Source organism: Mytilus californianus, unplaced genomic scaffold (assembly GCF_021869535.1).
Source record: "Mytilus californianus isolate M0D057914Y unplaced genomic scaffold, xbMytCali1.0.p SCAF_9, whole genome shotgun sequence".
NCBI lineage: Eukaryota > Metazoa > Mollusca > Bivalvia > Mytilida > Mytilidae > Mytilus > Mytilus californianus.
In genome coordinates, this window is record NW_026262745.1 from 5,198,164 (window position 1) to 5,342,342 (window position 144,179).

General features: G+C 32.7%; 2 protein-coding genes across 5 annotated transcripts; both read right to left on the reverse strand.

Annotated features, from left to right (window-relative positions):
* Positions 1-40,615: 40,615 nt before the first annotated feature.
* Positions 40,616-87,923, reverse strand: LOC127715457 (CUB and sushi domain-containing protein 1-like). 4 transcript variants are annotated; one of them, XM_052221504.1, is made up of 9 exons: positions 87,836-87,923; positions 58,821-59,043; positions 57,837-57,946; positions 56,817-56,954; positions 54,858-54,923; positions 46,317-46,496; positions 45,645-45,824; positions 44,364-44,543; positions 40,616-40,761 (listed from the first exon to the last, which is right to left on the reverse strand). In XM_052221504.1, the coding sequence occupies exons 1-9, from the start codon at positions 87,906-87,908 to the stop codon at positions 40,724-40,726; spliced, it is 1,188 nt and encodes a 395-aa protein (XP_052077464.1). In that variant the 5' UTR covers positions 87,909-87,923; the 3' UTR covers positions 40,616-40,723. The 4 variants fall into 4 exon arrangements, with proteins under 4 accessions (XP_052077464.1, XP_052077466.1, XP_052077465.1 ...); XM_052221506.1 differs by lacking the exon at positions 46,317-46,496; XM_052221505.1 differs by lacking the exon at positions 45,645-45,824.
* A 17,151-nt stretch (positions 87,924-105,074) lies between these two features.
* On the reverse strand, positions 105,075-108,826 carry LOC127715760 (uncharacterized). The gene has a single exon (XM_052221909.1). The coding sequence runs from the start codon at positions 108,824-108,826 to the stop codon at positions 107,279-107,281; it is 1,548 nt and encodes a 515-aa protein (XP_052077869.1). The 3' UTR covers positions 105,075-107,278.
* Between the last annotated feature and the right edge of the window lie 35,353 nt (positions 108,827-144,179).

The following is a 144,179-nucleotide window of genomic DNA, read 5'->3' on the forward strand; positions in this document are numbered from 1 at the left end:
ATTGTAGATTAGATTTTACAGTCTACGATAATCATCTTGAAAAACATTTTTGATATGATAATTTTAGAAAAGCTATTGCACTTTTATGGTTTTAAAATGAGATTTTATTTGGTTCATTCGACAAATTCAGGATAAAATATGAATTGTAATCTAGATAGCATTAAAATGGTTAACATTTATGTTATTTGACCGAGTGGTTCAAGAATATCTGTATGGTACTTATTTAAAGGTACATTGTTTCATTAATGGAAGTCAATTTTTAATTTCTCTTCAGTTGAACGGAAGAAAATGTGTTAAAAATGAAAACAACTTTAAAAATTTCATGCGTCCGAAGCGCTTTTCTGGCTTAACCTTCATCATTTGTGAATATTAAAAAAAAGGTTTCTCAAACTGTTAAATACATTAAAGCAGATATAACAAATGCGCAATATGATAAATCTGAAATAAACATAACGTACGGCAAGTTTTCAACTTTAAAGTATTCCTGCTTTCTCTTTTTCTCTATGTATAAATTTGCATAACCTTCTACTATTGTTTCGGGGTCAACTTTACATGACAACGATGTGTAATGTCCAATTTTGTGATATCAACGAAAGGTCCAAGGATTGATCGATGTTAATGAATTAGTAAATAATTCTGTTTTCACGGAACACATGATTCAAATTCGTATATGTAAGAGAATGATAATCCCTTTCTTCATGATTAAGTACGAGCGTTAGCGAGTACTTATCATGAAGTAAGGGATTATCATTTTCTTACAAACTTAGAATATTGTAAAGTGTTCAAGGCTCAAATGATCTCTTGATTCGTTGTATTCAAGAATTAGTTTCATTGTCATTGCAATGTTTATAATTGATGCATGACTTCCTTTTTCGGCATTTCATTTATGGATTAGTTTTAGTGGTGTAAGGACTTTCTTATAATTTGGGAAATATAAAAAAAATGAGTTATAGACATTAGGTCACACAACAGTACAAAGAAAAAGTAGGAATTGTATATGTTTCCTGATTGTGAGTATGACTGTAAATCATGTAATTTTTTAGTGAGGAATTATCCTTTGTTTATTTACAGTTTAAATCAATAAATATTTTTGAGTTACTTTAGAGGGTTTTTTTTCCCGATCAAAATGATTAATTCAAATACATTGGATTTTTGTCTGCTGTATTGGCCATACAAATCCTATCAAGTAAATCATGGTCATTTCTGGGAAATAGTATTCTATGTCCACTTGTTTTCGCGCTACTTCGTGTAGTGTAAGTTGTTTGAGATTTTTTTTCTATATTCGATATGCCTTTATATTGGGAAGGGGGATTATTGGTATGCTATCAAAGCTAATGACCAAGGCAGACCGAAATCGATCATATGAAGTTATTGGACCTGAACCAAGCTTTACTGTTAGCCAAACGAAAAACTTTACCTGCAGTTGTTACATGCTTACAACCACAGATAAATAATAAAGCATCTGCCCAATCACTTTAAAAAAAAATGTACGTATAGCCTTTTATATACACGGGTGAAGACATATGCAAGGTCAATAACAAATCTAATTTAATGAATTATACGGACAAATTTACAAAAGTATAAAACTGTCTGTCAAAATGGTTCAACATTATGATCAGTATCTGAGAAAAATCAAGGTTTAAAAGTACCCCGTTTTTACAAAACTACAAAAGGCAGATTCCTCGACATTTCAATGACATAAAATATGTAAACGATTGTTTTCATAATTCGAATGACTAAACAACTTTTCTTCGTAAAATGTAATTCCATTTTAATGATTCAAATGGTTCTTAAACTTACTTTGTGTAAGCATAATCAGAAATTTTGCAAAAAATGAAATATTTACAAAAAATAGATTTTTCGGATCGTGAAAGATCGCGTACCGCTTTTTGAAGATCGTGAAAAGGATCGTGAAAGATCTGATGCTACAAAAACGTTCAAGTCGTTATTTAATTATAGGATAATTTATATTTTTAATTGGTCTGGCAAATACTGGATTTGCATGACTCAACTCAGGTTCTCTTTTGTTGGTCAATAGGGCTATAACCGTTCGATGCCATTGGATCTGATTATCTTATAATACCACACCGACTATGTGCCTTATAGCAACATCAGTCTATTTGTCCGTTATTTAAGATTGAGAATAGAACTTAATCGACTAAGTTACAGTTCAAGCTTGGTATCATGCACCATCGAGGTACGTTGATTGATAATTTCCTCATTAAACAATCAGGTAAAAAAAACGTTATCTTGGTACCTTTTTAGTTTATGCAGCCACGAAGTAAACAATAAATTAACCAATAGTGTCATACTTTGTACGCAGGAACGACACCCAATATAACTGAAAGTAACAACCCTCACACACCAAAAATGCATACTCATGCATATATTTCCATGGCAAATGCATTACGCATTATAGAAACATATATACTTGTACTTTTCGACATTTTACGCTTCTGAAGGTCCTTTCATCTTGCAAAATCGACTTATCTAGACACGTTTTTAGTTATTTTAATAACTTTTAAGGAAAAGTATTAAAATAAGAAAAAGTGAGAAAAAAAAATGAAAGCATTAACTTTCGTTCTTATTGAAATAATTAAACGCTTCAACTAGTTGCAAGTATATCAATTGGTAAAAGAAATATTGTTTTCTGATTATTAAGTCTGGTCCGGCGCGGAACGTTTGCTCTTTTTGGTAAGACATTTGCGCTTTTCAAATGGACATTTGCAATTTAATTTTTAGGATATTTGCGCTTTTTAAAAAGGACATTTGCGCTTTTCCAATAGGATATAGGACATTTGCGCTTTATCAACATACCTTAAAAAAAACATTTAATATAAAAATACCTTTCATATATTTATATACAGCTTAAAACATCAACCTTTTACCATCATGCTTGTGTCAAATGAAAACGACATTCCTTAAAACAACCATGACTCTTTCTAAAAGTCAACAGGAACAGCAGATGGTTTAGAAATAAAATGTCGGTCTCCACAAATTGGAATAAGCTTAGATAAACTATGATAGTACAGTTTCTCAGACTATTCACGCCAAAGAGTGGACACAAGATGAATTAAGTTTCCAATTTTAATCCACTAAGTAAAAAGCTAATTGAAGAATTTCGGTATGTGACCATTAAAGGTACAAAACGTGGTTTTTTTTCAATGAATTCCATAGACTTGTGCTGCGCCTTTTGTGTTTTCTCATAAAGTACTGCATATTTTCTTTATACAGTATTATTGGGAAAGTTGAATCATTTTGACAGACATAATTTTTTCTTCGGATTTGTTCCGCGTTTTGAAAATACGGACTTTTCACAGATTTTGAAGTAGAATTACAATTAATTACATTCACGATCCAATACCAGATCTTTCACGATCCGATCGCAATGCTTGACCACCGTTAGGTATTCTTTCACGATCATTTATCTCGATATATCGAATCACAGCCGTGTTATAGAACATGAAGGTTTCTCGGAACATAAATTATTGCCAACACACAAAATAAAAAGCAAATAATATAATTTGTTTTTTCAATCGACATAATCATTGTACAATTGGTGACTGTCCTGTTATATTACATATGTATCTGGAGAAAAGTAAGAAGAACACAGGTTGCATTGTCATCTGCGCATTAAATTACCATAGTTGTCCATTTTCAAGAACTGTTCACGCTTTGACTAAAAAGGCGGTTAAAGTTTATTCATTATAAGAAGAATTTGTTAAATTCATAGCCTCTATATTTGTTTTAAAATATCCCGTTGTCAATACTTCACATGTCTTGTCTTAGACATATTTTAATCATGGGTCGAACGGTACCAAAATCCCTGTTTCATGTTATAGTTCCAACAAAATCGTTTCGTTATTAAAAACAAAAAGATATATTAAAGATAAATCACTTTCTATTAATAATTGAGGTTTAAAATTATTTTATAAAAGTGTTGGCTGATATTTGTATTGTAAATTGTATAAGTTAGTATGTGTTCCAGTTGCACTATGATAAACAATATATATATATAATAAAGATGATTAATTTCTGAAAATGCCGCAAGGCATGTTGAAAATACGTGTTGAAAAGCTATTTTCTAACTTTCCTTTTACATAAAGATGCTACATTATCTAAAATTAAATTGACAATTGACGGCTATATTAAATACATGTGTAGGATCAGCTTTCATGGCCTGGGGTTTCCTGAAAAGGGTCCATGAGATTCTTAACTAATGTGAGTGGGTTTTTTTTTTGCATATTAAAGAAAAGAAAAACGAAACAAAATTTGTATTTTCATTTGTTTCATCCTACGAGGCAATTCATGCACCATAATTATGGTTAAATATTATTTAAATATATAACTAACATTCAGTCTTTACGGACAAATCCCAATATGTTTATTTATCGTGCGTGTATTATCTCAACAATAAATAAATGTGCAAATTATAAACTAGTACACTGAAATTCTGTAAATATATACATTTTGTACTAAAGTTTTTATATTCAGGCACATTTACATGTACAAAATCGGACTGGGTGTTAGATGGATCTAAATGTTATAAAATAATTCCTGGTAGTCCTATGAATGGACAGGCTCAGTGTAGCAACGAAGATCCAAGTGCAGTATTGATGCTAGCTCCGTCCAAAGAAGTGGCAACTAATCTTGTCGGTGTATTGTTGTAAGTAAATAATATATAACACTGTTGTAGGAAGATAATAGACAAAGTAATAGTTGAGATTGAACTTTGTTCATTGAATTTCTGTCATTAAGGCAACTTAATCTTATCCTCAACGAACCTGTTTACATATGATAATTGTTTTTTGGGGGGTTTTCGTGTTGCTCAGTACTTGAGTTTTACTGTGCGTGTTGTGTGTTTCTGAGTTTAGTGTACAGCATTGTTTATGGACCATCTGAAGCCCGCCTCCAGGTGTGTGATTTTCTCGCTGCATTGAGTGGCCTTGGGCTCTTTAGGGTTGTTATCTCTTTGACAAATTCCTTGTTTCGGTTCGCTATTCTATTCTTTGGATTTCTATGTTGTGTTTTTGTTATGTTGGTTTTCTTTCGTCCTTTTTTGTTTTATTCCAATAAGTTGTTAGTTTGTTTTCAACTTGTGAGTTTGAATGACCTTTTTGTATATTTTGCCTCTCTTTCAGAACACTAAGGCCGTGTTTACAATGAGCTAAACTGAGTGTGGTGTTAGTGTCCTAAACACGTAAGATAATTTCCCTGCGCTCAACTAATAGAATAAATCACATATATATATTACCCAACCATGAGCATTAAAGTTTGTCATAGAATTCATACAAAGGCGAAAAACCAACTAAATGTATTTATTTTGTCTTATATCTTCATATATATTACCTTAACGTGTGATTTTGATATTTGTATTTTTGCCAATTAATACATACAAAAAATATTAAATATGTTTTACATTTTTCCATTCATGCATCATATCATAAATATTTGATAAAATTCGTGTGTGCAACATTTTTTCATTAGTTCATTCTACGCATTATATAAATCGCTTGTCGTCCATTCTATAACACCTTGTAATTATCATATCATACTAGGAAATCAATAAAAAAAATGTTCTAAAAAGTTTAGGCCTTCCAAATGTTTTGGTTGATTCGAGCGCAACTGATGAGCATTATGCAGACGAAACAATCACCGCCTGGCGTACCAAATTATAGGCCTGGTTGGTATCTTTGATGAATTTTTTGTTGAGTTATTGTGACTTACGGCATCAGCAATGTATCGAAGTTCAAAACTCATACATCGAATAAGAAGCACATGATAAGTCTTTGAATAAATTATATAATTGTTTTAAATTAAAGAATATATCTCCTTCATGAAAATCTCAGATTCCTTGCCCAGATCTTTGTCCGACTTTGGCTATATTTGTGTGTCCTTTTTGGTTTATGAACTATTCGTTTTTATTAAAAGCTATGGATTTTCAAACATTTTGGCCTCAAGCAATACTGAATAGCTATCTATTGTCGAAATGTGCATCTGTTGTAGAAAATTGGTATCGTTAATTGTCAGTTAATGATATGGTTTTAATGAATGTTTAAGTATGGTTCATTTTAAGGATCGTTTCAATCACAGAAAATTGCAAATGAAATATTTCAGAATACAGCTTTATAAGTATTAAATATTCAAATCAATTAAATTACGCCATGGTCACGTTTAACATCAGAGATGAAGTGTAGAGAAATAAAAAATATAACTTTACTTTAATTTGATGAAAAGTATGACCGACAGCGAAGAAAGTAGTTTTTGGATTCACGTTCATCAGAAACGCTCAAACTTTTGAAACCCATCGACATATGAATATGTAGAAATATAAAAAAGCAGCATGACAAACAGGGACCAACAATGGAATAGCTAACATCAAGTTATCGAGTACGATAACATATGTTTATTGTAGCATATTTTCATTTCGAACCTGATAGAAATTGATGTAAATTATTCCTCAATTGAATAAAAGGAACGCACCAATGCTTAACCATCTTATCATCAAATATCTCCATAAGAATAATTTGGAGGTTATACACAATTTCCATTCAATGCACCAACAGTTCATATTACAAAAATAATGTTTTAATCAATGTATTTGGTGCAATTTAATGAACATTTCGATCATAGAAAATTCCAACTGAATAATTTGAGAATATAGCTTGAAAGATATTAAATATTTTTAGTAATCGAAATTGCACAATGGTTGCGTTTTACAAAAGAGATGCAGTTTAATATTTAATTTTTTTTCATTTAATTTATGACCGACAACGAACAAAAAATGGAAATGATTAGTATTTATCGCCTGAAATAAGACAAGTTTTGTTAATTAGCCGTTTGTTTTTATATTTTAGTTCCAGCCTGATACATTTTTTAATCAATGTTGTAAGCTTTGGAGAGCAATTGTTTAGGGACAAACAAAATGAAGGTTGTAGGTAATGAACGTGTCATGCACAACCGTTACTTCATACTGAACAATAAATACACGATTTAGAACACAATATGCACACAAAACGCTACACGATAAGCGCACGCCGAAATAGTAATTTTGATTTTAAAAGGGCTAGTACATCTCTTTCTTTTGTTATTTATTTTTTTAAATAATGACCGTTAAAATTTCAGGAATTTTAAATAAACAAAAGGCAGTGGCTGTCCAAAGACATTTTCAGAATAGCAAACAATGGAACAAGCGTGATAAAATCAGATTTCTGGATTTAAGAAGAAAAGCAAATAGGAACAATTGCTCTTTGATTGGCATGCATCATTTTCCTACTTTTTACATTTGTATTTTTCCGTTTCCCGAATTAATAAAATAAAACATCAGACTTTGGTGTTTAAAAATCGGAATTTGCATCATATTTTTATCATTATTAAGGTAGCAACTCTTCTTATAGGTCTGAAGACAAAATATGGGTTGGATTAAGGTTTCGCAATGGCACAGAATGGATATGGGATGATGGATCGAAAGGAATCGATATATGGGGAAGTAAGTATACATTTGACATTGTGATTAAAGTTTTGACAACCTATAATCTTCTTATCTTCCTATAAAGAACGTTATGATTTTTCATTGCATTTTTTGTTTGTTTATCCATGCATTTTGCTTAAACTCAGTTCGCAATACATTTGCGGTTATCCAGTTGCAGAAAAAAAGTTTTACCTGTAGTTTTGGAAGTCAGATTAAGACAAAATAAATTTGTATATGCTACGCATGAGTATTCATGATCAAGTTGCGAATCCAGACATATGTGAGCCAATGCTCCGTGTTGAAGGCCGTACCTTGACCTATAATGGTTTACTTTTATAAATTGTAACTTGGATGGAGAGTTGTCTCATTGGCACTCATACCACATCTTCCTATATCTATATACATTGTTACGTGATATTTTGAGGTAGGAAATAAGAACATACATCGTCTTTCCAAATTAATGCATTTCCCTTAAACGTATGTTTGGGAACAATTTATTGCCATTTGGATAGTCAGCACATGAAAATCATGGCGTAATGTTACTCGCTGTGGAATAAGAAATTGAAAAGTCTGTCGAGATCAATTTATTTATTTACCTTTTCATACCTGTAGTACGCCATATTTGGTGGAGAATTGTACATGCAAATGCTTGAACCGTTTCTAAATTTGGATATTTTATAAGAATCTTTAAATTCAAACCAACGAGTAACCTTAAATATCAGAATTTTATTTCAAAATCAATCAAAGTGTAATGCATGTATATTTAATTATCGACACTTGCATAAGTTCGATTTCTATCCGACGCAGCTCATTTGTTGTCGAAAGTTAAATCTCACAGTTCACTCAAGAAATAAATAAATAAAAACAAAGTCATTTAAGTCTATAAAGGGCTTAAGTTAAATTTAATCGTCAGTATATAAGGTTTATACTGCATTAGATTACATTTGTAAAAAGTTAAATCACAAAAATACTGAACTCCAAGGAAAATTCAAAACGGAAAGTCCCTAATCAAATGGCAAAATCAAAAGCACAAACACATCAAACGAATGGACAACAACTGTCATATTCCTGACTTGTTACAGGCATTTTTTTATATAGAAAATGGTGGATTGAACCTGGTTTTATAGAGCTAAATCTAATCTTACTTGCGTATTAACCAATACAAACTGAGATTGATAGAGCAGATTGTTACCTATCCAAAATACATCGACGGTATAGGGCCATTACTTACCCTGTCTCCCTCTAAGCTATGTGGAATAGGATCCCGGTCCACTAGTTCAGTGCCCACAGATGAAGTCCTTTAATGAATATACTATTTTAAATATATGATATTGTACCGATATGAAAATTGTGTTGAGGTGCTTAATTTTTATAATATATATTCAAACGGAACTCATCAAATTTTCAACTTCTGTAAATATTTTTGTGATCGTCTTAGAAAATGGTTCAAATTTCATTTCCAATTTCAACCAAGAAGCAAATAAAATTACCCTATTAACAAATGATTAATCATCAAAACATTATTGCTCTCTTCAAAGTCGATAATGGCCATTATTGAATACTCCAAGAAAGGGAGCTTTTAATATAAGAAAACAAATGAAATAGTGGGGGATAGGGCCCACGTTCCATGTGTTGTATAAATAAATACTACGTAATATTAAACAGGTCATACAATGATGTATACGACAAGGAGACAGCATCCTAATTATTTAATAAACTAAAAAAAAAAGATGGTAAAAAAATAGTCAAGTTTCCATAATGTATGTGAAGCTTTTTATTAGCGAACTAAACGTGGGCTTGTACTTAGATGCACTTCAAGGTTCATATTAGTTTTTGGATTTTCAAATATGTTGCCTTCTGCATTATTGAAGAAACATTAATTGTATCTGGTGCTTTACAATGAAAAATATTTGTACTTCTCATCAAAGGTTTTGGAAATGAAAAATTCGAAATTCGAATTTATCAATATAAAAAAAAGCAATACACCATATAAAAGATAAACGAAGGTGACTTAAACCAGTTATAAGGAATCGGTTGCCACTATCTGGGCAGAAACAGCTAATCCTTCCGTTCCAAATAAGGTTGATTGATTGATTGTTGTTTGCTTAATGTCCAGTGGCAAATATTGCATGCATATTCAGGACGAGAACAAATTAACAATAAATACAATAGGAAGGTTCTGTAATAGAGGTGTCCGGGATTAAGGTCGGAAAAATTTAGACTGCCACGGGAAATGAGGGTATATTGGATAGGGACAGAAATTTAGCCTTGCAACAGGTCACCTACGGACCCCTCAAAGAGTTGTTGCAAGGGTTCTTAACGTGCAAAGAGCGTGGCACTCTCTTTACACGAGGCATCGGATTTAACGTCCCCATTCTGACCGGACGTGGCTGCAAATTTGTACATCCCGCACAGCCAAACGGACGCCCCACTTTGGCGAGGGTTTTACTGCCGGTCGGAGGAAGACCAATGGTGACCATACTTATATTCCCCAGTCACCCTTGGGGGTGTTCCAAATAAGGTAATCTCCAGTTGTTGAGGTTCGCTTTGCTCAGTCTTTTTTTTCTCCATTGTTTCGTCTGTTTCCATTTTTGCCCATGATGTTGTCTGTCTTTGTTCGACTGTTAGATTTCGATTGCCTCCTTGGTACTTTCTCTCTCTTTAACATCTGGACAATAATCCTTAGATTTTGATAAATATTAAATATTTTGTTAAACAGAAATAGGGTAACAAATGGTCTTCAACAAAAGATTTAAATGCCTTAACTATTTGTCAAATGCCCGGAATGTGGAAAATTGATATGAAGATTGACAATGAGACAATTTTCAACCAAATATCGTAGAAGTAGGAAACTATATGAACTGCTTTCATTAATGAGCAAAACACCTACCGCACAGCAAGCTATGAAAGTACCCGACATGACAAATACAAACAATTAAAACGAGTAAACAAACGGAAACTTCTAACCTAGGACAGTGGTGTAAGAGCACAACATAAAAAGAAACTATAAAAATTAGTTTAAAAATTCTTAACTCTTCAGATCAACACAAAGCACACAAAAAACAACAGCTAACGAAAAAAGTTAAATCACAAAAATACTGAACTCCCAGGAAAATTCAAAACGGAAAGTCAAATGGCAAAATCAAAAGCACAAACACATCAAACGAATGGACAACAGCTGTCATATTCCTGACTTGGTACAGGCATTTTCTTATGTAGAAAATGGTGGATTGAACCTGGTTTTATAGCGCTAAACCTCTCACTTGTATGACAGTCGCATCAAATTTCATTTTATTGACAACGATGCGTGAATAAAACAAACAGACATAATAGGGAAAAATGTCAAAATAGGGGTACAGCAGTCAACACCGTATCACAATCTTAATCACAACAAAAACAAACAAATATTTAACAAAGAAGCTCAAAAAAGCATATATCACATTTAACAACCTCGTTCATTGCTTACTTATTTTTGTATTTTATTTATGTATGCCAAATCAACCCATAAAGGATCGAGGGATTTTAAGCACTGGGACCGAATCATAATTTTAACATTAACTCAGGCGTAGAATCGCGTGTTTTATGTCAGAATGTAAACGTCACACAGGTAGAGATATAAAATAATTTTGTCGTTCAAAGTATGCAAAAATTATAATAGAACAATAACACAATGGCGGGATGTTAAAAGTACAGAGACACGTCATATGTATCAAAGAAACATAAAAAGTCACACGGATAAAGCACACAAGTAAAAATGAAAAATAATACAAACAACACAATGACGGGATGCATAAGTACGGAGCCACGTCAAATGAATATCACCAAAAACAGACCAAACATTAAAAGTAATATTAATAAAGACAAATAAAAGAACACTTTAACACGTTATTAAGATGATAAACAGCGTCAGTACGAAGAATCTTTACTTCAAAACCATCATGTATTGTTTGTGAAATTGATACGGAATATTTATCATCAACAAGGTCTTAAAAAAAGGACGAGACGTTCTTTGACATTTCCCTGGTTCATCAACTTTCTGCTCAGACACTGTCAAGACTTAAGACATGAAGTACCAAACTGAGAGTACTCGCAGTTACTGAAAGCTAGTTCCAAGCCATTAAAAACTTTGAAAATCATGTATTCAAAACTAAAATATCAATCACTACATATCTAGTGGATTTAGTGTAAAGACGTCAAACAGTCAGAGAAAAATATGATATTGTGCAATGCTAAAAGATATTTATCGACAGAATGTAGGACTGTTATGTGATTGGAAACGCAAACCCTGGAATTTCGTAATATTTTAAATCATACTAATGAAGGATATCTGTTATCCGAATGTTTATTGATATTTGCATTTATTTACTTTTTTCTTTTTTTCAAACTATGGTGTTATACATTTACAAACGTATTTATATATATTTCTACCACATGACTTGCAATACAACACAAATAATGAATACTTTTTATAGGTATAAAACCCAAGGTACCTCAACTGTGTATCAGTGTTTGGGAAGAAGGGGACATGTGTGATAGATACTGCTACAACACAGACGGACTGATTTGCCAAAAAGAAATCAACGGTTCAGGTATATCTGCATATTAAACTGAAAACAGAGAGAAAACACCTTCATTATAGATTATATCAAAATCTATAATAAGTCAACTAGAAACATGGCCACAAAGAAAAAAAAGACGATAAGACAATCGGTAATCAATATTACTCTAAAGAGAACACTGTACATGTAGATTGAATAACACAAATTCTAAACCCGACAAGGTTCGACCCGGAGGGATGAACGCAGATTTCTCATATGGAACGAAATGAGTTATAACATTTTTTTTTTAAATCACCGTTAATAAGTTTAGCAATTATCAAGAAACAAAGGGTCCAACTCCCTCAGGAAAACTTGATCTTAGATGGATGTGTTTGTTACTTTTAACTTCTATTTGGACATATAGGTCTTAACGTATTTATGTATTATAACGTTATTGGCTTTGAAAATTTTCCCTTTTAGAAGCAACCGTCTTTTAAGAAAGTTGTGATTGATAACCCAAACTCTAGATTGTCGTATCAATTGGGATATATACTCAATTTGACGGCGCTACTTGAACGTTGCTACAGAAATATTGAATTCTAGTGCAATTATTTTGTGTCAATGGTTCTGATTGGATGACAGTAAGCGTAAAATCTCTATCTCCTTGTCTGTAACTAAGGAAGCCGACATTTTGAATTGCGGAATGCATTGACATGTAATTTCTACAATAGTAAGCAAAAAACCCACATTTTGCACCTAGAAATCTTCTTTTTATCAAATTTTATTACATTCTGAAGCGGTCAAGAAGCCAGAAAACGCCCGGTGTTTACGTTTGACGCCGGAAGCATACCTATGACGTCACCTAATTTAGGGGCCAAAGAAGATAACATCTTTTCGCGGAATTTTCTTTAATGAAAATTTTTCACTGAAATAATGATTGAAATTAAATTATGTACTTGTTTTGCATTAGAATAGAGATAACTGTATTGTATTTGAAGCTTTGCGGACGTCCATCGGTAGTTTTACTGTCGCAAATACCCGTTTACCTGGCGACGCGTTATCTCTTAAATATTGAAAACTCACAATGGAACTGTTTTCGTAATGAAAATTCTCAACCGACCCTCATTGCCAATGTCTAAATGTAAGTCAAGATATGGAGAAAACAAATATGCATTGAAATGGCAAAATCGAAGTAATAGAAACACTGTTGTCGCTTCTATTACACAGTTATTGCAGTTATATAAATCATTATTCAAATAATGCTCGTGTCTAAAAGAGAATCCGTAAATAGTAAATTATCACCAACAAGAATATGGATAGATTATCATTAGTAATGGTTTCATGTAAATGCTAAAATATTTCAAAATATTCCACTTTTATATAAACCCTTAACCCTTATCTCAATGTAGGTTTCTGTGAAAATGATTGGACAATGTTTGGAACCCTGTGCTACAAAAGACTAAGCCTCAGAAGTTCTGGTGTAACGTTTAGAGATGCAAGGATTATTTGTAATGAAGAAAATGCCTCCATCATGATGCCACAGTCACAAAGTGAAGCCGCCACTATTGTCACTAATTTACACTGTGGAAAGTAAGTAGTTCTAAAACAAAATAAAATAATAGGTTGAAGGATTATACACAAAATACATATAGGTTAGCAAATATAGGTAAATATTTTAAGAGGGTACATTGTATGAAGTTATAACCTATGTTTTTGTCAAGGGAAACAACTCCTTTCAGCAACGTAACGTCTGTATACGTTATTTCAATAAAGACGACAGGACTTCCTTCATAACTTACATAGAAGTATTATCATTTATCAGCAAAAATTTCAGATTTGGCCATTTAAATAGAAAAAGACAAGATTGTACAACGATTCATAATGCCATACTAAAGCAGTGATAAGGTATCAATTTGATGACAGAAAAAAAAAGACGCAATTTATATTTCATTCCAAATTCATAAGTATAAAAGATCTTCTGAAAGTTTTACCGTATCTGAAAAATAAGTAATAATGACACTATTCCTGTTTTATCAAAACTAATTGCTCTCTTTAGAACACGAGGAAAGATAGAATAAGTATTTATTACTTTTATGAAAATCAGATGTAGTCGTCTCGTATCTTCGTGGCTGACGCCATAGCTGTATTTGGCAAAACAATTTTTTGATTTTTGGATCCTCGGACTAATACTTAGACTTTACTCCAATATCTATACATATATAATGCATTGGTAATGTAAGAAATGGCGGTAAAGTTATTTTTATCGGAGTTTTCTGGGTAAACGGAGGATAATCCAATTTAAATCATTTCTAATTGCCATTACAAATGTAATAATGTCCGATCCATCCATATAGTATGAATTATGAAGAAGTTTTGTAGAAAGTCCATGATGTCTCTAATGTGCAACGTACACATGAAGTAAACGTTTCACTTTTCTGAATTTTTTATTTTTTTTTATGTTTTCAAAATTTTATTTCAAAAAATAAAACATCAAAATTAAGAATAATTTTTCAATGTTTTTGGTTGTTGTTTATTTTATATTTCGACTGAATCTAAGCAACACGTTTTTATCGATTTTCAAATCTCTAAAAACGATTGAGAAGCATATCGGGGTAACAAGTGACAGCTAAGGGAATTGGACTGGATGCACCGACAGAGCAAGTGTCTCCAGTTATGCATGCATCAGCCGACATGCGAATCCAAATTAAAATGAATAGCTTTTTTTTTATAATTATTGACTTTAGATCAGATCGGTAATGCATACAAGTAAACCTTATAATTTGAGTCACTTTAATGGTGGTAATTTCATTTAAAGATTTGACAAACTTTCTGATATATAGATTCTGAAATGATTGTTGTATTGGTCTGTTGTCGTATTGGTTAGTTTCTTATATGCACTGCATTTGTATTTTGCGGAAAAGCTTTTAATACATAATTCTCTATTGATATCAATATTATATAAACCCTTTTTTTTAATTAGCCGATAACTTTTTTTCTCGTGGCAACCATATTTTGTTTTTTTGTTTTCTGAAATTTAAGGTTCGATTTCCTTCATACAAAACTTCTTCCCTACAACTGTTCTTACATTTCCATTTATGTCACTTTTGGTAAAATATATCCTCTTGTATTTGTAAGTCTTTAGTCTTCCCAATTATTCGGGTTTAAGTAAATTAAGGTTAACTTAGAAATGCTCATTGGTCACAGCCAGAACGATGTTTCATTTTGATTAAATACTACAGGGTTGATACTCATGCTGGTCGACTGTCAGTTCATATGGTTACATCTATTCAATGGCCTGCCTTCTGGCATTGCCAAAGGTTATTTATTCTAAAGCAATTTTCATGTAACAATCTTTTCATTTGCTAAAATTTACCATCAAGTCCATCGTTGTCATGTCGTAACTAAGGAATGAGCAGCCATATTGAATTACTTTAATTAACAAAGATTCAATTACATGTACTACTATATAATCGAAAGCAAAACAACACATACCCCGAAAAGGTTGTTTTGATGCGATATCATCGAAATTAAAGTCGTAGAAGTAACTAAACAACCTTGAGTTTAATAGTTTTCATTTTTATAACTTACATTAATGTTTAGTCATGACGTTTATGCGACAAAATCATTCATGAAATTTCGCAGAATTTTATTTTATTTCAAATTATTTTTTTTTCAAACTCTAACGTATCATTTCCTTTTCTAATACATTAGAATCAGAATTACAGTACTGTAGTTAAAGAGTGATATCCTTTAGACGAACAGAATGAGATCGGTTATGAGTAAAACGAAAACTGGGGTCTTCGTTGATAACAAAGCAACCAATCGATACAAAATTATGTAGATCAAATAATAGATGTCTCTTTACAATATGTCAAGCTTTAAATCGCCCATAGTCTAGAAAGTTAGGTCAATAATTCAAAGGAAATAGTCAAGGATCTGCCCTCAACACCAAATTCAAATATAAGAATACAAACTTTAATCCCAATTTGAGTCATTCAATATAATAACATTATTAACATATAATTTTTCATACAGGTTTTGCTGGGTAGGAATAACTGATTTTGATGCTGATCATACTTACACGTGGGAAGATGGCACTGAAGAAAGTCAGTCAAATCTGTATTTCAGAAGTAAGCATCCTTAACACTTATTCATTTAATCTTCCTATCATTATCATTATCATTATTATTATTATAATTAATATTATCATTCTTTTTATCATTATTATTTTTGATATTATTATTATTATGAGTATTATAATCTAATAATTTACACATTTTCTACTTACTATGTGTGCTCTCGTATAGTATAACACTATGCATTGTGTTTCACTTTTTATTAATTAAATAATTCAGAATGTATCAATTTTCTTGAATAATTATTATTGTTCGTCATAAATCAAGGACATAACCAAATTGATTTCACGGGTGTTCAAATAGTTTTAAACCTATTCTTTATACAAGGGGACAAGATTAAACATCTTCTAATCGGTTTCCTCTGGGATCATGATTATGTAGATACATGATCATACGGAAGACTTGTTCGGGTAGATTACATTACTATGTCAACAACTAATGTATTACATCAAAACTGTTAGATGACGTCTTGTAGGAGTTCAAGCCCTGACACTATGTTTTTCATTGTTGCCAATTGTCTTGAACACGGTAATAGATAGAGAGAAACGTTAAATAACAAAAATGATCAGATAAGATCTATAAATCATTCTACACAGTCGAAATCGTCAGTTGATTCCTTAGTGAAGTTATTTCCATTTAATGACGATTTTGACCACTTGTTTTGCGTGTTTGCCCAATATCTTTAAACTATATTAGATCATAGATAGAATATTATTATTATCTAGAAACATAAGAAAGCAAAAATGAATAGCAAGACATGATCTACAAATACGTCAAATGGTTGAAATCATCAGTCGACTTTTTTGGAGTTATTGTCCCTTTAATGACGATGCTTACCAATATTTTGTGTTTTTGCTTACATCTTGAAAACTATAATAGAATGACACTTTAAAAAGCAAACATGATCAGCAAGACAAGATCTATAAAGGAGTCAATATGGTCGAAATCGTCAGTCGACTCCTTATTGGAGTTATTGCTCATAAATGATGAATTTTATCGTTTTTTTTCCGTTTTTTGTCTATTATCTTGATAACTATTTAAGATAGATAAACAATTTAACTAGCAAAATGATCGGCAAGACACGGTTTACAAATGAGTCAAATTTTGCCGAAATCGTTAGTAGACTCTTTATAGAAGTTGATACCCTTGAATAACGACTGTAAACCCCCCTTTTTTTGACACAAACTTAAGAAGAAAGAAAGAATCAGTCAACAGAAAAACAATATAAGCAAACAGAATAGAGATGTTTGTCATGAATTATATTCAAGTCTACAATGTTAGAGCGACAAAGGCTCTTTACTGCCTTTAGTTATGTTTAGTCTTTTTATAATGTGGTATGTTAAAAAATCATTCAAACTTTTAAATATATAACTAAAAAATTAAATCACAATGTTACGAGAAATGTATCTAGTTACAAGGAAACTTTATTTTTTGGATATTAATGAATAATTATGAATAATATAATGAGAGTATTGGCTTATCAAGATTTTACACGTTTCTGTAAAACAATTCAATATTCTTGTTTAAAACTACTTCGTTTCTATCTCATTTGAATATCGCAAAAAAGTTATGGACTATTTGAGAATAATTTCCAGGGCAATGTCCTGGCAATATTTAATTGGAAACATATCCCAGATGATGTTGACTACATAGCTAAGCGTAAAAATACACACAGCATAACACTGAAACAACGACATAGATAACATACTTATCAAAGCCAATATATCGGAGCTTTTCCTAAAAGATACCGTCTTGTCAGACAAAAGCCTTATGCTATTAGTAGCCCTTAGATCACTCATGGAAAACCAACGTATCATTTCGGATAAATAAACTAGACTCAAAAAGCCGTTGTGGTCACTTCCTCTAAACTGATGATACAGTCATTAAACTAGACAACATGTTTGAAAGAGTATAACTCGTACTGATTGCCATACCATCTACAAATTTACAGCCAATGACATCAACAGCAAGAGAACAATAACGATTCCTTATTGTTTTTGCAAGGACCTTAGTATAACGTCACTTGTTTGTTTTCCAGACAGCATCGTTATCTGGAATGGACTATCACAACCCTTAAGTCATTCAAACCCTTAGGGATGTTAAAACTCATCAAAGATACTTAACTTGCTATTTGGTATGCCAGACCAATTATTTTATTTATTTACTCAATTATGATTTTACAGCTGCAAAAAATAAACTTTGAACAATGTTTAATCTACCTCCCTTTTTACTCCTTTTGACTATTACTATCATGCTTTTAATTTTATCGAATGTTTAAATTTTTATTACTTTCAACTAAGAAAATTTGAAAATCGAATAACGAATAACGAACCGGCCGCTAACTTCACATACAAATGACATGGCCAGCAGCAAAAAAAAACCTTAAAAACAATACTGCAGATAAATAAACAATTAATTATTAAAAATCACGAGTGCAACGAAAAGCGGGATTGATCTGAGGGCTTCCGTTCATTGAATTTTATTGTAGCGTTCTGTTTTGAAATATAGGCTCTGAACCAGACAATAGAGATCTGGATTACATCTGTGCATATATACAAAATGATCTCTTCTATAATGGAGAATGTACAGAAATACAGAGAGTCATTTGTGAGATAGACGGTAAGTAGTTTGCATCGTAAGTCCTTTCATTATCTTTATTTTCCTTATTATTATTATTATTATTATTATTATTATTATTATTATTAGAGTAGAGCGGCGGAGAGGCCAATTTTAAAATTTAAATTACCTACATACCTCATGACATTAAGATAGCTCATTCGAAAGCTTAAATCGTATACTTTTTGAATATATGTGTCGTAAATATGAAAGCTGGTCCAATCATGCCTTAAATCAAGGTCAAAAGTCATCACTTAAAAATTCTTGTTTTCATCTAGAGAAACAAACTGAAGATTTTTTTCAAATCAATAATCTTTTTAATAAATTATACAAGTAGTATTATTTATCAATGCTTAAGTTCCGACTTAGAAGTGTTTCATATTTGCGCATGACGTCAGAATAACGTATTATTTTACTTTTTCGAAGGTAACACGTTTGATGGAAATTTCAAAGCCTAATATATAAATACAACAGAATGAACTTGATGAATTTGACAAATCTGGCTTCATATCTGGTGCTGCATCATTTAGCAGACTTTTTTTCTGTTGTTATTCTTAAAATTTCAGCAAATACAAAATTACAGGTACTGTATTTGTCAACTCCAACTTCAGAGCACATGTTCTTGGAATCGGACGGAGCCAGCTAGTGTAATTGTCCTTTTACTTGAATATCCAACAGATCGAACACACCTGAAAACTAAACGCACCCTACGATGATTGTCACTTTCACGGTTATATTCAACAAACACGACTAAACAACAACACCTAGTAACATAAATAAACCGCAAAGCTTCAGAAATTCTAAAGTAAACAAGAAATACGCGTGTTAATAACTACAAATGACCATCGCAAAATTGCCTAATGTGGGCTGATAACTAGAAACCAGAACAGCGTCGGTTCATGTCTGACAAATATCCGGAATAGAAATTCTCATAAAATGCAGATGTTTAACCAATTATATTGCTTATTACTAATTTTCTTCAAAAAGTAAATCGAGTCGATTGAAGTATTATAGACGGCTTTACGATCGTACCTTTAAAATACACATTTATTGCACGTGCAAATAATGCTAGGTGAAAAACAGTCATTTTTTGTGGGTTTTTTTTTCCAAAATTTTCAGATGCTCTGTGCTTTAAATATAACACTCATTAAAAATGCCCTTATAATGTATGAAGTCTGTAACCCTATTAACCTATTTAGTTCACAAATCATGTTTAGAAAAGGGTAAATTATGAGATTAGTCTATCGAAACAGTAGTGAGGTTTTCGGTGAAAGTTTTTAACGTCATTGTCACCACATTTGATATTTACGACAAATATTTTTTTTAAGTTGAATAATCGATAGACATTTTTTAAAAGACATTACCATTCCATGAGGTATTTAGGTAATTTAAACTCGTTAACTAAGCATTCGCCACTCCACTATTACCTGGGTCAAATAACTTTTGATTTGAAAAAGTAAAGTTACAGTATGTCTGTATACAAATCTACAAAACTGTTAATACTTATATTGTATCATAATGTATTGAATGTGATGAACAATTAATGCCCAGTAACGGTTTTTCAAACAAATGATATAAAAATAAGGACATGTGGTATGATTACCATTGATACAACTATACACCAGAGTTCAAATGACTTGGATATTAGCAATTACGGATTACCGTACAGCCTTTAACGATGAAAAAAATCCATACCGTATAGTGATCTATAACAGGCCCCAACCTGAAAAGTGTAAAACAATTCAAAAGGGAAAACTAAAATCGTTATTTATAACAATACAATTTACGAAAAACAAATATGACAGACATGAAACAAAGACAACCACTGAATAACACTGACTGAGTTTGGTTCACTTATAAAAATAATTTTTCTGACATTGAATTTTCAGCGATTGACAATTCTCCAGCCTCAACAGCCATCCACATTTCTACACAGATGGAAGACACATCAGCTGATATACAAACAACGGTGCCCTCATCTGTAATCAAAATAAGTCCTTCCACTATAACAGAAGTATCAACATCTCACTTATCTGGTACTCCTTCAAGAGGAAAAGAAACAAATGCAAATTACATCGATACAACCGAACACAAATATACAGAACAATTCGAAAATGCTTCAATCATGTCAAGCACGTTTCCAGTGCCAACAATTTCAGCATGTGAGGTGGCATGCATCACTAAATGTAAAAGTTATAGCTCCCAGTACACAAATGGTAGTGTCGATGCTAGCCCAGATTATCTATACAGAGTTAATAAAAAATCATTATCCTCTTACCGAAGATGGCATTACAGCGCCCCTGACTCAAGAAAGTCCTCATATTACATAGGAAGTGGAGGCATTGCTTTCCTTGTCATATTCGGGCTTTTCATAATAATGCTGGATGTTTTACCAAAGACCTGATTTTTAACACCCCCCCCCCCCCCTCCCTTTTAGAAGAGGTTGTCAAGCAGTGATTTGGGTGTTCGTCTGTTCGTCCCACACTTTTGAAACTTACTCACATGATGTATTTAATTTTGCATCTCCTTTTTCGTTTGTTCATCTGGACGATTGCTTGGGTTGACTTGACTTTTCAATTCCACACACTACAGTAGAAATTAGTACCCACAACTTCACCTAAACCCATTTTCAAAATATAAGGAAACTTTCACAGAATTGTCACCATATGATGCATATATCCCCTTCCTATGCTGTGTATAATGCCAATTGATTTCGGACTTCTCTGTTGCTTAATGAGAGGTACCAATTTAGTAACAAAAACTACTCCTAAATCCTTATAAATTATAATGTGTGGCATTTTTCCAGAATCTTAACCATATAATGTCATTTTGCACCTCTTCTTTTATTTTGTATCAGACCTTTTTATGGGCTTACCAATAAAAAATCATATATAAGAATTTTCACTTTGAAACGGGGTATCATTTTGTGAGCCTTTCTCGCAAAGCCTTTAGTTTGCCTTCATTTGTTACTAGCAAGTATTTCAAAATATAACACTTGTTTAGTTTGATGAATGGACGATAATCTGTTGCCATTACAGATAGATAAAACGAAATTTAAACTTCATGCGAAATATTTTGGTACTTTATATCCAAATCATTCAAGATAACAAATGCATGATAATCTGGTCTCACAAGAACGAACCGTTTGTCGCCTTTGATATTAATCTTACATGAAATTTTTAAAAAAGTTAAGGTTTTTTTTTTCTTCTAAAATTAAACGATTGTTCCGTCCGAAGAAATCCGACAGTCACCCTTCCCTCCCCGCAATCAAATTTTCATCTCCATGCTGACACACCGACACATTGAGTTTTACTTCTTATATTAACTAGTCCAGTACAAATTCATTGCTGTTATTCTAAGGTACACTAATTGTCTCATGGTAGTTTTAATAATTTCAGCTGAATGGCATGATTATCTACAACAATAATGAACAGTTAATATGACGTTAAACACCCATAAGATGAATAAACTAGATACGTCTATTAGGATTAAGCCAATCAACACCATTTTCTAGCCGAAACCTTCATTAATCCATCCGATAATTCAACTTTGGAAACACTGACAATTAACAAACGGTTAATACCCTTACATGTACCTAAAAAAAACTTCAAGTGCAGAATGTGAGAAACAAATAATTAAGGCTTGTGTAAATACCAATTTCACATGATTTTTTATATTGTTTTTGTTGTACATATTACGTTGTTAACTTTGTTTTATTAATTCAAATTAATGGATATATAATATTTCCCAATATTTTGTAGATGTGAAGAAGCAACAGTAGTTTATTAATGTACAAATCACAAAATATTATTTTGAATATATAAAAACTGATCACCTTAACTTTATTGAACAACACCTGGCGCATAGACAGCGTCTCCTGTGCATGCATCACCCATCATACGAATGTGGCTAATCTCAATCATAATTTCACAATAAGCAAATTGATGAAATCGGTAAATTTTAGATTAAACAACCATTCGGATAACTTAAGATCTGTATCAAGCGATAATACTTAAAAATACGATACATATTTAGTTGTAAATTTGTTAACAACTTGAGTCGCCTCAGAGTTATTTTATTCGAGCCAATGACTGAAATTGATTTACATACTAACTATTGAGAAAAGAGGGAGATATTGAAGTATTTGAAAATCTTTTTTGTCAGACAGGAGACGAAATATAAGACCTTTTTTATCCAAATTAATGTGCTTATTTTGTCATAGACTCATAATTGTTTGAAAATCATTTTAGAGTTATGAGATAAAACAAAATTAAATTATTAAATAATTTGGTTTTTTTATAACAATATTCTATAAGTTGCATGTCTGAATCGATCTCTGTTTTTTTCAAAATACAGTTACAATGTAGTCATATGTATGTCTCAAGGTTTTATAAAAGTACTCAATTTATCAGAATTACAATTGCCCATGAATTCAATACAAACGCAGGCTATTAAAAAAAATCTTTCGATCTTTTTTTTTTTAATTCACATTACTGCAGTGTTCTAGGAGGTTTTAACAATAATTTTTATTCTGTCGTGTGGTTTTTTTTTTTTTTATTATTTAAGGGTAATTTAGTAATCATTGATATATGATCGTGAATAAAGTCTGATATATGTGTTGAGACATTGGCAAATTTTAGTATTTACCCAATAAATGTTGATTGATTGGTTGTTGTTTACTCAATGTTTAGAGGCAAATATTCATGCATATTTATTACGATAACAAATTAACGAAGAGTCCAATCGGCATGTTCTCTGTGAAGTAGGACGACTAGGATATTTGGAAAGAATTTCCACTACCGCTCGAAAAACAGATGTAGGTAAAATAGGGACCAAATACTGAATGATTTGTTGTTTTTTGCTAAAGTCTTCCTAAGTCTTCAATTTTAGATCCACGAGATCATTTGTCATACAATGGCATAACGTTAACCCCCTGTGCATATAAATTATATTGCAGTATACTGAATGATAGGTTAGTGTATTGGTTAGAACAAAGAGATATTATTCATGATGAAAAAAATGGCTTCCGTAAAGGTAGAAGTACAATTGACCACTCTAATTACATTGACTACAATTGTTGAAACTAGAAAATCGAGAACAGCTTTTATAGATTTACAAAAAAGCATATGAAACTGTCAAGATGAAAACTATTGTTTTCTAAATTGGATGATTTAGGAATTAGTACAAAATTGGTATGTACATTGAAAGCAATATATTCACGCGTAGAACGTTGTATTAAACTTAATGGCAATATGACAGAATGGTTTAGCGTCAATTCAGGTTTAAAACAAGGATGTGTATTATCACCTGTTATGTTTAATATTTTCATCAACAGTTTAATTGATGTTATAAAAGCACTAGATATTGGTGTAGACATTGATGGTGAAAAAAGTTGGTGTACTTTTATATGCTGATGACATTACGTATTTATTGCTGAAAACGAAAATGATTTATATGTATTAAGAAATTGGTGTGTTACCAATTGTATGAATGTAAACTTAGATAAAACTAAAGTTGAACATTTTAGGAAGCCTTCGGTTCAACAAACATCAAAGGCTTTTTTGTTAAATGAATATACATCCTGTTACCAATATCTGGGTCTACTATTGACAGAATTTCTCGATTATCATGAGATGGCTAAAGCCGTAGCAAGATCTGCAAGTCGAGCGCTAAGTTTATTGATTGTTAAAAGTAACGCACATGGGGGTTTTCAGCACAGTACTTTTACAAAATTATTTGATACTCTGGCCATTAACGGGGACATGGGCTGGAGACCACCAAACGTAAAACAATGGACATGTGTATTTAGGCACTGGGCAAGATATAGTGTCATGGACAATGACAATAAATTATAAAGTGTTCAAATGGTCACATAGAAATGCTGTAAATAATAAGAAAAACTGGTGTAATAGAGTAATGAAAAAACTTTTAAAGATTGTAATTTTGAATTGTATCCTATTCTTAATAGTGCACTTCTTAAGAATATTGTTTTACAACTTGAAGATATTTTATTTAATAAATATATTGAAGAATTACAAACTTAAATTTTGTCACAGAGTAATTGTAACAAACTTCGTACTTATAAGCTGTATAAATCACAATATTGTACAGAGTTATAGCTAAACATAATATGTCTATTAAATTTAGAAGTGCTTATGCAAAATGTAGATGTGGCGTTGCACCACATTAAAAAGAAACAGGACGATATGAGAATAAACCAATTAATGAAATATCTTGTTGTGTGTGTAAAAATAAAATTGAAGACGAAAACATGCATTTACTCTATGTCCTTCATATGCAGACATTCGAAATATATTTTATAGTGAAGCAGTAAAATATAATGATCAATTTTATAACTAGTCTTATGATTACAGTAGTTGTCGTCTGTTCATGTAGTTCATACGTGTTTCTCGTTTCTCGTTTTTATATAGATTAGACCGTTGGTTTTTCCGTTTGAATGGTTTTACACTAGTAATTTTTTTGGGGCCCTTTATAGCTTGCTGTTCGGTGTGAGCCAATGCTCCGTGTTGAAGGCCGTATCTTGACCTATAATGGTTTACTTTTATAAATTGTAACTTGGATGGAGAGTTGTCTCATTGGCATTCATACCACATCTTCCTATATCTATTATGACCAAAAGTTTGTATATTTATTTAGAAATGAAGAACTTTGGCAGGTAGTTGCTATAACCTGCTTTAATATTTTATGTAGAAGAACAAATTTCTTATTTATATATAGCTGTTAATGTTATTTAAATCTTAAATAGTTTTAAAATTATGTAAAGTATTGCAATAATAATTCTTTCATCATTAGCTATATATAAATAAGAAATTTGTTCTTCTACATGAAATATTAAAGCAGGTTTTAGCAACTACCTGACAAAGTTCTTCAAAAAATTGAAGAAACAGCAGACACGGCTTCCTCTGCCTCGTTTTTAGACTTATACCTAGAGGTTGACTTAAGCGGTCATCTCAGTACCAGCATCTATGAAAAAGGAGACGGTTTTGATTTTTAAAATTATACATTTCCCCCCACCTTAGCAGCAATATACCAACTTCACCTACATATGGGATATACATTTCCAAACTCAGTCGGTATTCAAGAGCTTGCAGCTGCTACTTAGACTTTATAAAACGTCACCAGTGTCTGAGCAGAAAGTTGATGAGCCAAGGTTATGTCAAAGAACGTCTCGTCCTTTTTCTAAAAATGTTCATTGGAAGATACCAAGACCTTGTTGAGAAATATTCCGTATCAACTTCACAAATAAAACATGATGGTTTTGAAGTATAGATTCTAGGTACTGACGTTGTTTATCGTCTTAATTACATGTTATATTGTTCCTTTTTTTTCATTAATTTTTTGTTCTTGTACATTTTAAACCTTTACTGTTTAGTCCATTTTTTGTACTATACTTTCGGCGTAGCTCGGTACTTATGCATCCCACCATTGTTCTATTGTATTATGGTCAATTATGTATTCTTGTCTTTCATTTTTGCTCATGTGCTTTGTCTAGAGAGTGTCTATATGCCTTTTTGTTTTTCTTTGTTTAAATAGATATTTGCTTTTAAAGTGATTAAGATTATATTACAAGGTTGAATGCTGTACCCCAATTTTTGACATTTTTACCTATTATGTCTGTTTGTTTTGCTCACACATTGTTGTCAATATAAAGATTTATATGCCACTGTCATACAAGTGAGAGGTTTAACTCGCTACAAAATCAGGTTTAATCCACCATTTTCTAAACAAGGAAATGCCTGTACCAAGTCAGGAATATGACAGTTGTTTTCCATTCATTAAATTTGTTTGAACTTTTGATTTTGCCATTGTATAAAGGACTTTCCGTTTTGAATTTCCCTTGGAGTTCGGTATTTTTGTTATTTTACTTTTTAATAGTCTCTCATAATTCTTAATAGAATGGCGCTTGTATGTGTTTTAATATTTAAGTTAATGATATTTTACTGTTAGTTTTAATATACGCTATGTTTTACAGATATGTATTCGAATGTTTTATGTTACACAAGTGGTGAGACTTTAATAAATAAAAAAAATATTGAATCTACATTTTTAATGATATTTGAACGATAATAATTTAAAAAAAACAGGTTATATGAAGACAATTCCTACTAAAAACAACAGGCATATGTTAAATAAGGACTGCAAGTTCGCTACAATCAACTCCAAAGAGTTCTTGTAATGTTCTTGGCAGTCTCTCAAACGCACCATCGAATTTAACTTCACCATTCTAACCAGACGCGGCTGCGTATTATTCAGTATGGGATTTACTGTCTGATCACAGAGTTCATTAAAGTTCCAAAATGACAGCAAACTGAGTTGTTCTTACATTTGTAAGTGTCATTTTAAAGCAATCGATGGCTATAAACGGCAAAAGCGAAATTCGTCAGTTTCGAGTAGACTCCGATTTTGTCACCTGTACTAGTCAAGATAAAAAAATATCAAAATTTAATAAAGAATTAGTTTACAGGTTCTTAAGTTATTGCAAGGAATCGTCTTAAGGTGCCATTTCCCAATAAATCTTGGACCATATTAAAATTTTAAAAGCATTACTTGGTTGAATGGTTCTCAAGTTTTGGGACGGAAATAGCTGGAGCCGTCCACCATTCGTACAACCCCAATTTAATAACCGGATTTTCATACGAAATACTTAAATTCACACACCAGCATTTGTAAATTTTAACTATTAGATTTACTGGTTTGTCGTTTGTATTTCTATCGGGGGAATTTCAGAAACACGAGGCAAGTGTATATCCTTCACTAATTATGACAGGTCCAAAATTCATTAAAATCATCTTTAATCTCATTACTAAATGAATATTGAGTTTATCATCACTTCTTAAGTTCTTCAAACGTATTTATTTCATATTCAGTTGAGAGTGATAAAAATAATATTCATGACCCAATAAGATTAATAGATTTTTTTTTTTATAAAAATAAGGAGATGTGGTAGAATTGTCAGTAAGACAACAATCAATCAAAGACCAAAAAGACAACGGTATGAACAATTTTAGGTCACTTTTCGACTCGCACCACTGAGTAAAATCCATACCTTATAGTGGGCTATAAAAGGCCCCGGGATGACGAAGTTTGAAATAATTGTTTGCTACGTCTAGTTGCAAAATAGTACATGCATATTTAAGACGAGACAAAAATTAAAAAATCAAAAATATGTTCCACAAGCATGATAAAGCTGGACAACCAAGGAGCTGGTGGTAGATTATGACTGTCATTGGAAAAAGAGGGTATGTTTAGTAGATACAATAATTTTGGCTTGCAACATGTCAGTTACAGACCCCTCAAAGAAAGAGTTATTCCAAGAGTTCTAAAACGTGCATACAGCGTGTCATGCTCCTACAACGAGAGACCGGATGTGACTGTGTATTTTAACAACAGACAGGTGTTTGTACAATATGTCAAGCTCTAAATTGTCCCGAATCTACAAAAGCTGTTAATATATTAAAAAGAAACAATTAAAGATGCGTCATTAACTCCCAATTCTATAAATAATACTATCTACAATACACATCTGTGGAAATAGCGTGACCATGGTTACCACATATTCTGATTTTACCAGAAATGCATAACTGCTAATGCAACATCAAATAAGGTATTAATTGTCTATTATAAGTACCTACTGCATGATATGATAATCGCACTCTATATAAACACATATCAAACGAAAAGCAAAAGGAAATCGAAAACAAAAACAAGAACCAAAAAATATAAAAAAAGATAAAAGAAGCAAGATAAATTATATTTGATAATATACATAACAAAGACAATAAAACGAAACACAACCCCTTTAGATTTTAACCATTCCAAAGTCACACAACCAAGGTTGCATATACAGCATATATCAACAGCCTACACTGAATACTTCAAATAAGCAATAAAAACACAAAAGCTAATCTCAGAATTCGGAAGATTAGATGTTTAATGTTCATTGTCAAAATGTTACATGAATATTTAGGATGAAAAACCAGTTTATGTGGTATGAATTTAATTTCTACTAGATCGACGCATTGAAGAAAGATGTTGATGTTCTAGATGACATTGCCAAGGTAACAGTAAAATCACAGCAAGACATGTCACCCTAGTCCAAATAATTCTGACGTCTTGAAAGGCTATTTTAATATTTTTCTGTGACGGCTAGGAAGGCGTCACAGAAAAAAATTAAAATAGCCTTTCAAGACGTCATAATTATTTAGACTAATGTCACCCTAACCCGTACAACTTATTCTGATCCCGAGCAGATCAGTCTTAAAAAAATGCTATTACCTCTATTTCAAATCCCGTGTGATATATTTCTTATATTTTCCAAGTTTTCGATAAATGTTAATGACTTTTACTAAACAATGCATTTTGAAATCCCTTAATCATTATGTCCGAAATGCCCTCAAGGGAAAATTGCAATGTCTGTTTAACGATTTTTCACGTGTACTGATGTTTACTAAATTTAAATAAAAAATTAGATGCTTCTCTTTGTAATTAATTATATGAGTGCATAACCGAGTTAACCAAAGCACATTGTGTGTGAAGCGCGAAAACACTTCATGCTAAAGGAGTCCGCACGATTGAACTTTTTCAAACCCTATAGGATAAGTCACAAAAAGAGGCCTTCGTTTTTATACGCCCGTTTACGGGACGTATTATGGTATACCGTTGTCCGTCCGTCCGTGTGTCCGTCCGTCCGGTCTTGGTAGCGCTCTCACATGTACAATTATTGCCAGATTTTTATGAAACTTATACTGTAGGTTAATATCAGCAATATCTCGGACAAGTTTTATAATGGTGGCTGATATACTTTTTTTAAAAGAGTTATGCCCCTTGGAAATATTGAATTTACGGAAAATGGCCTCGTTAGCGCTCTCACGAGTATTATTCTTGCCAGATTTTTATACAGCTTATACTGTAGGTTAATATCAGTAATATCTCGGACAATATCTATAATGGTGGCCGATCGACTTTTTTTTTAAAAGAGATATGACCCTTGAAATTTTAAATATTAAATTTATTGAAAATGGCCTCGTTAGATTTCTCACAGGTACAATTCTTGACTGATTTTTATAAAACTTATACTCTAGGTTAATATCAACAATATCTCGGACGAGTTCTATAATGGTGGACAATCAAATTTTTTAAAAGAGTAATGACCCTTGGAAAAATTAAATTTATGGAAAGTGGCCTCTCACGGGTAGAGGTTTTTTTTTTTATAATAATATACTATCAGTGATGCCCTTGAAGGTCTGTTTGAAATATTTAGTATATAATAAAAAAAAAACCCGCTTTTTATCTATTAATTGTTTTAAAGAATAACAATTTTTTTTTTCTAGTTATTGCCCCTGGATAGATAAAATATGTGCAACGCGGGGGAAAATGGAACTCCGTTCTTTTATAATGTTTGATTCATGTTATAGGAAAGAAAATAAATGATTTCCCTCAGATGTTCATTGTTTTATTCAATAGAATTAATAGTAACTAAAAACCGCACAAAAATGTTCCGTCAACTAGTATTGATCACTTGAGGAGTATTGACCCTCCGGTAAAACTGGTAATATACAAGGGCCTTATAACTAACCAGCCCTTCCTTCGAAGCTGTTTGGTGAATCTTACACACTTTATATCTTAAGTTCTCTGCAAACACACATTCTATTTTCTTTTTCTATATTTGTTTGAATAATATTTTTTAGTTCTTTTAATTTTAATGTGTCATATTTTAACTTAAATAAAGATACTGTTTGAGAAAATATTTATTTACTGCCCATAAAATGTAAAGTAGTTATAAGATTATCGACCTTTTCTTAAATGACAAAAGAATCTCGATTTTCAGAATCTTTAATATTGGTGAGGGCCATTTGATATGAAAGATGACTTCCTCCCCAAAAAAAAAAAATAAAAAAAAAAACATGAATTAACAAATTAACAATTATTATTAGGTATAAGTTGAGCAATTATTTTTGTGTTTGCAATAGTTATAATTAGGTTTTTTCATGAAGATTTTACACAACATTAGAATTGACAGAACAAAATTCCTTTTTGACCTTTAAAACTTTTAGTTGTGTGGTGCCACAGCTTCTGGTCTTCAATTGTCAGATTTAAGGGAATGATAGAATTAAAGTTTCCTTTTAATTAATTTTTTTGGTGAATGTAAGGCATCATTTGATTTGAAAATTATCCAAATTTGTCATTCCAGATTTTAATTGTCAGATAAATAAAAGGTCTTATTTATGCTTATATCAAATTACTACAAATTGTGAAGTGTTGTTAGGATTGGTGACTGTAGACTTGTATTGGATTTCGAAAATTTACTGGGATGAGACTTTAAACAGCAATATTTGAAGAAATATTGATAAGTTTAGTGAATTACTGTTTTACTTTGACAATGTTTGAGGATAAATGTCGAGGTTGCGACATTTATGTCGCGAAAGCAGGACACAGCTATCCTAGATTCCGTTGGTGGTTTTGGCGGCGTCTACTTTTAGGTTCAGTTTGTGTTTAAGGTTTTTTAGACATCAATAACTTTGTCAAACCTCACTGGATGGAATGTTAGGATATTTGGACAGACTGAAGCTTGTTAATAACCAAGATACACTATCCAGAGCAAAATTTTTCCGTATTGTACTGAAAAATGGTTTTTTTTTTTGTTTTTTTTTTTTACATCTAACAATAGTTACAAAAATACAGTCTGGGGTTAACGTATTTTACACATCAATTACTTTGTTAAGCCTTCATAGAATTTTAAGAGGCTTAGGCAGAAGCTTTTTTTATGATAAAGAGATAAATGTCTGAAGCAAACTTTTGAAAAAGTTTTTAATTTTTCATTTTCAGTATATTTCTGATAGAACGAACGTAGTTTTTTTACAGTTAAAATTCAAAGACAGTCTGGGATTAAGCTTTTTTGACATAGATTGATATGAAACTTGGACAGAAGCTTGTCTTAAGACCATGAAATAGCATCTAAAGAAAAAAGTTTTTTTTTTAATTTCAATTTGCACAAAACGGGTGTATTAAGAGACGCAGCAATCCTACATTCAGTCATCATTGTCAACAGTTAAGTTTAGTCTGTGATCAAAATATTTCTAAGACATCAATAAAAATACCCTTTTCCACTAATTCATCCTACCTTCAATAGGTTTTAGTGCCAACCCTAAAATAAATTTTCATTTATAAACAAGCACTAATTTATTCAAAAACATTTAAAAAAAAATACAATTCTTTGCATAGCTAATGACCCTATTTTTTCAGCATCATCATGTTAGTAGAAACACAGGTATTATTTTACATGCCTAGCTTCGTCAGATATTTTGTGTCCGAAATGCACATATAAATGTAAGATTTTGGCTTTTTAAGTTCAAAATGTTTGATTATTCATCTGTTTGGCAATCTAGATTTTTGTGAAAATGGACAATTTTTGACTGAAAATACTTTTTTTAAAGAAACAAAATACACGACTTTCTTTTTATTTCATGAATATGTAATAGGTTGTCTTTCAAAATTTATCAGTGACATGTTATGGTATTGTTGGTCTTGGGAGATAAACAGAAATGAAATTTAGCAATTTTTTAAATTTTTTATTTAAGTTTTTTAACGTATCTTTAAATGGTTGCTATGGAAACAAACAAAAACATAAATTATAAATTTTAATATTTTTGAATAGTGTGGTGTTTTGTTTGTTGACAATGTAAAAACCCTTATTGTTTTTATTGGTTAACTTAATTTCTATGGGACTTTAAATTCTCTTATTTTCAATTTTCAAAAGCTACTTTTTTCACCTATTCAAGCAAAATGTTGATTTGACTGTTACCATGGCAACGCACATTATACAGCAAAAAAAAGACAGAATTTTACTTATCTACCTAAGTTCTTATGATAAAGGGCAAAAAAAAAATTACTTTTGTGACATGTCATGAATCACCCTCTGCATGATTCTTACAAAGACAGGTACTTTAGTGTAATAATGCTTCTATCATAGGGTCGATATCTCTTCTATTTGACTGTTAGTCCCCAAAGGTCAGTAGCGTAGTACCCAAATTCTGCATGAAAATACGGATATTTGTTTTAAATTAACGAATGTCACAGTATATTACAGTATATTACTCGTGCGTACATGCAGCTCCGATTACTTGTCCTTGTTATTTTTTTTCTAATTTAGTGCTTTTCGGTTATTTCAAATCGTCAACATTAATTTGGTTAATGTTTTAGATATTTTCACAAATATTTTGCTCTCAATCATCACTGAAGAGACATTAATTGTCGAAATGCGCATCTTGTGCAGTAAAATTTGTAACGTTTACTGCTATTACACTCGCCTTTTGGTCTATTACCGTTTGATGACCTATGGCTTTCTTTTTGTTTTGGTTTCGTTGTCTGGTAGGATGTTTTTTTTTCTTCTTTTTTTACAAGGGCGAGTTCTCGACAATTCAATTTAAAATACTCTGTCAAAAGTCAAACTAGAAATTTTAGAATGTTTAAACCAATAAGTACAAAACAGGCAAGTAAAGAAAAAAAAACAGTTGTTATTCATTTTCAAATCTGTCACCAAGAGTGTTTGACAGAAGTTTAGATGTTGTCCATGAATGTACTTATATATGTTTATATATTTGGCTGCACATGAACATCAATATGTTGATATATTCAAACTTTTTTACTTTTACCTTAAAATGTATCAAAGAAAAGAAAGCATTTTTTTTATAAATAAGAGACGATATAAATAAGAAGATGTGGTATGAGTGCCAATAAGACAACTCTCCATCCAAGTCACAGTGTATAAAAAGTTAACGACTTAAAAAAATATATTGTAGCACGGGGTTGTTTTGTTCAAACAATTCCCTCAGCTGTCTAGAGGTACAAACAGCTAAATTTTATTGAATATACCACAGCTGGTTTAGAATGACACCTACTATTTCCATTTTTCGGCAATTTGTACACTTTGCCTTTGACCTTACTCCCTAATTTTTTTTAAGGTCGTGAAAAGGACCTGATGCTCGAAAATATAAGGCAACGACGTCCACGTATTAGTGCTGCAACATCTTTCGTTCATGTCCATCCGCGTCAATTTATCAATGAAATGCACTCGACTTCATTTATAAAAATATTGTTAAACTTTTCTTTTTATTTCATATTATCAACCCACAAAGCATATTGTTGAGACATATTGCCGATAAAAAGTATGATGGTATTTTATTTTCTAATACAGACTCCATCGGCTCGAATATCAGCTTGATCTAGCGGGCTCGCTTGATATTTTGCTGATAAAGTCAGTACTCAAAACAACAAACAAACATTGTTCAGATTTCTATATAAATCAATTTTTAGAGAATGGATAGTATTGATCGTAAATAGCAGGTCTCTAGGCAAACAAGTGGTCATCCTGTTTGTAACTAGACTGTGCAGAAATGATGTTGTGTGTTTTACTTATACGAAATACAGTCTATGTAGACAAAAGGGTAGGTTTGTGCTCATGTTAAAGTGGTTTAACCCAACATCCATACGTGTCTGTACCAATTCAGACTGTCTTGCGTTTCTTGACCAAGTATTGTACGTAGTTCTTTGTATGTGAACGCCTATTTTCTGGGAAGGGTCGGTTGGCCTGTGGAATATGGTGTACTGTCTCAATATTATTGCTGATTCCTTTTATCTTTTACGCATTATACAGCCACTAACGAGAGAAACATTGTAGATATCTGTTAATTTAAGGTGTAAAAATTAAAGGAAAAATAAAATGGAGGAGTTTATTGGACACTCATTTTTTCTTGAACACTGTTTGTGTAAAAAAATTCGGAATGCTCTTTCAAACGTTTTGAAACGCAGCTCAAGACTGCTGTTGTACGCCTAGTAATAATTGGAGTAAATTAAATAAAATTTTGGTTAATTGTACCTACTAGACAATTTTTCATAAAATTAACCGGTCTGTCATATATCTGATATTTTTTTATAACAGCTTAAGTATCCTAACGTTTTTATCAAAATAATATTTGTTTCAGTCCAACAAATATACGTCCCGTTTGCTATCTATTTGTACAGTATTCAATTATCTCCTTTGCCTATCAATTCTGCACTGCAAAATACATGTCTTGCTACAGTTCAAAAAAGAAAGAATTTGGATGGATTAAATATAAACTACGTGGCTTTTGGTTATCCTTTTAATTTCTGTTGAAGGTTATGACTTCTTTTCGACTCCTACACAACACTTCCAAACAATCTTATCAAACATACGTTTTTTTTTTTATTTAGCTAAATCTTAAAAAAAAACAAACAAACCCTAAACGATTTTAGATTTATTTACTGCGACTCATATGATAATCTATTCCGTAATAAAATAGGGTGAATATGGCAAGATATACTCTCGAACTGTTATAAGGTGGTTAGAAATGTATATTTTAATCTTTATCAACATCTCTGTACGTTTCGGCAATAAATGTTATCGATAGGTTGTAGATATATTGTTGGGCAACAATTGTGTTCCTTTATTAGAAGAGGTTATTGGTGTGTAAACTGGGAACGGGTCAACTCACAAACTGTAAAGCTTTTGAGTCATCTGTCCAGCTGTCCAGCTTACAAATCAATAATCTGTTCAAAACATGTGTTTTCAGCCTCTTAATTCTCAACCAACAGATTTATTTTATTTTTTTTTTTAGTCTTTCAAAGCCGACTTTCATGAAACTCAAATGTTATTTTGATAAAGTGCATATATGTATATCTGTAGAAAAGGCGCAAAATGTTGTTTTTTAAAAATCGGATTCTTTTTTTAAAATGAAGCGCAAATGTCTTAAATATATTTTTATCAATTTTTCGGCTACTATTTTTTTTATTTTTTTTATTTTAAGAAATCAATGTAGCCTCTCCATGAACAAGGTCGATGATGGACGCCCTTGAGTAGTCTACATACATGTCCCTTTTCGTTACATTGTTTGTGGCCTTCAGCTGTTCTTTGGTTGGGTTGTTATCTCTTTGACACATTCCCCATTTCCATTCTCAATTATATTATAGCTCTAGATATCCAAACTTTTGTGTATTAGCTGTCCTGTGAAGTTATAAAGTGCGTTAAAACGCATGATATAAAATTAGCCATGTTTTGCTTTTATTTACGGTAAGTTTGATTATAATTTGTATTTTGTATAAAACAGAGAGCTAATGCATAGCAACACACGATAGTTAAAGTACCGTGGTGTAATAATAAACACAGTTTATAACTTCATAACAAGGTCTATTATAAGACTTACGTAACCATAAATAGATTTTGGTCGATTGTTAGATATATGGTTTTTGGACAAATATTCAACGAACATGAGAACGAATATAAGAACATACCCTAGTGTCCCTAACGCACTACGATTGTTTAATTATTCGAATTTACATAATATGCTAACCTCGAGATGGCTTTTATTTTGCTTTATTTTTTTTTTTTTTGTTTTTTTTTTTTTTTAGTTGTTGCTGTGTTTCTGTTTCATTGACGTAAACTCCATGTCTCCTTTAATTCTATCACTGCACATGTAGATATTGTTAATGGATTTTTATCATCACATATATTATAATTTCACATACAAATCTCAATTATTTGAAACCGGAATGCATGTCCTGACTAAATAAGACCTTATCTTTATCATGCTCAGTCATTAGTTTTATGTAGTATTGTGTGGGTTTGTTTATTTTTTCGTCGTTTTCTTGTGTTTATCCATGGCGTTTGTCAGTTTTGTCTTCGACTTAGGGGACGACCATTTGATATTCGGGGGGGGGGGGGGGGGGGGGGGGGGGGGGGGGGCAGGAGGGATTTTGAAAATAAATAACTCAGCCTTGATAATCACAAAAATAAATGGTTTGTTCTGTGGTAGTTTGAAAATAAATTACCTGACTTGCAATGTATTGAAAATAAATAACTCAGCAGGTCTAATCGAAAGTATGAGATGGCACCAGATTCTTCATAAATTCATCTTTTTTTCCAAAATAAAATCGGGGGGGAAACACTTCCATATCTTTTAATAATAAAAGTATAAATATTATTTAAATATACTTGAAATGTCAGAAAATTGGTTTCATTTAACTTGAGGTTAATTGTCTCAGGAACACTTACCTCACTTTTATTAAATCAGGGCCGTAGAACTACATTGAGACAAATGCCTCATGTAGGGAAATTTCAAAACCAAACGCTTGTCTCTATATCAAATTGTGTTCACCGTGAGTGCCTTGCAAGAAGCAAGTTCTGTTCTCCCTCAGACGTAGCCCCTGATTTTTTCGGGATCAATGTTTCTTATTTATTTGTCTTTTGTTCATTGATTGCCCTTCTGTATTCTGTTAGTGTTGCATTCATTTTGTAATTTAGTAATTTTATTATTAACTTGATCATGATTTAAAAAAAAAACACAGCAGCCACAGACCTTAACTATGTGAATTACATTTTTGCTTTATCATGCATATTTGTCTTTTGATGTTGTTCCTAGAAACTTAAGTCTTACACTGAATCTATAACGTGATTTTGCTTTGAGACCAAAATATTGTCATAAAAATATTAAAACCGAACTTGCATTTTCAGTTTAAGAAAGGGTCTGGGGAACACCCAGAAGGCATGATTTTGCATCATTTGTTCTATAGCTTCTTGGGCCTTCAGCGGTTCAAAAACCCTTCAAAAAAATTTGCCTCGCTCCGCTCGGCGAAACATGTTTGCCAATACTTTTTAAAAGAGCCTTAGTTACAACCAAACTTGAATACTGTGTATGTATGCAATACATGTATATGCATTGGGGAATATAGAAGATTCATTTCTGCAGAGGATAAGAATTAATTCTGATTAAATGATACATAATGACTTGACTATACATGAATTATATATAATAAAACAAATAATTTAAAAATTGTATGTTTTCCAATATTATAAATATAGTTGTGAAAAATAAATAATCAGTCCCTTGCTTTAATGAAAATGAAAAATCTTGCTTCAATAGTGCAGAAAATAGATAATCTGTCCTCTTAGTTTACAAAAAATAAATAACCGATCCAAAACAAATCCTCCTGCCCCCCCCCCCCCCCCCCCCCCCCCCCCCCCAGAATATCAAATGGTCGTCCCCTTATGAGTTTTGATGTCACATTGGTATCTTTTGCCTCTTTTAACTTGTGTCACCTATGATCACAGCAGGTCTATTAACAGCTTGTCTCCGTCTGTTGTTAAGTCATTCTTACCGTCCGAAAGACCTTGGGTAGAAAACTTTTATCAACTTTTTCTTGGTTTCTATGAAAGGGGATAATTTTATATTTCGTTATATAGCTTGATAATGTTGAGTTGTAGCGTTTTAGCAATTTCTATATCTATCTTGCAGCATAAATCATATGACTAAAGTTGTCCAGGGAAGCAACCAAGGGTTGGGGAAAATGCAAATGAGAAATAAAAACTCCCATTATAAATAATTCTCATCTAACCATATTGAATTACGCAGGTAGTTTCAATTTTAAAGCATTTCATTTCGTTCTTTTGTTATGCTAATTTATATTACATTCTACATGCTACTTGTTAAAATTTGTTTGGAAGGAAATGTGTAAATCATTCATAAAAAGTAAGATTTATATTTTTTTTTTCAAAAAGGAGTTATATCAGAGTTATGGTGAGTAAATATTTGCTTTCAATATGTACCTGTCGATACAATTTATCTTTGTTACAAGCATATATTAGACATATTTTATATACATAATAGAAAAGGCATAGTACATAGGAGTGTTGATTACAATGTATATGGTAATTTATACAGTATTAAAGTGATCATTACACTAACCTGACCAAGCAAAAATATAAAATTATCTACAAAAAGTCTCACACATAATAGAGGAGGCTTCATTGTTCGTATTTTGTTTAAAATATTTTAACAAAAAATCCATTTCATGTTTTATCATACTCAAAATCATCAATTTTGTTATCCCTTTCTTTTGATATTTTGCGAGGTTTCTACTTTTCCAAATAACCCATTTTTTGATAAAAAGCACCGTATCTAGATCTTTTTAATGAGACAGCTACATAATTTTGGTGCACATATATTGACAACAGTTATCAATTAAGTGCCTTCAGAATATAAATTATTAGGAATTGTGTATCAGCAATCGTAGTGGAGTGGTATCGTCCGTGGTCTTTCAAACTGTAAATACTAATTGGCAATTTACTGTGTGCGAAGCTTAAATATATCTTATCGTAATGCAGTTATCGTCATAAACTAATTGCAGTAACAAATGCCATGAATAGATCCCATCCGTATTTTGTTTGTGTAAATATTTGAATAAACTGATGTATCTGTAGATTAATTGCTACATTTGATTTTAAGTAAGAATAAGGATTCTTATTTCATTGTTTAATATGATTGGTCAGAATGTTTAAAAAATAAATTCGACTAAGATTGTTGATACACAATTACTAATAATTTATATTCTTACAGCACTTTATTGGTAACTGTTGTTAATACAATAGTCATAGAACACAATGTTTCACCTATAATTTAATAGGAGACGTTCGAATACAATAGCAGCCTTCTCAAGCCAGGAAATCGAAGGCCAAGTTTAAATCAATCTATATTTTCACATTTTCTTGTATATAATGCAATAAACAAAAGCTACAACGAAGACAAGGGATTACATATTCATACTAAAATAGAATCAGGTAAAAGGGTGACTTGCTTTAACATCACTGTAAACCTTCACTGGGATTCAAGCTTATTCATAAATTAACCAGGAAAAATAAGCAGTGCGATATAAAATAGATAATGGGTTTAAAGATACTGATTTCAAATCAATTAATACAGACCAGAACAATCACGACGATCGAAAACTTTGGAATAAACAGCAATCATGTATATATATATATATATATATGTGATCATGGCAAGTACATACTGTCGATCAGGACAAAATATTCCTTTCTGTACAGGGTTTTTTTGTTATTTGTCATAGAAGCGCCTCGAAGTTACAGTTGTGTTTCATATCTCCCAATTTTAGATGAACCAAAGTGTATTCAATGCCGGAGAAAAAGGTCTTGAAAAAGAAAGGCGAAAGATACCAAAGGGACATTCAAACTCATTAAATCGAAGTTAATTAAACTGAATACGCCATGGCAAAAAAAAAACCCAAAAAAAACTAAAAGACAAACTACAGCACACAAAACACAACATAAGAAACTAACGACTGATCAACGCGATCCCAACCAAAAACCAGGGGTGATCTCAGGTGCTCCAAAAGGGTTAACTTATCCTGCTCCATTTGGCTATATCATATATCATTCAACATCATTCGATTCGAAAATGTGTTTAATTTAAAGTTAATTTGATCGTCAAAAGAAAATATGATGCAGTTTTTCAGAAATCAAGATCAAAGGTCACTATCTATTTTAAAGAAAGAAACACTATACACGAGTATATTTAAGTCTACAGCAATGATCATCTACTCATATGTTCAGTAAACTTAGAGGATGCTATTCTATTTTTTCGTGTACTATGTTAGATGTCCTTGTTTAATATCTACGAGAAGGTAACACCTCCCGAAACGAAAGCTGATTTTTATCAGCAATAGTTACAGGAAGGGATAAGGCGTCTGCGCAATGCTAGGCGGTGTTGTCGTAGAAGTGAAAAGTGAAAAGTACAGGTTCCAGCCCCGCTCCGGGAGGAAGTAGAGAATCAGATCTACTCTAACATTGTTAGGTAGATTTTCTAGGCACTTTATAAATATTCTAAGGCCTGGAATTTCTTAATCATAAGAAATCCGATGGACAAGGTATTATTTACAGGCGTCGCAACACACAGGCTTATAAATTCTTTCCAATTTCACAATTTCTGCTGATAGATTTAAAAAAAATATTTTTGAAGAATCAACATTTTTGTATATCTTTAATGTTGGTCACATGTTTGCTAACATTCATAAAAGGCATCTTAAACAGATAAACACATGTTGCAGCATAGTCTCATCGTAGTCATGTGTTCTCATCTCCTTCTTCTTCGGTGACTGTGACAATGATGACCTGTTCAAAGAGAGAAAGAAAATAACTTAGGTAATACTTCAACTTTGTGAATAAATACTAACAAAACGTGTTAATGTCAACAGTGTTTTCAATATGTTGTCAAATGGATATATTGATAGAAATGATACCATATGTATGAAGGAAAGAACTCATCCGTACGAATGTTGGTACTGAGGTTTTTTTGTCAATCAAATAAGATTCAAAAAGAATAATTAATGGTGAAGAGATGTCCAATAGCCATTCAATCCATATATTCTTATTTTGATAGAAGTAGATATATTTGCTTGCATTAAACTATGCTTATTAAAAAAACATTTTGCTAGCTATCAGAATACAAGCACCACCTAATAAGCTTTATTGGGCATCGACTGTGTCATCATAATATTATACACTTCGTGTGTGAAATGTTTTTTAGGGTTGTATTGTATTTTCAGTATGCATTAGTTCGATATTCAGTACTTTGTAAAGTTTTGCAACTGCTCAGGATTACATTACTGTTACAACCCCCTCCCCCCTAAAAAAAAACTAATAATAAATGAAACAAAAAAGATGATTTATAGAAGAACACACAGTTAAAATAAATGTTTTACCGTATAACCTTGATGTCTATTTGATATAACTGTTCAATTTGACACAAATAGTATCTTTGCATTTGTAATCATTCGATTTGCTTACAATTTGCGGCGCATCTGGAATCTTAAATCGAGCTGGAATTTGAACTCTTCAAGAAGCAATATTTAGCAATGTCTTTTGTATTTCTATATATATATATATATACAAGTCTAAATTGAAAACAACGTTCAAACCTATGATTGCGTTGGATAAAAACCGCAATTTTTATACGTGTGCATCCAAAACAAATTTCTTGGTAGAGTTGTCTAAATACAGCACAAACAACATTTTCCAAAAGACCAAAAAAGTGAAAAAGTATATTTTAACAAAACGCATTTGACTAGCAGGTCGAACAACGGATGTTCTTAAACCCTGCTGACTGCCATGGCGATTGCCAAATAAACGGGTCACCAGATGTAAAAATGGATCTTAACTTATTAATTAAATACCAAACAGAAAACAATAAACTTGCGGAAAAGATGGTATACCGCAAACATGAGGTGCAAAACTTTGTATACCATATCCGGATTTCGACAATTAATGTCTCTTCAGTGATGTTAGGAATCGAAACGGTATTTGGATGGCCATATAATTTACCTCAATTTCGGACTGACTCTTGAATTTTTAAGAGTCAAAATATATATAACATGTATCAAGTGCCTAGAAAATCAACCTAACAATATTAGAATAGATTTGATTCTTTACTTCCTCCCCGATCAGGCTGGAATCTGTACCTGTACATAAAAAATCAGGTTTCTCGTCTCGTAGGTATTTAAAAAGGACGACTAATTACAATATACGAAGTATTTTTAAGTGTACAGGAATGAACATCTACTCTTCTGTTCAGTATGATTGCAGGATGCTATTCTATTGTATGGTTGATTTGCTAGGCACTTCATAAATATTCTAAAGCCTAGTATTTCTTAATCATAAGAATTCCGATGGACAAGGTATAATTTGCAGTTGTCACTACACATAGGCAGATATATCTAGTCATATATATATATAGAAGTACACACAGTTAAAACATTTAAAAAAGTTAAAATATTTTATATATATCGCCTATTGAAAGATTGTAAACTTTTTAATGTAAAATCTAAATTTTCGTGTATCTTTTGTTTTCGTTATGTGTTGTGTGCGTTGTTAACATTCATAAAAAGCATCTTTTATGCAAAAATGTTGCTGCATGGTCTCCTCCTATTCAAGTGTACTCATTTCCACCTTCATCGGCGACCGTGACAACCAAGAACTAATTCAGAAGAGAGGAAAAAAAATAACTTAGGAAATACTCATTCGTTTGTAGCTTTGTAATATGATATAAATTTTAAAGTCAGCTATATCTATCTCTTTTTTTATAGGTTTTTGCAAATCATCTGAATATTTTTTTTAAACTCTTTATTATCGTAGGTCTGTTTTATGTTCCTGAAATGTCAACCACCTTTGAAAAAAAAATTATGGTTGATCTTTTTTCACTATGCTGGAAGCCAGAACTCAAGTCACGTACTTAAAAACCTTTCATTTTGCAAAATTTTAAATGGTAGAAATTGTTAAATACCCATTATCCTATGTCAACTGTCAGAAGAGTATACCTCACAGGAAATGAATAAATCATATAATTGTATGGAGTTGTATATTAAAAAGCACATGGTACGAATTTTTGCGAAAGACATTTGCGTTATTGAAAATAAATGTGACATTACATAGTTCATGTTAGGACTTAAGTCTCTTAGGTTTAGACAGTCGGAAAATTTACGCGTTTTACAATTTTCCGGAAGGAATTTGGCTCAAACCGATGCATGGATCCGTCTTTAATTAGCAGTTAGGTGTTTTACGAGGTTGAAAGCTCTTTCGTGAATTATTCGTTTATAAATAAAAAAAAAAAGGGAAAACAACACTGTATGAATTTCATGAGTTTTTTAAGTTTTGAAATTATTAAGAAAATAAGGTTCCCTCAGGCAAAAGTGACCTACGATGGATTTGGCTATAGTTTCTAGGTATCTTTTGGTAATATAGTTCTTTACGTGTTTCGGTTCTTAAACAGCTTTTCAAAAATTTGGCTTTAATCTTTCCCGATTAAGGTAAATCCAGCAAAGCGATTCGGACACAAGGAATTTATAAATTGTTATTTTCATATTTCTAATAATGACTGTGATTTGAAATGAAGAACATCAAGCTCTTCTCCTTGCTTTTGTTAACCTGTAGTTATCAGTGCCCGTAAGGTGTTTTGTGTCACAAAGTAATACATTGAATCCTTTAGTTTTTGTCAAAGTAAAGGAGGCAAATATTTTGGATGTATAATCACAGCTAAACTCGCAGCTGAACTAATACACTATAAACCACTCATGTATTGAAATGTCAACTGTTTCTATTATTACAACTGTTCAATTGAACCTCAGTTCATCCCGGGCTTTTTGGAAGGGATCGGATTGCTTAACCTGTTACATGTTGTGATTTGTTGAAAGTTGGTCTGTTTGTCTTTATTGTTTTGGTCATGGTGTTATCTGTTTTTTTTCGGTATGTAGTTTTGATTGTATTTTGGTATTTTTTCTCTCTTTTTAATAATCTTACATTATTTTACAAATGCTAATTGTTGAAAACTAAAACTGACAATATTCAGTACTTGGTATTGCAGACTGTAAAATATGTCAGATTGGAAAAAACAACTAGCATATTAAACGAAAATCACACTTAAATTAACAAAGTTCATTAACTAATTAGTCTAATAAAATGAATATTAATTTTGTGAAAAATGATGGGAAAATCAAAATTCTCAGTATATGTAATTGTTTTGGACATACTACGAAGGAACTATCTTTTTAACTGTTCGAGAGAATTAAGAAAGACAAATACCGTATAATATCATATGTAAAAACCAATTTATACTATGACATATCTGCAAACATCTAATTTCAATAATTTATGCTTAAGCCTTAAGGAATAACATATACTGTACGATCTTTATAATAAAAGTATCTACAAAGTGTTCTTACGGCACACTGGACGATTTCCACTCCAGTTTCCATTAGCCATACATTGACGAGTCAGACTACCAGACGTCAATTTATAGCCAGTGATACAAGCATAAGTTATTGTGTCTTGGTAGTTTGTACCAGTCTGGGTAATTATTGTAGCGAAATTTACTGGATTAAGCTCTTCACAAGCTACTACCTCTGCAAACGTATGAAACCAATTAAAGTTGTTTTTATTAATTAATTATATATTTCGAATAGGTAATTTTAAAAAACAATCAATGGTTGACCTTTGAAAAAATCACATTAGCACTTTAAATACAGTTAGAATTATAAAATATTAAACAAAAATTCAAGACAGTACAATATTCCGATATATACTTTGTTTTTTTTTTGTTGACAAAGAAATTAAAAAAAAGCAACAAAGCACAAATTGCTAGAGGATTGTCCCTGCAAAATAAGGGTTGCCATGAAATGAATTATTCATAATGATGATGATTACGTATTTTTGGATATAAACCAATTGAAAGATTTTATTTCAATTGAAAGAAACATGAATTTGATTACATTTGGAAACCTCTTCATACTATAGATATTTGCATACACATTCTTTCCTTAATTTATGCTTAAGCCTTAAGGAATAAAATATCTAGTACGATCTTAAGTATAATATTTTCTACAAAGTGTTCTTACCGCAGACTGGAAGACTTCCACTCCAGTTTTCATTAGCCATACATTGACGAGTCAGACTACCAGAAGTCAATTTATAGCCAGTGATACAAGCATAAGTTATTGTGTCTTGGTAGTTTGTACCCGTCTGGGTAATTATTGTAGCGAAATTTACTGGATTAAGGTCTTCACAGGCTACTACATCTGCAAAAGTATAAAACCAATTAAAGTTGTTTTTATTTATTAATTATATATTTCGAATAGGTAATTTTAAATTTACAATTTTTTTAACAAAATTCAAGACAATACAAAATTCCGATATATACTTTGTTTTTTTTTGACAAAGAAATTAAAAAAAGCAACAAATCACAAATTGCTAGAGGATTGTCCCTGCAAAATAAGGGTTGCCATGAAATGATTTATTCATAATGATGATGATTATGTATTTTTGGATATAAACCAATTGAAAGATTTTATTTCAATTGAAAGAAACATGAATTTGATTATGTTTGGAAACCTCTTCATACTATAGATATCTGCATACACATTCTTTCCTTAATTTATGCTTAAGCCTTAAGGAATAAAATATCTAGTACGATCTTAAGTATAATATTTTCTACAAAGTGTTCTTACCGCAGACTGGAAGACTTCCACTCCAGTTTTCATTAGCCATACATTGACGAGTCAGACTACCAGAAGTCAATTTATAGCCAGTGATACAAGCATAAGTTATTGTGTCTTGGTAGTTTGTACCAGTCTGGTAAGTTATTGTAGTGAAATTTACTGGATCCAGGTCTTCACAAGTTACTACCTCTATAAAAGTATAAAACAAGTTAAAGTTGTTTTTATTTATTAATTATATATTTCGAATAAGTAATTTTAAATAACAATCAATGGTTGAACTTTGAAAAAAATCACATTAGCACTTCAAATACAGTTAGAATTGTAAAAAATTTAAAACAAATTCAAGACAGTTCAAAATTCCAATATACTTTGTTTTTTTTTTTGTTGACAAAGAAATTAAAAAAAAGCAACAAATCACAAATTGCTAGAGGATTGTCCCTGCAAAATAATGGTTGCCATGAAATGAATTATTCATAATGATGATGATTATGTATTTTTGGATATAAACCAATTGAAAGATTTTATTTCAGTTGAAAGAAACATGAATTTGATTATATTTGGAAACCTCTTCATACTATAGATATCTGCATACACATTCTTTCCATGAGTTATGCTTAAGCCTTAAGGAATAAAATATCTAGTACGATCTTAGGTATAATATTTTCTACAAAGTGTTCATACCGCAGACTGGAAGACTTCCACTCCAGTTTTCATTAGCCATACATTGACGAGTCAGACTACCAGAAGTCAATTTATAGCCAGTGATACAAGCATAAGTTATTGTGTCTTGGTAGTTTGTACCAGTCTGGTTAGTTATTGTAGCGAAATTTACTGGATTAAGGTCTTCACAAGCTACTACCTCTGCAAAAGTATGAAACCAATTAAAGTTGTTTTTATTTATTAATTATATATTTCGAATAGGTAATTTTAAAAAACAATCAATGGTTGACCTTTGAAAAAATCACATTAGCACTTTAAATACAGTTAGAATTATAAAAAATTAAAAAAAAATTCAGGACAGTACAAAATTCCGATACATACTTTGTTTTTTTTTTTGTTGACAAAGCACAAATTGCTAGAGGATTGTCCCTGCAAAATAAGGGTTGCCATGAAATGAATTATTCATAATGATGATGATTATGTATTTTTGGATATAAACCAATTGAAAGATTTTATTTCAATTGAAAGAAACATGAATTTGATTATATTTGGAAACCTCTTCATACTATAGATATCTGCATACACACTCTTTCCATAAGTTATGCCTTAGCCTTACGGAATAAAATATCTAGTACGATCTAAAGTATAATATTTTCTACAAAGTGTTCTTACCGCAGACTGGAAGACTTCCACTCCAGTTTTCATTAGCCATACATTGACGAGTCAGACTACCAGAAGTCAATTTAAAGCCAGTGATACAAGCATAAGTTATTGTGTCTTGGTAGTTTGTACCAGTCTGGTTAGTTATTGTAGCGAAATTTACTGGATTAAGATCTTCACAAGCTACTACCTCTGCAAAAGTATAAAACCAATTAAAGTTGTTTTTATTTATTAATTATATATTTCGAATAGGTAATTTTAAATAACAATCAATGGTTGACCTTTGAAAAAATCACATTAGCACTTCAAATACAGTTAGCATTATAAAAAATTTTTAAAAAATGCAAGACAGTACAAAATTCCGATATAAATCTTGTTTTTTTTTGTTGAGAAAGAAATTAAAAAAGGCAACAAATCACAAATTGCTAGAGGATTGTCCCTGCAAAATAAGGGTTGCCATGAAATGAATTATTCATAATGATGATGATTACGTATTTTTGGATATAAACCAATTGAAAGATTTTATTTCAATTGAAAGAAACATGAATTTGATTACATTTGGAAACCTCTTCATACTAAAGATATCTGCATACACATTCTTTCCTTAATTTATGCTTAAGCCTTAAGGAATAAAATATCTAGTACGATCTTAAGTATAATATTTTCTACAAAGTGTTCTTACCGCAGACTGGAAGACTTCCACTCCAGTTTTCATTAGCCATACATTGACGAGTCAGACTACCAGACGTCAATTTATAGCCAGTGATACAAGCATAAGTTATTGTGTCTTGGTAGTTTGTACCCGTCTGGGTAATTATTGTAGCGAAATTTACTGGATTAAGGTCTTCACAAGCTACTACCTCTGCAAAAGTATAAAACCAATTAAAGTTGTTTTTATTTATTAATTATATATTTCGAATAGGTAATTTTAAATTTACAATTTTTTTAACAAAATTCAAGACAATACAAAATTCCGACATATACTTTGTTTTTTTTTGACAAAGAAATTAAAAAAAGCAACAAATCACAAATTGCTAGAGGATTGTCCCTGCAAAATAAGGGTTGCCATGAAATGAATTATTCATAATGATGATGATTATGTATTTTTGGATATAAACCAATTGAAAGATTTTATTTCAATTGAAAGAAACATGAATTTGATTATGTTTGGAAACCTCTTCATACTATAGATATCTGCATACACATTCTTTCCTTAATTTATGCTTAAGCCTTAAGGAATAAAATATCTAGTACGATCTTAAGTATGATATTTTCTACAAAGTGTTCTTACCGCAGACTGGAAGACTTCCACTCCAGTTTTCATTAGCCATACATTGACGAGTCAGACTACCAGACGTCAATTTATAGCCAGTGATACAAGCATAAGTTATTGTGTCTTGGTAGTTTGTACCCGTCTGGGTAATTATTGTAGCGAAATTTACTGGATTAAGGTCTTCACAAGCTACTACCTCTGCAAAAGTATAAAACCAATTAAAGTTGTTTTTATTTATTAATCATATATTTCGAATAGGTAATTTTAAATAATAATCAATGGTTGACCTTTGAAAAAATTCTCATCAGTACTTTAAATACAGTTAGAACTATAGAAAATAAAAATAAAAAAACATTCAAGACAGTGCAAAATTCCGAAATATACTTTTTTCGGTGACAAAAAAGTTGACAAAACCAAAAAATCACAAATTGCTAGAGAATGGTCGCTGCAAAATCATTATTGCCTTGCACAGAACTATTTATAATGATATTGATTATGCATTTTTGGATATACACCAATTAAAAGATTTTATTTTCAGTTGAGAGTAACATGAATTTGATTATATTTTTGAAACCTCTTCATATTATAGAGAATCTGCTTACACATTCTTTCCACAAATTATGTCAAAGCCTTAGGGACGATCTGAAGTATAAAATCTTCTAAAAAGTGTTCTTACTTTTTCAACTGATTATTATAGTTTGTTCTTATGTTGTACTGTTACACCACTGTCCCATGTTAGGGGAGGGTTAACGCTTTCAAACGAGTTCAACCCCGCCACATTCTGTATGTGCCTGTCCCAAGTCAGGAGCCTGTAATTCAGTGGTTGTCGTTTGTTTCTTGTGTAACAGATTTGTTTTTCGTTCATTATTTTGTACATAAATTAGGCCTTTAGTTTTTCTCGTTTGAATTGTTTTACATTTGTCATTGTGGGGCCTTTTATGGCTGATTATGCGGTATGGGCTTTGGTCATTGTTGAAGGCCGTAAGGTGAAAAGTATTTTTATACTTACGGCAAACTGGAATAAAATTGAGAATGAAAATGGGGAATATGTCAAACAGACAACAACCCGACCAAAGAGCAGAAAACAGCCGAAGGCCACCAAAAGGCCTTCATCTCAGCAAAAAAAAATCCCGCACAGGGAGGCGGGCTTCTGCTGGCCCCTAAACAAAATTGTACGCAAGTTCAGTGACAATGGTCGTCACACTCAACTCCGAAACATATAAATCAACCAAAATTTAAAAAAAACATATAAGACTAACAAAAGCCAGAGGTTCCTGACTTGGGACAGGCGCAAACATGCGGCGGTGTTAATAGAAATAAAAAGATGTGGTATGAGTGGCAAAGGGACAACGTTCCATCCAAGTCACAATGTGTAAAAAGTAAACAATTATAGGTCAAAGTAAGGCCTTCAACACGGAATCTTGGCTCACACCGAACAGCAAGCTATAAAGGGCCCCAAAATGGCTAGTGTAAAACAATTCAAACAGGAAAACATGTTTTGTGAGATCTCAACCCTCCCCTATAAAAATGTGTTATTCAAATTTGCTGTTACAAAATTTTTGAAAATTATTTTAAATTAAGGAATATAGCTCCCTCATGCAAAGCTCTGATTCCTTGCCCGGCTTTGGCTATACTTTTTTTGTCCTTTTTGGTTTATAGCTCTTCATCTTTTCAATAAGCATTGGATTTTCAAATATTTTGGCCTCGGGCATCACTGAAGAGACATTTATTGTCGAAATGCGCATATGGTGCAGAAAAATTGGTACCCTTAATGTTATTACTATAAATCTAGCCAATGTAGAATAAACGAACGCACAGCAAATCGCACAGTAAAACTCAGTTTAAAAGAAGTCAGAGTCCGATGTTAAAATAGGTAACAGAAGACACTAAGCAAACTGACGATGATCAACATAAATTAACAAAGGACTACTAGTAGTAACTGACATGCCAGAACCAGACCTAAAATAAACTGAAGAGATTATTTCTTCATCATATGAAAAGCACAATCCCTCCCGTTAGGGGTTTAGTATCATTCCATCATAAAATATACGAGATAAACATAACCCGTATCATGCCAACAACTGCCATACATAGAGGATTGTTGCTCAATCGATTGTTGGTTGACCGTTATGAAATAACCGTTTCACAGATGATATCGGATATGTTCCTTATGTCGTAACTACAATACCCTTCCCTTTTCACGAATGTGACCTACCGAATTAGACTGTTTACCGGATTTGTAATAACATAAGCAACACGACGGGTGCCACATGTGGAGCAGGATCTGCTTACCCTTCCGGAGCACCTGAGATCACCTCCAGTTTTTGGTGGGGTTCGTGTTGCTTAGTCTTTAGTTTTCTATATTGTGTCATCTGAACTATTATTTGTCTGTTTGTCTTTTTATTTTTGGTCATGGCGTTGTCAGTTTGTTTTCGATCTATGAGTTTGACTGTCCCTCTGCTATCTTTTGTCCCTCTTTTTTGACGAGTCAGACTACCAGACGTCAATTCATATCCAGTGATATATGCATAAGTTATTGTGACTTGGTAGTTTGTACCAGTCTGGGCAGTTATAGTAGCGAAGTTTACTTGATCAAGGTCTAGACAAGCTACAACCTCTGCAATTGTATATAACCAATTAAAGTTTTTTTTTTATTTATTTATTATATATTTCGAGTAGGGAAATGTAAATATTTATGAAAGATTAGTCTTTGGAAAAACATACATAAGCACTTCGGTATATACTAAATATTTTACAAACATTCGAAAAAATCCACAACTCACAAATCCTAGATAATAGTCACTGAAAAAGCTTTGTTTCCTTCAATGATTGTTGATAAATGTATTTTTGGAGATACATTCAATTGATAGTTTTTATTCTTAAGGGAAAGTGAAATGAGTTTGATTGTAATTGAAATCTCCCGGTATATATAGATTGGAAAGTTTATGACAAACTATCATGATGATGATGATAACCACGTCAATAACGATGGTGATGATGATAATAAATTAGGATTTCACATTTAGTGGTTCGTCGTACGAACATAATGTGACCGATTATTGCAAACCTATGAATTTGTAAAATATGTCGTTCAAGTTGAACACGACTTAAAGCATTTACTAGATTTTTCGTCAATTTCAAATGATTTTAAGGTGATGAAAAATGAAGTATAAAGTATCATTTCAAGCTCTCCGTCTGCAAATTATAAGGAATAAGAAAACTCTAGTTTAATAACGATCGCCTCCCTTTAATTTCGTTATCGATAAAATTTATGCGTTTTGAATATATTCCGTTGAAATACGTACGAGTAACAGGATGTCTGGTTTTAACGAAACGTAAGGGGTTCTTATAGAAGAATGAACCCCAAACAGAAACACGAATGAACAAATTGCTTTCATATCGTATTCAAATCTCTTTCAAATCGTGATTCTGCGATTTGTTAGTACCATCTGCTTGCGATTCATCAAAGAAATTATGAACAAATCAGAATTCGCTAAATTCCCCCAAATTGATTTCTTTGTAATTCCTTCAATTTTATGATTTGTAAGCAATTTGTTTCTGTTTTGTTGCGATTTCTTTGTGATTTGTTTACTTTAGAATATATTGTATTGATGATTTGAAAAAGATTTGTTAAATTTGTATGCTAAAATGATGTGATTTCTTTATGATTTGTTTACTTAGAATATCAAATGAAATGATTTAAAAATGATTTGGTATCTTTGTTAGCTATCATGGTGTGATTCATTGATGATTTGCTACAATGAATACAATTTTGTTGCATTTGGATTTTCTGGATTTATGTACATCTCTGACTTCCGGTTGAGATCAAATTCAAATTACAAATACTGTTCTACATTGATTGAACGAAGAAGACTGCAAAATGAAGAGTAAAATATACTATCAATGATGACAGTGGTAAGGAATCTCTGTCATTTTTTTTTATAATTTCGCACGTTTAATTAATACTATTCAAATATATGAAATGTGTTGACCTTTTAAATTCGGAAACTTTTCATTTCAGTATCTTGTAATAATTTTGTACTCTCAGTAATTAATTTTCAAAATAAAAATGTGTAAAAGAAGTGTAAACAGATCGAGACATGCAATTAAAGACTAGCTTCTCGAGTCAGCAGACGAAATTCCCTGGTATGTTTTAATTTTTCATGATATTAACTGGCGAGGTTCAGGGCTGTAGGGGCACAGCTACATTAACAGACTATTTGACATCCTTCTAGTAAAGGTGGTTGCCAATGTGTTCGCTAAATCTCGTAAGAGTAAAATTCGGGAGAAGTAAGAAAAACCTTTCACAGAGGGAACAATTCGTCCCTCATGGCAACCAGAGATAGTAATCCCTTAACAATGGAAGGAGAAGCTAAGGTAAGATGAAGACAAGATCACTTTAAAGTTTGGGGGTCCCAGAGGCAGGCAGAATATATTTTGATCTAGATGTAAATTATTTAATTTGTGAATTGATGATTGGTGTCAATTTGTTGACGATTTGCTTTAATGTGCTTGAGGCAGGAATATGATTTAATTCTGATTTGTTAAAGATTTGATAACAATTTGTTGGTAATTTCGTCATAATTTGAAAACAATTTGTTTGTGATTGGCTTGAGGTAGGAATATGATTCACTTCTGATTTGTTAAAGATTTGATAACAATTTGTTTATAATTTCTATACAATTTAAAAACAATTTGTTCGTTATTTGCTTTAAGTAGGAAACAAATTACCTCTGATTTGTTAATGATTTCAAAATGATATCTTGACAATTTGTTTGTGATTTGCTTATGAATTGGAAGCAATTTGTTTGTGATATTTTGCTGTGATTTGTAAGCTATTTTGCATGTAAAATTTTATCACTTTCAAATCATAAAAAAATCATACAATTTGTTTATCATTTGTTACCATGATTTGTTTCTCAATTTTATTTGTTTGGGATGTGCTCAGCTAAAACCATTACAACCAGGAATTTGTTTTGAATGGCGTTTTCTCATCATCAATCTGAACATTTTCTGGTTATATACTGTAATTTATTAATTTATTTAGACATACATTTAATCATTAATTCAACTATTTTTATTTTCAATTTTTCATTATAATTTAGCATTACAAATTTTAACTTTAGCTCAAACGTTCTCACATGATAATGAAAAGGAAATACTTTTTGTGATTTTGAAAGTGACTTATAGGCCCAATGAGTCGGGTATATGTTATTGTTTTTGTGACATATTTTTATGACAACTGTTATTTACACATACCACTTTAATAAATAAGGTACTCACTTTAATTAAAGAAATTAAAGATACACATATATGTATATGTTAGATATATAACTATGAAACAAGAATTTGTCTTCATACCAAACCGTTCACCTCTTACAGCATCACATTGTCTTGTTCACTGAATTGAGTTTAAAACTCTAATTTGGTATATCATTTTAATTTTTTTTAATCCGGTACCGACGGGACGGACGCACAGACCAAAACTACAATATCTCTCTACTATCATAGGTTGGGCATACAAATAAAAGAATCATACTTAACATAACTACAATGTAATATTCCATACATTTCCGTTTTTCAGACGATATGTCTATGTTAAACGTCAAATATTTCATAAAAACAATAACGTTTAAGAACACACGAAGACTCTTCCTAGAACACATGTATCATTATAATTAAAGGAACAAGTAAAGTAAAACCTGAATTAGTAAAGTGAAAGTTTTAAGGTAGGAGGAACATTTTCTATTTCATTAAGGCATCAATGATCTGAATTGCTGCTTCAGAAAAACGTTTCTTGAAATGATTTATAGACAAAATTTAGTCGTGTACACCTTTTCTTTTCAGACGTGTCTGAACCTCCCTTTTAAAAACACTTAAACAATAGAAATGAGAAAATCATCGCGTTTCTGATTTTATTTACTTTGGTTGTTCAGACTAGATTTTAGATTTTGTAGTTAAATCCTATTATGTCTGTTTGGGTTGCTTACCAAATTTTTTCTATATAAGGGAAATATGAACAACTGTTATACAAGTGGGAGGTTTAGCTAGCTATAAAACCAGGTTTAACTCACCATTTCCTTCGGAAAATGCCTGTACTAAGTTTGTATGGACCTCCCCTTTTTGAATTTGCTTTGGAGTTAGTTATTTCTGTTACACCATTTTCCCCTTTTGAAAGAACTAAACATATGGGTCAAGTGGAATGACCAAGTAATGGCCGTTGCATTTATTAAAGCAACTTGATTTATTATTCCTTTAAAAGGTGGTTGGCAATTAAATCATCTTACACTTAATAACAAAATACGTACAGACTTAGAATAGCAGATTGGGTCAATTTTTAACTAGAATATATCCTAACAAAGCATTTGTATATAACGAGTAACAATTCATGCAACCTAAGCACCCTCTGTCTCGTTTCAATGCAATAGATACGTAGGTTGGTTAAGTCAAGTAATGTCATTTTATTGGAAATATCTATCAGAACAGGAACATTACATTAAGTATACTTTATATCAATCACGGCTATTTGTTGTCCTAGCTGACCGTATTAGGTAGATTTTGACCACCTTAGGAAATTCAGGAGTTTTAACTTATTGTCAAGTTTAATGAATTAATTGTATTTAACCTACGTTCTTCACATGGATTTTCACAAGGCGTACACAAAGCTGCGTCACTTGGCACAACATCGGTAGTACCTGATATAGATAAAATATATCACATAAAAATATACCGTAATGCAAGATTTCTGTTGCCTGTTTCTGTAAACTTTATATCTAAATGTTAATATTTATATGATGTCCGTATCTTCAACTGATATTCAATGTCGTTTCTATTAATTTCATAGTTATTATCTAAAAGCGGCGTAACAAGCATAAAAAAGAACATTTGTGCGAATCACTACACCATAATTGCACTCATTTTAATCTCAACTCTTCGTTATTTCCTTTAAGCGCTTCTGGCAATAAGTTATCTTTACGTCGAATGTTATATCATATTTCTTAACAGTAAAAATCATCCTATTAAACAATTTGAAGTTTGCAAATGACTAGAAACTGCAATGTTTCAAAATAGTTTTGAAACATGAAAAAGACGAACATTCGAAACAAAAGCCGAAACTATGGCAAGCCGTTGTGGAATTTATTCCCTTTTTATTAATATTAAAAAATCATATGAGTATTATACTCGTTTGTTTATTAACGGGCCAGACCATACGAGTATTTATACCATATAGGTATTTTTGGAATCATTCTTTCTTTCTTTGCAGGAACACACAGCTCATTCTCTGAACAAAACAAGTTACTATCTGAATTCTTTTATCTTTTACATATTGTCTAAATCTTGGTGTATATGTTATCTTGCATTCGCTAATATTCAATTCACATCACCTTTATACTGCAGATATTCGTCCGTAAGTGAAACCACATGTGTTTGGGGCTTAGATTTTTTTGTTCTGTTTTCTTAGTGTTTAAATTATTATTTCAGAAACAAAATTTCTTCTTAATTCTACTTATTTTCATTTAATTGATGTGTTCTTGCTCCTATTCATACGATCTTACTGTCTTTGTAAGATCGGATGAATAGGAGCAAGAACACATGAATGAATTTACTAAAATCAATAAGAAATGTTTAAGAAGTTATAATTTAATAAAAACAAATTTAAACACCAAAAGAAATTTTAAAGAGAAAAGATAGAGGGTTCAATGACCAAAGTGACTGTGAGTTAAGCAATTTCCTTATTGTCTAACAGTTCATTCAGATATTTCTTCAAGTAATTTTCAAAAGTCGACATATTGCGTTTCATATGGACAAATTGATAATGACAATGTTAAAACTATTTTACTATAATTCTTACTTGTAAGTAATATTCACATAAAAATGACTACCATATGATTGAATAAGTCAAAATTTCATTTTCAGAAACTCTTAATGTATGCGACACCTTTTCAACGTTCGTCGTGTCAATTATCCGGAGCATACGCGTATGGTCGGACCATATGAGTATATACGCAGATGGTCATGACCATACGCGTATGGTCCAAATACTCATATGGTCAGGAACATATATACAAGCACACTCTATCTCTCTTTATCTGTCTAGTTCATTGGTTTTTCAACATAAATGGCTTCAAAATATTTCTACTTCTGTACAATGCACCTGTCCAAAGTCAGGAATCTGATTACAGAACTTGTCGTCTGTTTATGTGGTTCATACGTGTTTCTCGTTTCTCGTTTTTATATAGATTAGACCGTTGGTTTTTCCGTTTGAATGGTTTTACACTAGTAATGTTTTGGGGCCCTTTATAGCTTGCTGTTCGATGTGAGCCAATGCATCGTGTTGAATGCCGTACCTTGACCTATAATGGTTTACTTTTATAAATTGTAACTTGGATGGAGAGTTGTTTCATTGGCACTCATACCACATCTTCCTATATCTAAGTCATAGGTTTTTGTGTCTAGTATTGTTTAAATCGGTGTTTATGACATTTTCACTCGTTTCTTGGCTTTTCCTCGTGTTACTATGTCTTAATTTATTTCAGTGAACTATACATGTGATTGTGGAACAAATAAAATTTCTTGTAACCAATTACCTGTCTTTTGTAGTGTACGTATTTTTGGTTCTGTTGAATATTGACAAAACGTACTACACAGTGGTTCTGTATCAGCTGGTATACTGTTGTGAGGTGGATTGAATACCCTCTCATTTGGAACTATAGTATTATCCACATCTGAAGAGTCCAAATTGAAAGACAAAATTAATTTTGAAATTGAAATTTGCTATAATTACATTAGTGATATATACATTTACCTTTTTGGCGATTGACAAAGAATAATAAATTCGTCGTGGAAACATGTAGTTTATTGTAGTTAAAAATGTTGATAAAATATAAAAATCATGAATTTAAGCAATTGTCGTATGTCAGAAGTATATGTGGTGTTGACAAAGAGAAATATAGCCAATAATCTAATATTATGAGACATACATGTAACAGGAACATTTTAGCTGTTTTGTTATCAAGATTAACGTGATTGAAACACGTAGTATTATTCAGAAACACAGTGTTACTCAGAAACACTTAATCTAACTCAGAAACACATAGTATTACTCAGAAACACATAGTATTATTCAGCAGAAAACATATGGAATTACTCAGAAACACATAATATTACTTTGAAACGCATAGTATTATTCAGCAGTTGGGCTTGCAACATTGAGGACTTTCTTCGTCTACCGGAATTTTGAAAGGTTTCGAACAGATTCAAACACGTACTTGATAAGCAGGTTTACAACAACAAACATTAGTTTTCCCTTAGAAAGAGAGCTTTCATAAAGTGTGTCCACCATATGTGTTGAGCAATTTGTCTCATTCATAGGCGTCTGACATTTGATTTTTTTATTACTTTTTGACAGCGACTTGTTCTAGTGAAAGAGAAAGAACCTTTTTTTTTTGTCTAATTCGCCATAAAATAGAAACAAAGCCAGCATTTAGAAGAAAAAGAAGACAAGGAATTCACAAACACAAGACTTAGGCAACTTAGATAAGCCTACACAAACGAATGCAACTATTATAGTACTAATTAATGAAATGTTGTAAAATCAAAAATAATACCCGATAATAAGTAGAAGTAAAACAAGTTGTCTGTGACCTTTGTGAATTTCATACAAAGATATAACCATCTACTACCACTAAAAAGTCCAGTTGTATAACTTTGATCGCTCCTAAAATAGAAAAGAAAAAATAACAAAAGGAAATCTCTTAATATAAATGACCTGACGTCGGCCCGAACATATTTCATGGACTTAATGTGATTATCTTATTTCAATTTTTTAAACTGTGTCAAGTCTACTTACTAAACAAAGTTTGGTTTGAAAAACAGGTATGGTATGATAGTACTATATTCTTAACTAGGTTCGATACATTATTTCGTCTTTTCAGTTGTCGTCGCCACAATCTGCTTATCATTCCGGATCACCCGCTTTTGATGGGGTTCGTGTTGCTCCGTAATGCTCATACTTTGGTTTTCTTTGAAGTGTTTTGTGGGGTTTTGTTAATTTTCTTTTTTTTTTGCCATACTCTTCGACTTCTCGTCGACTTAGGAATTTAGCAAGTCGCTTTTGTATCTTCTGCCTATTTTTTAATCACGAACTTTACCTTTGCTACCTATGACATATCAGTATGGCGACCTTTAGCTCTTCTGTGTAGAAACAGAAGTAAGGGTTGAACTGAATGGATTCCGTTTTACTTTTACTGGATGTAATTACAGTCAGTAATATCTCGTACGAGTGAAAATACGTGTATATAATAAAAAATAGTTTCACGCGCAGTTAAGAACTCGGATAAACAGTTAAAAAAGTATCTAGAATGTATATAAAAAAGTATAGTACAATGTATATAATATTTTGTTTCTAGGTATTATGCATTTTACACATTCTTTAGTATGATATATTTTGATTTCCAAAAGATTTGAAACATTATCCAATTCAAAAATCGGGGAAAAATTCGACTAGCATGTCTTTGTTGTATCCAATTTAAAGAAACGAAACCTTGAAAAAAAAAGTTTTAGCTATAACGATATACATTATATATACTAACTTAAAAAGAACAACGGATTCTGTATTTGACAATGTTAAGTTAGATATGCAAGTCCATGCGTCTATGGTCGTTCCAAAAGCGTTAAAATTTATGGATGACGGTGATGTTAGAATTGTATTTTGAAACCGTAGTGTAGTTGTTACCGGTTGATTATTATCTGGCCTGATATAATTATAGATCCACTCCATATTCCTAAGTTCTGGAGGCAATATACAATTTGCATCTATAAAAAAGGGTAAATTTATTAAGCACTATATGTGTTGCATATACAAGTATCATACTTATGTCAACATTTCTCAAAAGTCTACACTTAAAAGATTATAAAGGTAAACATAAATGAAATCTAAAAATCTAATAACCTCGAAACAGCATGAGACCAGGTTTCCGACATGGTGCGCATATTCTGACGCATCTCACGAACAAGAAATTGTTTCTTTCTTTGCAGCATATATTTGGTTCGCATTTTAAATGCGAGTAAAAATAGATTCCTGAATCCAGGGCTTTTTCATCAAAGGTATCCTACGATCTGTCCGTCTGTTCTAAGGATAACCTTCGGACTGTCCCTCGGTGTATCTTAGAATGCACATCGAATCTATCTTATGATATTTTACCCGGATTGTCGTAACCGCTATCCTAAGTGGTGGCGGAGAAATAAATAGTAAAGTAAAAATTGTATCTATAAAGTTAAAAATGCATTACTATCAACCAATCGATATAATAATAATAATAATAATAATAATAATAATAATAATCTGAATAAACAATCATAATCTTTTTATTTTAAGTAATAAACAATTGTATCGAAAAGATTAATGCTTAATAATTTATATTTAAATATGTTGTTCTTATTTGCAATGATTAAAAGGACAAATACTTTTATTGATTTTTTATATCTTTCTCGACAAAGTTATTTGCCATTTGTGCACGACTTTGATGTGCGCAAACTAATAAGTTAAGAGTGTGGTCAGCTTGTTAAATGTTTATGTAAGAGCATGGAAGTAATATTTAGAGATACCAAGACAAAAGGAATAGATATTTTTATAAGTTTTTTGTTTTAATTTTAATTCCGACAAAGATGCGTGTTTCATTAAAATTTATGAGTAAATTCCGAAAAAGACTATCAAAACCTGGTGTTTGCTTCTCCACTTTCTATTACTGCTTCATACTTAGTACGAATTACGATTGAATTGAGAAAAAAAATCATCTGACGTCCTTGGGGTTATTCAAAACCACTAGTTTTCAACCAGTTTGATAGCTGTTTACAAAGGCTTCATACCGTATTATTTTTTTGTAATTGTTCGACATTTTTTTTCTCTAAAAGTATAAGAAGTTTAAATATCATTATCGAACTTTGAAGTTTCATTTTCAAATATATAAAGGAGAAATTTTTTTTTTTAAATATTCCATAGTTTTTAGCACATTATTTACGAAAATTATCCCGTATGTGTTAATTTAAAGGTATTATAATATAGATATAATTTTGACATAAAAAGGTTATGCTTTGTACGAATGCCTTGAAAAATATTCTTTTTCATGATGTGAAAATAATCATTTTTTGTAATACAAGATAATTTGAATACTTTATACCTAAATCTATCACGTGTATAAATGAAAAAAACAAGGATTTGTATAGTATATAACTATACAAATCCTTGAAACAAAACCAACAGAAATATTTTCAAATATAATTTCTTTCAATCTATTTTTTCTTTAAGAAGAACAAGTATGTCAGATGGAAATCCGATTTGTATTTTTTTAACCAAATTGTCTGTTTAAGATATTGTATGAAATAATGACTATGTTGTATGTGCTTTACTCATTGTTGAAGGCCGTACGGTGACTTATAGTTATTAATTTCTATGTCATTTTGTCTCTTGTGAAGAGTTGTCTCATCGCCAATCATACCACATCTTCTTTCTTATATTGGTTGCATGTAGTAAAAATTTATTATCATATTGAATTCGTTTTTGTCCAGAAATATATTGCTCAAACGTGTTCTTCATATGATAAAAATTTTGAAAATGAACCATAGCAAACGCAAAAGATATATAAACTCTGTCCAAACTGTTCATGTTTTAAATACGTCTGTTTACATGTAGCTTGCATTAAATAAGTTTGGTATTACGTAGTAAATATTTTTTTATCATATTGAATTCGTTTTTGTCCAGAAATAATATATTGCACAAACGTTTTCTTCATAAATATGATAAAAATTTTGAAAATGAACCATAGCAAACGCATAAGATAATCTCTGCCTAAACAGTTCATATATGAAATTAGTGTGGTTGCATGTAGTAAAGATTTATTATCTTATTGATTTCGTTTTGTCCAGTAATACATTTCTAAACGTCTTCATATATGAAAATACATTTAGATAAATTGCTCTGGAAACAAATCTAATATTTACAAGAAATAATTACAAAATACTCTTGAGAATCTGAAAAAAAAAAGCGAATAAAATTTTAACAACTTATTCAGTGCGAAGTCAAATCAAAATTGATCACTGAAATATAATCTGAAAACAATTCATTCATTAGTATCCAACTTTTCCAATATTGTCGATTAAACACAACAGATAGCAGGATTCCCGTGTAATCAGTTATGTAATTTGACACGTGTCTAACGGTTCATTGATTTTCGGCATATCAAAGAAAAACAGGCACGTGTCTACACAATGTTGAATAACTCATTTATTTGTGATTATTTTCCTAAAAAATTTGAAATTTATGCATAAAATATCAATATCAACCATAATATGAAAAGACATTTAAGGTAATAGCACCCCATCTAGTCCTTAGTGGCATATCATAAGTCCTTGGTGCACTAAGGACTCCTTAGCAGTGTTTAGACGCACCCTGTTTAACCCACTTGAGGAAAATTATCTCCTAAGCTTGTCTGAGGATATGTATGGAACGCCTCAGCTGTCTTATGTGGAACTCTGATATTACTTTATGTTGTTTTATTATTACTTGATGATATTTTGTCTTTACTTAATATGGTTTTGACATTACGTAATGATGTTTTGATATAACTCAATATGGAATAGTCATTACTTAATGATATTTCGATATTACACGATATGGTTTCGTATTGACTTGATATATAGTTTTGTCATTACTCAATATGGTTTTGTCATTACTCGATGTGGTTTCACCATTATTTAATGTGGTTGTGTCATTAGTCAATGTGGTTTTAACGTTACTTGATGTGAATGTGACTTAACGTTATGTAGTTGTTTCATTGCATGATGTGGTTTTGTTATTTCGTAATGGTGATTTGCCTATTCTTTATATGGTATTAACATTACGTAATGATATTTCAAAATTTGACGATTTTACACTACATGATGTGTTTGTTTCATTATTTGATGTGGTCCTGTCATTCTTTGATGTGGTTATCCCATTACTTGATGAGGTAAAACCACGTGACCAATTCGAAGAAAAATATGTTCTATTTTTAAACAGATTTCAATATATCATTTGTTTAATGTGCTTTGGATAAGTATCGCTATCCATTGAGTTAAAGTTCAAATTAAAGTTCGAGTGGGTGTTCAGAGTTATTTAGCATGAAAAAGGTAACCGGCCGGCAGACAATAATAAGAAAAAAAGTATTAAAAAGTTTACAGTATTTCTTACATAATTGGGATATCCCCAAACCACTTTGTCTTGTTGTTTTTATCCTAAGTTCTCAAACGGAAGCAGTATTTTTGTAATAAATTTGTAAAATATTCCACGGAACCCTATGTCTCGCCTGATATTGCTGCTGTAAGTGTAAAAGCGTCATGTTGATCGGCTGTACATTTATCTATACATTTATCGGTAAAAACTCCTATACTGCTATACAAGTTTTAAAACACTTCATGGAGGTTTACAAATTTATCATGTCAAAACAGTTCAATTCGGTTTTATTTAACTAAAACAAAACTGTATGGTTTTCAACAATAAGCAAAACCCATACCCTATAGTAAGCTATAAAAGGTCCCGAAATGAAAAACGTAAAAAACTAGAAACCTAACGATCTATAGATAGATAGATAGATGGATAGATACTTTATTCTCTAAAAACTAATTACAAGTTTACAGTATGATATTCTAAAAGTACAAAATAATAATGGCATACGTGTTTAGTAACATGTATAATGAAAGGTTAAACTCAATAGAAATTAAAAAAAAATGGAGATGGAGACGCCGACGCCACTATCGACGACGAAATATAGGTTTGTTGGGTCTCACTGCCGCAACATTGATGTCGCAGGCTCGACACAAATCAAACGACTTGAACTTTAATGTTAACAAATGAAGCACTTCAAATCAACTCACACTAAAGTTACAGGGAAACGGGGGGAGGGGGCTCGGACAAAGCATCAATACTATAAAATAAGAATTCTCCGAATTTTTTTTAGCGTAAATGATCATTTGAACTTATACAAATATCAATCTTTTATTTGTAATCAATTGAATTCCCTGATCTACCTTGCACTAATTGAAAAATAAACTTTTTGGAATATGTTTCACATGTGACGACGGACATCTTCCAGTGGTCGTAACCATAATACCGTCATCTTTTTCTTGAATGTGAACTACCAAATAAAACCAAATCACTGGGTTTGTACTTTCTCGAATAACACGACGGGTGCCTTTCTGGAGCATCCGAGATCACCCCGATGGATTTATATTACCCAGTCATACCGATCTATTGAGTCAGCCAAATGAAACTGTTTTGTATGCCACCGCAACTGAAAGTTGGGGGGGGGGGGGGGGGTATTGTTTTACCCCTGTCCGTCCGTCCGTCCGTCTGTCCGTCCCATTATGGGTATACAGTTATTCCGCATAACTCCTCCTACAGTTTGAATCCTAGGAAGTTTTCTCTTTACTGTCTGTTTGTACATATATTGAAGGTGTGCATGTGGTCAGGGTTTAATGTTTATTAATATTTGCACTTTTGGGAGATAGTTGAACTTTGTAATTTTTTGGGAAATTTACTTGCATAAGAAGAGCGTTTCCAGATAACTCCTCCTACAGTTTGAATGCTAGGAAGTTTTCGCTCTGCTGGCTGTTTGTACATAATTTTTTATATTGAAGGTGTGCATGTGGTCAGGGTTTTTATTTTTATTATCTTTTGCTCTTTTGGGAGATAATGGAACTTTTTGTTTGTCATTTTTTGGGGTATAAGCGGTTAAATGAGTTGAGTGCGGGGCATCACTTTGTCTAGTTTACATTTTTTCTCGTGTTGTGCTGTTACACAAGTGTAACAGTCCGATGTAAGGTTAGGATTTAGCGCTCACATACATGTTAAACTCCGCCACGTGCACTTTCTTTATGTACCTGCCCCAAGTCAGGAGCACGAAGTTCAATTGTTGTCGTTGTATATATGTGTGTCATTTTTTTTTTTGTATATTGTTTAAATATTAATAAGACCGTTTGTTTTTTCGTTTGAATTTTTTCACATGGTGCATGGTGGCCTTTTATAGCTGACTATATGGTGTGTTGAAGGCTATGTCCTTGTTCCGCGATAGAAAATTTAATGATAGCACGAATTTGAACTCAAAATCTTAATCAATCTAAATGAGACTTAAATTCGAATCTTACTCAAACTCAAAAAGTGACTCAAATTTAATGGTGTAACTAGAACTCTACCTTTAAATGTCATGACTCAAACTTCAAGTCCAACTCGAAACTCAATGCTAACTAAAACTTTAATTCTAATAATGACTTGATTTCGGAATCGGAGACTAACTCAAAGTTCTACTCAAACAGTAACCCTAACTTTAATCCGAACTCTAATTCGATGGATGGCCACACTCATCCAAGGCACATACAACATGGAAATCTATCTAAAAATAGAATAGGTTTTTTTCCGAATTGGTCACGTGATTTTACCTCATCAAGTAATGGGATAACCACATCAAAGAATGACAGGACCACATCAAATAATGAAACAAACACATCATGTAGTGTAAAATCGTCAAATTTTGAAACATCATTACGTAATGTTAAAACCATATAAAGAATAGGCAAATCATCATTACAAAATAACAAAACCACATCATGTAATGAAACAACTACATAACGTTAAGTCACATTCACATCAAGTAATGTTAAAACCACATTGACTAATGACACAACCACATTAAATAATAGTGAAACCACATCGAGTAATGACAAAACCATATTGAGTAATGACAAAACTATATCAAGTCAATACGAAACCATATCGTGTAATATCGAAATATCATTAAGTAATGACTATTCCATATTGAGTTATATCAAAACATCATTACGTAATGTCAAAACCATATTAAGTAAAGACAAAATATCATCAAGTAATAATAAAACAACATAAAGTAATATCAGAGTTCCACATAAGACAGCTGAGGCGTTCCATAGATATGTCCTAGTCCTTAGTCTGCTTGATAGATAGGCTCGGTCTGTTTGTCTTACTGAATCTGATATTAAACTCGATAGTTACCGTCCAGACGGTAACACGGTCATTTATTAGAAGCCATGGCACATCTTCAACCTGAAATCTTGTGGAGAGTGACCAATATTACTACCTTATTATTGTCCATGGTGGCATATAAGAGTTCTTTGCAATATTGCTCTATATATTTAAGACGTCATCGCTATACTGACGTTGACTACTTTTCAATTCCAATCTATGTAGCATTGCAATCAGACATTTGCGTTACTTAATATTAGTTTGTTCTATCCGCCCATTCTACGATAAGTATATTTATTTGAATGGTAAGTAGACTTCCATCTGCATGAGAGAAAAAAGACAGCATGGACGAGCACATTCTAAATTTCATAGAAAATTGTTGGTACTAAAAAATTAAATACCCACCAGTAATTATTTTATTTTCTAAGAAAAAAACTAACTTTTTATCAAAATAAATGTTTTGAATAGTACCTCTGTTGTAAGACAATTGTTTACTAAGATAACATTATATTTATTTTAAAGTTACACCTACTAAAAATCCTAAAATATTAAACAAGACGTATTTCGAGCATTAAAAATAACACCTTTTTCGTCGAATTAAAGAAAAAAAAATGGAGAATGTGTCTATGGGCCACAGATGCTCCCGCTTGTAAATATGCATGAGTCAACTTCCACATACAGATGCAGGATTCACGTAGCTAAGACCGTTTTGTGATTATAAGCATTGTGTATAAGTTTCATAACATTCGTTTGAGGCAAACTTAAGTTAGAGAACGGAAACGACAGATTTAGCCATTTTTCCTTTTATGAAGTGGCATAACTCAAAAACGGTAAAAGTGACGCCACTCAATTTCGAACTTGATCTGTGTGTTGTAGTAATAAACATTGTGTATAAGTTTCATAACATTTGGTTGAGGAAAACTTAAGTTAGAGACAACGTTGGGTGGTAAATACCGCCGCTGATATTTACTGGCGGTATTTACCGCCCCGGACAATACTCCTGAAGTGGTCAATACTGGCAAATACTGGTCGATTGAAATTTTCATGGTGTTTACTATTTATTTAAGTGAAAAAATGATTAAAAGTAAGATACATTTAAACTTTTATCTTTTGGCATCTTTCAGCTGATATAAATGAATGAATTTGATATGTTTTATTCATTTTTAACACTTATACCTACTAATTTAGTCCTTATAAGTTATGATATTGCATATTTTAGATATATATAAAGAATTGACAAATTAATAATTTCAACATTTTTCAATCAAGATATTTTTTATTGAAAATGCATAATTTTTACAGGTACAAAACTACAGGTGTCTTATTACCTATCACCTGGCAGGTGTGAAAATTTAATTACTATAAAAACAACAGCCCCCATTAAATAATGACAAAGCATGGTTGAAAGTAATAAAAGTGTTATTTGAAGACTCACTTGAACAATAAAATATTTCCTGTCTATTAAATGTGAGACAAACATCATCTTTATGCAGGAAATGGAAGGTATGAAGGACCTTTACTCTTATGGCTAAATTGTAATTTAAGTTTTAAACCAAAAAATATATAATGTAGTATAAATTTTACCTTTCATAACATAATCAATGTTTACATGATTTACATGCACATAGTACAACCATCTTGACCTTAAGGACCAAACTGAAACCTGAAGACCCTATTTTGGAACTTCTATACATTATAAGACAACAACAAACCCAGTGCAAAATGTAATGATTGCAATGCTACAGTCAGTGCAAAGCCACCTGATGAGTTTCCTTGCCAGGAACGAAAATTTTTATCTTTTGTACTAATAAATCATTGTAAATTACTGTTTATTAAATAAGAATTTACAATAAAAATAGAAATGAGAACATTTAACATGACTTTAACTTTTTTTTTTTTTTTTTTTTTTTTTTTTTAGGGCAAAAAAGGGGATTGAGCTTATTTCGCCCCTTTAACACAAAGTATAACAAATGGGAATTTAACAGGTCTTGGGGCTTATCTCGCCCTTTATTTTAAACTAATTTTAATTTGTATTTTTTTGCAATTGTCACTATTGCTTGCATCCTTTCTTGACTAAATAAAAAGTTCTTGCTGTTCCTAACATCAAGCCAAGTGTCAAAACTTCTTTTGATGTATTGGTACGTGTCTTTGTTCTGGTCTTTGTAGATGAAGTCGTGCAACTCCAAAGTATCGCTATTGACGAGCAGATACAAGTCGTTGTCGACAATATCCATCACATACATAGTTTGCGGAAGATCCAAGCATACTTTCTTCACCTTTAGTCCTTTGGTGTAGCTTCGAGCGTCTAGTTGTCTCTTTTTTCTCTCTTTCTGTAGAGTTTTATCCACTTCAGATCGACCCTCGGCACCCTGTCGGGCGGGATCTACTTCTGTAGTCGTTCTTTTCTTTTTCTCTTCAGCTATAGTCTGTTTTGCTGATAGATTACTGTCTGTTTGCGAGATAGGTGTACCGGTATCCATATCATCATTGATGGCTGGTGTAGGTAACTCCTTTGTCTCGACAACCGGGGGTGGTGCGGTATGTACCTGCTCCTCGGTGTTTATTGTCGGTTCACCAGACTCTTGTTGTTTTCGAAGGAGGAAGGCTTGTCGTCGACGGCGATTCCTGTCTTGACGCGCTTTTGATGACCTCTTTTTCGTGATTGTAGGCTTTTGTGATGTTTGTCGCCATTTTATCTGCATGGAGTATCTTCCATTCCGTTTAGTTAAAGTCCAATCGGCGGGTTGATTCTCTACGAGTGATAGAACTGCTGTAATCTCCTCTGGTAGTTGGTCGGAAGTTTCCATTCTCAACTCATCAGTTTATGATTTAAGTATTCGACATTTTATTCACCTTGGTCTACAGGACATATAGTAAACACTTTAACACTTTCATTATTTCATTACTAAAGTAATTGAACATGTAGAGAGTGGTTTTTATAGAAATGTCCACTCAAAATTTCAATCGACCAGTATACGCCAGTATTTGCCAGTATTTCCCGGTATTTACCGGTATTTACCGGTATTTACCGCCGGCATGGTCAATACTAGTATTGACCGCTTTTTTGCCAACCTTGGTTAGAGAATGGAAACGGAACATTCAGCAATTTTTATGTTTAGAAAGGAGCATAACTCATGAACGGTAAAAGTGACGCCATCCAATTTAAACTTGGTCTGTGTTTTGTGGTAATAATCATTGTGTATAAGTTTCATAACATTTGGTTGCGGCAAACTAAAGTTAGAGAACGGAAACAAATTTTAGGGACGTAAGGACGGGACGGACGGACAAGGGTAACACTTAATGCCATTTCCGCTACGGCGGGGGCATAAAAACTCATCAAAGGTACTAGGCCTATAAGTGTTGGGAAAAGCTACACAAGATTTGTTTTCCTCAATACACAACAAAAGTGTTTTATGATTGGATGCCTCATCCAAAATCGTCCCTATATTTTGTGTTTTTTTCAAATTAAAGGCGGTTTTTATTTATAATCAGCTCTATTTATGTAGCAATGTATGACTGTTATTTCCCCCAGGGATGGGGTCGGGGTGTGGACGAGTCCCAAAGGACACCCCCTTTGAATCCGCTTCTGGCACAATATGCATGCACCACTGGAAGGTTACATTTATAATAATGAGTATTTGCTTAACAGATAAATCAGTGCTACGATTCTGATATATTTAAACAGATTTTCTCTACCATTCCCGGTTGATAAGTTAAGAAATAATGAAGAAACTAAGGTTACAACCCCCGGCCAAGGCAAAAATTACCTTAGATTAATTTGGTTATTTTTTTGTCCCCTTTTGGTAATATTGTTCCTAATTTTTCTACGTATTTATACATTCCTAGATTTCAAATGTTTTGTTTTAGAATTTCTCGGGCATCTTAACCCGGGCGATGGTGAAATATGAACAACTTGCATTTGATAAAAGAAACTGCTAGGGAAGGATATAAGCCGATAACAGTCCATTCTGTAAAATATTGGACAGGTCTGAGATCGCAGGCCGAAGACCTGTTCAATATTTTACCGAATGAACTTTAAGAGGCTTATAACTTACTAACAACATTGTTTAACTTGTCAAAGAAGGTGAAAAAAGTAAACAAATACAAACTTTTATTAAGATTTATTTTCATCAAGTCTGTTAATTGTTTTGGATAAACTTTATTAATAGCATCCTTCATGTTGGTCCTTAAACAGTAGCTAAACTTAAACAATAGAAAAAATAAAGTACTGATGAAGGTAAACTTCATGTCCAGCTACATGAACATGAAGACCTAGTACATGTGTATGATGCTAGGACTACATTATATATTTTCCGTGAATTCTTTAACATGCCTTATGTGTCTAAAAATGGAAAAAGACGATGAAAGTATATTCTTATTGCAAAATTCTTTCCGACAAGAAGATAGCGATCTCAAAAATAGTGATTGTGTTGTTTCAAACTTTGGATTAAATTCAAATCTGTGTTCAAATATTTCCGATTGCAGTGTGGGCAACGAGGAGGATTTAGTTAAAACAGCTAATAATGGTAAGTTTTATATATTTTATAATATGTAATCCTCTCCTATTACTTCCTTAATCCTTCTGTGTTTTATTTCTCCTTAAACGAATGAGAAAACAAATGAAAACCCCATGAAGCTTGAAGACAGATTCACGTTGCAGAAAAAGGTTCAATCATATTGAGTACACCGCAGTGGATTTTATTTCAAATACAACACAATTAAATATAATGAATGAGCATACATGAAAAGCTAACAAGCGTGCAAGCAAATTTAATTATTTTGTTGTTCATCGGAGTTTCCCCCTTTTCAATGAATTTTAAGAGAATTATGATCATAATATTATATCTTTTACTTGAAAAAATGAATTAATATAGTTATATATCTAAATTCATCGCCATGAAATATCCAGAGATCAAGAAGTCAATCAGACGTATTCACCTACTATACATGAAAAAAATATAGTGATTCATAATTTTCCCGTATGACGAAGGCCCGCCCCATCTTTCTTCCTCGTTCACAGAAATTGACTCGGTGGTTGTCTTGCAAGAGACAGTTATTGTTTACCTAAACCTGACCACATGAATACCCCGACCCCCTTTCCGGTTTTACATGTATCTGCAAGGTTCGTATTGCTCATGTTTTAGTTTATTTGTGTATTGCTGTCCTTTTTTTCATGTTTAGTACCGAAATATATTTTTATCCCTCGATTTCCCTTTACAAACAACGCTTTCTTTTTTTTTCTTTCAAAACAAAGTTGTAAGTGTACACATCCTTACTTTTGTGCTTAATATATATTTATTGTATTCAATCAATTTTACTTCTGAGTAATGTTCATCATAACAAACTTAAATTTTGCAATGGCGTCAAAATGGTGGATTAATTGGACCTTATGGAGACCAATTTATCTAAACTATTATCAAAAACTTATAAAATATAGTTAAATGGAGGATTTGAATTATATAGATTATATGAAGAGTACAAAATAACTTGTTTTGATTAAATGTCTACATTAATTGAAATACCCTTGTTTTTTCAGCCAACACATCCCAGAAAAAAAATATGATTGAAGAGAATGGAACACTATTTCTAGGTTAGCCTATGTTAAATCGATAAATTGTGATCATATCTAGTGGATGCTAGAAATTAAAATAGGATTTTAATTCGAAATATTTATATATTGTCCAGAGAAGTCGAAACATGAGTGTAAACGTGGCGCAGCCATTTTTTCAATGAGTTCCCTGGGCTGGATTGATGAAATTTGTTTTCTATGCATATTAGCAGGCATAAAAGATATGATTTTAAAATAAATGACATTGGGAACGTTTATAACTTAAGTGTGTAATCAAAGCTCTCATCTAACATTTACCATCTATTTAGTTTCGCATGTTACATGTTTACGTTCCTTTCCAGGTATTCTTTCGCTTTCGTTATCCAAATTTATCCGCAGATTTTAAACTTACAATGTTTATATATCTCAACATTTATAAGAAATAATTGTTATCATTATTTCAGGGAACTATTTCTTATTGTATACATATCCGGTTTAACCGGAAACGATGCTCGGTTAATCTTTTAGTCCACACAAAAAGAAAGCAATTTATTTACACGAAATAACAAAAGATATCAACGAATTGATAATGAATAATGGTAAGATGTGTCCCCATTAATATAGACTCTCTCCCGAATCCCGGCCACATGTTTTGATCAACATCAACAACAATTTTTTTAATTAAATTGCGTTTTTGGGGTTTTTTTTGGGTTTTTTTTTTTTTTTTTTGCTGTGTGTCGTAGTTGAATATGATAATAATAATATATTGGGTATATTTTTATAAAAATAGTCTTGCAAAGAATTCCGCTCAAGCCAGTGCTAGGGGCCGTGTTAAACTTGCGGTGAGGTAAGAGTTTTGTTGCTTCGCGTTGAAGGCCTCACTGTGACTTTCAGGTGAAGAACAGCAATAAAAGCGCTGTTCCTTTGCTTTTTGTGTGTTTTTTTATTTTTTTTTATTTTGCTGTACATGTACTGATTTTGTGAAATGGATGGATACCACATATCCTTTGTTTTTCTATTGTAAAGTAAGTTTTATAAGTAAGGAATATTATGGTAAGCACTTGAATGTCAAAATACGAAAATAAGATAGGATAATTTGAAATGGCTAGAAAAATTCAGCATTCTCACAGGTTTTGATTATCATCTGGAAGGTACAGAGCAGGACGAAAAATTATAAGGGTGAATTCAGGAATGGTAAAGACTATGTACCAAAGTGAATTGAAAGGTGGGACTAACATGACTAAAATTTGTATACGTACACAGCGTGAGAGAAGTGTCTATAACAGGTTACGAATTAACCTTCTGGGGAAATGCATCAGGAATCAGTATCAAGTGTATAGAACAATTGATGGAGAGTTTAAAATTGTGGGCCCCGTTTCCAAATCGAAAACTTAGACCCATTTGTTCACCAGTTCTTGATTTATTTTCACAAATTGTGATTTGGATGGAGAGTTGTCTTATTGGCACTCATACCACATCTTCTTACATCTATGAAGTAAAATTTATAATATCTAACATCATGAAGGGTAGATAATATGACTTAATATGGATATCAGTGACTCAAAATTTAAATATTAAATTTCAGGAATTCCATCAGTCAATATAATATGTGATCGGGGTTGGAGTTAGAGATCCCACAAACAAACCTATAACGCTTTAGGAGGTGTGGCTGTAATAATTGGGGCAAAAACCAACAAATTGCATGTAGGACAGAAGTGAATATCTAGAAACCACACCTAAACAACACCCATGCTTCAAAACCAATCCAGCCAATCAGTGGAATCCGATATAATTGAGGAAGGGTTTTTAAAAGCAAACAGTCATGGTGTTAGATACATGAATTTTATAGCAGATGGGGATTCGTCAATGCATGCCCAAATGATGGATCGTGTACCAGTATGGGGCAAACATGTAAAGAAATTGGAATGTACCAATCACATAACAGAATTTTTAAGATCCAACCTAGAAAATCTAGTTGCAGAAAAATCCTCAAACAAGGGAAAAGGTAAGTTGTGCAAGAGAACAAGAATTAGAATATTTAGTGCAGTGAGATGTGCCATCAGAAAGAGGTCAGATGAAACTAATAGAGCTCTAAAAATTAAAAAAAACTAGAACACGAAATAAGAAACACCACTTCACACATATATGGAGACCATAAGTAATTTCACACATATATGGAGACCATAAGCAATGCAACCCAGACTTTTGTAAACAGCAGTCAGAATTTGGGATGCAGGAACATCATTGCAAGCCCAAGAAGATTCAAGAGGCTATTACAACCTGAACCCCTCAGCTCTACAATCAGGTATGAGACAGGTCTTTTCCCTACTGTTAAAAAATGTTGCCAAAAAAGCTAGCAATCTCATAGGAAATTTTACCATAAACTTAGCCGAGTGCTGGATACACATTAGATCCAAATTTAATGGGAAAGTGCTTAACCATTGCAATATGATTGCATTGCATACACGGTGTTATGCAGGTTCATTAAGATTCAATCTAGGTCCAAATTGGTCACCAAATGTATGGGCTCAAACCACTGAAACAACATCCGGTTTATATTTTGATAAGTTGTACCAACAGAGAGAGCAGTGTATTGCTAATAATAACAAGAGCAAAGATAAAAAAGAAATTAGGGAAAGAAGATGGAAAAGAAACGTGTTATCTCTTCAGGAATGCAACAGCATTAAAGCCAAACGACATTATGGTAAAGAATTGATGTAACCTGAAAGTGATGTTTCAGAAGAAGAGCTAACTAAATTGAAAGACAAATTCCTAAAGAACAATATAGAATTAACAACACCAGAAATAATCAAAATTGAGAAGCACACTAAAATGCAAGTCTGCGGTCAAAAATGGAAAGATGAACGTAGAAAAAGGCTTACAGTTTCAAATTTTGGCAATATTTTTAAATGAAAAGCCAGTCTTAAAGTAACACCTTTTGTCGTAAAGCTGCTATACAGCACTTTTAAAGGAAATAAATCAATTAGAATTGACCTTCATGAGGAAAGAGTTACCATCCGAGAATATATTAACATAAAAAGAAATAGAAAATATTGAGATCAAAGTTGAACCTTGTGAACTTGCTATTTAAATGTTTTTAACATTTAACATTTAAATATTTGGCCGCTAGCCCTGATGGAAAGGTATATGATAAAGAAAATAATGAAATTCGACTTATAGAAATAAAGTATCTTGTACATGACAAAGATCTAACCCTTACCAAGGCAGCAAGTTCCTTGAAAATATTTTGTTTGGAAAAAAAATCTTCGGGAACAAATAGTAAACTACAACTTAAAACTAATCACAATTATTACTACCAGTGTCCGGCGTTACTTATATATGTGACTTTCCATGAATTGATTTTGTTGTCAGAACACTAAATCCGTATAACATATTCATCCAAAGAATAGACAAGAATACTTCGTTATGGGAAAAGATGGTACCCAAATTAACAGCCTTCTATGATCTAGCTATATTGCCAGAACTTGCCATCAGAAATATCCAGGAGTAAGAGAGTCCGAAAATTGGCTATGGGATTATTAAAACATATGCATATTTATTAAGTGGCATGTAGAAGAACAACTCATGTATTGCATTTTCTCTGTGAATTGAAGACCCTTTGGTGGCGTTTGTCTGTTTTCTACACTTTTGTCAGGTTGTTCACTATTTGACACATTCCCAGTTTCTATTATCAGATTATTTCAGAAAGAAATATTAGCACACAGTATACCTTCTTTAATGTAAAGCTTTATCCTTTCAATTTGCGTGATGTTGTGTTGGTTGGTGTTGACATGCTTGAATAAAAAATGTTTCATTTTATATTCAAAAATACTTAATATTTTCATTAAGAAATACTTTATTTATTTATTGATTTATTCATGTATTCACGTGCAAATATATAATAGAAACAATGGGGTCAAACTTAAATTTTTAAATTATAGTAATAGGTGAAATATTGTCCTCATTCATTTGTCATTTGGTGATTGTCAGGATTGCTAAATTAAATGTTAAAAAACAATAACTTTCAAATAACTTTTGCATAGATAATTTTCATTTTTTTCAGTATTCTTATCAGCCACAGATACATGTACCGTCTACATAAAAAAAATACAATCAAAAACCCATTTTTACCCACCACCCCCAACCTCCAAAAAAAGCAATTAAAATCTAATGGTAGTGATTTAAATAAATTAGTATAAAAAAATATCTTAATGCTACTTTCTTATTTTTCAGTATGCCGATGAGAATAATAAGCAAAGGAAACGATAAACACCACCATTAAAAAATAAACAAAGGAAGAGAAAAGATGTGACTACAGACGACGAGGAAGCACAAGGACTATCTCATATAAATGATCAGAAGAAAACTTTAAGAAGGTATGCCATATCAAATGTCACCAGACCCCATTTGAATACTTAATATAAATAAGAAGATGTGTTATGAGAGATAATGAGACAACTCTCCATCCAAGTGACAATGTATTTAAAGTAATCAATTACAGGTCAAAGTACGGCCTTCAACACATAGCCTTGGCTCACACCGAACAGCAAGCTATAAAGGGCCCTAAAGTGACCAGAGTAAAACAATTCAAACAGAAAACCAACGGTCTATTTTATATACAAAATGAGAAACGAGAAACACCTATGAACCACACCAAAAACGGAAACTACTGAACAACAGGCTCCTGACTTAGGACAGGTGCATATAAAATGCAGCAGATCTTTAAGACTTGTTGTATTGTTACCTATTGTCAATTATACAATGCGTTTGTTTTTCAATCAAAGAATTTGGTCATATATCAATCTGAATTCTCAAAATGGAAATGAATAAAACACGGCAGACTGGTAGAAACACCTATACTATAACATATGCTTTATTTTATTTATTTGTGGTTAATATACTTTGTATATCATATACACAGGCAATATAGGCTCATATACAATGGCAAGATATCCAATGAAATTGCAGGATTAAACTTGATATTTTAGTATAGTATAATATGTATATACAAGTCTTAATTGAAAACAACGTTCAAACCTATGATTCCGTTGGATAAAAACCGCAATTTTTACACATGTGCATGCAAAATAAATTTCTTGTTAGAGGGGTCTAAATACAGCACAAACAACATTTTCCAAATGACCAAAAAAGTGAAAAAGTATATTTTAACAAAACGCATTTGACTAGCAGGTCGAACAATGGATGTTCTTAAACCCTGCTGACTGCCATTGGCGATTGTCAAATAAACGGATCACCAAATGTAAACATAAATGGATCTTAACTATTAATTCAATACCAAACAGAAAACAATAAACTTGCGGAAAAGATGGTATACCGCTAACAGAAGGTGCAAAAATTAGTACACCATATCCGGATTTTGCCAATTAATGTATCTTCAGTGATGTTAGGAATCGAAACGGTATTTAGAAGACCATATAATTTACCTCAATTTTGGATAGACTCTTGAATTTTGAAGAGTCGAGATAGGATGAACGAATCATATAAACCCGAAGGCAAATATAATACAAGCCCAAACGAAAAAATATAAACAAGTCTAAATTGAAAACAACGTTCAAACCTATGATTGCATTGGATAAAAAACCGCAACTTTTATACGTGTGCATGCAAACCTAATTTCTTGGTAGAGGGGTCTAAATACAGCACAAACAACATTTTCCAAAAGACCAAGAAAGTGAAAAAGTATATTTTGACAAAACGCATTTGTCTAGCAAATCGAACAACGGATGTTCTTAAACCCTGCTGACTGCCATTGGCGATTGCCAAATAAACGGATCACCAGATGTAAAAAAATGGATCTTAACAAACAGAAAACAATAAACTTGCAGAAAAGATGGTATACCGCAAACAAAAGGTGCAAAAATTAGTACACCATATCCGGATTTCGCCAATTAATGTCTCTTCAGTGATGTTAGGAATCGAAACGGTATTTAGAAGATCATATAATTTACCTCAATTTTGGATAGACTCTTGAATTTTGAAGAGTCGAGATAGGATGAACGGATCATATAAACCCGAAGGCAAATATAATACAAGCCCAAACGAAACAATATAAACAAGTCTAAATTGAAAACAACGTTCAAACCTATGATTGCATTGGATAAAAAAACCGCAATTTGTATACGTGTGCATTCAAACCTAATTTCTTGGTAGAGGGGTCTTACAGCACAAACAACATTTTCCAAAAGACCAAGAAAGTGAAAAAGTATATTTTGACAAAACGCATTTGACTAGCAAATCGAACAACCGATGTTCTTAAACCCTGCTGACTGCCATTGGCGATTGCCAAATCAACGGATCACCAGATGTAAAAAAAAATGGATCTTAACTATTAATGTAATACCAAACAGAAAACAATAAACTTGCAGAAAAGAAGGTATACCGCAAACAAAAGGTGCAAAAATTAGTACACCATATCCGGATTTCGATGTCTTTTCAGTGATGTTAGGAATCGAATCGGTATTTGGAAGACTATATAATTTACTTCAATTTAGGATAGACTCTTGAATTTTGAAGAGTCGAAATAGGATGAACGGATCATATAAACCCGAAGGCAAATATAATACAAGTCCAAACGAAAAAACATAAACAAGTCTAAATTGAAAACAACGTTCAAACCTATGATTGCATTGGATAAAAAACCGCAACTTTTATACGTGTGCATGCAAACCTAATTTCTTGGTAGAGGGGTCTAAATACAGCACAAACAACATTTTCCAAAAGACCAAGAAAGTGAAAAAGTATAGAGTATAATGACTCTTGAGGTGGGGGAAGTGTGACGGGATTGCTTCCCTTAGAAATTTAGTAGATACTTAGTCAGCCGTAAGCGGTGTTAACGCGCTGCCTTGTAACACAAAGGTCCCGGGTTCGAGTCCCGGTGGAGACATGCGATTTTGCAAGTAGAATCATGCTCTCCGGTTACATATAATTGAGCTATGTCAATAATTTGTTGTTTGTGTGTTATTGTTAAATGGCAAGTACCTGTATCAAATAGCCTGTATTATATAATAGTACCTTTGTGGACATGGATGACCTCATAGACAAACTTTTTATTGCGTGTCTGACTTCATAGTCAATTTAATGTGGAAATACAAAATGTATATGATAAAAAGATCAAAATATGACACTATCAGTATCACATTTATTAGTATCAAATGTCGACATTTTGCTCTCGGGTTGATATTAAGGTCTTTGGTGGATACAGCATGTGATACTGATTTTGCCATGTATTATTCTCTACATAAAACATCCCATTCAGAACTTACCACTAGCACCAATGAATATGTTTTCATGATTATGTAATTTACTGTATTTTTAGAACAAGAAGAAAATATAGCCAACTGAAATTTCTTGGTCGAAAATATCTCATGAATGGATAGAGGAATATAATAGCAGCAAGTGGTATTCAGGAACAGTCACAGCAGTTTTGACAGAATAAGTTGGAGTTGATGGTGCAGAATATGAGGTTTTATATGATGGAGATGATGAACCTAATACATTTGATCATCTGCTTGAAGATTATTGAAGTTGCTCCCTTAAATTTATTGATCTTTAAGGTAATTAGGGTCTTACCACTTTTCTGTGGAAAGACCTATTGTATTTGTTCTGATTATTAGGTCTATCCACTTTTCTGTGGAAAGACCTATTGTATTTGTTCTGGTTATTATTATTATTATTATCTTTTTTTTTTCTTCCGCCAAATTTTGTTCTTGCGATAAATGTTTGTTTCGCATTATGTCGCTTAGATATTTCTCATATTGTATCGTATAGTTTATGCGCTTTTAAATTTCACCCTGCTAAGCCGAACCATTTTCTTTGTAAGAGCTATCTCCCTATTCACTGTTTATCATATGTTTGCACCTCCTTGGAATCAGTGTGAAAGAAACTATTATATGAGACCGGAAGTGACATTCACTTCACCGGAAGTAGCTAATTATCTCCCTTATTTCACTAAGAAGTATATAGAATCCACTTATTTATCTCATCAGTATGAAGAAACTGATAAGATGCCAATTTTGATTTTGAGTAAACATGAACTAGCTTCTTTTAAATAAATTTGAAAATTGCTGTGGAAAGACCTTCAATTGTTCTCTCAACAATTGGTTTTTAATTATTTTTTTTTTATTTCTTCTTCCGCCAAACCCTTTTCTTGCGGTATAAAGTTGTTTCCCAAGATGTCGCTTAAATATTTTGAATATGATATCGATTTGAGTTTTGAGTAAACCAGAAGGTGTTTTCACATCAATATTCTAAATAATTGATAAGAAGCTACTTCTGGTTTACTCAAAAGTTACTATTGGCGTCCAATCATAGGTTTCTTCATACTGATTCAATAAATATATGGTTTCTATATACTTTTGCCTGAAATAAGGGAGATAATTGCCAACATCCGGTTTAGAAAATGTCACTTCTGGTCTCATATGACAGCTTTATTTACACTGATTCCAAAAATATATGGTTTATATATACTTTTGCCTGTAAAAAGGGAGATAATTGGCTACTTCCGGTTAAGAAAATGTTACTTTCGGACTCATAAAATAGCTTCATTCACACTGATTCAAAAAATGTATAGTTTGTATATACTTATGTCTGTAATAAGGGAGATAGAATGCTACTTCTGGTTTATAAAATGTCACTTCTTGTCTCAAATGATAGGTTAATGTATGCCCATTCAAAAAATATAAGGTTTCTAAGTACTTTTTCATGAAATAAGTGCAAAAATGACTACTTCCGGTTAACTCAATGTCACTTCCGGTTGACATTTTTCAAGGTCATATGTCACTCAACATTTTGCAAAAGATCTTATGGCTTTATCATGTACCAATTTGAAGTAATAATCAATTTACCCTAAAATAAACATTTCAAGGGCAATAACTCCTATAAGATGTCATTGGATTGTTTTAAACTTTATGTATCATATCTTCATCACAATAGAGCAAACATTTTGCACTAGTTTTTTCATATATATCTTAAAAAGTGTCAGAGAAAATGCAAAAACAAGCAAAAGTCAAAATTGAGAACATGACCTTGACCTTTGACCTTGACCTCATTTTCTTACTAAGGGTCCAAGGACCTCAAATTAAAAGACTCCAGGTTTATACGGCTAACGGTTTATGAATTACAAAAACATAACGACAAATTTATTTGGTAAAGGTAGATAACCCCTATAAGATTTCACCGAATCGCTTCGATCAAAATCAGCCAAAACTTCCTGAAGATGTAACAAACAAATCTGAAAAATAATTTTGTCGTTATCTTTTTTGGTTACGGAGGAGATATACTCACAAGAAAAACAGTGTTTGGGGAGATAACTCTTACAATGAAAAAGTCTTCGGCTAAAAAAGATGAGTTTTAAAAGCGCAATAATTGTTCGATATAATATCCAAAATTTCTAAGCGACATTTTGGGAAACAACTTTATACCGCAAGAAAAGGGTTTGGCGGAAGAAGAAAAAAAAATAGTAATCAGAACAAATACAATAGGTCTTTCCACAGAAAAGTGGAAAGACCTAATTATTTAGAAAATTGATGTGGAAAGACATTCAATTGTTCTTTGAACAATTGGTTTTTAATTGTTTATTTATTTTTTTTGTTGAAAAGATTAACCTTAAAATTTTTATCTGTAATGCAGGTGTGTCATGTATAAAATTTCTGAATATGTTTTGTAAATAATACAACTATGCTGTTATGTCAAAGTTTATAAAGAAAATATCCTGTCAAATGATGCTGTTCAAAGGTGAAAATTGAAACCAAATGTGTAATAGTTACAGAATTTAGAATAAACTTGATATCAAAACACCATCTTTAAATTAAGTTTTCTTATTTGTCGTACAATCTACTATATATTGAACTTGGGAAGTAAGGTATTTCTATCATACATTAACTTAGATTAGTTAACATCACTTGCATTTAAAATGCCATTATCGTTCATTTCAATGATTTATAACATAAAGCAATAAGACATTGGATTAATTCTTATATTAGATTTCACAAAATTGAAGCCCTTTGCAGAAATCATTATTTTATACCTTGGATACAATAAAACTTGTCGTGTGCAAGTTTCGCTGCATTTTTCACCACAAATAAAAGCATCTGTTATTTAATGACTAATAATCTTTATTAAATAATTTAATATCCAATACCACATTGAGCTATGAAAAATAATTAACATCACACACGTATGTGTAATTCAGAAGACATTTGTCTTTTTATGTATTTTAAGTATTTTATGACAACAAAACTTAATAATCAACCCCATATATGCAAAAAGTCATGATTGATTACAAAAGTGATCATTTCATGTATATTTATCTTTGATTCTATTAAATATTTATTTCAGAAACAATTCTTAGAGATATTATTTGTTGTCCCGGGCCACATTTGCTGATATTTGAAATTGACAGATATCTTGTATATACGTATGATAAGAACTTATACAAATTATATTACTGAAAAGACATATTTTTGAAAATTATAAATTTTACTAACTTAATCACCCAATCATATTAATAACAATTTGAGAAGAACAAACATATAACATAGTTGAATGCTAGCTACGGAAAATTGTGAGTTATTAAGGGTGGTAATTTGATTTGTGAATTTTTTTCATATCAAAGTGTCAATATTTGTGCTCCATAACTTTCATTAACGTAGTTCCAAAATGGCCTTTTTGTGTCTTTGAAAAAAGATGGGCATGACATTTGAAAATAAACATTGCCTGTTAGATAAATCTTAATTTAAGATATAGCATCACATACATAGCATACATAGGATTACTGTTTTTTGGTTTTTTGTAGGTTTACATAACTGTTTGAGACCAGACAATTTTTTCTAGAGAGACAGACTTTGATGGTAAATTTTCAACATTTAGACAGTGTTTTGATTGGAATATCATGTGTAATTTCAAAGAGTGATACATGAGGATTAATTTGATGTGCAATATGTATATGTTTTCAAGTGCAATATATTTTTTTTATATATTTTTTTTCATAATTAAAAAAAAAATGGTTATGATGAACCTTAAGTGTTTGAAACTGTTTCATAAATACATTGGAAAGAAGCAAATGTTATTCGTATTTTGATGTTATATAGCCCTAAGAGTAAAAATACCTTTATTAATAGCTCCCCTTTTTTACTTAATTTCAATGCAGGAAAGCTTAAGGGTTTTGTGTTCAAATTTATACAACATAATTACAAACTGTCTATAAACTTATCTAACAAACATATGATTAAATCTAACACCTACGTTTATTTAATTTCAAGAGACTACATCAATTTAAAAAAAAAAAACGATTACTACGAACAAAGTGCAAATCGGACATACGATTGGTTTCTTTAACCTGTGGTAACGTGTTCCTTTGTCTGTTTCTTATATTCACCGTCGTTGATAAGCGAATTTTTGTAATATATCCCTGTACAGGCAATAATATCAGATTTTCGATAAAAAAAAAACTAGCGAATCAACGCCGACACCTGAAAATTATAAAAACTATTGTAGCCCTCTAGTTCATGACGAAAGTTCTCCATTTTGCACTTTGTACACGGGGGAAGGATAAGGTGGTTTATCAAATTCTTAACTATTTTGTGTAAGGAACAATCTGTGGCTTCAGATCAACGCTTAGTAAAATATCTAATTCAAATGAACGATTTTTTCTAATTATGATAATAAAATTATTTTACTTGTGGTCCTCGTATTGCGGCATGATCCATCAAGCATTAACAGCATTTTTTTTTCATTTTCATTGTAGCTGAAAATGATGTTAGGACGAAAGAGAGCAATACAGATGTCGAATTTTATATCCAAAGACGGACGAGGATATCAAAAGTCTTGTGCAAAATGAAATACCTAAAAGCACCAAAAACAAAACTTACAACGAGCATTGTCAACCAAATTGGTGCTAAAGGAGACAACCCAAAACATGAAAAAAAAAATGGTTGTGAAATAAATATTGACGCTGGTAGTGTTAAAATCAATTTAAAAGTTTTTTTTTCCGGAAACCGTCTTGATGAGTGATGTATTGGAAAGTGACCTTAATAAAAAATATTTTTGGTTTAATTGTTACTTGTTCTTCCGTTTTTTCAAAATGAAAAACAAATAGTGTGAATTGGTGGATTTTTTTCTGTCCTTGAACTATCATTTACCTGCAACAATCAATTATGCTACCTACAGCTGTCTAATATTTCTAAGAAAGAGGAGGGTTATTCTTTAAAAAATATTGGACAGTTAAAGGTAACATAGTGGTTTTTACAGGTAAATTATGATAGTCAAATCACTGAAATAAACAACGGGTACAACAATAGAATACGGTCACAACAATGTTTTAACAACCAATCAAAATTCAGGATGCTTATATTTAAAGTACAAATATATTTAAAATTAAAAACCAATTGTTCAGAGAACAATTGAAGGTCTTTCCACCAGTAAGGATCTATTTTGATATGAAAATATTAAAATTTTGTTTTAAATGTCAATTTCCGCGTCAAATGACAGCTTATTGTACGCTGATTCCCAAAAAATATGGTTTTCATACAAAAAGATATAAATAAGGGAGATAATTTTTTACTTCCGGTTTAAAAGATGGTACTTCCGGTATTGTTTGATAGTTTACTTGACACTGATTCCAAAAATATATGGTTCTATATACTTTTACATTAACTTAGTACAAAAAATAGCTCCTTCCGGTTTACAAAAGGTCACTTCCGGTTGACTTTTTCAATGTCACAATGCTTGCAACCTAATGCAAAAAGTCCCTTGGCTTTATCATGTATAGATGCATATGAGGTAAAAGCAAAGGTCAAAATCTAGAACGTTAAATTTACCTATGACCTTGAGCTCAATTTCAAGGTCTTAAACCAAGGACCACAAATCAAAAGACTCTAGGCCTCTACTTTATATTGTTAATGAGTTCTATTACCATACGATTGATTGATTGATTGTTGGTTGCTTAACGTCCAGTGGTATTACCATACGACTAATATAAGATATAAAAGGGGGAAAACTCGCATCAAATGTCTACGTACCCTTTCAACTAAAATTTACGTGTTACGACATGTCGCAACTAACAATTGTGTGAAAATATTTTGTCGATATCTTATATGATTTCTAAAAATAAGAGATAACAAGCCAAAATCAAAATTTTGAACATGACCTTGACCTTTGACCTTGACCTCATTTTCATTTTTTTGGACGAAGAACCTCATATCAAAAGACCCTAGGCCTCTATCACTAATGGTTTTCCAGTTAAAAATACATTTCAATTATATCAAATACAAAAGGGGAAATAACTGTCATATGGAATCTCTATACGGCTTCGGTCAAAATAAAACCTAACATCCTGAGGATATAACGAGCAATTTAGAAAAATAAATTTGTCGCTTTCTTTTACGGTTGCGGAGGAGATCTCATAACAAGAAAAACAGAGTTTGGGGAGATAACTCTTACAAAGAAAAGTGTTCGGTTAAACAGGGTCAGTTTCAAAAGCGTATAGACTGTATGATATCATATACCAAAAAACTAAGCGACATCTTTTGAAACAAAAGTACACCGCAAGAAAAAAATTAGGCGGAAGAAAAAAACATAATCAGAAGAAAACCAATAGGTCTTTCCACGGAAAGGTGGAAAGACCTAATAAGCGACACGTATCTTGTGGCTTTATGCCAAGAGTTTTCAATTGTCCCTATTCGGCTTACATATGTTTTGTCAAGCCGGTTGAACCATTATTTGAGTGATTGATTGAAATAATTAAAAGATAAAGAAGAGACGCAGCGGGACGAAAACAAGTCATATGTCAAATAAAAACAGACAAAATAATGACCAAACATAAAGTCGACGATAAGACTAGCAGCAATAGCAAAACCGTACACAGACAACTTAAGATGGGGCAACAAGAACCACACCATCAACTTGCCCCGGAGTTGTTAGTAGATCTTTCAACTATGTTTAATTTTTTTAACTTCATCTGTCTTGACAAAGTAAAATGGAAAATATTAAGGCTGTGTGTTCTTTAATTCTCACATTGTATGCTTATCAACACAGATTTTGTTAAACATAAGGAAAGTAATGTGTTGGCGATTGCTTTGTAATATCAGCCTATAATCTATTCATACTGAAACTTGTAAACATATCGTTAAAATATGTGACATGTGTTTGATTGATGCTCGTGTACATTTAAATATCTATACACGCATAAAGATGATTTAATCAAGAATGATGTAATAAAATTTATTTGATAAAATATAACTTCTTTATTTCTGAAGAAATTTTTTTAAATCTTTCATCGTTAAAAAAAAAGCAGTTTAACGTGCGTAAATCAAATATTGACATCCTTTTTGATTTGAGAATATTCAAACGAAAATGTTGGTTGTCTATACTTTGGAATGTTGTCGAATTATATCAAAATGTGATACATGTATTATGTATAATGTGATACATGTATTATGTATAATGTGATACATGTATTATGTATAATGCAGCTTTTAAAAAAGAAGAAACGATACCAAAGGGACAATCAAAACTCACAAGGCGAATAACCAAAAAAAAGTATCAACCATGGTCAAAAGAAAAACGAAGATACAAATAATTCCACAAAAACACAACAAAAAAACATAAGATTTAGCCACATGAACCATACCTTAAACAGTGGGTGAATTCAAGTGCGTCGTCCGCGTAAGCAGTTATTACTCCACTAGTGAAACCGTCGTGTTACTCTTACAACAATCACATTCATATAAATGACATTGCTTAAAACGAATTCATTATTACAACATTTGTTTTGTACAACTGGTATCTTGACGTCCTTAGTAAATGTAACATAATTTGAGCTATATTGAATGTATTATTATTTTGTAGGTATGTAAAAAAAAAACAAATACAGATTCCGTTTCTCCAAAACCAGGACTTGAAAAGAAACAATTGATTTCGACGAATCAAGGTATATTTTGTCCATTATAACGGTGACGATTTAACTATTGAGACATTTGACAAATAACGATAAGGATAATCAGACGAATCTCGATACAAAGTTAATTTAGTTGAGCAGATGCTAACAAAAGTCGAAAATTACCATTTGACCGCCTGACAGCCAAAATGTATCCTATCATAATGGAAACCCTGATGTTATAGCTTACCTGTAAGCTGTAATCCTCTATCAAGAAAATCATGATAAGAAAAGCAAGATCTGCAATATCGTATATACTTCCGTATGAAGTTGTTACACAAAATTGGGAAAATTTAAATCATCTCTTTTGTCGTATAGTTTAGTTCTCAACCGACCTTTATTGTCATTTTTAGATAAATTCTACGTATGAGGCAGACTTAACTGTATCTGTTTTACCCCTTATTCTAAGTCCATTAGGATAGATGCAGTCAACATAGTCTATACACTTTGAAATATTCAGTAGAAGTAAACAACTATATAGCGGAAAGTGAATTTAAAGGCTAATGCCAGCTTCTTTTCATTTTTTTCGAGAAGCTTCTATATGAAGTCTGCACATATGAATAAATGAACAAGTCGGGAAGCAGAGGGGAACAATTGGTTCCTATAAGAATGTCGATTATCTGTTCAGAACATTTTCTCAAAGCGTAATAAAAGATAAAAGTAAAAAAGTCCAGGATTGTGATGATGTTAGTTTCAGCGAAAATTTCCTGAAGTTTGTTCCTAACTTTAACAGGATATTTGTATCTGTGTTGATCATTCTGTTCTATGAAACAGATTTTTACTAATGTTATAAATTTATCGCTTAGTTTGTTATGAGGAATAGTAGTGAAGGAGTAGAGAAGTCCTATACTATAACTTGAGGAGAAGGACTATGATTGGAATTACCATTACAGATTTGTTATTTTTTATGTTTCCACATCTGACTCGCACCACCCGTAGAGTTGGTAGTTTCAAGGTAACCATGAAGTCCGATTTTATTGTTTGTATAATAAATGCTAATAATTTGAAAAGAGGTCTCGTTGAGCATTTCGCAGATCAAGCAAATTCACATCGACATGTGAAAGGAAACCTATTTAATTTAAGTATCCAGTAGCGTGAAGGAACATCAAATTCGTCACCCTAGGTTGAAATCCGAAGAAACATATTTAAGAGAATTCATTCGGTAAAATTTCAAAGCATTTATTTTAGATTTTAGTTCATGCTTTACATGCAAAATTATATCAAAAATCGTATATAAATGTTTGACATCAACTGTTTACTGTAATAATGCATAATCAATTAAAGAACCTTTGTGAGCACGTTCACATACCCCATGCCCCACATTGTCACTGGGCAACAAAATCTCACCATATTCCTAAGTTCAAAGGCTCCTAACTCACAAGTCAACTGATGTTCTTATTATCTACAAAGTTTCATGAAATTATGTAGTGTGGGTTAAGAGTAGTTGTGATGACAAACTGTAGCGGTAGTATATATAGACCAAAATTCTAAGTTCAAAGGGTCATAACTCCTAGAAAAAAAATTAAATCATAATTTCCTGTCGATATGCAAATCTACAAAGTATGTCCTAATCATATACAAAGTTTAATGACACTGCTTAAAATTATGTACGCCAAACGCGTGTTTCATTTACAAAAGACTCACCAGTAAAACTCGATTCAAACAAGTTCAAAAGGCAAAATAAAGTACGAAGTTTCAGAGCATTTAGGACCCAAAATTCCTAAAGGCTTTAATAAATACAGGTAAGGTAATATATTTTGGGGTAGAAAATTTTAGTATTTCAAAAATTTGAAGTTTTGTAAACAGTTAGTTTATAATTATTAATATACCAATGATAGTTCATGTCTACACAGAAATTCTGACTTCTGGGCTAGTGATACCTTCGACGATGAAACCTCCACCAACAGAGGTATCGACCCTGAGGTTGTTGATAAACTCATTAGATACTAGATACCAGGTTTAAACATTTATACACCAGACAAAAATTTCGTCTTCACAAATCTCACCAATGACACTCGAATAAAAAATGTTAAAAAGGCAAAATAAAGGACAAGATTTAAGAGCTACAATAAGTTACCTGTGACTGTCGAAAGCATCAAGAGATAAATGACTACTGTCATCGGATTAACGAAAAGAATCTTGAAATCCATACTGAATCTCTCCGTTGCAAATCTCTTCTGACTTGTGTAATTGTTATCAGAAAAATATTATATACCAGATGTGACATTCACTTTGATCGTGATTCTCACAATATGTTAACGGAAATAAATATTTTGATTTAAATAATATTTTTATCATTAGTGTGAATTCAAAACGCATTAGCCATAGATGAAAGTTTTACTGATGGATAAAGAATTTGTCAAACGATAAACATTTGTAGTCATTTTCTTTAAGACTCAATTTCGGTTATTTTGTATTTAAAGGAGATATTTTATCGGTAAATTAAAGCACCAGGTACTACAAGTGTTTGTAGTTTTGAACTAATTAAACTCTTTTAATATATATTTTTTTCAAAATAATTAACTTTTGCTATTACTTGGCGTCCGTTGTCGTCGTCCGTTTTCGTAATACTTATTTTAATTCTTCACCTCTGAAACTTCTTGGTTAAAACGTTACTAAACTAAACATAATGTAGCTTAGGGAATTTAATTTAACAAGGTAATCCGTAAATGTTGTCTCATTGATAGGGCAAGTATATTTTAGCCTCTGTCAACTGGTGTAAAGAAAAGTTGACCAAAGTTTTTGAGTTTTTATTCGTCTCTTGTGGCCTACGGTTGCAGTGTAGTCTTTTCTTTTTCGGTGGTACAGGTGAATGAAAGTTCGCAATGCCATCCATTGTTCTCGTTACGCCTTAATTTCTGTCCTGTACCTGGCCCTATCAATGAGACAAAATTGGAAGAAAACTAGAACAACTACAAAATTATTTTAAAAAGTACTTAGATCCCTAAACCGAGCAAAAATGCCACCTTATTTTATTGACATTGTTTTAAGTCAGACATTCTTAAAAAATACCAAACAATAAATCCAACACAACCTTACCCTTGAAGAATAATCTGCACTGAAAACTTACGATCCAACAACAACATCGTAATTAAACCTTCAGATAAAGGCAGTGCATTTGTCATCATAAATAAATCTGCCTATATTAGTGAGGCTGAAAGTCATCTTGCCGATGCTAAAAGAGAGGCAAAAGATACCAAAGGGACATTCAAACTCGTAAGTCGAAAATAAACTGACAACGCCATGGCTTTGGACTTATATTCAGTTTGTGAGTTAATCGCCCTAGTTTACACATCAATAACCTCTAGAAAAAATGTGTTTAATCCTATAATAATTCTTATATGATTTGCATATAAAAAAATACTTGAATTGGATTGGTCCTTTTGAAGTTTTCCCTTGGTTTACACTTCGATAAACCATGTTGCCGAAACTACTTTCGTAACCTTCACTGTGACCTATTCATACCCTATACACATGCACGTGATCAGGGGTAGTAAGCAAATTGAGATTGAAAAACAAATAACATAATTTTATTTATGCAAAGAAAAAAGAAGTAACGCATTCAAGCTTGTAAAATGTATGAAATTTAGATAAAACAAAATTCCGCGAACAATCATGAATGATCTTACCACGTTAACGTCATGGCAAAACATGAATTCTAATATTACGTGCTTCTTTCGCTTTGTAAACAACACTGTGATAAAATTTTCGATATATCTATACTTAGCGCAGACTCAGAGATGTGCATATTAGTGGCTGTTACTATTTACCTCCCACGTAAATCCACATGTATCGTAACCTATGTGCAAACACCATGTCGATTTTGTTGTGTCCAAATTGAAATTGAAAAAGAAACTACAGAACCGTAAATCCTATTATATTGCATAACAATAATAATTAATACACAAGAGCTTAAAAAATGTATAAAATCAAAATAAAATAAAATTCCGCCAAATTTCATGAATGATCTTGGCGCATTAACGTCATGTCATAACATGACGTCATACGAATGAAAACTCTAAAGCTGAATGTTTTCCGTTACGTATACTCCCTAAGTTCGGATAATATTGCATTCAGTTGGAAAGCAGGTCACGGTTTGACCCCAAGTCTATCAGCAACAATAGAGTCACGTGACCGTGAAAATTCAGTAAAACTACGGATGAGACAAACCTCACTTTTACTCACTAAAATACCACTGTCATAGTAAAAACTTATTGATCAAAATAATCTTGAATATACATAGTTTTAACTCGTCAAAACTTACACATCAACTCAAAGTCCTTTATTCTTTATTTTATGTTCAAACTTGAAGTTTGTGTGAAAATTTTCAAGGCTCCTGATCGAAAAATCTAAATATTTTCGAGGAAACTAAAAATGATGGGCTGAATTTAAATTTAATAAAGCATCTCGTTAAGACAAACACTCGATATGAATATCTAGGCAATACAGTTTTGGATACGCAAACGTCAAGTTATGTTCAACACGAAGCGGTGGTTTTTTTGCCGATTTGTGCAAGTGGTTATCTCCCCTTGATATCACCAGTCAAAAATAAAAACCCACCAAAATGAATAAAAAGGAGTTTATTTTACAAAAATCAAGAAGAAAATAAAAGAAAGTCGATTAACAACTATGTTATTATAATATTAGGAAGAGATACTTCTCTACTTTTCAGAGAAGGATTACAGGTAAAAGTTAAAAGACAAAAAATTGGTAAAAATTATATCTAGAAACCTAGCTGAATTGTTATAAATTAGCCCTGGCTGATGAAATTTACTTTCAGTTTATAATTTTTATAATGGGATATTGGATCACTCCTAATGTAACTACATCTAACAATGTTTAATTCAATAAAACATACTGTATACAAAATAATCTTTCTGAAAAAAAATAGTACTGACCATTTATATTTTATATTTTAATAAAGTGGGACCAAGAGTCACAATTTAGTTTCTTCAAAGTAAAAAAGCCTTTTAACTCAAGCTTATGTTTCTTAGTTGAACAGTACAGTACTGCCTAGAAAATATCATACAGAAAAAGGATAAGTTTACCAAAAAAATGACAAAAAATCTGTAAAAAAATAATGCTTAAAATTATAAGTGAAAGTGACATAATTTTGAATTTTAAAATCATTATTTTGTAAAATTCAACTATTAGATTAGCTAGCACAGTAGGGGGCCCTTGTCCAATTTCTCAGGGTATTTTATAGTCCAAATAATTATGACGTCTTGGAAGGCTATTTTAAACTTTTGCATTTTATAGATTATGAAAGTAAACATTTTGAAAAACAATTGGGGCTTCACCTCTTCAGGTTTCTGTATCTGCTGCTTTACATATTTAATATAAACAAAGTATTATATATTTTACGTGAATAATTGGATATTAATCTCAGAAATGAAAGTTGGTATGACAAATCTTTTGCATTTTACTTTAATAATGATCAATGATGATTAAATTTGACAAGATTTTGTCATTTGAATAAATTCAATTTTGTAAGCACACATCTCTAAGAATTAATTTCTTGTTTTACTTGAAAAGCTAGTGTTTGCTCTTATTAATGTAGCTTACTTAGTAAAGAGATAATTGATAAGCAAGGTTTTTAGCTTATAAAATATAAATATAATTAACTGACCTTCATTTCTTTTTTTCATATGCTTTTTCCTCCAGAAATTTTCTTTGCAATGCATTTTCTATTGCTATTTATGTGCTTTTGTTTATCCATAGGCCATCATTAATTTGTCATATTTGCTTCCAGTATAAATGACATTTTCTTAGACCTAGTATAGTTTCAAACGCCATAAAGAAGAACTTTGTTTGTTGTTTCACTTGTCCAATGTGTAAATTTTCACTATGCACATGACCCTGACACATATTTTATTAACGTTATATATGACGTAAGTTGAAAAAGAAAACAATGTCACCGTCAATTTGTGTAGGGGATCAAAAAGGGGGTTAATTACTTTAAAATGGAGATATCGTATGGAATTGTGAAAATCAACACTTTTTAATCACAATTTCATTCATATCTATATTAAAATCAGTATTTTAGAGTACTTTGGAAACAGGTACAATGAAAAGAAGTTGAACTATACTGTTTTGAAGTAGAAACGCAGCCAAAACCAGGTACAAATTGACATGACTGGTGGTCACCAAAATTGATGTATAATAGTAAAAAATGATGGCTTCATAATTGTGTAGAAATTTGAAATAGGTTACCCGGTTTCATTTAAGATTTTTAAAGTTCTATTCCGTATTTGGATACGCAAACGTCAAGTTATATAAATTCGATGTTTTTGGCGAACAAAAAAGATGGCTGATCATTTTTTGAACGGACAGGATAAAGTAATAGCAAATAAAAGTTATTTTCGACAATGTTTTAATGTCGTATTGAAACTATATTGTTCACAAAATCTACAAACTTTAAAAATCAATTATAATAAAAGCATGACAAGTTGAAAAAAATAGTTTAAACGTCGATTTTTTAGCCGATTTATTTCGCGAACTTTTTGACGTCACCGACGACTGTAGCGCCACCTAATTAATTCCCCCTGCAATTGTTGCTGATAGAGCTTGACGACAACGGACGTTTCCAAGGACTTGCTTTCCAACTGATTATGGAGTTTTGATGTAGGTGTTGTTTCATTTTCTATTCCATTGCATTATTTGCACATTTGTGGATTTCAGCAAGTCAACATGGCGGCTCACTCCTTAGTTACGACATGTCAACTCTGGATTTGACAGTAAATAGTAGCCAACGAAAAATAAATGTTTGGGTTAAGAATTATGTGAATTGAACACATTTTTTCTACTGCTTAATTGAGAAATAATTCATGTAAGACTTAGATTTATATAAAATTTGTAGCTTTTATCTTACAGGGGTAAAATAGAACAGCGATACACACGGCAATCTTTCGTTCGCGTCAGTTTTCTAATTACCGTATTTGTCCTATTAGAATCGAAATAATTCATGGACGCCATAGATTTGTTGGACATTTACACATGGCCTGGGCGTGATATTCGTTAATTTTATCCCTCGCTAACGCTCAGGATAAAATTCGAATATCACGGCCCAGGCCATGTGTAAATGTCCAACAAATCTATGGCGTCCATGAATTATTTCTTAAGTCATACGAATTAAGTGGTGGTAAATAGAAGCCGATGAACAAAAAAATGATGATAAAAGAATTGCGCATGTTTGGCTAAGAATTATAAAGATTAAACACATATTTTCTAGAGGTTATTGATGTGTAAACTGGGTCGCTTACTCACAAACTTTTTGTATATGCAAATATAGCAAAACAATTTATTTGTATACATATTTTTGTACGAGGGTTGCTTGATTGTAGGATAAACCAGTTTGCACTTGTATTCATGTTACTCGGTAACATTAGGTAGTTCAAGCTATGTTTTGAAATAAATAGTAAAGTTCGGTTTTCCTTTTGTGTATATCTGAATGAATATAAATGACGTCAACAGATTGAGTAATTTTGGTTAAGACAGTTTTTACGATTACGTTTTTATCGCTAAACATTCAAGCCATTGTATAAGTGATTTCATGAAGTCTACCTTCCGTCATCAGTATCACATCAACAAGTAAAATTAAACTGATCTTGCAGACATTTTGCAATACAATTTTATGGTTAAAGAGCAACTATTTAATCTTTTGCGGGGGACCGAGGACGAAACTTTAACCCGGCATTTTTTCACTGCTTCATGAGATATAGAAATTTTTATTTTATTAAAAATTATTAATTACTGACAAAGAAAAGAAATTTATATTTTCGCTAGAATTTCATTATTTGTCTGTTCCTAACGAATTTATTTATTTAAATGCTACATTCTTTTCGTCATCCTGATTTTATCATAACTTTTCTTATTGGATTATTAGTTGAATTCTACTCACTTTCGTTTACCTGTTAAATTACATACCTTTTTACTTCACTCCAAGATTTGTTTTTACACGGTAAACACTTAGTTCTTATTATATATTATTTTTGAAATTTGAGATGAAGCGTCGTTCAACATTTTTTGATAGTTTTGAGAACATTTTTTTTTTAATCTATTTATTGTATTTGTTGAAGCGTCGATTAACACTATTACTATTAGAGAATATTTAGTTTCTGCATATATACATTCGAATTCGAGTTAAAGTACTTTGTTGAAGCATCGATCAACAAATTTTTTTTTTTTAAATTTAGATAGATATTACTTTGTCTAGCGATATAATGTGATAGTTTTATAATGTTACCTTACTTTAGTATACATTTTTGTGTGTGTTTTATGCTTCGTTTAATATGAACGGTAGACCTAAAAGATCGGTCCCGCGACGGGATTATAAAAATCTCAACTGTTTTGGTACAACGGATCCTGTTGTTCAGTTTTCATTTCAGCAAAACATGGACGAAGACTTACTAGACTTGTCACTGACTCCAGAGGAGCAAGAAGAATTTGATGAAGAGTTTGTGTCAAGTTTTGTTGGTCCAGAGCAGTCTTCGGAAAATGAGGGAGAGGCCTCGGGTTCAAAAAACCTGGAAAACCGTAACAACAAAGAGGAGAAAGTAGATAAATGTCAGGATAATGATTTGGAGCTGAGGGTACAACTCTTGGAGAAGAAGAGGGATGACCTAAAAATGCAGCAATTGAAAGACCTGATAAGACACCTAGAGGAAGAAGTAGCCGAGATGTCGGGTAATTCCAAGTCCAAAGACACGAGCGAAAAGAAGAAGCAGAAAAAGAAGTCAGGTGAGGTTACTAAGCTCAATCTTGAAAAAGACAATGTCACTATAAAAGATCTAAGAAAATCTAAAAAGTTAAACAAAAAAGTAGATGAGCAGCTCAAATGTTTAGGTCTTGATTCTGGAGAGAGTGATGAAAATGGAATTTCTGCTTCAAAGTCTATTTCATTAGGTAAATTAAATAAATTAAGTAGGCAAGGTTTTCCTGACTCTGATAAAGCTCATTCGAATAGCAGCCAGAAGGGAAAATCTTGTCAAAAGTCAGTGGATATGAAGAAAAAGATTGTCACGCCTGTGTCTGATTCTGATTCATCTAGTAGCGATTCGGATTCTGATTCAGATTCTAGTTCTAATACTAATTTAAAAATTAAGAAAAGTGCAAAGAAGAAAAAAGCAGGCCTCGTCAGTAAGTCTACGGATAAAGTTAAAAACCATCAGTCTTTATATATAAATTTATAACAGTTTGTTGCAGGGGAATTAGAAATTATTTCCAACTTTTGCAAAAACAAATCCGAAAAAAGAAGGTATATTACGACTTTTACAAAAAGTTTCTTATTTTTCATCTGTTTATCAATGGTCAGCTATTCTTGATTTTTATGCTGTATGGTTACGACAGATTGAAATTGGAAAGAAAACGTGGAATGATGATTCACAGGTATTAGAGTCTGCTGTTTTAACCGGTAATATTTTACCGCTAGAATTTAGGTCTAGTACTAAAACTTCTTTAAAAAATCAAGCATCTAAATCATCTACTTGGTTTTGTTACAAATATAAAAGAAATAAATGTGAGGAAAAAACTTCACCTCATTCTGCCACTATTCGTGGAATTGTCAGGACCGTTCATCACATTTGTGCTTCTTGTTTGCAGAAAGATGGGACTCAACAATCTTATCCGGAATGTTCGGACAAATGTCCCAATAAAGAAAAATGACTACCTTGTGATCAAAGTAGTATTCCCTTGTTTGAAACAGATCATTGTAACTTATGTTTTGATTCATTAGAATCCAATAAATGCAGTGTCGGAAAATTGATACATTTGCATAATAAATTACTTACTTATAGTGGTTATAATTATGAAAATTTGAGCATTCCTATATACTCTAGGTTAAATGTTTCATTTTGGAGACAGCAATTATTTTGTTATTTTGACAAAGATATTTGTGAATTTTTGGAGTTTGGTTGGCCAGTAGGTATTAATTTTGCTGATAAAATTCATCCCTCTTGTAAGAAAGTACGTAATCATGCTGGTGCACGACAATTTTCTAAAGACATTGATAAATATATAAAGAAGGAAGCTTCATATGATGCTATTCTTGGTCCTTTCAAAAGTAATCTCTTCAGAGATGGTCTTATTTGATCTCCATTGAACTCGGTCCCAAAGCTGATTCGGAGGAAAGAAGGGTTATAATGGATCTTAGTTTTCCCAAAGGCAACTCTGTTAATGATTGCATTGACAAAAATGAGTATTTGGGGAATAAGGTTGATTTACATTATCCAAACGTGAATAAACTTGTAGAAATTATCAAGAAGAAAGGTCCGCAGTGTCATATTTTTAAGCGCGATTTGCGCCGGACTTACAGACAGTTTCCACTAGATCCCATAGATTACAATTTAGTAGGGTTTTGTTTTTGGCGCAATCATATTTTTGTGGACAGAGTTCTGCCCATGGGTTTGAAATCGTCGGCATATATTTGGCAAAGAATCATAAATGCAGTGTCTTATATTGTTAAAACGTTTTGTGTTGAAGTCGTTAATTATTTGGACGATTTTGCGGGCGCTGACTTTCCAGACACAGCTGGTAATTCATTTCAGATTTTAAAACAGGTGCTAGACAATAGTGGTTTAGAGGAATCACTTGAAAAAGCTTGCCCCCCATGTTCCAGGATGTCTTTTCTTCGCGTCTGGTTCGATACGGAGAAAATTACGTTAGAAGTTACTCCTCCTAGGCTTACTGAAATTTTGGCTTTGGATAATGCTTGGTTGTTAAAAATTAAGGTGTTCAGAAAAGAAGTGCAATCGTTGATTAGAAAGTTAAATTTCATAGCCAGTTGTGTTAAACCGGGTAGAATATTCATTTCTAGAATTTTAAATTTTTTGAAAGAATTTGTTTCTGATGATCAGTGTTTAGAATTATCGGAGGAATTCAAAAGGGACATTTTCTGGTGGTATGAATTCTTGCTGATTTTAATGGTATTTCCATTTTAAGTTTGGAAGTATGGACAGAACCAGATCAGTTTTTCTCATGTGACGCATGTTTGTCCGGTTGCGGTGGAATTTCATCTTCACAGTATTTTCACTGTGCTTTTCCGAGTTTTATAACAGAACAAAATTTGCATATTAATTCTTTGAAATTGTTGACTGTGATTGTTTGTTTAAAAGTGTGGGTTCGAAGGGGAAAGAAAATTTGCATTTATTGTGATGACACGATGACATACAAACTAAAATCATCAAATTATTTTCTAAAATTTAAATTGGCATTACAAACAGTCTTTTAGCACAGCATGTACTCTAAAAACCCGCAAAACGACTGGACCAATGCAAATGTAAGCCCTATTTTTTAAAAGTTGGAAAACATATGTACCAAGTGACTATCGTCCATCATCGCTCACCAGTGTACGCAGGAAATTTTCAGAGCATAAATTGGTATGCATATCCTGAAATATCTTGAAAAACATCGGATACTTACAAATCAACAAGTATTCAGAGGTAGACACTCATGTGAAAACCAATAAGGTATCACCATGAAGGAAGAAATGAACACCTACAAAAAGCTCAATTAGAATTTGTCATTCCTAACTTCAGTAGGGCATTTGACAAAGTACATCATAGAAAACTATTGTGCAAATAAAAGCATAAATATGAGGATCAACCTTTTTGATATTAAAGACACCAACCAGTAGTACAAGAAGGCGAGTATTCACCACTCTGCAGTATTGACCTAAGAGTCACCCACGACACTGTTTCTGCACCACCTTTATTTGTATGCAATATGAAAAATTAACCGCTTAATGGAACAGCCAAATTATGATTCTCATTATATGATTATTTACTGTATAGACCTATTAATATCATTTCCAAATCAAATTGAACTCCATAAAGACATACCTTCACTTGAGAGATAGATATAGAAATAAAAGATAATGTCTAGTGTTGGCTTCTAGATGTCAATCATCAGATCAAACAAGCCATTAGCTGACCACTACAGTATAGACAAGCAAATACTGGAACAAGTGAATAAAAAAACCCTACTAAGCGATTTTGATAAGCGACAGTATAAAGTAAAGTGGTCATGACATATTGATAAATCGATCAACAAAGCAAATTCAACTATATGATTTATACCGATAAAAATAATACATTGCAACATGAAACAAAAAGAACCAGCCTACATACATCTGGTACGTTCAGTACTGAGCAGTTTTTAAATATTGGGGATCGATATCTACAAAAATATAGACAGAATTAAAGATAATAAACGAAGAACAGTCCAATTTGATAGCAATGAATATGTGATAAGATCAAGTGACAAATATGTGATGTTCAGATTAAAGACCGTTGGCTGATCAAAGAAGAGACTTTACACTTATTTTTTTCTATTTAAGATCATAAATGACCCTAGTAACCACCCTTGCTGAAAACCTTATTGTATGTTATCATGAAATACCAGAAGAACTATATGTTAATCAATGCTTTCAGGGAACAATATGTGATTGGAACTCTCTCCTGGCCATCAAAATATACTGTGTAAAACAGTAGCAGGATATGTGAAGGCTCTCCGCAAACTAAAATATAACAGCCCAATGTATACTAACAACTAGTTTTGGATAATTTATTTCAACAGTTAACTACTTTTCCAGTATAATACAGATACAGATGCAAATCGACGACATCATTAATCGTACTACTGTGGATCATTGTCTAGCTTTGATATAACAAATACTTAAGGCAGTGGACTCTTATAAGGATTAGTTTATAATTGCAATAAAAATCCTGAAAATATTTTGTATTGGGCTTCGAATTTAAAGGTACCAAGGTAAAACTTGATTGCATTGTCCTAAGCCAATAACAACTAATAGCAAAATCATATTTTAAGACTAAAATACCAATCAGTACAAATCCAACATCCAATGGATTTAAAATAAAAACGTCATTCACAGTCAGAGAAAAACAAAAAAACAAAAAATTGGGGTACAGCAGTCAACATTGTGTTCTAATCTCAATCACTATAAAACAAACAAATATGTAACAAAGAAACACAAAAAGGCATATAGACAAAGCACATTAGCAAAATGAAAGACAAGCATACAAAAATTTACCATAGCACAATAACACAATGACGGGATGTGTAAGAACAGGGCCACGTCATATGTAACAAAGAAACACAAAAAGGCATATAGACAAAGCACATTAGCAAAAATGAAAGACAAGAATAGAAAAATTTACCATAGCACAATAACACAATGACGGGATTTATAAGCACAGAGCCACTTCATATGTAACAAAGAAACACAAAAAAGGCATAGAGACATAGCACATTAGCAAACATGAAAGACAAGAATGCCGAATAAGTTGGGAAATATATATAATTGTGTAAAACAAAAGAATTTAGTTTGGTTTTGATTCATTGATTCATTGATAACAAAAACGATTTTCAAAGATCTAATTACAGTGACTGTGTTGATTGGTAACCTTTTAGAATAAGTTTAATTTGAAGGATCGATAAGTTTATTCGCATCGTATTTGGATTTATGGGTTCGGTTAACAACATAACAGTAAAATTAAGGATGCGCTATCGCGTTTAAAATAAGTTTTCTACATGTACAGCCAAACTTTCATACCAAATCCCTGACTCTCAAATCTACCAATAATACATAGATTACGTTAATTGAAATACAAAACGTTACTACAGACACGGGCAGAGCGAAAGAGTTAGGATACAGCACCGTATGATGGTTCCAAAATGAACATCACCGTCCAAGAAAGGAAAATTAACAATAGGGTGCAATAAAAAATCGTTCCTATTGTCGTTTCACAGTCTTTCTTCTATTCGTCAAGAAGTTTTGCTGTTGTGTTTATTTATAAATATAAGGATTAGTGGATATTAAAAGTAAGTTAATAGTAAAAAGGTAAAGGCAAAAATAAACATTAATTTGTGAATATAATGGCGTGTTAATAAAATGAGTAAACAGTTCAGATTTATTGTAATGCACAAATAAGCCGATTAAGATACAATGCACTTACTTAATTTGTTAAGACATGTGTATTCCTTATAATAACACACATATCATCATACAAAGACACAAGTTAAAAAGTAACAAGAAACACGCTGTGCATAGCGTATTTTAAATTGTTTCCTTGAAGTATCATATTCAATAAAAAGAGAATATTATATGGCTTTTTCAATATCACATCCGTATCAACCCGAGACACCACTATAATCCCAAGAGCTCGAGGGATTATATTGATAGAGCTAAGTTTGCTACGGGGTATGATATTGAAAAAGCCATATCATATACACTTTATTACATACCTCGTAGATGTTTTTCATGTGACGTAACGTCATTTAGTTGAGGGTTTTGATAAAGCCTTTGGAACGGTGACTGATGTCGATGACGTGACGTCATACAGGTTAATACGGGGCTTTTATAGCTAACTATGCGGTATGGGCTTTGCGCATTGTCGAAGGCCATACGGTGACCTATTGTTGTTAATTTATGTGTCATTTGGTCTTTTGTGGAGTCTCATTGGCAATCCGATCACATGTTCTTTTTAAAAGGGTGTGGTAAAGCCTTGGCAACTAAGACATATATCGATATCATCGCGGATGGCTGATACAGTACGACCACTATTCATTGTATAACACATACAATTTACATATTTTTACTACCAAGGATATTATATACGATTATATTAACATACCATGCATTTTTATATTGATATGGAGCAGGAATAAATTAATGATTAAATAAAACAAAACAAAACAAAACGCGGAAAAAGGGAGGATAATAAATAAGATACTACGAAAAGGAATAGAACAATTCATTATAAAATGAAAAGATGTAAATGAACTTTCGTAAGAATTGTTTGCTTCTACAAAAATATCGTTGCTCTGGTCTATAGTTAGAGATTGTGAGTCAAATAAGAAGGTCTGTTTTCAATATGACAAATGTAAAACAATTCAAACGAGAAAACTAATGGCTACTAACTAATTGATTATGTACAAAACAATGAACAAAACGACAACCATTAAATTACAGGCTCCTGACTTGGGACAGGCACATACTGAATGTGGCGAGGTTAACTAGTGTGAAGGCGCCAACCCTACCTCTTACATTGAAGAAAAGTGTAACGGCACAAATCAGGAACAAACTTTACAAAACAATAAACTAATAACAAACATGAGAAACAGCAAAAATACGACAACCACTTAATTACAAGCACCTGACTTTGAACACGCACATATATGACGGGGTTAAACTATCCAACCTGGAATAGTGGTGTAACAGTACAACATAAGAACACACTATAAAAATCGGTTGAAAGGGGTTTAAATGATCAGATCGATACAAAATAGAGAAACATCTAACAAAACCGTATACTGGACTTGGCAGAGTATTTATACATCCACACAACAACAAAAACCCAGAGTACAGGACTGAGAGTACTCACAGATACTGACAGCTTCTTCAAAGCCAATATATAACAATTAATAAAAAAATCATCCATCTAAGACTAAAATATCAATCAGTACACATCCAACATCCAATAGATTTAGTGTAAAGACGTCATCAACAGTCAGATAAAACATGACTTCTGCACTGCCAATATACAGGTATCGACAGATTGTAGAGCTATAAATGTGCATATATATATATATATATATATATATATATATATATATATACAAGTCTAAATTGAAAACAACGTTCAAACCTATGATTGCGTTGGATAAAAACCGCAATTTTTATACGTGTGCATGCAAAACAAATTTCTTGTTAGAGGGGTCTAAATACAGCACAAACAACATTTTCCAAAAGACCAAAAGAGTGAAAAAGTATATTTTAACAAAACGCATTTGACTAGCAGGTCGAACAACAAATGTTCTTAAACCCTGCTGACTGCCATTGGCGATTGCCAAATAAACGGATCACCGATGTAATAAATGGATCTTAAATATAAATTTAATACTAAACAGAAAACAATAAACTTGCGGAAAAGATGTTATACCGCAAACAAAAGGTGCAAAGGTTTTTGTACACCATATCCGGATTTCGACAATTAATGTCTCTTCAGTGATGTTAGGAATCGAAACGGTATTTGGAAAGCCATACAATTTACCTCAATTTAGGATAGACTCTTGAATTTTGAGGAGTCAAAATAGGATGTCAAACGTCTGAATAATAGTCAACGATTTTTCCCACGAGGGCGCTGGATCGTTACGAGTAACGATACATGTACACAATAAATAAATTATATAAACGCCTTAAAAGTGTACACAACAACACCAATAACAATAAAAGGAACTATAAATGTAATTATTTATAAATAATCAGATCAGTTGTAATGACCCCGTTTTTTACAAATGTGGTGGTGTCGAGAAAAGCAATTTTCTCGCTTGAAAATTCAGATGTAAATTTAATTGAATGATGGAACTGATTACAATGATCTAAGAAATAGTAACAAAGCAGCGATACAACATCTATGTTACATCTAATTGCAAAACGGAAAATAGTATTTATATTCTTACTTGTGGAACTTGCAAGCTGCAGTATGTTGGTGAAACAGAAACGAAATTCAACATCAGACTTAACAATCACCGGTCTTTTTATACAAAAGGAAGAAACTGTCCAATTACGAGACACCTCTTAAGAACAAGGCATACTTTTGAAAATATCACCTTTCAAATAATTGAGGTAAACCAAAATTGGGACTCCCAAAGAAGAAAACAGAGAGAAAGGTTCTGGATGCATCAGCTACGTACTCTTGAACCTGATGGACTTAATGAGAGAGATGAAAAACAGTTCTACCCAACACCAAAGGAATAAATCCTGAACTTCATTCTATTTAACTAAAACAACTATTTGTTTTGATTTAAGAATTGCTTTGTATAATAAGCGGCAAAAATATTTTTCTAGACAATTTACAAACATATATTTTTTATAGAACATCAATAAATTTTGTTAAACTTTTACTCAAATTTTTTGTAGTTCAAGCTAACAATAAGCGGCAAAAGTATTTTTCTAGACAATTTACAAACATATATTTTTATAGAACATCCATAAATTTTGTTAAACTTTTACTCAAATTTTGTGTAGTTCAAGCTACAAAAATATTTTTTTGTCATGCATCTGATTTCACCTTGAGAGATGCACACGCCCGATGAAGCTAATTTGTTTAGCGAAATATTGCGTGAATGATATAAAATATAACAACTAATTTTATAACACTCAATAGTGTGTTAAAGTTACATTCTTAGGCACTTATATATATATATATATATATATATATAAAATTGAGAATGGAAATGGGGAATGTGTCAAAGAGACAACAACCCGACCATAGAACAGACAACAGCAGAAGGTCACCAACAGGTCTTCAATGCAGCGAGAAATTCCCGCACCCGGAGGCGTCCTTCAGCTGGCCCCTAAACAAATATATATACTAGTGATAATGAACGCCATACTAAACTCCAAATTGTACACAAGAAACTAAAATTAAAAATAATACAAGACTAACAAAGGCTAGAGGCTCCTGACTTGGGACAGGCGCAAAAATGCGGCGGGGTTAAACATGTTTATGAGATCTCAACCCTCCCCCTATACCTCTAGCCAATGTAGAAAAGTAAACGCATAACAATACGCACATTAAAATTCAGTTCAAGAGAAGTCCGAGTCTGATGTCAGAAGATGTAACCAAAGAAAATAAACAAAATGACAATAATACATAAATAACAACAGACTACTAGCAGTTAACTGACATGCCAGCTCCAGACTTCAATTAAACTGATTGAAAGATTATGTCTTCATCATATGAATATCAGGCACAATCCTTCCCGTTAGGGGTTTAGTATCATACCATCATAACATATATGAGAAGAACATAACCCGTGTCATGCCAACAACTGGTTTTTAAATAAATGTGTTTAGTGCCGATGCAAAGACCCTATAAGTGAATCAATATTAACGCCAAAATATGCAATCATTAATGACCTGACAACAGTATCGTAACTATATCCCTTCTTAATAAGTCTATTTAAAGGTTTTGTTAGCTTCAGAGGTGAATACTGACATTTTTGTGCTTTTTAAAGAATATTTCCATAAAAAATTGGATGTGAAATACCTGAACGTATAAGAAGTCTGCATGTTGAGCTATATTTACGAATGATGTCCTTATACCGATGATAAAATTTAGTAAATGTTTTGACTAGTTTGTGATATCGAAAACCCTGGTGTAATAATTTTTCAGTAATACATAAATTTCTCTCGTTAAAATTTAAAACATTGTTACATACACGAGCGAATCGTACATATATATATACAAGTCTAAATTGAAAACAACGTTCAAACCTATGATTGCGTTGGATAAAAACTGAAATTTTTATACGTGTGCATGCAAAACAAATTTCTTGGTAGAGGGGTCTAAATACAGCACAAACAACATTTTCCAAAAGACCAAAAAAGTGAAAAAGTATATTTTAACAAAACGCATTTGACTAGCAGGTCAAACAACTGATGTTCTTAAACCCTGCTGACTGCCATTGGCGAATGCCAAATAAACGGATCACCAGATGTAACAAAATGGATCTTATTATTAATGTATATATATATATACAAGTCTTAATTGAAAATATATATAAATGATATTTACCTTGATTTTAACTTACTGGGAAAAAAATCAATAGTTATAGAGATTAAAACAATATTCAAAGATCTAATTACAGTGTTGGATTGGTAACCTTCACCAGGATTGTATCTAAATTTCCGGGCTCAGTAAGCAGCATCTCCGTAAAAAAAGAATGTGTTTTTCGTTTAAAAAAAGTTTGCTACAGGTAAAGCCAAACTTTCAAATCAAATCTTTGTACATATGGAAGAATTTAGTACAGGTTTTAAGTAAGTTTAAGGAAACGAAATCCCTAATACATAGAGTACGTTCATTGAAATCCAAAACATCACAACATGCACGGGTATAGCGAACGAGTTGTAATATAAAAAACCGTAAGATAGTGCCAAGGAACATCACCGTAAAAAAAGGAAATTAACAATAGGAAACAAAATATTGTCCAATAGTTCATTTAGTCCTTAACCCAAATATGTATGGTTGCTATTTACTTTTATACCGAAATAGGGCGTTTTTTAATAATTTTGTATATGACCTTGACATTGACCTTGTTACCAAAATTATACCAATCATTGTTTTTCTAATTTAATGTATACATCTTTTTATTAAAATTTCTTACAAAATCGGAAAAAAAATACTCAAGGTTAAAGGACAAGCTGATTATGATAACCTTTGACTTTTGAGTAAAATTTAAGGCTATTGAATGATCAATATCTATTTCGATATATATTTAGTCCCTATCTGTCACGGTTGTAGGAAGTGGATTTTAGAGCGTATTCTCCCGAGGGATTACGTCACGGCTTTTAGAAATAGATCAAAGTGTCTTAGTCTAGAGAGATACAAATCCCTATCTCAAAGATCCTCTGTTTTGCTGTGTAGGGTATATAAGTAAACAGCCACGTCTGATGGAAATGAGGAATGAACACGTTAAACCGGTGCCTCAAGTAGGGAAAGTGTTAAGTTATCAATACCTTTTTAACAACTATTTGAGTGTGGCTTGTTGCAAGGGTAATTGTCCATATTCAACGTGGTTGTCCTTCCGTCATTCATTCAAGTCGAGTCACTTTGCGGGGTATCAAATTTGTAGTTCAATCAATCAAAACATATGCAAAGGTATTACAATTTATTTACATGTATTATAAATAATCAAATTGGATTCCTAGGTTTTTTGCAAATTCCAAGTTCTTTCAAGATTTTTCATTTTCAAGCTAGACAAATGAACACATTTTCCAATTTTCAGGTAACGTTTTTCTCAATTTTACTTATCATTTTATAAAAAAAACTGATACAAGAGAGACTATAGATACATTCAATTGACTTTCAAGATTTCCTGTCGATTTTGAAAAAGAAAATATCGAACTATTTAAGAGCAATTCTCTGTAACCACCAACAATTTATATAGGGATGCTGGCTCCCATAATCACCGATTTTCCGGAAAAAGTTCTTAAACATAATTATGTCTATGTTTCACAAGACAAACGATTACATGTACATAGCTTTTCTGATTCATGACGTGCAATTTGGCACTGACAAAAACTACTTTGCAGCAATTCTGAATCAAACTAATATAAGGTATGGTATCTGTTAATATTTAACAGAAATATAATAATTAAAAACAGCAATGTTAGATTAAAAAAATTACCGTCTTAATATTGACACAACTTTTTAAAGTATTTGTGGAGGCAAATTATACACATGTCGCAAGACCGAAAACACATTTAAAGAATCACTTGGCTAATTCTTTCTTTTTGAAGAATTTGTTTTGTTGGACATTTTAACTATTTTAGTATCTCTTATATCGTCTAAAATAATTGTGAAGAAAATAACTACGAAATTTGATAAAAATTAATTTACGGTTGTCCAATCTTTTCAGAAAATTTAAATCCATGACCTACTGACCATTTGAGAATGGCTGCTAAAAGCTTGCAAGGAAAGAATTTTGTCCACTAGAACCAAAACAAATTGTTGCTAGGCAATTTTTAAATCATAAGAAAATGACTGCTTAAGACACTGATGACTATATTGACCCCTGACTTTTGATTGATAGTCTATATACTAATTCTTTCATTTAAAGCTTAACCCAATTATGTATGGTTGCTATGTACTATTATACCAAATAAAGGGTCGTTGCGAATTATGTTTTACATGACCTTTACCTCTGATATTTGACCTTCTTACCACACTATAGCACTTGTCTAATTTGAATAAACATGTTTTTAAATATCTTACAAAATTTAATAACAATACTCAAGGTCAAAGGTCAAGGTCACCGAATGATCAACATGTATTACAATATATTGAGTCCCTATCTGTCATGTTAATAGTATGTCGATTTCAAAGTGTATTCTCCTAAAGGTATCATGGCTATTAGAAATAGATCCAAGTGTCACAGTCTACAGGGATACAACTCGCTATCTCAAAGAACCTCAGTTTTGTTGTATGGGGTAAATAAATAAACAGCCACATCAAGTGGGAATGAACACGTTAAATTCGGTGCCTCATGTAGGGAAAGTGTTAAGTTATCAATATCTTTTTAATTACTTTTTGACTGTTGCAAGGGACAATTGTCCATATCAAACGTGGTTGTCCTCCGTCGTTCATTCAAGTCGAGGACCATTAGCATAGTACATTTGCGCGCAGTGGAGGATAACTTTTTTACGATTGCGCGCCAGATTATATTACAGTTGCGCATATTTGTTTTACCGGAACACGGGTAGAATGTATAGATTGTTTATGATTAATATGAAAATCAACTCTGGTTGTCATCCACTTTAAAGTTTCATCTAACGACAGTATGTTTATACTTTTGCTCTGTGTGCCAATACTTTAGTTATACTGGCTCACTTTGAGTCTATTTTAGATTTAACAAATACGCCCGTCAAACTGAATTTTCTCCAGCCGAATGACCTTTTCTCTTACATTTTCTTTCCGTTCACATAGTATTCGTTCCATCACTGACAATAACAATATTTACGGAGGTCTGTATGTGGAAACTTCTCTGGGATACAACTAGACTGGTTACCGTATTCGTTCAGTCTATCTATATTTCCTAACAGGGAAATATGCTCAACATCTTTAAATAAAGTAGCTTGAAATAAGCCATTTCCTGGATAAGTATAGAAATTTATAATGTAACGATGTTCATTCCTGTCATGACTTGAAGATGGGGTGTATTGAATCCTTGCTGACTTCACGGACATTAAATTCAAAATGACACATGGTACATTATGGTCTGTAATTATCCGATTCAACCAATCCACTGCAAAAGTAGTGACTAATTGAACTGTATCGTCTGCAAGTGATATTGGCTGACTAGCATAGCATGGGCAATAGTTTTCCCCTATTGAAGCATCATAGCAACTTCTTTGTTTGTGAATTTCACGAAACAGACTGATTCCTCTAGAGTTAAACAAATTGTTTTCTTTTTCTCGTTTTTCTAACTTGCTGAAGATAATATCCTTTAATGTTTCGTGCAAGTCAAATGGCGTGGTCAATCGGTTTTCGTTGACTTTTAAATTTTTTGCAATTGTAGGAAATTCTTCTTTGACATGATGCGGTATGTATATTGACAATAACGGAAAATTGCTGGTTATTCTTCCAAAGTCTGTCTCAGCAAATTGACCGTAACGCGGTCCGTGATCACTCATTATTACCAACACGGTATTTTTTAGATTCCCAGTGGAATTCATCCACTCTATAAACTGTTTTGTGTCTTCATCCGCTAAAGATAAACTATGTGGATTGTGATGAGATACCTGATTATTCCACATAAATACGTACTTTCTTTTCTCGTTATACTTTTCAATACATTGTTTGCTATACTTAAAAATTAAATTATGTTTAAATTCATTACCAATGCATATTGGATTAGTACTCAATTTGATATGCTTCATTGTCTCGGAACTAAGTTGTGAAACCTGTAGGTCTGTGTTTTCTTTCGCCAGAATTATATTACGGAAATAGTGAGTGTAGTTTGGATACTTAGCAATGAAAGGTACTAAGTATGGAGCCCAGTCCTCTGCATAACAGTCTATATAGCCTCTTCTTAATACTTCTTTGTATAAAACAGGTATTGTTCGTGCGGATAGAATAGATTCTGGTAGGGTTTTCCCTGTAAGAACGGCCAGCAAATTTGGTAATGTGTTATCCCCAATGCGGGTATACCCCTTTATAGGGTAGGCCCCTAAATTATTTTCGAAAAAGTCTAAAGTTTTTGACAGTTGTTTTTCTGCTATAAATCTTGATACCGAATCAAACCCAATAATAACAACACTTAGTTGATCATTTGCCTCTTTTAATATGTTTCTTTTGTTAACTTTTGGATTTAAGTTGAAATGGAAGTTTGAATACACTGTGGTCCCGTTAGTAATATTACAACTGACATAGATAAATTCGTTATACACATGAACTGGTTCTATAAATTTTACCCTTGGTGACAATTTTATTGCATTTAAACCATCCGTAAGAATTGACATATAATCACATTTAAACTTGCTCATGCTAAATTTGGCGTCATGTATTGCAGTGGCATTTAAATGAAGATATCCTGATTGGTTGATATATGCGAATGGCTGCCACATTCGACATTTCAGTTTGTGACCTTGAAGTAACTTCAAAACTGACTTGTCCGGGAAAACAGCTTCGAACTCGCATGGCATTAAAACATTTGCTGGCACTCTTTTCATAAAAAGGTATACAAAAATTCCAACTGTAAGAACTAAATATGTGAAAATACGTTTAAATCGCAGTCTATAGTAACGGTTTTGGGTAACAAGTCGACAAAATCTGTTCCTATTCATTATGAATACTGTTTAAAACCATTTGTTGTATATAGTTTTTTCTGAAAAATATATCCATTTCAATTAAACAGTGGAAATAAAAATATAAACGAACCAAGTTGTGTGTAATAAATGTTTAAAAAAATGTACGCAGAATACTCAAACAAACCAGAGGATATGGGCTAGCAAAGCTCCCAGATGATCCAGATGATACAATCTAACATAAAACAGTTGCAAAAACCTTGTATCATTCTTCTTAAAAAAAACTAACAATGGGGTACGCTATGCTATTATATGGTAAATATATTTTTAGGAAGTTTTAAACTTATTGATAAGGCGTGAAAGAGAAGTTACTTGTTCCTGACTTAGGACATGCACAAAAGGATAATGACGGGGTTTAACATGTCTGTGAGCAAACAATCCTCTCCTAATCTGTGACAGTGGTCTAGCAGCATAACATGAGAACAAACTACAATTCAGTTAAAAAATGGTTTAACTAAATAGATTGTTATGAAGCTAGTTCGTTTTTAATATTGCGTTTAATATGCCTAATTTTTTCGAAGGCAAAACCATTCGTCTTTACATTGATAAACGGAAAATGTCTTACCTTTTTTTTCTTTCAATTCACTCTTTATGCTGTGGAGTCCCTTAAGTGCCAAAGATGAAATGTATAATATTTGTGTGCGCGACTTTAAATCTTGTGCGCACAGTTTTTAATTTTATGCGCACAAGTTTTGAAATTGTGCTCACAACTTTTGAACTTGTGCGCACAACTTTTCTTAACTTGTGCGTATATCTTTGAAGCTTGAGCGTACGACATTTTAAACTGTTCACAGAACTGTCAGTCGTATATGTCTATAAGCTTGCTTGCATTTGACAGTTCTTTTTATAATCAAACAAGGATGGACCTGATTTTCACGTATTTCATATTGGGAATAAATAATAAGGATATACTGCATTTCTGGCATTGAAGCACAGACTAATTACTTTAATGAGAACTTTAAAAGGAAGGCTCTCTTCCTATTGACTTTTTCTACGAAAAGAATATTCGAATATTGTAGATGTTGCATTATTCATCCAGAATCAGTTACGCTTATCTGGTCAACTACAAGGCTATCGAATATAATGCATCTTAAATGTGTGCAGAATGGATTTGTTTTTCAGAAAGAAATTGTCCGTACATTAATAGGCGTACTGTACCTGGTTGGCGTCCTTACTCGTTCGAGGAGAAAATTAATGAGGCGACAAGATAAGAGAATGGATTCTAAATTGGACTAGACGTCTTTATTTGGTTCATAGTTTATACGGTCATAAATAGATCTATTGTTCTTGATTTTGTTTTCATGGGCCTTTCATTGGGCCATTTCATTTGATATCTGAAAAGAGAGAGTTGGATAGAGACTTTGTCAGAGTCTTCCTCCCGAAGAAAATATTTTGGTAAATTTTGACCTCCACAGATGCCATGCACTCCTGATTTCCTCTTTTCTACCAGGAATATACCCTTCATGCAGATAAAACAAAACACCATAGAAACAGAAATGTGTTACCCCTTGGATGAATATATGTCAATTTGGGATCCCTAAGATAGGACATCTGACCCCAGTAAAGAAACTATCTACCCTCTCTTTTTTCTGATATTAAATAGAAGGGTACATTGCCACTTGTGATATACCATTACAAAAGGAGGTTCACTGGGTCCAAACGTGTACCACTCATCTGGTTATAATGAATAGTATATGAATTAATGTCAGTTAAACGGAACAAATCCTTAAAATTGACAAAAAAATTACAAAACAAAAACAAAAAACAAAAACAAAAACAAAAATCAAACAAATAATGACAACAACGCAGAACATACAAGTTGAAACTTACAGTTACAGAAAGTTATCATCATTTTTTAAAATTAATTTTCCAACATCACAAAAGGAGAAAGTATAAGTAAGAGTTCAGTTTTGCCACCCCCCCCCCCCCCCCCCCCCCCCACTTCCCCTCCCCCAACCTCTTTTTTGTATTTTGCGAAATTATAAATCCATTACGATGAAACAGAGATATCATATTAATATAATTAAATGAAATCATGCACTCCTTTAGAAAAAAAGAAAACTGAGTTTCATATATTGGGTATTTGTATGGAGGTTTGTCACAAAGTCATTTTTAAATAAAATGCAAAACAGTCCGAAAATGACCTTATTTTAGTCTATTTTTTATATTATAAACACGGAGGACGTGCACCAGGGGAAAATATGAAGAAAAGAACATTTGTGTAATAAATAGATGGTATAAATATTATGATGGTGCAAGCTCTGGAGCTTCCCTAAAAAAACTAGTGCAAAAATGCATTTACATGTATTAATATGGAAGTTTTGGAAGACTGAAGTCATTATTGAAAGTAGAAGAGTCACAAGAAGATAATAATAAAAGTTTTTTTAGCTCACCTGTTCGGACCAGGTGAGTTATTTTCATCAATATGCGTCCGTCGTCCGCCTGTGCACAATTCACAATTTAAGTTTCTCTTAAGAAACCACTGGGCCAATTCGAACCGAACTTGCCAGGAATTTTTTTGGTGGTCAATAAGTCCATGAGGTCCAATAACTTGAGGCCCAAAGTTTAATGTAAGCTTGAATGGGGAAAAGCTTTGACAATCTTCTCCTTTACAACCAGCAGGCCAATTTGGACCAATCTTATAGCAGGGATGATCCTTAGTAGACGGGGATTCAAGTTTGTAGGAATAGTGGTCCAGGGTTCTATTGGGATAAAGAACTTGGGGTCCAAAGTTTTAATAAAGGCTTCATTGCGAAAACTGCTATAAGAATCTTCTTTAGAACTAGTAGTAGCAAGGCAGTCACAATTTGCATCAAGCATCAGTAGGACATGACAATTAAAGTTTGTACAAATGAAGGTCCAGGGGTCCATGGGGGTCAAAGAACTTTGGGTCCAAAATTCATTAATAGCTCAAATGGGAAAAAGCTTTGAAAAGCTTTTAAAATCTTCTTTTATAGGGTTTATAGGACCAGTAACTACAAGGGAGTTGTATTTTGCATGACCCATCAGTAGGACATAAATATTCAAGCTTGTACAAACGAAGGTCCAAGGATCCATTGGGTCTGCACACTAGGTGTCCAAAGCTTAACATAGTCTTCAAAGGGCAACAGCTTTAAAAATCGTTTCAGAACCAACAATGATAAGGCAGTCATATCTTGAATGAAGCATAAGTAGGATATGCAGATTAAATTTTATACAAAAGAAGGTCTGTGGTCCAAGCACTGGACGTCCGAAGATTAAAATAAGCTCTAATTGGAAAAAAAACTTTTAAATAGATATAGGAAGATGTGGTAGGAGTGCCAATGAGACAACTCTCCATCCAAGTAACAATTTATAAAAGTAAACCATTATAGGTCAAGGTACGGCCTTCAACACGGAGCATTGGCTCACACCGAACAGCAAGCTATAAACGGCCCCAAAAATTACAAGTGTAAAACCATTCAAACGGGAAAACCAACGGTCTAATCTATATAAAAACGAGAAACGAGAAACACGTATGAACTACATAAACAGACGACAACTACTGTACATCAGATTCCTGACTTAGGACAGGTGCAAACATTTGCAACGGGATTAAACGTTTTAATGGTACCAAACCTTCTCCCTTTTCTTAAACAATAGTATAACATGACAACATAGAAAGACACATTATAAAATATCAATTGGAAGGCTTAACTCATCAAAAAACGTAAATTAACACACAAAGAATGAATAAATTTGATCTGTGATACCTGAATGCAAATACATACATGTGTAGTTAATAAAAATCATAAGGGATAAATAATTAAGGTCAAAAGTAAATAAACAGGTTTAAACAAAGTTAAAGTATGATAACACTGTGAAATGTTACACAATATTTTTAAAATCCATTTTAAAACCAGCAATTGCATGGCAGTTATATTTTGCATTAAGCATTACAGTCAGTGCCATTTGTTTAACCTTTTTTACTTGATGTTATAGAATATTAACTTATCGAAACTGATTTAATCCAAAAAATGTATAATGATCTAAACCCTTAGACCTCGACCTGAAATATTAATGCCATGAATTACTCATCTTTGACGAGGTCAATACGTTGTTATATGGACATGTTGAAGCGTTATCGACCGAGGGCGAAGTCCGAGGTTGATATTTTGGGTCAGCAGGTCTACAAAACAATGTGTTGGTTGAGATAAAAGTCCTTAATTTGTATATTACATATAATATGTAAGATTAAATCATAAGCATAAGATGTCTGAGCAAAACTAGTGAATGATAGACTGGTTGTCTGTGATCTAGATGTTTTTGAAACACTGAGTCAATATAAACAAAAATAAATAAATAAATAAATTAAATAAATAAATATATAAAAACATATAAACGTGTAAAAATATAAGAAATACAAATATAGTCAATATCAACCGGAAATAGAAACAGAGAGTTCATATCAACTAAAAAATAGAAGCATTAGGTCCGTATGCTATATATGATCATGTGACTGTTTTAACCAAAAAGGAAAGAGGTAAAACATATCATATGAAATATTCAGTATTTATCTATTGCTTTGGTTAAGTTGTGGTAAAGTAATAATCTGCAAATATTCGAAAGAACAAACGTTTGGCTTGTCAATATACAGTTGACACATAAAGTGTGAAAAAAATGAAGCAGTGCTCTTCTACATGCACATAATAGACGGATATGTAAAGATTAGTTTGGTAAATTATTTTGCAATTTACTGAAAACTATCAACCTTTTACCGACAAGAGGTAAGATAAAAGTATTTGATAACAAATTTCTCTTAAAGCTATCGGCGCAGGCTCTTTAAAAACGTATTTATTATGGCACCCTCAACGGAGTTGGGGTGACATATTGTTATTCTACGTTTCTTTTTTATGGCACCCTCAACGGAGTTGGGGTGACATATTGTTATTCTACGTTTCTTTTTTTTCTTATTATTATGGCACCCTCAACGGAGTTGGGGTGACATATTGTTATTGTTCCGTTCTTTTTTTTCTTATTATGTCACCCGATCGGCAATGTCGGGTTTCCTCCGTTTCTTTTTTTTTTATTATGTCACCCGATCGACAATATCGGGTGACATATTGCTTTTCCTCTGTTTCTTTTTCCCTATTATTAAGTCGCCAAAACGGAGTTTTGGGGACTTTATGTTTTTGTCCCGTTTCTTATTATTATTATTATTATTATTATTATTATTATTATTATTATTATTATTATTATTATTATTCTTAACCCTAATTTGTCCGACCATTTTCTTCCAAGCCTTAAATGATGGAAACTTTATATTTGGTATGATGATGGGGTAGTATCCCTAGGGGTGCATTCACTATTTTTTTTATTTCAAATGGGGGTCAACTTGGCACTATTTGGGGGTCGGAACATGGGTGGGTCATTTTTCGACTATTGATTCGCTACTGGTAGAACCTTTAAGTTTTGTGTAATACAAGAGACCGATGTCCAGGTGTCCATTCCACATTTTTTATTTCAGCCCGGGGTCATCTTGGCATTATTTTAGGGGGTCAATTTTCATGGAACATTCTAGAACAATGGTCATGTGATTAGTCATGTGATAGTGTTGAATTATTACTATGTACTTTTTATGTTATATAATGATAGATTATTACAAGTAGCACCATATGTAGCTGTAATTTCCAAAATGGCCGCCGTTGCCATGGAAACAACAAAAATGAGAAAAAAATAGATTTGGTCCAATCTTTATGAAACTTGACAATAGTGTGACCTGTCATGTGTAGATGTGTCATCCGACTTTGGAATTTTCAAAATGGCTGCCGTTACCATGGAAACTGCTAAAAATGTAAAAAAATTCAAAATGCTTCAAACTTAATGAAACTTTACACAAATGTTGACTGTCTTATGTAGATGTGGCATTTGACTATGGAATTTCCAAAATGGCCACCGTAACCATGGAAACACGAATGCCTAAATTTGAAAATTGGTCCAATTTTTATGAAACTTGTAAGTAATGTGACCTGTCACGTGTAGATGTGATATCCGACTTTGAAATTTCAAAATGGCTGCCGTTACCATGGAAACAGCAGAACAATGGTTGGGGGCCGTTTTGGCGACTTTTGTGTTAGCATCCTAACACAGGATTACTTGTTATCTTTATTATTATTATTAATATTATTCTTAACCCTAATTTGTCCGACCATTTTCTCCCAAGCCTTAAATGATGGAAACTTTATATTTGGTATGATGTTGGGGTAGTATCCCTAGGGGTGCATTCGCTATTTTTTATTTCAAATGGGGGTCATCTTGGCACTATTTGGGGGCCGGAACATGGGTGTGGTCATTTTTTAACTATGGATTCGCTACTGGTAGAACCTTTAAGTTTTGTGTAATACAAGAGACCGATGTCTAGGTGTCCATTCCACATTTTTTATTTCAGCCCGGGGTCATCTTGGCATTATTTTAGGGGGTCAATTTTCATGGAACATTCTAGAACAATAGGCATGTGATAGTGTTGAATTATTCATATGTACTTTATATGTTATATAATGATAGATTATTACAGGTAGCATCATTTGTAGCTGTAATTGGACTTTGGAATTTTTTTAAATGGCCGCCGTTACCATGGAAACTGCAAAATTGTGAATTTATTTTAGAATGCTTCAAATTTGATGAAATTTTACAGAGATGTTAATGAGTATATGTAGATTTGGAATTTGGCTTTAGAATTTCCAAAATGGCCGCCGTTGCCATGGAAACAACAAAAATGCGAAAAATCTAGATTTGATCCAATCTTTATGAAACTTGACAATAGTGTGACCTGTCATGTGTAGATGTGCCAACCGAATTTGGAATTTTCAAAATGGCTGCCGTTGCCATGGAAACTGCTAAAATGTCAAAAAAATAAAAATGCTTCAAACTTAATGAAACTTTACACAAATGTTGACTGTCTTATGTAGATTTGGCATTTGACTTTGGAATTTCCAAAATGGCCGCCGTAACCATGGAAACACGAATGCCTAAATTTGAAAATAGGTCCAATTTTTATGAAACTTGTTAGTAATATGACCTGTCATGTGTAGATGTGCTATCCGACTTTGAAATTTCAAAATGGCTACCGTTACAATGGAAACAGCAGAACAATGGTTGGAGGCCGTTTTGGCGACTTTTGTGTTAGCATCCTAACACAGGATTACTTGTTATGTCACCCGATCGACAATGTCGGGTGACATATTGCTTTTCCTCTGTTTCTTTGTTATTATTATTATTCTTCCAATGATTTTTGTCCGGCAGTTTTTTTGGAGCCAATGGAATCAATCTTAATGATTGTTCACTATAATGAGGAACACAAAATTTCGGGTTGCAGTAGGTCTTAAGAACACAAAAAATGGCTGCCGTTACCATGGAAACGGAAAAAATTTGAAAAAATCCAGTTTTTGGGTTTGGTCAACTATTTGGATATGCTAAAACTTAGAATCATTATAATTTAATACAATGTAGGTGCCCACTATATACTGGTGTTGGATGATTTTGGCAATCATTGGAACTACTATGTTGCCATGGAAACTACACCAAAAATTGCAAAATAATCAAAATGCTCCAAACTTAAAGAAACTTCACAGTAACGATGACCAACATTGGAAGATGTGGTATTTTGAGTTATAATTTCCAAAATGGTTGCTGTTACCATGGAAACAATGCAAAAAGGTCAAAATGCTCCAAAACCTTTAGTGTGTGGTGAATAATTTTGGTATGCTTAAACTTGAAATCATCAAATTTGTATACAATATAGTTGTCCATTATATACAGGTTTTGAATGATTTTGACAATCATTGGAACTACTCTGTTACCATTGATACATGAGCAAAAATTTCAAAAATTTCAGAATGCTTCAAACTTAATGAAACTTCACAATAATGTTGACTGTCATATGTGGAAGCGGCAATTGGCATTGGAATTTCCAAAATGGCTGCCGTTACCATGGAAACAAGGCAAAAAAGGAAAAAATACGCGTTAAATTTGAAAATCCGCTAAATGTTTTAAAAAATTACAGAATGATGTATAGCCATCAGTATATATGTGCATTCACTGTTTAAAATTTTAAAACTGGCTGCAATCTAGTGGCAATGGGGGAAGGGTGACATCCGCTATTGCTTGCAATGGCAAATCTAGTTATTATTATTATTCTTAACCCTAATTTGTCCGACCATTTTTTTCCAAGCCTTAAATGATGGAAACTTTATATTTGGTATGATGCTAGGGTAGTATCCCTAGGGGTGCATTCACTATTTTTTATTTCAAATGGGGGTCAACTTGGCACTATTTGGGGACCGGAACATGGATGGGGTCATTTTTCGACTATTGATTCGCTACTGGTAGAACCTTTAAGTTTTGTGTAGACAAGAGACCGATGTCCAGGTGTCCATTCCACATTTTTTATTTCAGCCCGGGGTCATCTTGGCATTATTTTAGGGGGTCAATTTTCATGGAACGTTCTAGAACAATAGTCATGTGATTGGTCATGTGATAGTGTTGAATAATTTCTATGTACTTTTTATGTTATATAATGATAGATTATTACAGGTAGCACCATATGTAGCTGTAATTCGACTTTGGAATTTTTAAAATGGCCGCCGTTACCATGGAAACTGCAAAAATGTGAAAATTTTTTAAAATGCTTCAAATTTGATGAAATTTTACAGAGATGTTAACGAGTGTATGTAGATTTGGAATTTGACTTTGGAATTTCCAAAATGGCCGCCCTTGCCATGGAAACAACAAAAATGCGAAAAATCTTGATTTGGTCCAATCTTTATGAAACTTGACAGTAATGTGATCGTAACCATGAAAACACGAATGCCTAAATTTGAAAATTGGTCCAATTTTTATGAAACTTGTAAGTAATGTGACCTTTCATGTGTAGATGTGCTATCCGAATATGAAATTACAAAATGGCTGCCGTTACCATGGAAACAGCAGAACAATTGTTGGGGGCCGTTTTGGCGACTTTTGTGTTAGCATCCTAACACAGGATTACTTGTTATTATTATTATTATTCTTAATCCTAATTTGTCCGACCATTTTTTTGCAAGCCTTAAATGAAACTTTATATTTGGTATGATGTTGGGGTAGTATCCCTAGGGGTGCATTCACTATTTTTTATTTCAAATGGGGGTCAACTCGGCACTATTTGGGGGCCGGAACATGGGTGGGGTCATTTTTCGAATATGGATTCGCTACTGGTAGAACCATTAAGTTTTGTGTAATACAAGAGATTGATGTCCAGGTGTCCATTCCACATTTTTTATTTCAGCCCGGGGTCATCTTGGCATTATTCTAGGGAATTTTGCCATGGAAACAACAAAAATGCGAAAAATCTAGATTTGGTCAAATCTTTATGAAACTTGACAGTAATGTGACCTGTCATGTGAAGATGTGCCATCCGACTTTGGAATTTTCAAAATGGCTGCCGTTACCATGGAAACTGCAAAAATGTCAAAAAAATCAAAATGCTTCAAACTTAATGAAACTTTACACAAATGTTGACTGTCTTATGTAGATGTGGCATTTAACTTTGGAATTTCCAAAATGGCCACCGTAACCATGGAAACACGAATGCCTAAATTTGAAAATTGGTTCAATTTTTATGAAACTTGTAAGTAATGTGACCTGTCACGTGTAGATGTGATATCCGACTTTGAAATTTCAAAATGGCTGCCGTCACCATGGAAACAGCAAAACAATGGTTGGGGGCCGTTTTGGCGATATTTGTGTTAGCATCCTAACACAGGATTACTTGTTATGGCACCCTCAACAAAGTTGGGGTGACATATTGTTATTCTACGTTTCTTTTTATTTTTTTTATTATTATTGGTCTTCCACACTTTTTTGTCCACACTGGATCTCAGAATTGAAAGGATCCAAGTTGATGGAACTATACAATAATGTTAACCACAATGTTCAAAAAATCAAAATGTTTCAAAAGCAATGAAACTTTACACAAATATTGTCTGGCATATTCAGATATGAAATTTGACTTTGGAATTTCCAAAACGGCCGCCGTTACCATGGAAATAGCAAAAAAGTCAAAATATTTCAAAATGCTCCAAACTAAACGAAACTTTACAAAAATGACAATTTGCATTTCTAGATTCGGTCTTTGACTTTTGAATTTTCAAAATGGCTGCCGTTACCCTGGCAATGGGGGAAGGGTGCCATCCGTTATTGCTAGCAATTACAAATCTAGTTATTATTATTATTCTTCCACCTAATTTTGTCCTGCAGTTTTCTCAGAGCCAAAGGAACCAATCTTAATTGATGTTCACTATAACAAGGAACCTTGACTTAAGAGTTGCAGTGCAACTTTGGAACTAAAAAATGGCTGCTTTCACCATGGAAACCGAAAAAAGGTGAAAAAATAAAATTTTAAGGTTTGGTGAAATTTTTTGAGTATGCTTAAACTTAAAATCATTTAATTTTGATACACTGTAGTTGTCCACTATATACAGGTTTTGGATGATTTTGACAATGATTGGTACTACTATGTTGCCATGGAAACTTCAGCAAAAATTTCAAAATATTCAAAATGCTTCAAACTTTATGAAACTTCACAGTAATGATGAGCAACATGTGTAGACGTGGCGTTTGGCGTTGGAAATTCCAAAATGGCCGCCGTTACCATGGAAACAATGCAAAAAAGGTTAAAATATGAAATGTTTCAAAATGCTTTAAATTTTCTGAAAATTTACAGAAAGATGTATTGCCATGCATATGTGTGCATTCAGTGTTTAAAATTTTTGAATGGGTGCCACTTAGTGGCAATGGGGGGAAGGGTGACATTCGCTATTGTTTGCAATGGCAAATCTAGTTATTATTATGTCACCCGATCGACAATGTCGGGTGACATATTGCTTATCCTCTGTTTCTTTTTCCCTATTATTATTATTTTTCTTCCACCTAATTTTTCCGGCAGTTTTCTCGGAGGCAATGGAACCAATCTTCATGATTGTTGAGCATAATGAGGACCACCATCAGTGGAGTTGCAGTGAAACTTTGGAACTTTAAAATGGCCGCCGTTTCCATGGAAACAGCAAAAATTTAAAAAATATTTTTTTTGTTTTTGATGACTAATATAATTTGAGAATGCCTGAACTAAAATTTTTCAAATTTTTATACAACATAGGTAAACACTATATACAGGTTTTGGATGATTTTGTGAATCATCGGAACTACTGTATTGCCATGCATATATATGGAAACTGGGGAAAGGTTTCCCATTTAAACCCTATGGGAAAAACCTTAAAATAGCATTTTCTCTCTGAAAATGGCAGGTCAAATCCATTGAAACTTTGATAGTATTTTCCCTCCCATGTACCAATGTGGCATCTGTCATTACAATTTTGGGAATGGTCTTTGTTGCCATGGAAACTAGCAAAAACGTCAAAAACTTCAAAATGCACCAAACTCAATATAACTTTATATTAATGCTAACTGGCATGTATAGATAAGACTTTTGACTTTGCAATCTCCAAAATAGTCACCTTTGTCATAGAAATAGCAAATATGTGTAAAATTTCAAAAATGCTACAAATGTTCTGAAAATTTACAGAAAGATGTATAGCCAAGCATATATGTGCATTCACTGTTTGAATTTTTCTGAAATGGCTGCCGCTCAGTGGCAATGGGGGAAGGGTGACATCCGCTATTGCTTGCAATGGCAAATCTAGTTATGGCACCCTCAACGGAGTTGGGGTGACGTATTGTTATTCTACGTTTCTTTTTTTTTCTTATTTTTCTTATTCTTCTTCCACACATTTTGTCCGTCGTGTTTCTCTGAATTTAATGGACCAATGTTGATGGAACTTTACTATAATGAGGACCCCCATGTAAAGTTGTGCACCTTGGTATGGAATGGTTCAAGATGGCCGCCGTTTCCATGGAAACAGCAAAAATGCGAAAAAAATCAAAATGTCCCAAATGGAAAGAAACTTCACAGAAATGGTAACTGGCACGTGCTGATTTGCAGTTTGACTTAGGAATTTTTAAAATGGCCGCCGTTACCATGGAAACTGCAAAAATGTCAAAAATGTCAAAATGCTCAAAACTTATTGAAACTTTACAAAAATGTTTATCAGCATGTGTAGATGCACTCTTTGACTTTGGAATTTTCAAAAATGGCTGCCGTTACCCTGGCAATGGGGGAAGGGCGCCATCCGTTATTGCTAGCAATTACAAATCTAGTTTTTATTATTTTTCTTCCACACATTTTGTCCAGCTAATTTCTCGGAATCCAATTGACCAATGTTGATGGAACTCTACTATATTAAAGACCACCATGTGAAGAATTGCAGTAGACTTTGGAATCTGCATGATGGCCACCGTTTCCATGGAAACGGTAAAAATGTAAAAAAAAATCAAAAATCCAAATCTTTTATTATAAGACCCAATTGGATGAAACTTTATGGAAATGTTACTTGGTATGCCTAGATGTACTTACAATATTTAGAAATTCCAGAATGGCCGCCATTGTCATGGAAACAGGGCGAAAGTTTAACATTGGTCCTTATGGGAAAAAACATTTAAGCTGCTTTTTCTTAAGGAATATATTATTAAACCCATAGAAACTTTATGGGTATGTAACATATAATGAGTCAAAGTTGTATATGGCTTTGGAATTTTGAAAATGGCTACCGTTACCATGGAAACTATAAAAATTTCAAAATGCACCAAACTTGATGAAACTTACCAAAAATGTTAACTGGCATGTGTACAGTTGAAATATGATTTTGAAATTTTCAAAATGGCCGTCGTTACCATGGAAACGACCAAAAAGCTAAAATTTTCAAAATACTCCAAATGGTCTAAAAATGTACTGTAATGATAGCTGGCATGTCAAGATGCGACTTTCGACTTTGGAATGTTCAAAATGGCTGCCGCTCGCCTGGCAATAGGGGAAGGGTGCCATCCGCTATTGTTTGCAATGGCAATTCTAGTTAAGTCGCCAAAACGGAGTTTTTGGGACTTTATGTTTTTGTCCCGTTTCCTATTAAGTTTTGGGGACTTTATGTTTTTGTCCCGTTTCTTATTATTAAGTCGCCAAAACGGAGTTTTGGGGACTTTATGTTTTTGTCCCGTTTCTTATTAAGTCGCCAAAACGGAGTTTTGGGGACTTTATGTTTTTGTCCCGTTTCTTATTAAGTCGCCAAAACGGAGTTTTGGGGACTTTATGTTTTTGTCCCGTTTCTTATTATTATTATTATTATTATTATTATTATTATTATTATTATTATTATTATTATTCTTAACCCTAATTTGTCCGACCATTTTCTTGCAAGCCTTAAATGATGGAAACTTTATATTTGGTATGATGTTGGGGTAGTATCCCTAGGGGTGCATTCACTATTTTTTATTTCAAATGGGGTCAACTTGGCACTATTTGGGGGCCGGAACATGGGTGTGGTCATTTTTCGAATATGGATTCGCTACTGGTAGTACCTTTAAGTTTTGTGTAATACAAGAGACCGATGTCCAGGTATCCATTCCACATTTTTTTATTTCAGCCCGGGGTCATCTTGGCATTATATTAGGGGGTCAATTTTCATGGAACATTCTAGAACAATAGTCATGTGATTAGTCATGTGATAGTGTTGAATTATTCCTATGTACTTTTTATGTTATATAATGATAGATTATTACAGGTAGCACCATATGTAGCTGTAATTCGACTTTGGAATTTTTAAAATGGCTGCCGTTACCATGGAAACTGCAAAAATGTCAATTTTTTTTTAAATGATTCAAATTTAATGAAATTTTACAGAGATGTTAACGAGTGTATGTAGATTTGGAATTTGACTTTGGAATTTCCAAAATGGCCGCCGTTGCCATGAAATCAACAAAAGTGCGAAAAATCTTGATTTGGTCCAATCTTTATGAAACTTGACAGTAATGTGACCTGTTATGTGTAGATGTGCTATCCGACTTTGGAATTTTCAAAATGGCTGCCGTTACCATGGAAACTGGAAAAATGTCAAAAAATTCAAAATGCTTTAAACTTAATGAAACTTTACACAAATGTTGACTGTCTTATGTAGATGTGGCATTTGACTTTGGAATTTCCTAAATGGCCACCGTAACCATGGAAACACGAATGCCTAAATTTTAAAATTGCATGAATCTTGTAAGTAATGTGACCTGTCTTGTGTAGATGTGCTATCCGACTATGAAATTTCAAAATGGCTGCCGTTACCATGGAAACAGCAGAACAATGGTTGGGGGCCGTTTTGGCGACTTTTGTGTTAGCATCCTAACACAGGATTACTTGTTTTTATTATTTTTCTTCCACACATTTTGTCCACGCGAGTTCTTGGAATCCAATGGACCAATATTGATGGAACTCTATTATAATGTAAAGATGTGCACCTTGCTATGGAATGGTTAAAAATGGCCGCCGTTTCCATGGAAACAGCAAAATTGCGAAAAAAATTAAAGTGTTCTAAAATGGAAGAAACTCCACAGGAATGGTAACTGGCATGAGCAGAGTTGCATTTTGAAGTTAAAATTTTCGAAATGGCCGCCGTAACCATGGAAACAGCAAAAATGTCCAAAATTTCAAAATGCACCAAACTTAATATAACTTTATATTAATGCTAACTGGCATGTATAGATAAGACTTTTGACTTTGCAATTTCCAAAATGGTCGCCGTTGCCATGGAAATAGCAAATATGTGTCAAAATTTCAAAAATGCTACAAATGTTCTGAAAATTTACAGAAAGATGTATAGCCAAGCATATATGTGCATTCACTGTTTGAATTTTTTTGAAATAGCTGCCGCTGAGTGGCAATGGGGGAAGGGTGACATCCGCTATTGCTTGCAATGGCAAATCTAGTTATGTCACCCTCAACGGAGTTGGGGTGACGTATTGTTATTCTCCGTTTCTTTTTTTTTTCTTATTTTTCTTATTCTTCTTCCACACATTTTGTCCGTCGTGTTTCTCTGAATTTAATGGACCAATGTTGATGGAACTTTACTATAATGAGGACCCCCATGTAAAGTTGTGCACCTTGGTATGGAATGGTTCAAGATGGCCGCCGTTTCCATGGAAACAGCAAAAATGCGAAAAAAATCAAAGTGTCCCAAATGGAAAGAAACTTCACAGAAATGGTAACTGGCATGTGCTGATTTGCAGTTTGACTTAGGAATTTTCAAAATGGCCGCCGTTACCATGGAAACTGCAAAAATGTCAAAAATTTCAAAATGCTCAAAACTTATTGAAACTTTACAAAAATGTTAATCAGCATGTGTAGATGCACTCTTTGACTTTGGAATTTTCAAAAATGGCTGCCGTTACCCTGGCAATGGGGGAAGGGTGCCATCCGTTATTGCTAGCAATTACAAATCTAGTTTTTATTATTTTTCTTCCACACATTTTGTCCAGCTAATTTCTCGGAATCCAATTGACCAATGTTGATGGAACTCTACTATATTAAAGACCACCATGTGAAGAATTGCAGTAGACTTTGGAATCTGCATGATGGCCACCGTTTCCATGGAAACGGTAAAAATGTAAAAAAAAATCAAAAATCCAAATCTTTTATTATAAGACCCAATTGGATGAAACTTTATGGAAATGTTACTTGGTATGCCTAGATGTACTTACAATATTTAGAAATTCCAGAATAACCGCCATTGTCATGGAAACAGGGCGAAAGTTTAACATTGGTCCTTATGGGAAAAAACATTTAAGCTGCTTTTTCTTAAAGAATATAATATTAAACCCATAGAAACTTTATGGGTATGTAACATATAATGAGTCAAAGTTGTATATGGCTTTGGAATTTTGAAAATGGCTACCGTTACCATGGAAACTATAAAAATTTCAAAATGCACCAAACTTGATGAAACTTACCAAAAATGTTAACTGGCATGTGTACAGTTAAAAATATGATTTTGAAATTTTCAAAATGGCCGTCGTTACCATGGAAACGACCAAAAAGCTAAAATTTTCAAAATACTCCAAATGGTCTAAAAATGTACTGTAATGATAGCTGGCATGTAAAGATGCGACTTTCGACTTTAGAATGTTCAAAATGGCTGCCGCTCGCCTGGCAATAGGGGAAGGGTGCCATCCGCTATTGTTTGCAATGGCAAATCTAGTTTTTATAATTTTTCCTCCACACATTTTGTCCGCGCGAGTTCTTGGAATCCAATGGACCAATATTGATGGAACTCTTAATATAATGTAAAGTTTTGCACCTTGCTATGGAATGGTAAAAATGGCCGCCGTTTCCATGGAAACAGCAAAAATGCGAAAAAAATTAAAGTGTTCCAAACTGGAAGAAACTCCACAGGAATGGTAACTGGCATGAGCAGAGTTGCATTTTGAAGTTGGAATTTTTAAAATGGCCGCCGTAACCATGGAAACAGCAAAAATGTCCAAAATTTCAAAATGCTTCAAACTTAATGAAACTTTACAAAAATGATAATTTGCATGTGTAGATGCACTCTTTGACTTTGGAATTTTCTAAATGGATGCCGCTCGCCTGGCAATGGGGGAAGGGTGCCATCCGCTATTGCTTGCAATGGCAAATCTAGTTTCTTTTTATTTTTCTTCCACACTTTTTTGTCCGCGCTAGTTCTCGGAATTGAAAGGACCAATGTTGATGAAACTATGCTATAATGTAAAGCACCATCTCAAGTTGTGCATCTGACTATGGAATTTTCCAAGATGGCCACCGTTTTCATGGAAACGAAACAAATGTAAAAAAAAAATCCAAAATCCAAATCTTTTATTATAAAACTCAACTGGATGAAACTTTATGGAAATGTTAACTGGTATGCCTAGATAAAAATTTAGTATTTAGAAATTCCAAAATGGCCGCCATTGTCATGGAAACAGGGCGAAAGTTTAACATTGGCCCTATAAGAAAACACACTAAAGCTGCTTTTTCTTAAAGAATATAATACTTAACCCATAGAAACTTTATGGGTACGGAACATGTAATGATTCAAAGTGATATCTGTCTTTGGAATTACAAAAAAATGGCAACCGTAACCATGGAAACTACAAAAATTTCAAAATGCACCAAACTTTATGAAACTTCACAGAAATGTTGACTGGTATGTGCAGAGTTGATATATGGTTTTGGAATTTTCAAAATGGCCGCCGTTACCATGGAAACAGCCAAAATGTCAAAAATTTCAAAATGTTCCAAACTTTCTGAAAATTACCAATAACGATAACTGCTACATATAGATGCGATTTTAGACTTTGGAAATATCAAAAAGGCTGCCGTTATCCTGGCAATGGGGGGGGGGGGGGGCGAGGGTGCCATCCGTTATTGCTAGCAATTACAAATCTAGTTTTACTTGTGTTTCGCAAGTAACAACACAAGAAACGAATTTGAAGTTAAAGTAAAATAAATATTACAAGCAACAGCGACATTTTAAAATTTGCAATATATTAAAATGTCCAAACTATTGATACAATAAATCAAACTGATCTTTTGCAGAAGCCGGTTGACCGAATAGATGGAACAAAATGAGAAAGACATTTATTCATTTCCTAATGTTCCTTTGAAAAGATAAAATATATTTGGCAACAGTGATACGGTAATATTGTACATCACTAGTGGGGTTCAAATTTTATATTGTCTGAATGGGAAAAAACCTTTAAAATACTCTAGTTCTTTATAATTCAGTTCAAAACACATTATTTTTTTAATTTGTGTGAAGAATGCAAACTTATGATATACACTTAAAAATTGTATGTTTGTGACTTTTGTGACTAGGAGGCAGACCTTTATAAGCAGTGTTCCTTTGTGTATATAAACAAGTTGTATTATATAAACATAAGAAGATGTGGCATGATTGCCAATGAGATATTATACATGTACATGTAGATACAACATGTATTAATACTGAGTACAATAAAGTATTGTTTAAACAAATATAAATTCAGTGTGTAATAATTACACACAAGTTCGAGACTAGATTTTTGTGTCGCTTTAATAGGATGGTCAACACATGGGGGATCACTTTGTCCGTCGTCTTGCGTCGTCGCCCTTCGCCACACCTAACGTGTATCTGCAACTACTCCTCAACAATTGACAGTGGATTTCAATGAAGTTTTTATTGATTCTTTTCCTGCTACCTTCCAATTTATTTTCTCATAAAATTTCATATTTAATAAAGTTCGCCACTTCTTGGACTTTATTATGGTCATATCTTATACAGAACACTATGGGGACATCTATATCTGGGATCCGCATCTCCTCGTAAATCATCAAATGGATATCTATGAAACTTTCAGGAATTCTTTCCTATATTTGGCTGATGTGCACCCGCTATTTTATTTTTTTTTTCGTCATTTTATTATTTAACAAACTTAACCACATTTTATTTGTAGTGTCATATAAGCTTGAATCGTCTTGAAATCTGAAATCGCTCACTTGGAAAAGGTACACTTTGATACACTACAAACACGGTATATTTGAATTTCTCCACCTCGACATCATAGAAAATCTTACCAATCTCACCACTCCCGATATCTCCGCAACATATATAACTTATATGTGCTAAGAAATATTCATGCCATGCAGAAGAAGTGCTATTATGCCTATACCGATTTCACCCAAAACATCAATTTCTCAGTATTCCACAACAACTGGTTTACAGGGTGACAAATCTACATAATTAAAGCATGACGTGCTATTTCCGCTCTACGAAATGTTCTATGTTAATCCAGCGGGCACATGACGTTGTTTCAACGTTGAAAAATCGTTGAATTTTGGTTGAGTTCGTCATCAACGTTGATTCAACGTAATTATTTTCAACGTCGAATATTCAACCACAATTCAATGTTGATTCAACGTCTTAATTTCAACGTTGAAATTTCAACAGAAAGTTGATGTTGATTCAACGTCTTATTTTCAACGTTGAAATTTTAACAGAAAGTTGATGTTGATTCAACGTCGTATTTTTCAACGTTGAAATTTTAACAGAAAGTTGATGTTGATTCAACGTCACTTTTTCAACGTTGAACCAATATACATATGAAATATATGATATGCATTAATCAACAATTCAAATCTGTTTTACTAAAGAATTAAGTTTGGAAATTGAAGCAGGCAGTGGGATCAAGTGGGAGGGGGGATTGGGAGGTTGTCTGTCCATCCGTCAGTCCGGCAAATCAGTTTTCCACACTTTTTTTCTTCGTGCTTGAAGATATTGATTTGATATCTGGTATATTGTTTCATCATGACCAGTTACAGATCAAGTTCGAATTAAATGACCCTTGGACTTTCAAAAATTCACTCAAATATTCATTTCGGTCTGATGATTTTGTGCAGAGTTATGGTCCATGACAAGTTAAAGATCAAGTAAGCGTTCTGTTTAACCGGTATGGGACTATGTATTGCCATGTAATACTCTCAGAATGCTTGTTATTTTCAGGATTTTGATAGGCATTTTTTCAACAATTGGACACAAACACCTGAGATATTTTGTACCCTAAGTAAATACTCAAAATCCCCTAGCCCTACTAGCCGAGGACCAGTTATTAATGTAAGTTGCAGTTAGTCACTTTGCAAAACCATCCAAACTGTCTGGTAAAAATTATTTGATAAGGCCAAACAAAAAATTATGTGTGTTTACTGTACCCCTTCCTACCCTTACTTTTATCCCCTACCCTTAAGTTTATTTACCATTTTTGATTAAGCAGTATTAATTTCTGGTCTATGCGGCCGGACGTCTGGTTCTTAGTCTGCGGTCTGTCTCAAATCAGCTAGGTTAAAGTTTTTGGTCATTTTTGTGATATTTTTATTAACAAGAAAAATGGATTATTAATACACAGCATGTTGACATGTATCATCGCACATGCATTACCTGTCCTTATTGCCGATTGGGTATTTTATTTCAGCTTATATCTATTAATAACAACCAATGATATAAGGAATTCCCTACTGGCCACTCTTGACATCTCGCTCTCTAATTGCTTTGTGAGATGTGGGAAGGGAACCAATCAGAACAAGGCCCTTATTTCAAATTATCCAATCGGCAGAGATAATTAATTAATTATCATCCTTTTGTTTTAATTACTGCGCGCCTCATTTAGGCATTCTAGATAATACAACTGCATGAAGCAGACGCATTGCAATTTGGCATTAGCGAATTTAAAATATATATATATATTGTCTTTAAACATCGAAAAATTTTACGGGAAAAATTGGTTTAAATCCTTGGAAATGGATATTTCGGCAAAGTTGTTAAAACCAGTGAAAGTATAGAGAACTTTTGTCTGAATAGCTGAATTCCCGAGAATGATATTTAACAGTGATACACTGTAGACTTTTGTGCACATTCCGGCGATGGAATTTATTGAGATCTGCTGTTGACGTGTGTAATCCTTGCATACCGTGTTCTGGTGATGGAATTTATTGCGTTTCCCTGTAGACTTTTGTAGTTTTTATCCTGCACGCTCCGGCGACGGAATTATCCGAGTCAGAAATGCTCTGCTTTAAACTTTTTTAACATTTGTACCAAATAGTATATTTGCGACTATAGGCGATATGGCGAGCGACAGTGAAGGCGAAGTAGATTTTCCACGTAATGTCGAGCAGGTACAGATGTGGGCATCCACAATGAAGCTGAATCCAAACACAGCTTCCGAATTAATTAGACTTGGCTTCGATTCTATGGAAGCGATTTCATTGATTGAAAAAGAGGATATGCCAGCTTTTAATATTCCGCTTGGGCAGCAAAAAGTGTTGATACGAGCAGTTGGAAAAACTTTCAAGGACGGTCGCGCTGAAGCTGGGAATATGGCGGACACGCACCCTTACGGAAATGAAAACGAGGCTACACAGAGAACTTCCGCTAGGATACAAAATGGCGGCACCAGCAACCAAGATGGCGACGGTGTAAACAACAAAGATGGCGACGATGTAAACAACAAAGATGGCGGCGCCCATACGTCAAACCCCCGATCGGAGGATGCCTATGTGCAAGAGATCCTAAAGATGATGTCGAGGGAGAAGAACATTACAGGACAATTTGTGAATGACTCTCATAATTCTTCCACAGGTAGAGACAATTTGCTGGTCAATGACATTTACTCATGGAAAGACCCTCAAATATTTTTAAAGTCTACAAATTTTGATCCTAATGTGAATTTCTTTGATATAACTGATTTTGTACCTAATACTTTAGGGGGGCACTCAGAATCAGAGGAATTAGTTTCGGAATCGTCAGGGGGCAAATTAGTTTTCAAATCGGGGCCTGTCAAGCCTAAATTAGAAACATTGTCGGTAACACAATGGTCTATGGCTAATTTGTCCATAATGCATAAGTTGATAGCTATAGGAGAGTTACAATCATCCCAAGTTATGGATTATTTATCTTATACTATGCGCATTTATCTTTTTCTTTCGAGCTGTGAGTTGGTGTCTGTTTTTTCCTTGATCGGGAATACCGACGCCTGCAAAAGCAACACCAATTTAGATGGGGTACAGACATTCCCCATCTCCATTCTGTATTTTTGAGGCCAAAGTTTTTGCAGAGTCAGAATTCCCGCATTGCACCTCAAACTCAGAGCTCGAAAGTAATGGCTAATAAACATGCAGTTACATATGCTTCTCATTCTCCGGGGGGGAGGATGATTTGCAAGAAATTCAATAGTCGTAGAGGCTGTTTTATGCCACACTGTAAGTTTGAGCATTCATGTGCTATACCTGCATGTGCTGAAAAGCACCCAGCATTTCAGCATACAAAAAACTAGATACAATGGTGAAGCCTACGCGTGCTCTTGATCTAATTTCATGGACTAATGAGTTAAGTGATGATTTTGACAAAGAATTTTTGTTATTTGGCATAGAACATGGATTTGACATTGTCACTAATGTCCCCCTACCAGAGAATGTACGCTCCAAAAATCATCCTTCTGCAAAGCCTAGTAGCCCTTTTTACAAACAGGCACATAAACAAATTTTAACAGAAATTGATAACGGAAACTATATTTTTGTCAATTCCCCCCCAAAAATTATCAGTCCGCTTGGGGTTATCCCTAAATCTGATGGCGGAGTTCGAATTATTCATGATTGTAGCAGACCAATAGGTTTTGCAGTAAATGATTTTGCAGGAGAATTTGATAAACAAAAATTTCAAACAGTAGATGATGCATGCAAGTTAGTTTCAAAAAATTTTTATATGTCAAAAGTGGACCTAAAGGCCGCTTACAGATCTGTCAAAATAAGTGAACAAAGTAGAGAGGTCACTGGGCTTACATGGACTTTTCCTGATGGTCATGATTATACTTTCATAGATAAAAAACTTCCGTTTGGATCAAAATTAGCACCTGGTATTTTTCATAGATTATCTCAGGCAATTCGCAGAATGATGTCACGTAGAGGCTTCACCATTGTGGCATATTTAGATGATTTTTTTATTTGCGAGAAGACAAAGAAGCGCTGCGCTCAGGCGTTAGCAATTTTAATTGCGCTGCTCAGGAAGTTAGGTTTTTGTATCAGCTGGTCTAAAGTAACAGACCCCTGCCAACAGATTGTATTTTTAGGGGTTGAGATAGATTCTACTACTTTAGAAACTAGACTTCCTATTGCAAAATTGCATGATTTGAAATCAGAATTAGCTGAATTTTTATTGCGTAAGCGTGCTTCAAAAAAGCAATTGCAATCTTTAGCGGGAAAGCTTAATTGGGCGTCTGCTGTGGTTCGAGGCGGGAGAGTTTTTCTCCGTAGAATTATAAACGGCATCATGCGATTAAAGCTAGATTGGCATAAATTGCGTCTGACAGGCGAAATATTGCAAGATATAAAGTGGTGGCATAACTTTATTTCAACTTTTAATGGGAAGTCAATTTTACTTTCAAAGGTTCCTATCACCTCTGTAGCTACTGATGCTTGTAAATCAGGTGGAGGGGGTGTCTATCAAAATGATTGGTTTTATGTAAATTGGGCAGAAGATCACCCCTTTGCTTTGAAACTTCACATAAATGAATTAGAGGCTTTCTCAGTGGCGTTAGCAGTAAAGCGATGGGCCCCATATTGGCGTGGTCAGCGTATTATAGTTCATTGCGATAATGCGGTAACTGTAAGTTGCATTAATAAAGGTACATCAAAAAATGCTATTTTGATGTCCTTTTTGCGTGAGCTCTTTTGGTTATCAGCAACGTATAATTTTCACTTGATAGCTAAGCATGTTCCAGGCAAAACGAATATACTAGCAGACTGTATTTCACGGATGCATGATCTACCTTTCTGTGAACAATTTTTGCGTGATTATGTTCGACCGCCACTGTATTTACAGGATCTTGTTAGGCACATGTCTAGTAATGCCCTTCGTTTTCTTTTATTTAGGCTCACTGGTATCGAGGGAGGTGAGATCACTGGATAGTATTGTTGCTAACTTTAGATGTCATACTTATGCTGAATCTACCAAAAAGACATATTTAAACTATTTCAAGTCATACGCAGAATTTTGTAGAAGATTAAATATTACCCTTGTTCCATTAAGTCCTATGAATTTAGCCAGATATGTAGCCTATTTATCTTCAAGGTTACAATTTAATTCCATAACAAATTATTTGTCAATTGTGCGGTTGCTACATTTAGAATCAGGAGTTGCATCTCCGATAGATTCCTTTTTTATGGAGTCAGTACTCAAGGGTGCTAAACGTGTGTTAGGTGCTGCCATACATAGAAAATTGCCTATTACACCAAAAATTTTGAATGAGATATTTACTTTACTGTCAGTCAGCAGTAGTAAGGACTTGTGTTTTTGGGCAGCCTGCTTAGTGGCTTTTTTCTCCTTTTTAAGGAAGTCAAATTTGTTTGCCCCTTCAATTTCAGCTTTTGATCCTTTGCGACATTTTACTCGTGAGGAAATCCATTTTCACTCAGATGGTGTCTGTTTAAAAGTACGCAAAACCAAAACAATTCAATTTTCAGAGCGTATATTAGAAATTCCCCTTCCTAGAGTGAAGAATTCTCATTTATGTCCCTCTAAGGCGCTTCTTTTAAATTTTAAACAGGTGCCAGCAGTGTCAGCCCCCTCACCTGTCTTCCTGTATTTAGTACGAGGCAAGGTTACCCCTCTTACATATACAGCCTTTGTAAAAATGCTAAAACAGAACTTATCTAGGTTGGGTTATGACAGCAGCAAATATTCGGGACATAGTTTTCGCAGAGGAGGGGCCTCCTTTGCCTTAGTATGTGGGGTTCCAGCTGATCTCATACAATCACAGGGTGATTGGAAATCTAATGCATACAAATCATACTTGGACCCTTCTTTTGCACACAGACAGGAAGTCATGAACAAATTTGCAGTTGCCCTGGGGAAATAATAAACCATTTAACCTACCTTCTACTGGTTACACCACACATGTTTGGGAAGTTTGGAATACCACAGATTATTAATTAATTAATTTGTGTATTGTTTTCAAACTGTACTGTTGTTTGTGTTTTATTAATATGAAATTTAAGCATTAAACTGTGGTTCTTTTCCCAAACATGTTTTTGTTTTACACTAGTAACCATCTGGATTCACAGGTTTCCTGACTGGATTCCGATCAGAGTTAGACATTAACATGCATCTGATCTGAGACTGGTCTAGATTCCAACAGCATATATACACATACACACTATACACATACACAGGGGGGAGGGAAATGGGTGGGGCCGTTTTCAAAGTGATGTGGATGAATGTGATATTTTTATTAACAAGAAAAATGGATTATTAATACACAGCATGTTGACATGTATCATCGCACATGCATTACCTGTCCTTATTGCCGATTGGGTATTTTATTTCAGCTTATATCTATTAATAACAACCAATGATATAAGGAATTCCCTACTGGCCACTCTTGACATCTCGCTCTCTAATTGCTTTGTGAGATGTGGGAAGGGAACCAATCAGAACAAGGCCCTTATTTCAAATTATCCAATCGGCAGAGATAATTAATTAATTATCATCCTTTTGTTTTAATTACTGCGCGCCTCATTTAGGCTTTCTAGATAATACAACTGCATGAAGCAGACGCATTGCAATTTGGCATTAGTTTTTGGTCATTTTTGAAGTGGAATTATCAACTTGAAACTTAGTTGTAATGTTTCTTATCTCATGATGTGATCTGTCTACGTTGTTTTTCAAATTAGAGTTTTGACCCAAATTTCATTTTCCCCTGAACATATTGTGAGCTGGGCATCAGTGTAGTACTGTGGAAACATTTTCTGTTTATAAATGTATTATTTTTTTTATTCATTAACATTAAAATATTTGTAATTTAAGATTATTCTGAGACTTGAAAGGAACTAGATTTTGCAATAATTATAAAAGGGCGTCCACCCTCTCCCTTTATCTGCCAATGCATGTTATGCGTAATTTTTTTAGCATGATCTTAAATTTAACAGTAAGTCGTGTACATGTTAGATAGGATCTAATATTAACCCAATTACTGCCACTGGTACAAATATGTACCAATTACGGCTCATCTATACTTCCTCAGTGACATTTGCTGAAGAAAAAAAATCAATATTTAATGATTTGAACAATAGAACTAAGGTTGATCTATATACATGTAGTAACAATAGAAGCAAAATATTGCACTAAGTACATGTATGAAGTATAAATGAGCCCAAATAGACTATTTTCCTATTACCGACTTTTGACTCAGGACTATATAATTTTTCGACTGGTTACCTTTTCTGTGGTTGAATATCATGGTACCAAGTCAGGTAAGAGCAAGCTAAAACAATCTTTCAATCCATAAAATTGGGGGGGAGGGGGGGGGGGGGGGGGGGGAATTAACTGCTTAACATTTTCTTTAAACAGCAAAATCATCGGAAAACAGTACACTTTCCCATCAAATTACACCGATTATACATGTATGTTTAATTTAACTTATTTTGGTTGCTACTAGGATGTACAACCACAGAAAAGGGTACCTGTTGAAAAATTATATAATCCGAATTCAAAAGTCGGTAATATTAAAATAGTCTTAAATGTTGTTTTTTTTTTGCATCTTGTTCTTTTGTTATTGAGCTTATCCCATCACTCGGTGTCTGTTATTGTCATTTGTCATCGTCGTAAAATACACAATAATTTCAGAAAATTTCTCCCCTAAGAAAAATACAAGGTAAATACATTAATTGAATGTTCCTTAGGGAATTAAGTTAATAAGTTCTAAACAGAGATTTGATCCGTTAACAAAGATGGCAGCTGTTACTAAAAATAGAACATGGTGTGTGGGTCAAATGCAATTTTGGTTAATGTAGAAATTGAAATTAACGAGCAAATTTTAACAGCAAAAACATCCAAGATGTCTGGTAAAAATTATTTGATAAACTCGATGCATTTTCATATTGTAAACTGTAAAATTAAAAACATCTTAAATCTGATTGTGATTTTTTTTTATTTGGATGCATATATTTTTTTCAGGGTCCTCCATAATTCATTGATGGCCAAAATGAACATCAGCGGGGAAAATGGCAAATTTCATTTGGTGCCTCAAAGTTGTTCACAATAATTCTTGGTTAGTCGCATTATTTTAAATTTTATATTAGCAAGTAACTTGCAAAATTCACTGGAAAATGAATTTGAAACTCTGTTCATCCTAACCAACTCCAAGACTACATTAATTTTTACTTATCCTCAGTAGCTGTATGAAATTTTTATGTGAAATGAATAATTTTTGACTTTCTGTGTTTTAATTGTTACTATGTTTTTTTTACAAACAGATGGTGACTCAGATTCTTTTCCTGAGTCGGTTGAAGCAACAGAAACTATGATGAAGAGTGAAATGTCCAGGTACCTGAAATATGCCCCTAAATGGCACGGAGGTGGAGGGAGGAAAGAAAAAAGAAAGAGGCAGAATGAGGACATTTCAAATTCCATTCCAGATGCTCAAAATAAATAAATGCTCTTTTCATCTTGTTCTTAATGACTCATATTGACTAAATAATTGTATGGCAGGTTAGGTCAAACCAAAGATTTTAAAATTGGTATTTGCCGCTTTTCCGCCAAACATGTAGCATTTAGGAGTGGTTAGCCTTGAGTCAGAATAATGTGTCTGGGTGAGGTGACATTTGTGAACTGTTAGTGAGTTAGTACATTAAAAATCCTGCTCGACATGTCTGCTCTCATGTTTGTCCTGAATATGCATTTGACTTTCATCCTAATCAAATATTTTAATAAATGTCTTTCAATCTTCTTTTTCTCTAAAAAGTGTGTGGAGCATCCAACAAAAATGTGTTTTATTTACATATGAGAGAGCTTATCAACTCACACCAGAAGCGTTACAGTGTACTGGTTGTTAGTCTATCAAATTGCTTCGAGCTTTTTAAATAATTAGAATTTAACTGTTGAGAGTGGAGAAATATTAATTACTTGAGTTAAAGTGTCCTAATCTGCTTCTCAGATTTTCCTCTCATTTTTATGCCCCACTTACGATAGTAAAGGAGCATTATGTTTTCTGGTCTGTGCGTCTGTCCGTTCGTTCTTTTGTCCGTCTGTCTGTCCCGCTTCAGGTTATAGATTTTGGTCAAGGTAGTTTTTGATGAAGTTGAAGTCCAATCAACTTGAAACTTAGTACACATATTTCCCATGATATGATCTTTTTAATTTTAATGCCAAATTAGAGTTTATACCCCAATTTCACTGAACATAGAAAAAATGATAGTGCGAGTGGGGCATCCGTGTACTATGAACATATTTTTGTTATCATTCCTTTTGAGGTCATCATGCATGGTCGCCTTTTTTCATGTCGTCACACTAGGAAAATTCAGAAGAAACCAAGAAATGTTCAGGTAATAATTAAATTTCAACCAATCATTTGCAGAGAACAGATATTTCACTAAATATTTTTCTCACACTGATCAAGAAATGTGAAAATAGCACAAACATTAGAGAAACTAATTATCAACATTCTCAACGTTGTATCAACTATGAATTTTCAACGTTGAATCAACGTTGATATCTAAACGTTGATGCAACGTTGTATTTTCAACGTTGAAATGACCTTTCATTTTCAACCTATAATTCAACGTTGATTCAACGTTTCAGCATGACGTTGTTTCAACGTTGAAGGAATGTTGATGTGCCCGCTGGGAAGCGACCAGATAAACATATATTTTACACTTGTTTAAGGTTTCCTCATTTGAGGATACATGTAGGCTTCTGTTCAATTATACCGAGAACAAGTTTGAAGATTAGTCCTGTTCGTAAATTTTCAATGGATTTATGCCCCAGATCTTTATGTAACTCCGACATTTTTGGTGTGTGGGGTCCTCACTGTGTTGATAACTGTTTGCCTACCTCTTCATGTTTTGTTTTTAGATCGTTTCAGTTTGGGATCTTGTCTTCTTGACATTTACATCATATCCATTCTTTTTTATATTTACCAATTTCATTCCGCTTTGGACTTGAATGAAATGTATATATTAGCTTTAAATCAATTAAATATCAAGATCAATATGAAGATGAGTCTTTATCGTGATTTTTTTTTTAGTTATGCTCCTTTAATAGTAAATTTTCATTTTTATTTTTTTTTTACGGTGACGTTCTCTAACTGGCCTGTACGGGTTATTGTTTGAAGAAGGACAGTAAGAGAACGTCATCGTCTAGGATGTTGAAATACGAAATAAATTTGAAAGTTTTGAAACTGATACAATTATTGTGAAATTCAGAAATCAATGCGTGCATTTATTTTTGCGATTCCTTGATAACCGTCCAAAATTCCAAAATGTGAGTTAATTATTTTCATTGCGATTTTACTTACTGATAAAATCAAAATGCGAGTTTTATTAAATGCGACGAACATACTATCGCATTATTCGCATTAATTAATAAAAACATCGCAATAATTTCTAAATTTGTAGTATTTCGTCAGTATTTGTGTCATGAAACTTCGAGCATTCATCGTTAGTATCTGGTTTGCTTGTCCTTCGTTACTGTCAATTATTGATGTTTAAGTACTTTTGGAAGATTTGAATACCGTTACACTCCAGTTGATTTCTACTGTTTCTGTTTGTGTGTGTGTTGTTTTAACATGAAACCCTCAAACAAAACTAATTTTACTCTACTGCATATAATTTGCGCCTGCCTAAAGTCAGAAATTTGTGGTGATTGTCTCTTTATAGTTTGTAGTTCCTCAACCATATTTGAAGATAATAATGTTGTGTCCGCCGATTTATCCACTTGGTTTTTTGCTGGGGACATTCTAAGGGTCGTCACATGGTAATGGTTTTCAACTTTATTGGAGATCACATGTTAACCTCCAGATGTCAAGCTACTCAGGGGATGCATGTTGTCTCCTTGACATTACTCCATATCCCTTCTTTTTCATTTTCATTTAAAGAGATAAAAAGGAAATTGACACGAATTTTCACCTGTCGTCAACCAATTTCTGGCAAAAGGGCTTAAAGAGCCAAAAACAGTCTTTTTGATCAATTCATGGACTGTCGACTAAAAGGGGTGTCGGAAAAGTAGACTGACTGTCGGAATAACGGGGAAGTCGGACTTGTATACTGTCGGAATATAGCTATACACCCTAATCAGCTCACAGAGCTAACCAGCACGTCATCAGCTGGCAGATAGGAGATGCCAACGTCCAGAGGGCTGTCAGGTTATAATACGGAAAGCCTGGCCGTGGACCATAGTGGGCATTGTGCTAGGAGATTGCCACACGCAGATTGAAGAACCCTTCTGTAGATTTCGAATAAGAGTAGGCGCATTGCTGCCGCTACAGAAGGCTAAATTTCCCACCCTCTCATCTCTCCAAACTTCATAGTGGCAGTCAAAAGTTTCATTAGTTGTCCCAACCCACCTCAATTTCTGAATACTTTTGATATACATGTATAGTTGCATGTATTCTCTCTCTGAATATGCAACTAATATTTATCGCTAGACGTTAAACAACCAACAATCAATCAATCAATCAATCAATCATTTGAATGGAAGCCTTTTTCTTACGCCCTTACAAGATCTTACAATGGGGTTCTTCTGGAGTCTTCAAACTAATTCAAATTGACATAGATATAAGAAGATGTGGTATAAGTGCCAATGAGACAACTCTCCATCCAAGTCAAAATTTATAAAAGTAAACCATTATAGGTCACAGTACGGTCTTCAACACGGAGCCTTGGCTCACACCGAACAGTAAGCTAGAAAGGGCCCCAAAAAATTACTAGTGTGAAACCATTCAAACGGGAAAACCAACGGTCTAATCTATATAAACAAGAGTGGACACACTGAAATGTCTCGCCTGTTTTAGTGTTCATAATTGAATTTATGTTGAAAGTAAAAAAAATAAGTTTATATAAGCTTTACATTAAATTAACATTTTAATGATGAATGAACATGAAGTCAAGGTGAGATAAAACCCTATCAGACAAACATGTAGGCCGTACAATCATTCCATACACCAAATTTATTTAGAATATAGCAAAGTACTCTCGACCAATGAAATTGTAGGATTGGATGCCTCTTAATTGTGAAGAATGAATGTAAATCATGTTCTTAGTAAGGGATTATCCTATTACTTGGGTCTATTTACAGTTCAAAACAAAGAGTTTCTATAAATGAGTTACAACTGCCCCGAAGCACATTTATCAGATTGAAAGGATTTATCACACAGTGATTGAAACTGACTAAAAGTTGAATTGTGAAACAAACAAAAATCTCAAAATAAGTTGAAGTTTACTGGTGCAGTAAAATTGGTACTGTGAATTTTATTATGAAAATATTAATAACTTCAAATTACTATAAAACTAAACAATACCAAAGCAATGCAAAAAAAAAGAAAAAAATCTTTCTGATAAAAAATAACCTAAATCTTTAGCTTTCCAAAACTTTGATTACTTGATCAGCGGTTGGGGAGAATAGTTATTTCCAATACATGTATTCCGATAAAAAAAAAACCGGAATTTAATTTTGAACATATTAAAAACTTTTAAGGGCATTATTTTTGAACATTTCCCTGACATAATGGAACAGTATTTGATGTAAAAAGCCGGACCAAATTATTGGCTGTGAAATAAAATTTAGTTGTAACTCAAATGTATTAATTGATTTAAACTGTAAATAAAAAAAGGATAATTCCTCACTAAAATATTACATGATTTACATTCATACTCACAAACAGGAAACATACAATTCCTACCTTTTCTTTCTACTGTTGTGTCACCTAATATCTATTACGCATTTTTTTTTAAAAGTATTTCCCAAAAGCCCAAATGATAAGAAAGTCCTCACATCACTAAAACTAATCCATAAATGACATGCCGAAAAAGGAAGTCATGCATCAATTATAAACATTGCACTGACAATGAAACTAATTCTTGAATAGATCATTTGAGCCTTGAACACTTTACAATATTCTAAGTTTGTAAGAGAATGATAATCCCTTACTTCATGATAAGTACTCGCTAACGCTCGTACTTATTCATGAAGAAAGGGATTATCATTCTCTTACATATACTTAACATATATTGCCTAAAGTATCTTAGAAACAAACCTCATTGAGGAAACTGAACTTTGACCAATGAACCATAAAATGAGGTCAAGGTAAGATGACACCTGTCAGACAGACATATACACATAACATTCATTCCATACAGAAAATTTTATGATCTTATCACTTATCTGCCAGTTGGAAATGTGAACCTTACGATCATTCTATACACCAAATATAGAAGACCTATTTAGTCTTTTTTAGTTATTTTGACCTTAGGCTTAAATATAGGTCTGTAATGCTTTTACATTCATGTTGAGTAACATGTTTTTTGAAAAAACAGCATCATAAAATCACATGGGATACGATTTGGCTAATAAATCACAGGCAAATATAGCAACAACATTTGAGTAAATAAAATCGCATTATACAATTTTTTTTTTAAACATTAAGTCAAATGACTACTAAAAGCAAACTTTGAAATTTCTTATGAAATAATTTTTCATCTAGATTTAAGGTTCATCAGAAGGGATTGACAAATATGGCAATTTTTTTTTTCCTCTTGAGTACAGACAAACATGTGCACAAGGAAAAGTTTTAAGGCATTGCAGAAACTGGATAAATATTTGTCAATTCCCTGAGATGAACCTGAAAGACCACCCCCCACCCCAAAAAAAAAAATAAAAAAAAAAATAAAATGATCTTCTATCTTTGATCAAAATATTGTAAAAAGTCATATTTTTATATTATCTATTTATCTGTTTATGTTGCTATGCTAAAATATTTTTTTACTTATCTCAATACTTATCTTATTTCATATGTATCAAAAATCAGTAAATGTGATTCTGTTGTGCAAACAAAATTTCAAAAGTTCTTCAATCTGTACATATTCAGCCAATTAATCTTTATTTAGAATATAGCAAAGTACTCTCGACCAATGAAATTGTAGGATTGGATGCCTCTTAATTGTGAAGAATGAATGTAAATCATGTTCTTAGTAAGGGATTATCCTATTACTTGGGTCTATTTACAGTTCAAAACAAAGAGTTTCTATAAATGAGTTACAACGCTAACGCTCGTACTTATTCATGAAGAAAGGGATTATCATTCTCTTACATATACGAAGGGACTGGAGTGAACTGTATTCTATGTTAAACATTCATGCATGAGTGACCTTATTTTAACATTTTCACACCTTCCAATGTTTTGTTAATCACGGTTTAGTAATGATCCCTTAAAAGTTTTTATTATTTATTATTATTATTAATGTTATTTAAAGATTTTTATAAAATAATCTATTTCAATGTAAGTAATCAGCAGTTAAATAATAAAATACATTCCATACACCAAATATAGTTGACCTATTACTTATAGCATCTGAGAAGAAGACCAAACAACAGAAACTTAACATTGACCAATGAACCATGAAAATAAGCTCAAGGTCAGATGAAACCTGTCAGACAGACGTGCACACCTTACAATCATTTCATACGCCACATATAGTTGACCTATAACTTATAGTATCTGAGAAGAGGACCAAACAAGAGCAACTTAACATTGACCAATGAACCATGAAAAGGAGGTCAAGGACAAATGACACCTGCCAGACAGACATGTACACCTTACAATCATTCCATACACCAAATATAGTTGACCTATTGCTTATAGTATTAGAAAAACAGACCAAAACACAAAAACTTAACATTGACCAATGAACCATGAAAATGAGGTCAAGGACAAATGACACCTGCCAGTCAGACATGTACACCTTACAATCATTCCATACACCAAATATAGTTGACCTTTTGCTTATAGTATTAGAAAAACAGACCAAAACACAAAAACTTAACATTGACCGATGAACCATGGAAATAGGTCAAGGACAAATGACACCTGCCAGACAGACATGTACACCTAACAATCATTCCATACACCAAATATAGTTGACCAATGGCTTATAGTATTAGAAAAACAGACTAAAACACAAAAACTTAACATTGACCAATGAACCGTGAAAATGAGGTCAAGGTCAGAAGAAACCTGCCAGACTGACATGTATCCCTTATAATCATTCCATACACCACATATAGCTGACCTACTGCTTGTAGTATCTGAGAAACGGACCTAATCACGTAACTTTAACCTTGATCACTGATCCATGAAATGAGGCTGAGGTCAGGTGAATCCTGTCTGATGGACATGTAGACGTTGCAAGGAACCCATATACCAAATATAGTTATCCTATTACTCATAATAAGTGAGAAATTTACATAAAAAAAAACTAAACTTTTTTTTTAAGCAGTCGCTGAACCATGAAAATAAGGTCAAGGACATTGGACATATGACAGACGGAAAGTTCGTAACATAAGGTATCTGCATACAAAGTATGAAGCATCCAGGTCTTCTACCTTCTGAAATATAAAGCTTTATACAAATAGTTTACGCCGCCATCGCCGCCGCCGCAGCCGTCGCCGCCGCCGCCGCCGCAGCCGCCGGATAGTAATACCTATGTCTCACTTTCTGCGACTTTCGTCGCAGGCGAGACAAAAACGAGAAACGAGAAACACTTATGAACCACATCAACAAACGACAACTACCGAACATCAGATTCCTGACTTAGGACAGGTGCAAACAAATGCAGCGGGTTTAAACGTTTTAATGGTACCAAACCTTCACCCTTTTTCTGAAACAATAGTGTAACATCACAACATAGAAAGACACACTATAAAATATCAACTGAAATAGCTTAACGTGTACGTTCAACTACCTTCGAACCGATAAGTAAGAAACTGCTTTTAATAATGTTGACTTTCGACCCTTTTTTGGTCCCCTATTTTCAGAATAGAAGGGGGAAAACCCCATCGCAAAACCTGACCTGCATTTGGAACTGGTAACACTTTCCTAAACATCAAACAAGTTTTAGTTTAAATTTCTAAAAAGCTTTGGAGTGCTGCGCTCTATCATACTTTTAGGTAAGATGTGGTTTATGTTGTTGTTTAACTATGGGAAAGTGTAATTTATCTCCTATGTGCATACACTCATAATTGTGGTACAATAAGCCCGTCTTAGGTGGGACATATTATGGTATACTGTAGTTTGTCCATGAAAACTTCCTACAAAAACTCAAATTTGCTTTCACCAGTTCACACAAAATGTTTACAAAAAAATAAGATTAATTAATTAATTAAAACTCACTTTTGATTTTAAAATTCTTTTGTAGCTTCATTCCAGAGATACCGTTTCATTTTGAAAATTTGTGATTTGTAATTCCACAATTATGGGACTTTGGCGGTCAGATTGATAAAAGATGCCCTGGTTTATCGACATCCAGCAAAGAATTCCGTCTTGAACTTGCATTGCGGTGAGAGCGTTGAAGGCCTCACTATGACTTTGAGATGAAGAACCGCAATAAAACTGCTGTTCCTTTGCTTTTGGTTTTGTCAAATGCATGTAGACATTTTGTGTCATTAATTTATTCACAATATTCATCTTTTCTTATTACCCAAACAATTATTGTTAACAGACGACACATTATATTAAGGTCAATATTTGTTTCAGTATAGAAATTGGGGAAATTTGTGTGCAAGATATTAAAAGTTGAGGG

Bases quoted from the DNA above. Each gene is read 5' to 3' on its own strand.
- LOC127715760 (XM_052221909.1), bottom strand. From the start codon at position 108,826: ATGAGCAAGTTTAAATGTGATTATATGTCAATTCTTACGGATGGTTTA.
- LOC127715457 (XM_052221504.1), bottom strand. From the start codon at position 87,908: ATGGATTTCAAGATTCTTTTCGTTAATCCGATGACAGTAGTCATTTAT. The intron at 57,947-58,820 runs GTTAGTATATAT...TTTCTATTTTAG, and splicing joins GAATCCGTTGTTCTTTTTAA to GAGCGATCAAAGTTATACAA. The intron at 54,924-56,816 runs GTAATTGGTTAC...TATCTATATCAG, and splicing joins ACGTACACTACAAAAGACAG to GTACTACCGATGTTGTGCCA.